Source organism: Petromyzon marinus, chromosome 57, assembly GCF_048934315.1.
Source record: "Petromyzon marinus isolate PM22_M1 ecotype Great Lakes invasive population chromosome 57, UKy_Petmar_22M1.pri1.0, whole genome shotgun sequence".
NCBI classification, from domain to species: domain Eukaryota; kingdom Metazoa; phylum Chordata; class Hyperoartia; order Petromyzontiformes; family Petromyzontidae; genus Petromyzon; species Petromyzon marinus.
The window spans coordinates 10,405,231-10,528,675 of NC_133723.1; the positions used below are offsets into that span (position 1 = coordinate 10,405,231).

The following is a 123,445-nucleotide window of genomic DNA, read 5'->3' on the forward strand; positions in this document are numbered from 1 at the left end:
AATGAGAGAGAGGGAATGAGAATGAGAGAGAGGGAGTGAGAATGAGAGAGAGGGAATGAGAATGAGAGAGGGGGAATGATAATCAGAGAGAGGAGGAATGAGAATGAGAGAGAGGGGGAATGAGAATGAGAGAGAGGGAATGAGAATGGGAGAGAGGGAATGAGAATGGGAGAGGGGGAATGAGAATGGGAGAGGGGGAATGATAATGAGAGAGAGGGAATGAGAATGAGAGAGGGGGAATGAGAATGAGAGAGGGGGAATGAGAATGAGAGAGGGGGAATGAGAATGAGAGAGAGGGAATGAGAATGAGAGAGGGGGAATGAGAATGAGAGAGGGGGAATGAGAATGAGAGAGGGGGAATGAGAGGTGAATGGAGACTCGGGAGGGGGGAGTCCTTCCACAGACAGACACCAAGCGAAGACAAAGATCCCCCCCACCCCCGTATAGCCTTCACAGAGTGTTGGGGCAAGTGCTGTTGAGCGAGAAGCAGCACCTACGAAGGCCGGCACTGTGGCAGACGAAGGGGGTGGTGGCAAGCACCACGCACGCCCGGCCGCCTTTGTCTCCCCCGTGACGATGTGAACACACATCGTACCACGTACTCACTTGAGGCTGAGTCGACCTAGGGGAGGCCCAAGACCGGTTCGTATAATCGTCACCGGTGTTGGTGGCTCCCAGCAGGGAATCAAACTCGAGGCAGCAGGTTTTGTAACGCAGTGTAGTGCTAACCACCACCACCACTACCCCCACCACCACCACACCCATCCACCACCACCACCACCACTACCCCCACCACCACCACCACACCCATCCACCACTACCCCCATCCACCACCACCACTACACCCATCCACCACCACCACTACCACCACCACCACTACCCCCATCCGCCATCCACCACCTCCCCCATCCACCACCACCACTACGCCCATCCACCACCACCACCACTACCCCCATCCACCACCTCCCCCATCCACCACCACCCCCATCCACCACCACCACCACTACCCCCATCCACCACCACCACTACACCCATCCACCACCACCACCACCCCCATCCACCACCACCGAACCGCTTTCCCTCGCTCTCCCCCCCTGTGTACTTCGCGATCGATAAATGCCAGCCCCCACCCCACCCCCACCCCCATTCAATATTTCACCCGGGTCAATTGGCCACGCCGCAGAGGAGCGTCACCACCACACAGCACCATCAACCTCCCTCTTCCCGCCACCACTTAGGCGATGGGCATGACCCCAGGCTTTGTTCGCGCTCTCAAATTAGAGATCGCTAAGCAGCGATTCATTCTGAGCCACAGGGCCCCTAAAGCCCCCCACCCCCTATCCCGCCCACCCCCCCCCCCCCATCCTCCCCCAAAGCCTCACTCGCCAGACTCCGATCCTAACGGCGGCTAGGAGATGTTAACTACCTCGCCTGGCGTGCAGGAGATCGTGGGTTCGATCTTTACACTGGCGCTTGCTGCTGCTGCTGTATATTTGGAGTTTGCGTGTCTCTCTCTCTCTCTCCGTGGTCGCGTGGATTTGTTTAGCCACTGTGTTAGTTTGTTTTCCACTGATAGTTTATTCACCACTGTGTTTATTCACCACCGTTAGTTTGTTTAACCCTGTCTTTGTTTACCACTGCTAGTTTGTTTATCCGCTGTCTTTGTTCACCACGTGCTTGTTTGTTTACCACGTGTTTGCAGTAACCATGCTTCTGCGCATGTCCCTGTAACGCCATGTATGTGCCACGTATGTTTGTATGTTTGTATATTGATCTTGTTTCGCGCCATACGTCGCCAACCACGCTAATGGGAGGTGCGGGGGGGGGGGGATGACTTCACAGACTAAACACAAAAAGCAGCTTCTACAGAAGTGAGTTTTCAAGTTAGGATCGAGAGGAGCAACTCGAGGTGGTTGGGGAACCAGGTGGGCCAGCGCTGGGCGATGTCGCTCGGCTGGCCTGGGAAGTTCCTAGGCTCTGTGTGTAGTAGTGTATAGTGTAGTGTAGAGTGTAGTGTTTAGTGTAGTGTATAGTGTAGTGTAGAGTGTAGTGTTTAGTGTAGTGTATAGTAGTGTATAGTGTAGTGTATAGTAGTGTATAGTGTAGTGTAGAGTGTAGTGTATAGTATAGTGTATAGTAGTGTATAGTGCAGTGTATAGTAGTGTTTAGTAATGTAGTGTATAGTGTAGTGTATAGTAGTGTAGTGTATAGTGTAGTGTATAGTGTAGTGTATAGTAGTGTATAGTGTAGTGTATAGTAGTGTATAGTATAGTGTACAGTGTAGTGTATAGTAGTGTATAGTATAGTGTATAGTGTAGTGTATAGTAGTGTATAGTAGTGTAGTGTATAGTGTAGTGTAAAGTAGTGTATAGTGTAGTGTATAATAGTGTAGTGTATAGTGTAGTGTATAGTAGTGTAGTGTATAGTAGTGTATAGTAGTGTATTGTATAGTGTATAGTAGTGTAGTGTATAGTAGTGTAGTGTATAGTGTAGTGTATAGTGTAGTGTATAGTATAGTGTATAGTGTAGTGTATAGTAGTGTAGTGTATAGTGTAGTGTAAAGTAGTGTATAGTGTAGTGTATAGTAGTGTATTGTATAGTGTATTGTATAGTGTATAGTGTAGTGTATAGTGTAGTGTATAGCGTAGTGTAGTGTATAGTGTAGTGTATAGTGTAGTGTAGAGTGTAGTGTATAGTGTAGTGTATAGTGTAGTATATAGTATAGTGTATAGTAGTGTTTAGTAATGTAGTGCATAGTGTAGTGTATAGTAGTGTATAGTATAGTGAATAGTAGTGTAGTGTATAGTGTAGTGTATAGTAGTGTAGAGTGTAGTGTTTAGTAGTGTTTAGTAATGTAGTGTATAGTAGTGTATAGTATAGTGTATAGTAGTGTAGTGTATAGTGTAGTGTATAGTATAGTGTATAGTAGTGTATAGTAGTGTAGTGTATAGTGTAGTGTATAGTATAGTGTATAGTAGTGTATAGTGTAGTGTATAGTAGTGTATAGTGTAGTGTATAGTAGTGTATAGTATAGTGTATAGTAGTGTATAATAGTGTAGTGTATAGTATTGTATAGTAGTGTATAGTGTAGTGTTTAGTAGTGTTTAGTAATGTAGTGCTGGAGTCTGTCGCCAGGGAAAGAGAGGTGTGGACTACTCAACACGCTGCCCCGCGATCCTCGCCAGAACAAGCGGACTGAGAAACAAACGGACGAACGAAACGAAATAAAGGTGCATCATAGCACCCAGGGGCTTCCGAATACCGTAAGGAAGAGCGTTCCAGACGGCCGCAGAAGCGCATCTTAAAGCGCCGCGCGATGATGATGCGGTGACCGCCGTCTTCGAGGTGATTGAGGCATTATCTGTGACCAGGGCGAGATCGAGAAATCGCTCGGATTAACGCTGCAGACGCAAAGCGTGACACTGGGTGGCTGAACATTGCGTCCTGTAGCGCAGACCCCGGGACCAGCACTCCAACTCAACCCCCTCGACATCCACTCCGTAACCCACATCAAAACACTCTGTAGCCCTGGCCTAGCGTACACCCACTCTATGGCCCTTACCTAGAACTCAACACCCACTCGACATCGAAGATCTACAGCTCCACATACACACAACAACACCAACCGCCATTCGCCACGTGGTGACGGTGACATCACCACAGCGCTCGTGCCAGGCTAGGTGCACTTTAAGGCCACGTGAAGTGTCGAACGCCCGCTGGCAGGAGGTAACGGGACAGACCCAGCAAGTGCCACGGGTCGACTTACTGAGATGACTGACCGATGCACCACCTGTGCCCCCTAATGTGCCAAATTGCTGTGTTTTAGCTGCCCGGCGCTCCATTGTTGTTGTGAGCGTCGCTCCTCTGCCCTCCGTTGTTGCCGGAGGACGACTGCCTCCAACTGCCCAGCAGCAGCATCCTTCACGAGCCTCCTCTACACACACTCACATAGACACACACATACACACTCTCCATTTAGCCCCGCCACCAATGGCCAGTGACTGTTATTTGTTTCATGTCATACAGAGGGCGTCTGTGGGGAGCGGATTTCCCAGTGATGAGGAGGTTTAAGGTCGCCGTTATTAATGGACCCCCCTTTGGCGCTGTGCCCAAGAGGAATCGTTCCCTTACACGGGAAGGGGGGCGGGGTTGGGGTGGGGGGGTGAATTAAAAAGTGGACACGGGGTAGTGTGAGTGTGAGAGTGAGTGTGTATGTGAGTGAGTGTGTGAGTGTGAGTGAGTGTGTGTGAGTGTGAGAGTGTGTGTGTGAGTGTGTGAGAGTGTGTGTGTGAGTATGAGAGTGTGTGTGTGAGTGTGTGTGAGCGTGTGTGTGAGTGTGTGTGTGAGAGTGTGTGTGTGTGTGTATGTGAGTGAGTGTGTTAGTGTGTGTGGGTGGGTGTGAGTGAGTGTGTGTGTGAGTGAGTGTGTGTGAGTGAGTGTGTGTGAGTGTGTGTGGAAGCTACCTGGTCTGTCGCTCCGCACTAAGCTTCAGGTCTTCTTGGCCACGGTCATTCCCTCCCTTCTCTACGCTTGCGAAACGTGGACCCCCTTAATGGAGCACCTTCGCCGGTTAGAAACATTTAGGCTGGCCTGCCTACGATCAATCCTGGGTTTAACCAGGCTGGATTGTGTGAGGAGCTCACAAATCATTGAAAGATCTGGGCAAGGTCCCATCGGTGAGCTCCTCCGGCAGGCAAGGCTGTGTTGGCTGGGTCATGTAGCCCGCATGACCAGCCACCGCATTCCGAAACAGCTTTTGTTCGGCCGGATCGAGGAGGCTAAATGGGCGCGGCACGGGCTAGAGAAGAGATGGAGTGATGTGGTACAGGAGGACGTGGAGCTGAGTGGACTTGCTGATGACCGGTACCAGCGGTGTCAAGATCGGCCTCTGTGGAGGAGGCTCGTGAAGGATGCTACTGGGCAGTTGGAGGCAGTCGCCCTCCCACAACAACGGAGGGCAGAGGAGCGACGCTCACAACAACGAGCGGAGCGCCGGGTGGATAAAGCACAGCAGGTTGGCACGGTAGGGGGCACAGGTGGTGCATCAGCCAGTCATCTCAGTCAGTCGACCCGTGGCAACTGGGTCTGCCCCGTGAGCTCCTGCCAGCGGGCGTTCGACACTTCACGTAGCTTCAAGGTGCACATGGCCTGCCACAAGCGTCGTTGTGACGTCACCGCCACTTAGTGGCGAATGGCGGTTGTTGTTATGTACGTGTGTGTATGTGCGCGTGTGTTTACTTGTAGTAGGGAGCGGTGGTGTCGCGGTCAGCGCGCTGCGCTATGAACCCGGCGACCCGGGTTCGTTTCGCGCTCACGGCCAACAGCAGTGACGATTGCCTGAACCGGTCCTGGGCCTCCCCTAGGTTGCTGTTGTGAGTGTGTGTGAGTAAGCGTGTGTGAGTGTGCGTGGAGATAGAAGCGCGGGTGATGGGATTGAGTAACAGATTGCGCCACGGTGCAGGACAAGGAATAAATGGTTTTATCTTTCTCAGAAGGCTGCCCGCGCGGTTTGGTTTGTGCACCAATTTATTATTTCGCATTTTTATATATTTATATATAATATATATTTATATATAATATATATTTATATAAAAAATTATGGTCGTTTTGTCGTCATCGTCAGCGTCATCGGTAGGTCAGGATCGATCCACTGCTGGAGGGATGCCTCGTTATAACAATTATTATATATTGTAGCATCATAATATATAATTTCCATATATAGAAAAGGCAAAGTTGTGAATGTGTGTCTGTTCAAAATGTTTAGCGTACTTCCCGACATGCAACAAACTGGAAATTTGCCATGTGGGTACTTTCCAGACTGTACATCATGCAAAAAATATAAAAATACACTTTTGGGTTTTTTAAAGGGGGGGAGCTCAATAATGCTTTTGTTTTTTGCACGGCAAGTGAGCTGTGACGTCAAATCTGTTACGTGCCCCGCGCATGTGGAAGGGTAACGCATTGTAGTGTCGTGGTTAGCGCGCTGTCTGTGTGCGTGTGTCTGTGTGTTTGTATCTGTGTGTGTCTGTTCGTGTGTGTGTATCTGTGTGTGTGTGTGTGTATCTGTGTGTGTGTGTGTGTCTGTGTGCGTGTGTCTGTGTGTTTGTATCTATGTGTGTCTCTGTGTGTGTGTGTGTCTGTGTGTATCTGTGTGTGTGTATTTGTATCTGTGTGTGTGTCTGTGTGTTTGTATCTGTGTGTGTATCTGTGTGTGTGTGTATCTGTGTATGTCTGTGTGTGTGTATCTGTGTGTGTGTATCTGTGTGTGTGTATCTGTATGTGTGTCTGTGTGTGTATATGGGGGGAGCGGTAGTGTAGTGGTTAGCGCGCCGCGCTACGAACCCGGCAACCCGAGTTAGATTCCCTCTCACGGCTACCACCGGTGACGATTCTTTTAACTGGTCCTGGGCCTCCCCTAGGTCGACTCAGACTCAAACGAGTAACTGCTGTGGTGTGTGAACATCGCCACAGGAGAGACAAAGGCGGCCGGGTGTGGTGAATCCAAGTAATGATCACATCCTTCATGGGGCTTGATGGCTGCCCCTTGTGCAGCTCCACCAGGACACATTTGTTCCACAGCGTCATAGTAATGATTATGATTACTGTATCATGATAACAATAATCAATCAATCAAGTCGCTCCATCTCCCGCTGGTGGTCCGATGTGCGCTCGGAATGCGTTCCGCTCCGTGGCCACCACCGTCGCCGCTGCGGTGTCCATCTTCACCTCGTCATCTTCACCTCGTCATCTTCACCTCGTCATCTTCATCTCGTCGTCTTCACCTCCCAGCTTCACCTCGTCGTCTTCACCTCGTCATCTTCACCTCGTCGTCTTCACCTCGTCGTCTTCACCTCGTCGTCTTCACCTCGTCATCTTCACCTCGTCATCTTCACCTCTCGTCGTCTTCACCTCGTCATCTTCACGTCTCGTCGTCTTCACCTCGTCATCTTCACCTCGTCGTCTTCACCTCGTCGTCTTCACGTCTCGTCATCTTCACGTCTCGTCGTCTTCACCTCGTCGTCTTCACCTCGTCGTCTTCACCTCCCAGCTTCACCTCATCGTCTTCACCTCATCGTCTTCACCTCGTTGTCTTCACCTCGTTGTCTTCACCTCATCGTCTTCACCTCATCGTCTTCACCTCGTCGTCTTCAACTCGTTGTCTTCACCCCATCGTCTTCACCTCATCGTCTTCACCTCGTCATCTTCACCTCTCGTCATCTTCACCTCGTCGTCTTCACCTCGTCCTTGTCCCGGCTCTGTAACAAAACGACCCCACGTGGTACTGTGGTGCCAAGTCGCTGTCCAACACCAGCGGTGGCTCAACGCGTTCCTCGAAGCCGATCCGTGGTCTAAAGAAATATAAACAAATACAAGTACAAAATCCTTGCTCTGAAGAAGGGCCATTGCCCAAAACGTCGCCGATATATTTTCTTGTACGTATGGTGAACTTCTTTCGCATTGTACGTCGACAACCGTGATAACCGCAGCGCTGTTGACATATACGTCGGAGTTTTATTTATGTTTTTTACGTATTTTATTAATCCCTTCTGTGACCGACCGACGCGCCGAAGCCACGTGGATCTCCCCGTCAGGAGACTACTTGCCGTGCTGCCTTCCGCGTGAGTTGTCACCTCATTACCGAGAACATCGACGTGTCTCATGCTCGGCGTACGTTGAACTTCCTTCGCACCGTACGTAGCCAAGCGTGCTCATCGGAGGTGCGGGGGGAGCACAGCAAAACTGACACACGCAAAGAACTTCTAAAGAAATGAGTTTGTCAATCTAGACGATGATGATGATGATGATTCTTTTAAAAGTGCACCATAGCTCCCAGTGGCTTCCTAATATCGGAAGGAAGAGCGTTCCAGACGGCCGCAGAAGCGCGTCTGGAAGCGCCGTGATGCGGTGCCACCGTCTTTGTTCGTTGGCCAGACAACATCCGCTGCTGTGAGGACGACCACCACCACCGGAGTTCACTCTGTGTGTGACCTTCCCTAGAACATCAATGTGTCTCACGCTCGGTGGAACGATGGATGGATGATGCATCGATTCATTGATGAATGCTCATTCGTAAGCTCACGGGCGCTTGCTGGGATGAATGCTGTCACAGTGGTGGGTGCAGTGGTTAGCATCACACCAGACTTGCAATCCAGATGTTTGCCGGATCGATTCCATCTCTCCACCACTGACTCTGTCCATCCAGCGGTGTGGATGGGTTAAACCGCAGTTAGTCAATCGGCAGAGACCCGTAGACTCGATACACAGAGAGACCCACATAGACTCACAACACAGAGAACCATAGACTCGTCACATAGAGGCCCATAGACTCACCACACAGAGACCCATAGGCTCACAGACCCACCTCTCCCAAGACATGTTGCCAGCGTGGAAGAGTAGGCCAAAAACTCTTTTGGAGAGGCTCTCTCTAGAGCTCCCTCTTAGTTGAGGCCCCTTCCGCCAACAAGAACGTGAGCGAGCACATTGCAGGGCTGCGCCTTTGCCTCACCTTTGTCTTTATGCACCATATGTAATGGCTTCCTGTGCACCCCTACAGCCACTAGTGGCCGCTATCTATTGGATTACGGGGGGGCGTTGGGGGGTAGGGACGGTGCGTGGAGATGGACCGTCGCACCTCAAGTGTTCATCATCTCTGCGGCTCTTCTCTGCTTCAGGCCGGTGCCATCATCAGAACTCACACACATGCATAATTTATCCAGCCAGTCTCCCGGGTCACTCGGTTAATTCAATTAAAGATTGCCCTGGTATCACCACCACAGCTGCTCGGATATAATTGTTTCAATCCTCATCCAAGGCATTAAATTAAGATTAGCGGCGGCTCTGCCGGTTCACGGTAGCGGCAGTGTCGGGGCAATGAGCCGCGACCGCCGACCTGCTAGGTTTGATTCCAGTCCAATCAGAATCCTCTATTCTCAGGAAATTTAACAGCCAATCAGAATCCTCTATTCTCAGGTTTAAACCGTGGAAATTTAACAGCCAATCAGAATCCTATATTCTCAGGTTTAAACCGTTGAAATTTAACAGCCAATCAGAATCCTATATTCTCAGGTTTAAACCGTGGAAATGCAGGAGCCAATCAGAATCCTCTATTCTCAGGTTTAAACCGTGGAAATGTAACAGCCAATCAGAATCCACTGTTCTCAGGTTTAAACCGTGGAAATGTAACAGCCAATCAGAATCCACTGTTCTCAGGTTTAAACCGTTGAAATCAGTGGTGGCTCGCGACATTTCCACGAGGTGGGGCTGTTGTGAGTGACCTCTGAATATTTGGTGTTCTCATAAAGAAAAACCTCGTCATGTTATTGGCCTTCCCATGAAAGTGATGTAACTGTCTTATCTGCCAACGGTAGGCATTCATAAACAATACGAAACAAAACAGGGCTACACCAAATAAATGAAACTATGAACTCAAATGCTGTCCCCATGACCATCATGTCCCCACTAAACAACTTCTTTAACATATTCTTGGTTCTTTCGGCAAAGTCACGTAGAAGGGAAACAATCAAATAATAAAAAAATATAAAACAATACAATTCTCACGACGTTTCGACTGTCAAAACCACAGCAAGAAAATTTGGAAATTTTCTTGCTGTGGTTTTCACGCCTGATGATGATTACTTGTGTTGCAGTCGAAACGTCGTGAGAATTTTATTGTTTTATATTTTTATTATTTCATTGTTTCCCTTCTACGTGACTTTACCGAAAGAACCAAGAATATGAACCCCTGCAGTCACGAAAGCTTTCAATCAAAACTTCTTTAACACTGCCAAAAGCCGTGAGCTGCTGTATTTTCAAAGTGCACCCTAGCGTTGTGACTTCGTCATCATAGCCATGGGCGCCTTTATCACCGTACTGGAATGTGTCTCAAACGACGTGGCCACAATGCTAGAAGCTGCTCATCGCGATGAACGAAGGGGGGCATCACGCGGATGACGCCTTCACAGCTGCCCGAGGCCTCCCCGTGACAACAATCAGAATGTGGTGTTGTAGCGGTTTCTAATATGAACAACTTAAAATGATATCTTCATTAGGGAATTCACGTTGAGAGAATCATTATATTTGATTTTTTTTTTATACACAACAAAACAATTTATAGAACAGTACGTTCATTGAAAAAATAATTTCTCATATCCAGCTGCCTGGTAGGGCGACGCCCCAACGCCCCTAGTGGACGAGCCGCGTCTGGTTGAATTGTAACAGCCAATCAGAATCCTCTATTCTCAGGTTTAAACCGTTGAAAATGTAACAGCCAAATCTTGACTTAAAGCTTTCGTGACTGCAGGGATTCATATTCTTTGGGCCTTTCGGTAAAGTGACGTAGATAGGTTCAAAGAAAATAACAAAAACTGCAACGTTTCGATCGCAAGCGGTCGTCTTCAGGAAAGTTGAAATGTAACAACCAATCATAATCCTCTATTCTCAGGTTTTAAATCTAACAGCCAATCGGAATCGACCTCACCACTTTGTTCGAAGGGACGGGGCTCAGAACCTTCTGGAGAGGTCTTTGGAAAGCCCCCCCCCCACCCCCCCAATTATTAATTTAATTTCGGAGCCACAGTACGACCTGCTGCAGACCGCTACATGGCGAATTGTAAGGTCATGAACCAGGGAGGACTTAAAAAAAAAACGATGGAAGGGAATCGCTGCTTCACGTGTACAGCATGCTCGGCTAGAGCCACGTGCGTTTTTGTATTCGCGAGGGTGGTCCGAGGTTAAATCACACAAAGTATACAAATATATATGTACACACAAACACACACGCACGTGGGCATACGTACAAATGTGTCAAAATACAAAGATACCCCGTATAGCCTGGACAGACTGTTGGGGCAAGTGCTGTGTTAGCGAGTTGCAGCGCTTATAAAGGCCGGCACGATGGCACACGAAGGGGTGGGTGGGCAGCACCACGCCCGGCCGCCTTTGTCTCACCACACACAAGACACTACGTGTGCTGGGTTATCCAGCTGTATCCTTGGTCGAGATTATTTACAGTATTTGGCTGCTGCTATAAATATCCACGCGATAAGCCACTCTGCGTTGAGCTGTCATTTGTGATGACCAGGTCGCTTTTGAAAAAGAGCGGCATAGCTCAGTGGGCCTTACCTGATAAAATTATGAAAAATATTTTAAGTTTATTGATGCGTATGTTTTAATGATTTGCTTACCTTTCAAATACTTGGCACTCCTCTGTGGTTTTTGTATCGTTTCTTGTGACGTTCTGAGACCCGTGCCTCTACTGGCTCAGTGGGGCCTTGGCAGCTGAAATTAGTCTTGAGTGTGAGCCCTATTGAAGTGACTCCTATTGAAGTGACTCCTATTGAAGTGACCCCACTTCAAGTGAGTGCTGTTGAAGTGACTCCTACTCAAGTGACTCCTGTTGAAGTGACCCCACTTCAAGTGAGTGCTGTTGAAGTGACTCCTACCCAAGTGACTCCTACTCAAGTGGCTCCTGTTGAAGTGGACCTCTTCAAGTGAGGGCTGCTGAAGTGACTCCTACCCAAGTGACTCCTACTCAAGTGGCTCCTGTTGAAGTGAACCTCTTCAAGTGAGTGCTGTTGAAGTGACTCCTACCCAAGTGACTCCTACTCAAGTGGCTCCTGTTGAAGTGAACCTCTTCAAGTGGGTGCTGTTGAAGTGACTCCTACCCAAGTGACTCCTACTCAAGTGGCTCCTGTTGAAGTGAACCTCTTCAAGTGAGGGCTGTTGAAGTGTCTCCTGAACCTCTTCAAGTGGGTGCTGTTGAAGTGACTCCTACCCAAGTGACTCCTACTCAAGTGGCTCCTGTTGAAGTGAACCTCTTCAAGTGAGGGTTGTTGAAGTGACTCCTACCCAAGTGACTCCTACTACTCAAGTGGCTCCTGTTGAAGTGAACCTCTTCAAGTGAGTGCTGTTGAAGTGACTCCTACCCAAGTGACTCCTACTCAAGTGGCTCCTGTTGAAGTGAACCTCTTCAAGTGAGGGTTGTTGAAGTGACTCCTACCCAAGTGACTCCTACTCAAGTGGCTCCTGTTGAAGTGAACCTCTTCAAGTGAGGGTTGTTGAAGTGACTCCTACCCAAGTGACTCCTACTCAAGTGGCTCCTGTTGAAGTGAACCTCTTCAAGTAAGGGCTGTTGAAGTGACTCCTACCCAAGTGACTCCTACTCAAGTGGCTCCTGTTGAAGTGAACCTCTTCAAGTGAGGGCTGTTGAAGTGACTCCTACTCAAGTGACTCCTGCTCAAGCGACTCCTATTGAAGTGACTCCTTCACAAATGACTCCTGCAGAAGTGACTCCGATTCAAGTGACTCCTAATCCAGTGGGTCTGCGACGTCGACTTCCAGGGCCGTATCCTGAACACACGGAGCCAGCGGAGCGTGGACGATGGGGTCCGTGAAGTCGTTCAATTGATCGAGTTGTGAAAAATGAAAACCCTCCACACATCCGTCACGAACACTGTGGCCTTAAAAGGAACTATATATAATAGTCAACGTTTCGGGTAATGGCCTGGTATGCATGAGATCGTGGGTTCATTCCCGACCCTGACGCCTGCTGCTGTATATTTGGAGTTTGCGCGTCTCTCTCTCTCCCTTGGTTGCGTGGATTTTTCTCCGGGTCCTCCGGTTTTTCCTTCCACATTAAGAATCAACATCACCACACGTTTATAGTATTTTGCTGCTGCTATAAATTTCTACACGATCATGATGATGATATCAGCCACTTGGTTGAGCTGTCATTTGCGATAGCCAGGGTGGCTTCCGAAAATAAAGATCTGAACACAGCTCAGAGGGCCTTACCTAGTAAATTAAAAATATATAGTTTTTATAAATGTATGTGCTATGACGAAGGGCCATGCTAAGGCTCTATGTTGTTAATTGTGCTCTTTGCTGTTAATTGTGCGTGTGCATCACTGCCAACGCAGTAGCATCACCAGGCAACTAATGTTTGTTGCTGTTGTAATGTCAAAACGAAGGTGTAGCAGGTTCACGATTGCTGGGGATTTCGCAATCCGGGATGGACTCTGAGGCCGGTGTCACGAGCTCAGAGGCCGGTGTTTGGCGCCTTCTGGTGGCACAAAACAATTCACTGCAAGGCCGCCTGCCGATGAACGGAACTGATCCACGCCCCCCAGCTCGCTTCCCCGTCCCTCCCCTCCAGCCCTGTCCGTGATCCCCGCAGAGCCCTGCTAATCGCCTTGGAGCACGGCCACCCCCCTGTCAGCCACATCTCCTGCTATGTCACCTCCGCTCTGAATCTCCTACCCCCCCTCCCGCTCTCCTTGTGCCCAATCCACCGTATCCCTCTCCTTTTCCCTCCTCGCCCCCTGCGCTGGGACAAACTTCCCTCCCCCCCCCCACCCTCCGCACGAAGCGAGAAGCACCCTCTCCTGTCGAGATTCCGCTCCTGCCTCAAGACCCCCACCTCTTCAGCCCTGCCTAGTGCCGGATGAAGCTCGTGCGGGGCCTGTAGCATGATTTTATAAAGGGGCCCTAAATTAAATAAAAAAAACGTAAATATTAAAACACACATTTGTAACTTGCATAGTAATTGTATTTTGTCATTTGCTATACAGCCAGATAATACGACAAATCGCTAACCTTAAACACCTTGTCGTTCATAAAAGTTGAAGGTGGTATAGTACTATAGTAATAGAGCAAGCGCAGAATCACTGAACCGGAATTGAGAGCTTGAAAGCAATTAGCGCGGGCCCTTGAAAGTGCAGGGCCCGTAGCTACTACTACACGTGTAGCTACTACACACGTAGCTACTACATGTGTAGCTACTACACGTGTAGCTACTACACACTTAGCTACTACATGTGTAGCTACTTGTGGTATTTGTGCTACTAGGTAACAATTGAATCATTTGGCGGGACCCCGGGGTCCCGCAAAAATCAGGTCAATGATTATTATTTTTCTTCAGTCCGCCCACTCGTGACCCCGACAGCAACGCGCCGCCCGCCCAGACTCGCACCAACAAGCGCCAGCAGCAGCAGCAGCAGGCGGCGATCGACACGATGGGCGCCACCCCACCGGCCAAACGCGAGCCCCGGGGGGCGTCAGCCGCAGTCGCGCGCGGCGACGACGCCCTCCGGGGTCAGCCGTCGATCCTCAGCTTCTTCTTTGCCAAGGCGAGCCCCGCCGCCCCCCAGGCAGTGAATTTAACGTGTTTGTGTAATTTTTCAACTTTTTACGAAACTTAGTGCGCCGAGTAGCTCTCGACGAGGCCAATCGATTGACCACTAGTTTTGTTGTTGTCGGTAAGGCGACAAGACTCGTGTCGCTACGCGGTGTTTCCCACCTCGGGGCAGTGATGGGACCTCGGGGTCCCGCCAATTGCTTCAATTATCCGAGATGCACAAGGATTATAATCCGGCACTGTCCCTGGCCCATCCTTCCCTCCATCCCTAGATACCCCCCCCCCCCCCCAGTAATTCTCCTACCCACTAAACCTCCCTCCACAGAGGCCCATCCATATTCACCGAATCACCTGAAGCTGCCCTCATTGTACCGCTCAATACCCAGCGCCGTGGATGAAGGGGATGTATACATCTAAAAGATAAGATTCCCATTCGGGGTCACCGTATCGTAAGCTCGATTATATAACACGGAGTAGGAGGCTTTCGCGACCAATATCATCCATAATGTAGGTTTTGTTGGGTTAGATCGCGTACACGTATACATGTGTCGTGAAACCCGCCACCACCCGACACAGACAATTAGTAAGGTTTGTCACGTAAACAGAACAGACATACATACAAACATACATACACACATACAAACATATACACGTACACATATACACACACGCATGCATACAAACATACAAACATACACACACACATACAAATATACACACAAACATACAAACATACACACACACGTACAAACATACACACACATACAAATATACACACACGCATACAAACATACACACACATACAAATATACACACACGCATGCATACAAACATACATACACACATACATACAAACATACACACACAAAGATCCCCCGTATAGCCTTAACGGACTGTAGGGGCAAGTGCTGTTATCGAGCACCGATGAAGGCCGGCACGGCACTCCCGGCAGGCCCGAAGGGAACTGACGGCCAGCTGACGATGGCCCTGGGTTGTGTCCTTGCCGGGAAGGGCTGTGAGGATGTTTGCTCGCGGCACACACGGCCCAAGGTCCTGGGAACGGTCAGCTGCCTTGCGCCGCTTGTTGTGAGCCACGGTGGCTAGATGTTAACTACCTCGCCTGGTGTACAGGAGGTCGTGGTGTGTGCGTCTCTCTCATCATCATCACGGTGGCTAGGAGATGTTAACTACCTCTCCAGGTACACAGGAGGTCGTGGTGTGTGCGTCTCTCTCATCATCATCACGGTGGTTAGGAGATGTTAACTACCTCTCCTGGTACACAGGAGGTCGTGGTGTGTGCGTCGCTCTCATCATCATCACGGTGGCTAGGAGATGTTAACTACCTCGCCTGGTCTACAGGAGGTCGTGGGTTTGATCTCAACCCTGACGCCTGCTGCTGTATATTTGGAGTTTGCGTCTCTCTCTCTCTCATTATCATCACGGTGACTAGGAGATGTTAATTACCTCGCCTGGTGTACAGGAGGTCGTGGGTTTGATCGCGTCCCTGACGCCTGCTGCTGTATATTTGGAGTTTGCGTGTCTCTGTCTCATCATCACGGTGGCTAGGAGATGTTAACTACCTCGTCTGGTCTTCAGGAGGTCGTGGGTTTGATCCAGACCCTGCTGCCTGCTGCTGTATATTTGGAGTTTGCGTGTCTCTCTCTCTCATCATCATCACGGTGGGTAGGAGATGTTAGCTACCTCGCCTGGTCTACAGGAGGTCGTGGTTTTGATCCAGACCCTGCTGCCTGCTGCTGTATATTTGGAGTTTGCGTGTCTCTCTCTCTCTCATCATCATCACGGTGGGTAGGAGATGTTAGCTACCTCGCCTGGTCTACAGGAGGTCGTGGTTTTGATCCCGACCTTGACGTTTGCTGCTGTATATTTGGAGTTTGCGTGTCTCTCTCTCATCGTCACCACGGTGGCTAGGAGATGTTAACTACCTCGCCTGGACTACAGGAGGTCGTGGGTTTGATCCCGTCCCTGACGCCTGCTGCTGTATATTTGGAGTTTGCGTGTCTCTCTCTCATCATCATCACGGTGGCTAGGAGATGTTAACTACCTCGCCTGGTATTCAGGAGGTCGTGGGTTTGATCCAGACCCTGATGCCTGCTGCTGTATATTTGGAATTTGCGTGTCTCTCTCTCATCATCATCACGGTGGCTAGGAGATGTTAGCTACCTCGCCTGGTCTAAAGGAGGTCGTGGTTTTGATCCCGACCTTGACGTTTGCTGCTGTATATTTGGAGTTTGCGTGTCTCTCTCTCATCATCATCACGGTGGCTAGGAGATGTTAGCTACCTCGCCTGGTATACAGGAGGTCGTGGTTTTGATCCCGACCTTGACGTTTGCTGCTGTATATTTGGAGTTTGCGTGTCTCTCTCTCATCATCACCACGGTGGCTAGGAGATGTTAACTACCTCGCCTGGTATACAGGAGGTCGTGGGTTTGATCCCGTCCCTGACGCCTGCTGCTGTATATTTGGAGTTTGCGTGTCTCTCTCTCATCATCACGGTGGCTAGGAGATGTTAACTACCTCGCCTGGTATTCAGGAGGTCGTGGGTTTGATCCCGTCCCTGAAGCCTGCTGCTGCATATTTGAAGTTTGCGGTGTCTCTCTCTCATCATCATCACGGTGGCTAGGAGATGTTAACTACCTCGCCTGGTATTCAGGAGGTCGTGGGTTTGATCTAGACCCTGATGCCTGCTGCTGTATATTTGGAGTTTGCGTGTCTCTCTCTCATCATCACGGTGGCTAGGAGATGTTAACTACCTCGCCTGGTATTCAGGAGGTCGTGGGTTTGATCCCGTCCCTGAAGCCTGCTGCTGCATATTTGAAGTTTGCGGTGTCTCTCTCTCATCATCATCACGGTGGCTAGGAGATGTTAACTACCTCGCCTGGTATTCAGGAGGTCGTGGGTTTGATCTAGACCCTGATGCCTGCTGCTGTATATTTGGAGTTTGCGTGTCTCTCTCTCATCATCATCACGGTGGCTAGGGGATGTTAGCTACCTCGCCTGGTCTACAGGAGGTCGTGGTTTTGATCCCGACCTTGACGTTTGCTGCTGTATATTTGGAGTTTGCGTGTCTCTCTCATCATCACCACGGTGGCTAGGAGATGTTAGCTACCTCGCCTGGTATTCAGGAGGTCGTGGGTTTGATCCAGACCCTGATGCCTGCTGCTGTATATTTGGAGTTTGCGTGTCTCTCTCTCATCATCATCACGGTGGCTAGGGGATGTTAGCTACCTCGCCTGGTCTACAGGAGGTCGTGGTTTTGATCCCGACCTTGACGTTTGCTGCTGTATATTTGGAGTTTGCGTGTCTCTCTCTCATCATCACCACGGTGGCTAGGAGATGTTAGCTACCTCGCCTGGTATTCAGGAGGTCGTGGGTTTGATCCAGACCCTGATGCCTGCTGCTGTATATTTGGAGTTTGCGTGTCTCTCTCTCTCCCCCCCGTGGTGGCGTGGATTATTTTCTCCCGGTCCTCCGTTTTTTTTTCCTCCACATTAAGAATCAACATCTTGTGTGCACGCGTGTTTGTGAAGCTTCTTTCGCACCGTACCTAGCAGACCGTGCTCATCCGACAACAACCCCAAACACAAAATTCAGTGCTAAATAAATGGATTTTCCGTCTGGCCATGATCAATCCCACTGCTGGATGAAGGCCTCTCCAAGCGGGGGGGGGGAGGGGGGGGGGGCGCCAGGTCTCTGTGGGACTCGTTCCATTCCTTTGGCTGACATCGGCCATCACCTCTTTACTGAAGTTAATGAATAAACGAATACATGAATAACGACAACTGGCGCGCATGCCACGGAAAAAACAAGCGAGCCACGCACTTCCCATTAGCACGGTTGGCTACGTACGGTGCGAAAGACGTTCAACGTACAACCACAGAGACCCACAGACACTCAGACCCACAGAGACCCACAGATTAGCACGGCCGGCTACGTACGGTGCGAAAGACGTTCAACATAATACAACCACAGAGACCCACAGACACTCAGACCCACAGAGACCCACAGATAATCACGGTTGGCTACGTACGGTGCAAAAGACGTTCAACATACATACAACCATAGAGACCCACTTTAACCCAGACCCACAGAGACCCACAGATAATCACGGTTGGCTACGTACGGTGTAAAAGACGTTCAACAAACATACAACCACAGACACCCACAGAAACCCAGACCCACAGAGACCCACATATTAGCACGGTTGGCTACGTACGGTGCAAAATACGTTCAACATACATACAACCATAGAGACCCACAGAAACCCAGACCCACAGAGACCCACAGATTAGCACGGCTGGCTACGTACGGTGCAAAAGACGTTCAACATACATACAACCACAGAGACCCACAGAAACCCAGACCCACAGAGACCCACAGATTAGCACGGCCGGCTACGTACGGTGCGAAAGACGTTCAACATAATACAACCACAGAGACCCACAGACACTCAGACCCACAGAGACCCACAGATAATCACGGTTGGCTACGTACGGTGCAAAAGACGTTCAACATACATACAACCATAGAGACCCACTTTAACCCAGACCCACAGAGACCCACAGATAATCACGGTTGGCTACGTACGGTGTAAAAGACGTTCAACAAACATACAACCACAGACACCCACAGAAACCCAGACCCACAGAGACCCACATATTAGCACGGTTGGCTACGTACGGTGCAAAATACGTTCAACATACATACAACCATAGAGACCCACAGAAACCCAGACCCACAGAGACCCACAGATTAGCACGGCTGGCTACGTACGGTGCAAAAGACGTTCAACATACATACAACCACAGAGACCCACAGAAACCCAGACCCACAGAGACCCACAGATTAGCACGGCTGGCTACGTACGGTGCAAAAGACGTTCAACATACATACAACCATAGAGACCCACAGAAACCCAGACCCACAGAGACCCACAGATTAGCACGGCTGGCTACGTACGGTGCAAAAGACGTTCAACATACATACAACCACAGAGACCCACATAAACCCAGACCCACAGAGACCCACAGATAATCACGGTTGGCTACGTACGGTGCAAAAGACGTTCAACATACATACAACCATAGAGACTCACAGACACTCAGACCCACAGAGACCCACAGATTATCACGGCTGGCTACGTACGGTGCAAAAGACGTTCAACATACATACAACCACAGAGACCCACAGAAACCCAGACCCACAGAGACCCACAGATTATCACGGCTGGCTACGTACGGTGCAAAAGACGTTCAACATACATACAACCATAGAGACCCACAGAAACCCAGACCCACAGAGACCCACAGATTATCACGGCTGGCTACGTACGGTGCAAAAGACGTTCAACATACATACAACCATAGAGACCCACAGAAACCCAGACCCACAGAGACCCACAGATAATCACGGTTGGCTACGTACGGTGCAAAAGACGTTCAACATACATACAACCATAGAGACTCACAGAAACCCAGACCCACAGAGACCCACAGATAATCACGGTTGGCTACGTACGGTGCAAAAGACGTTCAACATACATACAAACACAGAGACCCACAGAAACCCAGACCCACAGAGACCCACAGATAATCACGGTTGGCTACGTACGGTGCAAAAGACGTTCAACATACATACAAACACAGAGACCCACAGAAACCCAGATCCACAGAGACCCACAGATTAGCACGGTTGGCTATGTACGGTGCAAAAGACGTTCAACATACTCTTTGGTTCTATTGGGTAAAGTCACGTAGGTGAAAATAAAAAAAACAAAAAATCACGACGTTTCGGCCACAACACAAGCGGCCTTCATCGGGTGAAGGGACGAGACTGTCTGGAGGACAGCGCTGGAGTGGAAGAAGCCACGTTTAGATCACGACGTTTAAGCTGTGTGAGAAGAAACAAAGCGCCTTGACAAAGGAATTAGCATAGAATTTAGCATTGAAATGGCTCATTGAAAAAGCTAAGTTAAAGTATACACATCCGCAGAGGTACCCCTTGACAAAGGAATTAGCATCGAATTTAGCATTGAAATAGCTGAGTGATTAGCTTGTAACTGGTCACAGAAATAGCTATGTTAAAGTTAGAGCATATACATTCACCGAGGCACCTAGTACTCATCAAACAGGAGAATTTAGCGAAACACAACCACGCTCAGACATCGGACCTGTGTGCGAGCAAACAAGGTGTTCTGACAAAGAAATTAGCATAAAAAATAGCATTTGATTGGCGGATTTTAGGAAAGAGGTGGTGTACGTGCCGGTGGACTTGCAGTTTGGCGCGGGGGGGGGGGGAAGGGGGGAGGGGGAGTTTACCTATTGATGGTGTGAAAAGGGGGAATTTATAAGAGCTGCGAAAGTTTGGGGTACCACTACTTGAAAAATATACTGTACCATTGAAATTAGTTTAATGTTTAGTTCAATTTAGAACATCTTTCCAATGGTTGCTTAATTTGAAACCATCCTCTCGGTTGAAATTGTCTCTGTGTTTGTAGATCTGAATTGCTTCATGAACAAATCTCTGATAAAATCCCGTGGGTTTGCAAAGAACCTTGGTATCGGAGAAAATTATATTGTGATCCCCCACAGCGTTGTAACAGTGATCAGCCACGGCAGAAGAATTCGTTTTGCCGTGTTTCAAATCTGATTTGTGCTCGCGAATTCGGTCAGAGACATGTCGCTTTGTCTCACCGATGTAGCAATCACCGCAGGTACAACTCAATTTGTAAACCCCGGGGTACTGTAAATCAGGAATGACATCCTTCACGGATGGGATCAGATCACGAATTTTGTGTACTGTGTTGAACCGGACCTGGATCTTGTGTTTGTTTAGAATTTTCGAAATCTTTTTAGTAACGCCTGCTATATATGGAAGTGTGATGGTTTTGACTGGAGTATCAAGTGGTTGTTTCTGTATGGAGGGAGAGACAGCTTGGCGGATGGTACGGTCAGAGTAACCATTCCTTTTGAGGGCCAGGTGTACATGTTTTAATTCACTGGTCAGGTGGTGTTGGTCCGAAATGCAATGAGCCCTATGGTATAAAGTTTTGATGAGAGAATTATTTTGGGCTGGGTGGTGGTGGGAATCAGGTTTCAAGTAGGAATTTGTGTGGGTGGGTTTCCTGTAGACAGAATGCCCCAATGAGCCATCAGGTCTCCTCTCAAACAGAACATCTAAGAATGGTAGCTTGCCATCTTTCTCCACTTTCATGGTGAATTTGATGGCGGGATGTCTGGAATTGATGTGGTGTAGGAAAAGGTTCAGAGCTGGGAGGCCATGTGGCCAAATGATGAAAGTGTCATCCACATATCTCTTCCACAGGGAAGGTCTGAGGGTGGAAGTCTGGATGGCGTCTGATTCAAATTTCTCCATGAAAATATTGGCTATCACTGGTGATAAGGGGGATCCCATGGGGGTACCCTTATTTTGTTTGTAGAAGGAGCCATTCTAAGTAAAGTAGGTATTGTTGAGGCAGTGCCTAACCAGTGCAGGCGTGTCGGGGTCTAGTCCATGTTGGACCAAATTTTCAATTATTTCAATGGTATCAGGTACTCGGACCTTGGTGAACAAAGAGACCACATCGAAGCTGACAAGGATATCGTCAGGGGACAGTACAACGTCTTTGACCATAGAGACCAATTGGGCTGAGTTAAGTACTGCTGAGGCGGTCTTGCCAGTGAAAGGCAGCAAGGTATCTGACAAAAAACGGGCTAGTCTATAGGTAGGGGAGTTGATCGTGGATACGATGGGTCGAAGTGGGGTGCCTTCTTTATGAATCTTGGGAAGACCATATAATCTAGGGGGTCTTGCAGCAGAAGGTTTTAGGGAGGGACGTTTAGTTGGGTCGATTAGGGAGGTCGAACTTGTGATGATCTTGTTGGTTTTTATCGCTAGGCTATTAGTAGGGTCATTTTTTTATTTTTGAGTAACTTCCGTCGTTGAGCAGATTCTGGATTTTGTTGTTGTATGAATCTTTATCCATAATAACAGTAGCGTTGCCTTTATCGGCTGAGAGGATGACTATATCACTTCTGTTTTTTTAATTCGCGAGTTCAGAGCGTTCATTTTTGCTGATGTTACTAATGGGTTTCTTAGCACTCTTAAGAATAGTGGCTATTTCAGCTCTCGCAACGTCTGCTTGTATGTGTCCTACGCCTTTGAGGGCTACATCGACCTGAGAGACAACCACAGAGACCCACAGAAACCCAGAGCCACAGGGACCCACAGATTATCACGGCCGGCTACGTACGGTGCGAAAGAAGCTCCACATACACGCGCGCACGCAAGGGTTATCGGTCACACGTGAGGAGTCGACTCCACGTCTCAGCTGCGACAATTCCCATCCTCGCGCGCACAGCCACCCACATAAAAGCCTCGCGAGAGCCGCGAGCCCCCGAAGTCGCCTGCCACTCACGCGGCCATGCGCTCTCTAGCCACACGAGCTGCTGCGCTGCCGCCCCTGCTGCTGCCCCTGCTGCTGCTGCTCCTGCTGCAGCCGTGGCAGGGGCGGCGGGGAGCGTGGGCGCAGAGCTGCGACGGCGGCGTTCCCGAGGACCGCCGCGAGGACTGCCACCCGGAGCCTGGCGCCAGCGCCGAGTCGTGCGCCGAGCGCGGCTGCGCGTGGTGCCCGGCCACCGCCGCCGCGCCGGGCGCCCCGTGGTGCTTCCGCCCCAACTCGGCGGGAGCCGCCGGCTGCCGTGCGGTGTCCGACGCCGCCAAGCGCGACTGCCACCCCGAGGCGGGCGCCGCGGAGGGCGCCTGCCTCGCCCGCGGCTGCTGCTGGGCGGTGGTGGAAGCCCCGGGGGTGCCGTGGTGCTTCCACGAGCCGGGCGGCGCCTGCGACAGCGGTGGGTGGGGGCACGCGCCCCAGAGGAGTTTTATTTTAAATTGTTATTGGTGGTGTTGTTGTTGGTGGCTGTGTTGTTGGTGGTGATGTTGTTGGTGGTGATGTTGTTGGTGGTGATGTTGTTGGTGGTGGTGTTGTTGGTGGTGGTGTTGTTGGTGGTGGTGTTGTTGGTGGTGATGTTGTTGGTGGTGTTGTTGTTGGTGATGTTATTGGTGGTGATGTTGTTGGTGGTGATGTTGTTGGTGGTGGTGGTGTTGTTGGTGGTGATGTTGTTGGTGGTGATGTTGTTGGTGGTGATGTTATTGGTGGTGATGTTGTTGGTGGTGGTGTTGTTGGTGGTGGTGTTGTTGGTGGTGGTGTTGTTGGTGGTGATGTTGTTGGTGGTGTTGTTGTTGGTGATGTTATTGGTGGTGATGTTGTTGGTGGTGATGTTGTTGGTGGTGGTGGTGTTGTTGGTGGTGATGTTGTTGGTGGTGATGTTGTTGGTGGTGATGTTATTGGTGGTGATGTTGTTGGTGGTGGTGTTGTTGGTGGCTGTGTTGTTGGTGGTGATGTTGTTGGTGGTGATGTTGGTGGTGATGTTGTTGGTGGTGATGTTGTTGGTGGTGGTGTTGTTGGTGGCTGTGTTGTTGGTGGTGATGTTGTTGGTGGTGATGTTGTTGGTGGTGATGTTGTTGGTGGTGATGTTGTTGGTGGTGATGTTGTTTGAATTTCTGCCCCCCCTCCCCCCCCCCCCATTTTTTGTGGGAGGGGCGAGGCAGGCGGGAGGATGTGGAGAGGGAGTAAATCTGATGAGCTATGAAGCTCTTTTTCATTTTTTTTAACAGATGTCCGGTAAGGGGGCTGGTCAGCAAGTTACCAACAGCACACAACGCCACAACAACAATGCCATTAGGAGTGCAACATAGATACAAGGTTTACAAGTCACGAAACATCAATGAAAGACGTACAACTTGCACAAGTGCATACATTGGTGCAGATTTGTCAACACTAAATGCAAGCGAGGTGGCGGTGATGGTTACACTGCACGTGACAGTCTCTAATCCAGCACTGCAGCGGCAGCAGCGTCAGCAGCAGCAGCGAGGGGTTGGTGGATCACGGCACGCACCGCTGATGTTGCGACACTCCCTCCCGTCTAGCCGTGGGTGGCCGTGGATGAGGAGCCGTACCCCCTGGGCCTGCCAGGAGACGGCGGCACAGCTAAGATGTGCACTAATCTCCATCTGTTCCGTCTGTGCGGGATACAGTGTTTCCCCCTCGCACGCGTGGTTTTTCTTTTTTCTCTTCTCCCGGGTGCTCCGATTTCGTCCATCACGCGTGAATAAGCGCCCACTGGTTGGCCGCTAATTTGGGACAGGTTTAAAAGTGGGGAACGCATCCCGAGAGAACACGGTCACTCGGTCACGCTGCTGAGCCCCACAGGAGCAAACCAACCTCGACTTTGCGTTAGAAAACAAAACGGGAGGGGACGATTTGTTTTGTCATCGGTCATAGTCCAGTTGATGACAATCTGTGGAATTTGAGTTGAGGCTTCGTGTGTGGATGTATATGTCGTCATTCTCTTCATTACCTCGCACAAAGTAGTTCTAAGGAAATTAGTATCATAAAAAACTTTAGTGTATAGCGGTGTAGTGTGCTGTGCAGTGTCTAGCGTAGTGTGTAGTGTATAGTGTAGTGTTTTAGTGTATAGTGGAGTAAAGGTATGTTGAACTTCTTTCGTACCGTACGTAGCCAACGGCGCTAATCGGGGTTGCGGGGGTAAGGACATCAAACTTAGCACAAAGAAGTTCTAAAGAAACGACCCACTCCTCAAATCGCCCATTCCTTTATTTTTCATTCTTCATTTTTTTTCTTCGGGTGGGGAAGGTGGGGAGAGCGGGGCGGTCAGATCACGTGATTACCGGGGGCCACACCTGCGGTCGGGAATGCCCTCCACCACCCGACGCGGACACGCCGGCCATGGGGGAGTGCACTCGCAAACGCTGCGCCAAGAATCTTCCAGCCAACGAAAAGTCCCGAGAGCCACAAAGCCCCCCCGCCACCCCCCCACTCCAATCAAAAGTGTCAACTCCAGTGACGTCACAAAGGGTGCTCCTGCGCTGGGTGTGATGTCATTTCCTGGCGGAATTGCAGCAACGGCGGTGGGCAACGTTTGCTGAAAGGACGCTGGGCGAGCCCCGGGGAGCAACTTCACGTGACCTTAAAGTGCACCTAGCCTGGTACAAGCGCCGTGGTGACATCACCGCCACATAGTGGCGAATGGAGGGTGTTGTTGGAAGTGCAGTAGTTAGCACGCTCCAAGTTCGATCCCGCTCACGGCCACCAACACCAGTGACGATTAGGTGAACCGGTCCTAGGGCCTCCCCTAGGGCGACTCAGCCTCAAATGAGTACCGGGGTGCGGTGTGTAAACATCGCTACTGGGGAGACAAAGGCGGTCGGGCGTGGTGCTGGCCACCCACCCCCTCGAGTGCCGTTCCGGCCTTCATTGGCAGTGCCCCTCGCTAACGGCACCTGCCCTTCCGGGGGGGGGGGGGGGGGATGTTTGTCTTTGTAGACCAGCTGGTGGAGGACGCAGAGCGCGTGGACTGCCACCCGGAGAAGGGCGCCTCGGAGGCCGCCTGCCTCGCCCGCGGCTGCCGCTGGTGCCCGGCGAGCGCCGCGGGCGCCCCGTGGTGCTTCATCCCCAGGGACGGCTCCTACGGCTACGCCATGCGGGGAGCCCCGCAGAAGACGGCCAAGGGCTGGAGGTGCCGTGGGGGGCTGACCGACTGACCGACTGACCGACCGACCGACTGACCGACTGACCGTCTGACCGACCGACCGACTGACCGACTGACCGTCTGACCGACTGACCAACCGACTGACTGACTGACAGACTGACTGACCGACCATCTGACTGACTAACTTCCCGACCGACCGACTGACCGACCGACTGAATGACTGCCCGACCGACTGACCGACCGACTGAATGACTGCCCGACTGACCGACCGACTGACCGACCGACTGAATGACTAACTGCGCGACCGACCGACTGACCGACCGACTGACTAACTGCCCGACTGACCGACTGACCGACCGACTGACTAACTGCCCGACTGACCGACTGACCGACCGACTGACTGACTGCCCGACTGACCGACTGACCGACCGCCTGAATGACTGCCCGACTGACCGACCGACTGGCCACCACCGACCGACTGGCTGGGCGTTTTAACTTTCTGCGTCGTTACTTTCCATATCGGAAAGTTCACAAAGTTACGGCACTTATGGCCGTGTCATCTCAGTCAGTCCACCCGTGGCACCTGCTGGGCCTGTCCCGTGGCCTCCTGCCAGCAGGCGTTCGACACTTCACGTGGCCCTTAAAGTGCACGTAGCCTGGCACAAGCGCCGTGGTGACGTCACCGCCACCTCGTGACGAACGGCGGTTTTTGTTGTTGTTGGTGGTGGTGGTGGTTAGCGGACCACGCTACGAACCGGACGGCCTCGAGTTCGATCCCGAACTCACAAACTAATGTCAGTGACGGACATCTGCACCGGTCCTGGGTCCCCCCAAGGTCGACTCAGCCCCAATTTAGCACCTGGCGCGATGTGTAAACAACATCGCCCCCGTGGAAGACAAAGGCGGCCGGGCGCGGTGCTGGCCACCCACTCCATCGTGTGCCGTGCCGGCCTTCAGAGGCGCCGCTGCTGGTCGCGAACAGCACTTGGCTCAACAGTCTGCTAAAGGCTACCCGGGGGATCTTTGTCTTTGTCTCCGGTGTCTTGACCGCTCCCCCCCCCCCACCACCCCCTCCCCCCGGTGCCCCCAGGGTGGACCTGCAGAAGCTACACAGCAGCAGCCTGTTCGGGGCCGACGTCGAGATCATCGCTCTCGAGGCGGAGTTCCACACAGCTGACCGCCTACGCATCAAGGTGAGACGGCCTCGCAGCGTGAACTCGCGTGTCACGTGGGGGGGGAGGGAGGGTGGAGGGTGGAGGTGGGGGGAGGGAGGGTAGAGGTGGGGGGAGGGAGGGTGGAGGTGAGGGGAGGGAGGGTGGAGGTGGGGGGAGGGAGGGTGGAGGTGGGGGGAGGGAGGGTGGAGGTGGGGGGAGGGTGGAGGGTGGAGGTGGGGGGAGGGTGGAGGGTGGAGGTGGGGGGAGGGTGGAGGTGGGGGGAGGGAGGGTGGAGGTGGGGGGAGGGTGGAGGTGGGGGGAGGGAGGGTGGAGGTGGGGGGAGGGTGGAGGTGGGGGGAGGGAGGGAGGGTGGAGGTGGGGGGAGGGTGGAGGGTGGAGGTGGGGGGAGGGTGGAGGTGGGGGGGTAGGAGCACGACATGGCGAGTGTTAAACAAACTCGCTAAGTTCACGATGGTCGCCCGCCTGGACGAGCGACCACCTGGCGATCTGTGGTTGTCTGTCACGCGTTCGAGCGACGACCTCGCGATGGTCGAGCGACACGGCCCCCCAGTTTTGTTGGACACTGCGACCGTGGCTGGAGTGATGCTCTCACCCTTGCCGTGGTGGTTTGGGCGACGCCACGATTATACGGCGCACGGTGGTACGAGATCGGCAAAACGTGAAATCGTTCGCGACGTTTCGCTGGTGATTTCAACCAGCTTCATCAGGCGGTTTTACAGAGTTCTGGCCAGAATTCTGGCAAATCGCCCGATGAAGCCGATTGTTGTAACCCCCAGCGAAACGTCACAGTGCTCAAATCGTTAACATTCAGGCGCTCGAACCCGACAAAAGAAAAACAAAACACGTTTTGTCGCTCTCCGGCGACGTTCAACTATTGTCGCTTTCCTCCCGCACGGTATCCATGTCGCAGCCCGCGCCCCACCCCCTCCCGCGAGTAAACTATAAACTAAACTTTTTGGTTTTTTACATCATGAGGCCTCCTTTGCCAGTACCAAAATATACTAATAGGGATGTTCCCCTTGTATCTGGAAAACAAAAGTGACACCTTTTGCAAGGAATCATGTTTACATTAACCACGTTACTTGCAGTCAAATGCAAACAAAAAACAATGCGAATGATAGCTCAACGGATTTGGCTTCTCGTCATCATCATCATCATCACGTGAAAATGTACAGCAGCAGTCAAATGACTCTAAACGCGTGGCGATGTTGATTCTAAATGTAGAGGGGGACAAATCGCAGGATCCGGAGATAAAATCCACGCGACCACAGAGTGAGAGAGAGACACGGAAACTCCAAATATACAGCAGCAGCAATCGTCAGGATCGAACCCACGACCTCCTGTACACCAGGCGAGGTAGTTAACATCTCGCAGCCATCGTGATGATGAGAGAGAGACACGGAAACTCCAAATATACAGCAACAGCAGGCGTCAGGATCGAACCCACGACCTCCTGTACACCTGGCAAAGTAGTTAACATCTCCTAGCCACCGTGATGATGATGAGAGAGACGCACACACCACGACCTCCTGTACACCTGGCGAAGTAGTTAACATCTCCTAGCCACCGTGATGATGATGAGAGAGACGCACACACCACGACCTCCTGTACACCAGGCGAGGCAGTTAACATCTCCTAGACACCGTGATGATGATGAGAGAGACGCACACACCACGACCTCCTGTACACCAGGCGAGGTAGTTAACATCTCCTAGCCACCGTGATGATGATGAGAGAGACGCACACACCACGACCTCCTGTACACCAGGCGAGGTAGTTAACATCTCCTAGCCACCGTGATGATGATGAGAGAGACGCACACACCACGACCTCCTGTACACCAGGCGAGGTAGTTAACATCTCCTAGCCACCGTGATGATGATGAGAGAGACGCACACACCACGACCTCCTGTACACCAGGCGAGGTAGTTAACATCTCCTATCCACCCTGATGATGATGAGAGAGACGCACACACCACGACCTCCTGTACACCAGGCGAGGCAGTTAACATCTCCTAGCCACCGTGATGATGATGAGAGAGACGCACACACCACGACCTCCTGTGTTCCAGGAGAGGTAGTTAACATCTCCTAGCCACCGTGATGATGATGAGAGAGACGCACACACCACGACCTCCTGTACATCAGGCGAGGCAGTTAACATCTCCTAGCCACCGTGATGATGATGAGAGAGACGCACACACCACGACCTCCTGTACACCAGGCGAGGTAGTTAACATCTCCTATCCACCGTGATGATGATGAGAGAGACGCAAACACCACGACCTCCTGTACACCAGGCGAGGCAGTTAACATCTCCTAGCCACCGTGATGATGATGAGAGAGACGCACACACCACGACCTCCTGTGTTCCAGGAGAGGTAGTTAACATCTCCTAGCCACCGTGATGATGATGAGAGAGACGCACACACCACGACCTCCTGTACATCAGGCGAGGCAGTTAACATCTCCTAGCCACCGTGATGATGATGAGAGAGACGCACACACCACGACCTCCTGTACACCAGGCGAGGTAGTTAACATCTCCTATCCACCGTGATGATGATGAGAGAGACGCAAACACCACGACCTCCTGTACACCAGGCGAGATAGTTAACATCTCCTAGCCATCGTGATGATGAGAAAGAGACGCACACACCACGACCTCCTGCGTACCAGGAGAGGTAGTTAACATCTCCTAGCCACCGTGATGATGATGAGAGAGACGCACACACCACGACCTCCTGTACACCAGGCGAGGCAGTTAACATCTCCTAGCCACCGTGATGATGATGAGAGAGACGCACACACCACGACCTCCTGTGTTCCAGGAGAGGTAGTTAACATCTCCTAGCCACCGTGATGATGATGAGAGAGACGCACACACCACGACCTCCTGTACATCAGGCGAGGCAGTTAACATCTCCTAGCCACCGTGATGATGATGAGAGAGACGCACACACCACGACCTCCTGTACACCAGGCGAGGTAGTTAACATCTCCTATCCACCGTGATGATGATGAGAGAGACGCAAACACCACGACCTCCTGTACACCAGGCGAGATAGTTAACATCTCCTAGCCATCGTGATGATGAGAAAGAGACGCACACACCACGACCTCCTGCGTACCAGGAGAGGTAGTTAACATCTCCTAGCCACCGTGATGATGAGAGAGACGCACACACCACGACCTCCTGTGTACCAGGGAGGTAGTTAACATCTCCTAGCCACCGTGATGATGATGAGAGAGACGCACACACCACGACCTCCTGTACCCCAGGCGAGGTAGTTAACATCTCCTAGCCACCGTGGTGATGATGAGAGAGACGCACACACCACGACCTCCTGTACACCAGGCGAGGTAGTTAACATCTCCTAGCCACCGTGGTGATGATGAGAGAGACGCACACACCACGACCTCCTGTACACCAGGAGAGGTAGTTAACATCTCCTAGCCACCGTGATGATGATGAGAGAGACGCACACACCACGACCTCCTGTACACCAGGCGAGGGAGTTAACATCTCATAGCCACCGTGATGATGATGAGAGAGACGCACACACCACGACCTCCTGTACACCAGGTGAGCCGTGATGATGATGAGAGAGACGCACACACCACGACCTCCTGTACACCAGGTGAGCCGTGATGATGATGAGAGAGACGCACACACCACGACCTCCTGTACACCAGGCGAGGTCGCCAGGAAGCTCGCAGCGGTCAGACGACAGCGGCGTTGAGTTTGAGACCGCGGTGACCTTGACCTCGACCTCGCGTGACCCCCCCCCCACGACGCCGCAGGTGTTTGACCCCAGCCAGGCTCGCTTCGAGGTGCCGCTGCACGTGCCGTCGCCGGACACGGCCGCAGCGGCGCAGCAGTACGACGTCCGCTTTGAGAACTCACCCTTCTTCCACTTCAAGGTGCTCCGCAGGAGCAGCGGAGAGGCCCTGTGAGTCGGTGCGGTGTGGTATGGTGCGGTGCAGTGTGGTGCTGTGTGGTGCTGCGTGGTATGGTGCGGTGTGGTGTGGTGCAGTGTGATGCTGTGTGGGGCGGTGTGGTGCGGTGTGGTGCAGTGTGGTGAGTGTGGTGCTGTGCGGTATGGTATGGTGCGGTGTGGTATGGTGCAGTGTGATGCGGTGCAGTGTGGTGCTGTGCGGTGTGGGGTGGTGACCTCCCTCGCACGCCGTAGGGTCGCTCACCACGAGGTGCAGCAAATCCCTCGCCAACCGCGGGTGGGTGGGGTGGGGGCTGTGGGGTGGGGGCTGTGGGTGGGGGCTGTGGGGTGGGGGCTGTGGGGTAGGGGCTGTGGGGTGGGGGCTGTGGGTGGGGGCTGTGGAGTGGGGGCTGTGGGGTGGGGGCTGTGGGGTGGGGGCTGTGGGTGGGGGCTGTGGGGTGGGGGCTGTGGGGTGGGGGGGTCCGAACACCCGCCGTGGATGGCGAGTGAGACTGCTGTAGCCGTGGCCGCTGTAGCCGTGGCCGCAGTAGCCGGGACCGCTGTAACCGTGGCCGCTGTAGTTGGAATGGCCAAACACCCCCCACCCTGTCCCCGCCACTTCCTCCCTCCCCCCGCCCCCGAATCGCCGCGGTGGCTATGAGATGTTAACGACCTCGCCTGGTCGACAGGACGTCGTGGGCTCGCTCCCCGACAGTCTGCTCAAGGCCACACGGGAGCGGGGTGTTTCGCGATCTAAGCCCCGAAAAATCAACCTTCATTATGGAAAACATCGGTCGCGAAAAGCCCCGAACACTCCTACTAAGGCGGTGGCAGTGGTGGTGGTGACGATCTCTGAGTGGTTGTGTGGTGGTGGTGGTGGTGACGATCTCTGTGTGGTTGTGTGGTGGTGGTGACGATCTCTGTGTGGTGGTGGTGGTGGTGGTGGTGACGATCTCTGAGTGGTGGTGGTGGTGGTGGTGACGATCTCTGTGTGGTGGTGGTGGTGGTGACGATCTCTGTGTGGTTGTGTGGTGGTGGAAGTGGTGGTGACGATCTCTGTGTGGTTGTGTGGTGGTGGTGGTGACGATCTCTGTGTGGTGGTGGTGGTGGCGACGATCTCTGTGTGGTGGTGGTGGTGACGATCTGAGTGGTGGTGGTGGTGACGATCTCTGAGTGGTTGTGTGGTGGTGGTGACGATCTCTGTGTGGTTGTGTGGTGGTGGTGGTGGTGGTGGTGGTGACGATCTCTGTGTGGTGGTGACGATCTCTGTGTGGTGGTGGTGGTGACGATCTGAGTGGTGGTGGTGGTGGTGGTGACGATCTCTGAGTGGTTGTGTGGTGGTGGTGGTGGTGGTGGTGACGATCTCTGTGTGGTGGTGGTGGTGGTGACGATCTCTGTGTGGTGGTGGTGGTTGTGGTGGTGACGATCTCTGTGTGGTGGTGGTGGTGGTGACGATCTCTGTGTGGTCGCGTGTGCCAGGTGGGACACCTCCCTGGGCGGCCTCACCTTCTCGCACCAGTTCCTGCAGCTGGCCACGCGACTCGGGGCCGGCTCCTCCGTCTACGGCTTCGGCGAGCACGAGCACCCCAGCTACCGGCACCACGACGACTTCGTCAGCCACGGGATGTACGCACGCGACCAGTCGCCCACGGTGAGGGGGCCGCGGAGGAGTGGGGGGGGGGCGGTGGGGAGCGCAGGGGGCCGGAGGGGCACAGGGAATGGTGCAGGGAGGGGCGCAGGGGGCCGAGGGGTGGCAGGCGGACGCGAGGTCGATCCAGCAGCTCACCAACAACGATCGGCGACGAACACCGGCACCGGGCCTGGGCCTCCCCCAGCGAGTCGCCTCGCGCCACGTGCACCCAACAACCTCCTGGACACTCGGCACGGTGCTGGCCACACCTCCTCGCTCCTCACCAGCCCTCGCTCCTCACCAGCCCTCGCCCCTCACCAACCCTCGCTCCTCACCAACCCTCACCAGCCCTCGCCCCTCACCAACCCTCGCTCCTCACCAACCCTCACCAACCCTCACTCCTCACCAACCCTCGCTCCTCACCAACCCTCACCAACCCTCGCTCCTCACCAACCCTCGCTCCTCACCAGCGCGCGGTCGGTGTGTGTGTGGGGGTCTCTCTGTGTGTGTCTGCAGCCCGCAGGCAACTTGTACGGAGTGCACAACTTCTACATGGGCGTGGGGTCCGACTTCAGGGCCCACGGAGTGCTGCTGCTCAACTCCAACGCGCAGGGTGAGCAGCCCCCGCCGCCCTTCAAATGCAACATCGAGAGCCAGGGAGGGGGTCGATTGACGGCTGTTCACGATTTGTTTTGACATTTTTATTTAAACAAAAAAAAATGTATCGGTGTGGGGCTGCACCGTCACGTTCCTCGTAATTGAACCGCTCCGCGTCCGGTAAACGCGCGACGTTGGCCCAACGTCGCGCCAACGTCGCGCGCCAACGTCGCGCCAACGGTGCCAAACCTCACGCCGACGTCCGGCGTGGTCGACTGGGCTCGCGCTCGCCGTGGCCCGCGCTGCCAAGCGGCCGGGTTGCCCCATCGCGGGGCCGTCCTCATCGCCGGTGCCGGTCGGCGGCGGTTGTGCCCCGCAGATGTGACGCTGGCGCCGGGGCCGGCCATCACCTACCGCACCATCGGTGGGGTCCTCGACTTTTACTTCTTCCTGGGCCCCACGCCGGAGAGCGTGGTGCAGCAGTACACCGAGGTGACCACCACCGCCGCCGCCACCACCACCACAACCACTACAACCACGACCACCACCGCAACAAATGCTACGACCACTACTAACGCCACTACTACTGTCACCACCACCACCACGACTACAACCACCAACCACCATCATCACGACGACCACCACCGCAACCTTCACCACGACCACCACCACTGCCACTACCACCACCACCACCACCTCCACCACGAACAGCCGCGTCAACTCCGCAGCGTCTCGCTGCACCCATCCCACCGTTCCCTTGGCGGCAGGCTGGCGCAGTGCTCGCGAACAGCACTTGGCCCACCAGCCTGTTGAGGCTATATGGGGGATCTTTGTCTGTGGTGCTCATCGTTATGTTGCGTTGTTGTTGTCGTTGTCGTTGTTGTCACACCGGCTCGCTGTTGGCACGCTGTGGGTGGTGTTCATCGTGGTCGTGGTGGTGTTCATCGTGGTCGTGGTCGTGGTGGTGGTGGTCGTGGTGGTGGTCGTGGTGGTCGTGTCTGTGTTGTTGTCTCATGTTGTTGTCGTCGTCGTTGTTGTGACGGCACCCGACTGCAGGCTGTGGGCCGCCCGTTCTTGCCGCCCTACTGGTCGCTGGGCTTCCAGCTCTCGCGCTGGGGCTACGGCAGCCTGGAGGCTGTCAAGGCCGCCGTGGACAGACTCAGCCAATACGACATCCCGCACGTAGCCTGCCGCACACACCACAGCCCCACCACAGCCCCACCACCACACACGACCCCACACGACCTCCCACGACCCCCCCCACCACACACGACCCCCCCCCCCACCACACACGACCCCCACCACCACACACGACCTCCCACGACCTCCACACGACCCCCCACGACCCCCCACGCGACCCCACACGACCCCTCCACAACCCCCCCCCACAACCCCCACCACCACACACGACCCCCACGACCCCCACAACCCCCCACGACCCCCCACAACCCCCACAACCCCCCACAATCCTCCACAACCCCCCACGACCCCCAACAACCCCCCACAATCCCCACGACCCCCAACAACCCCCCACAATCCCCCACAATCCCCACGACCCCCCACGGCCCGTTCGAAATTTCGTTGAGCGAGAGCGACGATTTATTTTTAGTCGAGGAATCAATTTGTCTGCTTTTTCTACTTTTACGGATTTCTAAACTTGGCGGTGCTCGGTCTCCCCGGGGGGCCGATCGCTCGGCTCCAGCGAGTTTCTGGGGGGCGGGGGGGGGGTGAGAGGAGAGGGGGGATGGGGATGGGGAGGGGGGTGGGGAGGGGGGGATCCCGGTAAGCCGAGTCGAGGACGTCGATCGTGGCCGTCCGGTGCAGCTGACCCCCACGATCTGGCGCGGTGTTTCGCCTCTCCGGGCGGCTCTGTTGGCCCGTGCCGATCACTTGGCCCCGGTGGGTCGCTGGGGTTGTGGGGGGTGAGGGTGGTGGGGGGTGAGGGTGGTGGGGGGTGAGGGTGGTGGGGGGTGAGGGTGGTGGGGGGTGTGGAGGGACGTCGACCCTGGCCGCCTTCTGCCCCCCCCCCCCCACAGGACGTGCAGTACGGAGACATCGACTACATGGACCGCCAGCTGGACTTCACGTACGATACCACGAGCTACGAGGGCCTGCCCCAGTACGTGCAGTCGCTCCGTGACGCCGGCATGCACTACGTCATCATCCTGGTGAGACGAGCGAGGAGCAGGGGGGCTGGGGGGGCTGGGGGGGGGCCTCCATTGCCGCCCCCCTCCGCCCCCCCCCCACCAACCCTTCCCTTCTTCCCTCCCCCCCAAACGCGACCGGCAATTTGACAACTCGCAACTGTCTCCCGCTTGAGTGGGTGGCGTGAGGTCCGTCCCGTGACTCCGACGTGGTTCTGGCAATGCGCTTGGGGATCGATGACGCAATCTGAAGTGACGCGTGTTTATTTATTTATTTAAGGGGCACCACGCTGGTGCGATGTTGTCTTCCTCGCCCGGTATACAGGAGGTCGTGGGTCCGGTCGCGACCCTGACGCCTGCTGCTGCTGTATATTTGGAGTTTTCGTGTCTCTCTCTCTCCCCGTGGTCGCGTGGAATTTTTTCCTCCGGGTTCCTCCGGTTTTCCCCTCCGCATTCTGAATGAACGTCACGCGTTGAGATGATTTTGCCTGCTGCTGCTGTACATTTCCACGCGATGATGATGGGCCACTTTGTTTAGCTATCATTTGTGATGTCGAGGTCGCTTCTGAAAAAGTAAGTAATTTTTTTTTAGTGTGGTTTTTTGCTTTTATTATTTTACATTTATTATTTATATTTTATTTTTATTATTTACAATTTTAAATAATTTTTTGTTTGTTTTCTATGTACGTGACTTTACCAAAAGGACCAAGAATATAAGTTAATACCTATTTTGCATATCTTTAAGCGATTTATTTACCTTTCCTATAATTTTCACTCCTCTCGTGGTTTTGCGTCGTTCGCCGTTGTAACGTTCTGACTCCGCGCCCCGACTGGACGCAAAGAGCTTCATAGCTCATCGGATTCCTCCTTCCTTTGCAGTTAAAATAAATAAAGAAACAAACGTCGCGATGTGTGCGCTGTGCCCCGCGCCAGGACCCGTGCATCACCAAGGATGAGCCGCCGGGCTCCTACCGGCCCTACGAGCTGGGCCAGCAGATGGGCATCTGGATCAAGAACTCGGACGGATCGCCCGCTGTGGGCAAGGTGCCAGCAGCTACCCCCAAACGCCACCCACCCCATCCTCCCACCCTCGCAGTGCCTCTTTTGCCACTGGCACAACCTTAACCGTGCCAGGGCCGTGCCAAGCCCCGGTGTGGCTCGGGAGGTGCCGGGTTGTTGCTTCCACTGGCACTCCTAAAACCGTGCCAGGGCCGTGCCAACCTTAATGTGGTTGTTTTTCCACTGGCACTCCTGAACCGTGCCAGGGCCGTGCCAACCCCAATGTGGCTGTTTTTCCACTGGCACTGCTGAACCCTGCCAGGGCCGTGCCAACCTCAGTGTGGTTGCTTTTCCACTGGCACTGCTGAACCGTGCCAGGGCCGTGCCAACCCCAATGTGGCTGTTTTTCCACTGGCACTGCTGAACCGTGCCAGGGCCGTGCCAACCCCGGTGTGGTTGTTTTTCCACTGGTACTCCTAGAACCGTGCCAGGGCCGTGCCAACCCCAGTGTGGTTGTTTTTCCACGGGCACTGCTGAACCGTGCCGGGGTCGTTCCAACCCCAGTGTGGTTGTTTTCCACTGGTACTCCTAGAACCATGCCAGGGCCGTGCAAAGCTCCGGGGTGGCTTGGGAGGCCCCGGCGCTTCGAACAGCACTTGCCCCAAGGGCTTGTGAACGGCTATATGGGGGACCTTTGTCCTTGCGTGACGTGCGGCGGTGGTGCGCAGGTGTGGCCTCCGGGGGGCTCGGTGTTCCCCGACTTCACGAACCCCGCCACGGCGTCCTGGTGGGTGCAGCTGTGCGTCGAGTTCAGCGACGTCATCAAGTACGACGGCATCTGGATCGTGCGTAACGCACTCGCTCACCGATTCACGGCTCTCTCACTCACCATGGCTCTCTCACTCACCATGGCTCACTCGCTCACCAATCCACGGCTCACTCACTCACCATGGCTCTCTCACTCACCGTTTCACCGCTCACTCACTCACCACCATGGCTCGCTCGCTCACCGATTCACGGCTCACTCACTCACCACCATGGCTCGCTCGCTCACCAATCCACGGCTCACTCAATCACCACCATGGCTCTCTCACTCACCACGGCTCACTAACTCACCATGGCTCTCTCACTCACCAATCCACGGCTCACTCACCATGGCTCTCTCACTCACCAATCCACGGCTCACTCACTCACCATGGCTCTCTCACTCACCAATCCACGGCTCACTCACTCACCATGGCACTCTCACCGATCCACCGCTCACTCACTCACCATGGCCCTCTCACTCACCACGGCTCACTCACTCACCATGGCTCTCTCACTCACCAATCCACGGCTCACTCCCTCACCACGGCTCTCTCGCTCACCAATCCATGGCTCACTCACCATGGCTCTCTCACTCACCGATCCACCGCTCACTCACTCGCCATGGCTCTCTCACTCACCAATCCACGGCTCACTCACTCACCATGGCTCGCTCGCTCACCGATTCACGGCTTACTCACTCACCACCATGGCTCTCTCACTCACCACGGCTCTCTCACTCACCAATCCACGGCTCACTCACTCAACATGGCTCACTCGCTCACCAATCCACGGCTCGCTCACTCACCATGGCTCTCTCACTCACAAATCCACGGCTCACTCCCTCACCACCATGGCTCTCTCACTCACCGATTCACGGCTCACTCACTCACCATGGCTCTCTCACTCACCACGGCTCACTCACTCACCATGGCTCTCTCACTCACCAATCCACGGCTCACTCACTCACCATGGCTCTCTCACTCACCACGGCTCTCTCACTCACTATGGCTCGCTCGCTCACCAATCCACGGTTCACTCACTCACTCACCATGGCTCGCTCGCTCACCGATTCACGGCTTACTCACTCACCACCATGGCTCTCTCACTCACCACGGCTCTCTCACTCACCAATCCACGGCTCACTCACTCAACATGGCTCACTCGCTCACCAATCCACGGCTCGCTCACTCACCATGGCTCTCTCACTCACAAATCCACGGCTCACTCCCTCACCACCATGGCTCTCTCACTCACCGATTCACGGCTCACTCACTCACCATGGCTCTCTCACTCACCACGGCTCTCTCACTCACCATGGCTCCCTCACTCACCAATCCACGGCTCCCTCACTCACCACCATGGCTCACTCGCTCGCTCAACGATTCACGGCTCACTCACTCACTCACCATGGCTCGCTCGCTCACCAATCCACGGCTCACTCACTCACCATGGCTCTCTCACTCACCAATCCACGGCTCAGTCACTCACCATGGCTCGCTCACTCACCAATCCACGGCTCGCTCCAACGAATCCTGGTCGAAAATTGCCGGGATTTTTTCACTTTTCAACGAGCCTGGCTGTAACTCCTCCGCCTCGGCAGAGAAAACCCCAAATCAGTCGGTCACAGCGGCGCACGCCGCGACCAGCAGACTTTCATCGCCTCCGTCGGCGGATGGCGGATCGGAAGCCCGCCTTGCGAATCGGAGAAAGTTCCGCTTTGATCGTCGACTGCCACTCCTCGTTGACGTTCCCCTTTCGTCACAGTCCCGTTGTGTTATTTTTCTCTCACCGGGGCGTTTTGCTCAACAACAACAACAACGACAACAACGACAACAACAACGACAACAACAACGACAACAACAACGATAACAACGCGCCAGGACATGAACGAGCCGGCCAACTTCGGCACGGGACAGGAGCCGGGCTGCGCCAACAACCCCCTCAACAAGCCGCCATACCATCCGCGTAAGAGCACCCCACGGACGTGCTGTGGTGTGCTGTGGTGTGATGTGGTGTGCTGTGGTGTGTTGTGGTGCGCTGTGGTGTGCTGTGGGTGTTATGTGGGTGTGGTGTGGTGTGCTGTGCTGTAGGTGTTATGTGGGTGTGCTGTGGTGTGCTGTGGTGTGATGTGGTGTGCTGTGGGTGTTTTGTGGGTGTGCTGTGGGTGTTATGTGGGTGTGTTGTGGTGTGCTGTGGTGTGTTGTGGTGTGCTGTGGTGTGTTGTGGTGTGCTGTGGTGTGCTGTGGTGTGCTGTGGTGTGCTGTGGTGTGTTGTGGTGTGCTGTGGTGTGCTGTGGTGTGCTGTGCTGTAGGTGTTATGTGGGTGTGCTGTGGTGTGCTGTGGTGTGATGTGGTGTGCTGTGGTGTGCTGTGGTGTGTTGTGGTGTGCTGTGGTGTGCTGTGGTGTGTTGTAGTGTGCTGTGCTGTAGGTGTTATGTGGGTGTGTTGTGGTGTGCTGTGGTGTGATGTGGTGTGCTGTAGGTGTTATGTGGGTGTGCTGTGGTGTGCTGTGGTGTGATGTGGTGTGCTGTGGGTGTTATGTGGGTGTGCTGTGGTGTGTTGTGGTGTGCTGTGGTGTGCTGTGGGTGTTATTGTGGGTGTGCTGTGGTGTGCTGTGGTGTGATGTGGTGTGCTGTGGGTGTTATGTGGGTGTGCTGTGGTGTGATGTGGTGTGCTGTGGGTGCGCTGTGGTGTGCTGTCGTGTGCTGTCGTGTGCTGTGGGTGTTATGTGGGTGTGTTGTGGTGTGCTGTGGGTGTGCTGTGGTGTGCTGTCGTGTGCTGTCGTGTGCTGTGGGTGTTATGTGGGTATGCTGTGGTGTTATGTGGGTGTGCTGCGGTGTGTTGTGGGTGTGCTGCGGTGTGTTGTGGGTGTGCTGCGGTGTGCTGCGTTGTGTTCAGAGTCACACCGCAGCACTGTGCGTGCGTGCTGCGGTGTGCAGGGATTTCTGGCGACGACCTGGCCGAGAAGACGTTGTGCCCGGACGCGCACACCCACCTGGGCCGCCACTACGACACGCACTCGCTGTTCGGCTGGGCACAGCACGAGCCCTCCTTCCAGTGAGCCGGGGGGGGGGTGTTGAACTTCTTTCGCACCGTACGTAGCCAACCGCGTCAATCGGAGGTGTGGGGGTAGGACAACAAACGAAACACTAAAAGCAGTTGTAGTGAATTGAGTGTTGCATCTGGAGGATGATTTAAAAGTGCGCGGCTCTAATGATTTCCTCATAACAAGGGTGTTCCCCGGTTATGAGGAACACCCTCCCACTCCACGTCGTACAAATCGACTCCCATCGCAGCAGTAGTATTATTATTAATATTCAAATCCGAACTAAAGTTAAAAACAATTTATCTGGGCATATGCCGATTCAAAGGAAACTACATTTTTGACATTTGACCGATCGATCAAAATGAGTCTGCACTAAACTATTTTTATTTGACCAGGTAAGACACACTGACCCATGTAGCTCTTTTTCAGCAGCGACCTGGTTTATCACAAACGACAGCTCAACAAAGTGGCTGACGTCATCGTTGCGTGGAAATTTATAGCAGCAGGCAAATGACTCTAAAAGCTTGACGTTGATTATTACATGTGGAGGGAAAAACCGAAAAATCCACGCGACCACGGGGAGAGAGACACGCAGACTCCAAACGCAGCAGCAGGCATTGTCAGGGTCGGGATCGAACCCACGTCCTCCTGCAAAGCGGGCGAGGGAGTCACGAAACATTTGAGTTGTCCGTGTGGTGTGTGCCAGCGCCTCCCAGAATGCCATCGGGAGAGAGAGACACGCACATTCCAAATCCACAGAGAGCTCGTCAACATCTTCTAGCCACTTAAACGTTGACATTCTGTAGACATTGAGCAGTTGTCTGGCTAACTCGAGGATGTCCGTGTGGTGTGTGCCAGCGCCTCCCAGAATGCAACGGGCAAGCGCGCCTTCGTGCTGAGCCGCTCCACATTCGTGGGCAGCGGCCGCTGGGCGGGCCACTGGCTGGGCGACAACTTCTCGCTCTGGAGGGACATGCACATGTCCATCATCGGCATGCTTGAGTTCAACATCTTCGGCATTCCCTACGTGAGCCTGCAACCCCCACACCGCCGGCCCCGCCACACACAGAATCTTGCCATAATAGAGGTGACGTGGCATTAATGTGTGCCGTTAAACCCGCCGCCACCCGACACAGCCAATAAGTTTTGTCACGTGAAGAAAACATGTTAATTATTTACGAGCACAGCACACGAGTGCTGTGATGTTGTCTTCCTCGACCGGTACGCAGGAGGTCGTGGGTTCGATCTCGACCCTGACGCCTGCTGCTGCTGTATAGTTGTAGTTTGCGCGCCTCTCTCTCCATCATCATCATCATCACGGTTGCTAAGAGACGTTAACTATACTCTTTGGTTCTGTTCGGTAAAGTCACGTAGGTGAAAAATGAAACAACAAAAATCTACCTACGTGACTTTACCGAATAGAGCCAAAGAGTATGGATCTTGGCAGTCACGAAAGCTTCAAATCTAGATGTTAACTACCTCGTCCGGTATACAGAAGTGCTTGGGTTCGATCCCGACCCGTGGTCGCGTGGACTTCTCTCCGGGTCCTCCACATTAAGAATCGACGTCACGCGTCTAGAGTCTTCAGCTGCTGTAAATTCCCACGTGATGATGACGACGACGACATCGGCCACTCCGCTGAGCTATCATTTGTGATAGCCAGGTCGCTTCTGAAAAAGAGCCGCTTAGCTCAGTGGGCCTTACACCCCAGAATAAAAAAATAGTTTTGGTTCCGTTTGAGTTGAACTCCGTTCCCTGCTCATCACACCACAAGGACAAAGATCCCCCTAATGGCCTTCAACAGACTGTCGGCACAAGTGCCGTTAGCGAGCAGCGGCACCACCGGCACGGCACACACGGCGGGGTGGAGGTGGCCAGCACCAGGCCCGGCCGCCTTCGTCTCCCCAGCGGCGATGTTGTACTACGCACCGTGATAGGTACTCAGTTGAGGCCGAGTCGACCTACGGGAGGTCCAGGACCGGCCGTTCGGACGATCGTCCGCCGGTGTCTGCGGCGAGCGGGGACGCGACCCCGCGCGTCCCCGCGGGGTTCGGAGCGCGGCGGCGCTGACCGCTGCTGCCACCGCCCCGTGACGCTCACCAGATCGGCGCTGACATCTGCGGCTTCATCTACGACACCACCCACGAGCTGTGCCTGCGATGGATGCAGCTGGGCGCCTTCTACCCCTTCTCCCGCAACCACAACGGCCTGGGCTACAAGGCAAGGCCAGCTCCATGCTCCCAGCCCCCTCTCACAGCTCCCTGCCCCATTCCCTGGCCACTGCTCCCTGCTCCCAGCTCCCTGCTCCCAGCTCCCAGCTCCCTACTCACGCTCCCAGCTCCCAGCTCCCTACTCACGCTCCCAGCTCCCAGCTCCCTACTCACGCTCCCAGCTCCCTGCTCCCAGCTCCCAGCTCCCTACTCACGCTCCTTGCTCCCAGCTCCCTACTCACGCTCCCAGCTCCCTGCTCCCAGCTCCCAGCTCCCTACTCACGCTCCCAGCTCCCAGCTCCCTACTCACGCTCCCAGCTCCCAGCTCCCTACTCACGCTCCTTGCTCCCAGCTCCCTACTCACGCTCCTTGCTCCCAGCTCCCTGCTCCCAGCTCCCAGCTCCCTACTCACGCTCCTTGCTCCCAGCTCCCTACTCCCAGCTCCCTGCTCCCAGCTCCCAGCTCCCAGCTGCCTGCTTGCTGCTTCTAGATCCCTGCCCCCTGTGTCACCTTGTTCTCCACGTGTCACCTTGTTCTAAGTGTGTCACCTTGTTCTCCGCGTGTCACCTTGTTCTCTGTGTCACCTTGTTCTCCGCGTGTCACCTTGTTCTCCGCGTGTCACCTTGTTCTCTGTGTCACTTTGTTCTCCGCGTGTCACCTTGTTCTACATGTGTCACCTTGTTCTACGTGTGTCACCTTGTTCTCTGTGTCACCTTGTTCTCCGTGTGACACCTTGTTCTCTGTGTCACCTTGTTCTCCGTGTGACACCTTGTTCTCCACGTGTCACCTTGTTCTCCACGTGTCACCTTGTTCTACGTGTGTCACCTTGTTCTACGTGTGACACCTTGTTCTCTGTGTGTCACCTTGTTCTCTGTGTCACCTTGTTCTAAGTGTGTCACCTTGTTCTACGTGTCACCTTGTTCTCCGCGTGTCACCTTGTTCTACGTGTGACACCTTGTTCTCCACGTGTCACCTTGTTCTCTGTGTCACCTTGTTCTCTGTGTGTCACCTTGTTCTACGTGTGACACCTTGTTCTCCACGTGTCACCTTGTTCTCTGTGTCACCTTGTTCTCTGTGTGTCACCTTGTTCTACGTGTGACACCTTGTTCTCCACGTGTCACCTTGTTCTCTGTGTCACCTTGTTCTCTGTGTCACCTTGTTCTCTGTGTGTCACCTTGTTCTCTGTGTGTCACCTTGTTCTACGTGTCACCTTGTTCTACGTGTGTCACCTTGTTCTATGTGTGTCACCTTGTTCTACGTGTGTCACCTTGTTCTCTGTGTGTCACCTTGTTCTATGTGTCACCTTGTTCTATGTGTCACCTTGTTCTCTGTGTCACCTTGTTCTCTGTGTCACCTTGTTCTCCGTGTGTCACCTTGTTCTCTGTGTGTCACCTTGTTAAACGTGTGTCACCTTGTTCTCTGTGTGTCACCTTGTTCTATGTGTCACCTTGTTCTATGTGTCACCTTGTTCTCTGTGTCACCTTGTTCTCTGTGTGTCACCTTGTTCTACGTGTCACCTTGTTCTCCGTGTGTCACCTTGTTCTACGTGTGTCACCTTGTTCTCCGCGTGTCACCTTGTTCTCCGCGTGTCACCTTGTTCTCCGTGTGTTACCTTGTTCTACGTGTCACCTTGTTCTACGTGTCACCTTGTTCTACGTGTCACCTTGTTCTCTGTGTGTCACCTTGTTCTACGTGTGTCACCTTGTTCTACGTGTGTCACCTTGTTCTCCGCGTGTCACCTTGTTCTCCGCGTGTCACCTTGTTCTCCGTGTGTTACCTTGTTCTACGTGTCACCTTGTTCTACGTGTCACCTTGTTCTCCGTGTGTTACCTTGTTCTACGTGTCACCTTGTTCTACGTGTCACCTTGTTCTACGTGTCACCTTGTTCTAAGTGTGTCACCTTGTTCTCGGTGTGTCACCTTGTTCTACGTGTGTCACCTTGTTCTCTGTGTGTCACCTTGTTCTACGTGTGTCACCTTGTTCTACGTGTGTCACCTTGTTCTCCGCGTGTCACCGTGTTCTCCGCGTGTCACCTTGTTCTCCGTGTGTTACCTTGTTCTACGTGTCACCTTGTTCTACGTGTCACCTTGTTCTCTGTGTGTCACCTTGTTCTCCGTGTGTCACCTTGTTCTCCGCGTGTCACCTTGTTCTCTGTGTGTCACCTTGTTCTACGTGTCACCTTGTTCTCCGTGTGTCACCTTGTTCTCCACGTGTCACCTTGTTCTACGTGTGTCACCTTGTTCTACGTGTCATCTTGTTCTCCGCGTGTCACCTTGTTCTCCGCGTGTCACCTTGTTCTCCGCGTGTCACCTTGTTCTACGTGTCACCTTGTTCTACGTGTGTCACCTTGTTCTAAGTGTGTCACCTTGTTCTCCACGTGTCACCTTGTTCTACGTGTGACACCTTGTTCTACGTGTCACCTTGTTCTCCGTGTGTCACCTTGTTCTACGTGTGTCACCTTGTTCTCCACGTGTCACCTTGTTCTCTGTGTGTCACCTTGTTCTCTGTGTGTCACCTTGTTCTCTGTGTGTCACCTTGTTCTCCGTGTGTCACCTTGTTCTCCGCGTGTCACCTTGTTCTACGTGTGTCACCTTGTTCTACGTGTGTCACCTTGTTCTCCGCGTGTCACCTTGTTCTCCGCGTGTCACCTTGTTCTCTGTGTGTCACCTTGTTCTACGTGTCACCTTGTTCTCCGTGTGTCACCTTGTTCTCCACGTGTCACCTTGTTCTACGTGTGTCACCTTGTTCTACGTGTCATCTTGTTCTCCGCGTGTCACCTTGTTCTCCGCGTGTCACCTTGTTCTCCGCGTGTCACCTTGTTCTACGTGTCACCTTGTTCTACGTGTGTCACCTTGTTCTAAGTGTGTCACCTTGTTCTCCACGTGTCACCTTGTTCTACGTGTGACACCTTGTTCTACGTGTCACCTTGTTCTCCGTGTGTCACCTTGTTCTACGTGTGTCACTTTGTTCTCCACGTGTCACCTTGTTCTCTGTGTGTCACCTTGTTCTCTGTGTGTCACCTTGTTCTCTGTGTGTCACCTTGTTCTCCGTGTGTCACCTTGTTCTCCGCGTGTCACCTTGTTCTACGTGTGTCACCTTGTTCTACGTGTGTCACCTTGTTCTCCGCGTGTCACCTTGTTCTCCGCGTGTCACCTTGTTCTCCGTGTGTTACCTTGTTCTACGTGTGTCACCTTGTTCTCCGCGTGTCACCTTGTTCTCCGCGTGTCACCTTGTTCTCTGTGTGTCACCTTGTTCTCTGTGTGTCACCGTGTTCTACGTGTGTCACCTTGTTCTACGTGACACCTTGTTCTCCGTGTCACCTTGTTCTCTGTGTGTCACCTTGTTCTCTGTGTGTCACCTTGTTCTCCGTGTCACCTTGTTCTAAGTGTGTCACCTTGTTCTCTGTGTCACCTTGTTCTACGTGTGTCACCTTGTTCTCCGTGTGTCACCTTGTTCTACGTGTCACCTTGTTCTCCGTGTGTCACCTTGTTCTCCGTGTGTCACCTTGTTCTCTGTGTGTCACCTTGTTCTCTGTGTGTCACCTTGTTCTCTGTGTGTCACCTTGTTCTCTGTGTGTCACCTTGTTCTACGTGTGTCACCTTGTTCTACGTGTCACCTTGTTCTCCCGTGTGTCACCTTGTTATACGTGTGACACCTTGTTCTACGTGTCACCTTGTTCTCCGTGTGTCACCTTGTTCTCCACGTGTCACCTTGTTCTACGTGTCACCTTGTTCTCCGCGTGTCACCTTGTTCTCCGCCTGTCACCTTGTTCTCCGTGTGTCACCTTGTTCTACGTGTGTCACCTTGTTCTCTGTGTGTCACCTTGTTCTCTGTGTGTCACCTTGTTCTACGTGTCACCTTGTTCTAAGTGTGTCACCTTGTTCTCCGTGTGTCACCTTGTTCTCCGTGTGTCACCTTGTTCTCCGCGTGTCACCTTGTTCTACGCGTGTCACCTTGTTCTACGCGTGTCACCTTGTTCTACGTGTCACCTTGTTCTAAGTGTGTCACCTTGTTCTACGTGTCACCTTGTTCTCCGCGTGTCACCTTGTTCTCCACATGTCACCTTGTTCTCCACGTGTCACCTTGTTCTACGTGTCACCTTGTTCTCTGTGTGTCACCTTGTGCTACGTGTGTCACCTTGTTCTACGTGTGTCACCTTGTTCTCCGCGTGTCACCTTGTTCTACGTGTGATACCTTGTTCTACGTGTGACACCTTGTTCTCTGTGTCACCTTGTTCTACGTGTGTCACCTTGTTCTACGTGTGACACCTTGTTCTACGTGTCACCTTGTTCTCCGTGTGTCACCTTGTTCTACATGTGTCACATTGTTCTCCGTGTCACCTTGTTCTACGTGTGTCACCTTGTTCTACGTGTCACCTTGTTCTCCGTGTGTCACCTTGTTCTCCGCGTGTCACCTTGTTCTCCGCGTGTCACCTTGTTCTACGTGTCACCTTGTTCTACGTGTGTCACCTTGTTCTAAGTGTGTCACCTTGTTCTCCACGTGTCACCTTGTTCTCTGTGTGTCACCTTGTTCTACGTGTCACCTTGTTCTCTGTGTGTCACCTTGTTATCCGTGTCACCTTGTTCTACGTGTGTCACCTTGTTCTACGTGTGTCACCTTGTTCTACGTGTCACCTTGTTCTCCGCGTGTCACCTTGTTCTACGTGTGTCACCTTGTTCTCCACGTGTCACCTTGTTCTCTGTGTGTCACCTTGTTCTCTGTGTGTCACCTTGTTCTCTGTGTGTAACCTTGTTCTCCGTGTGTCACCTTGTTCTCCGCGTGTCACCTTGTTCTACGTGTCACCTTGTTCTACGTGTGTCACCTTGTTCTACGTGTGTCACCTTGTTCTCCGCGTGTCACCTTGTTCTCCGCGTGTCACCTTGTTCTCCGTGTGTTACCTTGTTCTACGTGTGTCACCTTGTTCTCCGCGTGTCACCTTGTTCTCCGCGTGTCACCTTGTTCTCTGTGTGTCACCTTGTTCTCTGTGTGTCACCTTGTTCTCCGTGTCACCTTGTTCTAAGTGTGTCACCTTGTTCTCTGTGTGTCACCGTGTTCTACGTGTGTCACCTTGTTCTACGTGACACCTTGTTCTCTGTGTGTCACCTTGTTCTCTGTGTGTCAACTTGTTCTCTGTGTGTCACCTTGTTCTCCGTGTCACCTTGTTCTAAGTGTGTCACCTTGTTCTCTGTGTGTCACCTTGTTCTACGTGTCACCTTGTTCTACGTGTCACCTTGTTCTCCGTGTGTCACCTTGTTCTCCACGTGTCACCTTGTTCTCCGTGTGTCACCTTGTTCTACGTGTCACCTTGTTCTCCGTGCGTCACCTTGTTCTCCGCGTGTCACCTTGTTCTACGTGTCACCTTGTTCTACGTGTCACCTTGTTCTATGTGTGTCACCTTGTTCTACGTGTGTCACCTTGTTCTACGTGTGTCACCTTGTTCTCCGCGTGTCACCTTGTTCTCCGCGTGTCACCTTGTTCTCCGTGTGTCACCTTGTTCTACGTGTCACCGTGTTCTCAGTGTGTCACCTTGTTCTCCGCGTGTCACCTTGTTCTACGTGTGTCACCTTGTTCTCCGCGTGTCACCTTGTTCTCCACGTGTCACCTTGTTCTACGTGTGTCACCTTGTTCTACGTGTCACCTTGTTCTCTGTGTGTCACCTTGTTCTACGTGTGTCACCTTGTTCTACGTGTGTCACCTTGTTCTCCGCGTGTCACCTTGTTCTCTGCGTGTCACCTTGTTCTAAGTGTGACACCTTGTTCTACGTGTGACACCTTGTTCTCTGTGTCACCTTGTTCTACGTGTGTCACCTTGTTCTACGTGTGACACCTTGTTCTACGTGTCACCTTGTTCTCCGTGTGTCACCTTGTTCTACATGTGTCACATTGTTCTCCGTGTCACCTTGTTCTACGTGTGTCACCTTGTTCTCCGTGTGTCACCTTGTTCTACATGTGTCACCTTGTTCTCTGTGTCACCTTGTTCTACGTGTGTCACCTTGTTCTACGTGTGTCACCTTGTTCTACGTGTCACCTTGTTCTCCGTGTGTCACCTTGTTCTCCGCGTGTCACCTTGTTCTCCGCGTGTCACCTTGTTCTACGTGTCACCTTGTTCTACGTGTGTCACCTTGTTCTAAGTGTGTCACCTTGTTCTCCACGTGTCACCTTGTTCTCTGTGTGTCACCTTGTTCTACGTGTCACCTTGTTCTCTGTGTGTCACCTTGTTCTCCACATGTCACCTTGTTCTACGTGTGTCACCTTGTTCTCTGTGTCACCTTGTTCTACGTGTCACCTTGTTCTACGTGTCACCTTGTTCTCCGTGTGTCACCTTGTTCTCCACGTGTCACCTTGTTCTCCGTGTGTCACCTTGTTCTACGTGTCACCTTGTTCTCCGTGTGTCACCTTGTTCTCCGCGTGTCACCTTGTTCTACGTGTCACCTTGTTCTACGTGTCACCTTGTTCTCTGTGTGTCACCTTGTTCTACGTGTGTCACCTTGTTCTACGTGTGTCACCTTGTTCTCCGCGTGTCACCTTGTTCTCCGCGTGTCACCTTGTTCTCCGTGTGTCACCTTGTTCTACGTGTCACCTTGTTCTCCGTGAGTCACCTTGTTCTCCGCGTGTCACCTTGTTCTACGTGTGTCACCTTGTTCCCCGCGTGTCACCTTGTTCTCCACGTGTCACCTTGTTCTACGTGTGTCACCTTGTTCTACGTGTCACCTTGTTCTCTGTGTGTCACCTTGTTCTACGTGTGTCACCTTGTTCTACGTGTGTCACCTTGTTCTCCGCGTGTCACCTTGTTCTCCGCGTGTCACCTTGTTCTACGTGTGACACCTTGTTCTACGTGTGACACCTTGTTCTCTGTGTCACCTTGTTCTACGTGTGTCACCTTGTTCTACGTGTGACACCTTGTTCTACGTGTCACCTTGTTCTCCGTGTGTCACCTTGTTATACATGTGTCACATTGTTCTCCGTATCACCTTGTTCTACGTGTGTCACCTTGTTCTCCGTGTGTCACCTTGTTCTACATGTGTCACCTTGTTCTCTGTGTCACCTTGTTCTACGTGTGTCACCTTGTTCTACGTGTGTCACCTTGTTCTACGTGTCACCTTGTTCTCCGTGTGTCACCTTGTTCTCCGCGTGTCACCTTGTTCTCCGCGTGTCACCTTGTTCTACGTGTCACCTTGTTCTACGTGTGTCACCTTGTTATAAGTGTGTCACCTTGTTCTCCACGTGTCACCTTGTTCTCTGTGTGTCACCTTGTTCTACGTGTCACCTTGTTCTCTGTGTGTCACCTTGTTCTCCACGTGTCACCTTGTTCTACGTGTGTCACCTTGTTCTCTGTGTCACCTTGTTCTACGTGTGTCACCTTGTTCTACGTGTGACACCTTGTTCTACGTGTCACCTTGTTCTCCGTGTATCACCTTGTTCTACATGTGTCACATTGTTCTCCGTGTCACCTTGTTCTACGTGTGTCACCTTGTTCTACGTGTCACCTTGTTCTCCGCGTGTCACCTTGTTCTACGTGTGTCACCTTGTTCTCCACGTGTCACCTTGTTCTCTGTGTGTCACCTTGTTCTCTGTGTGTCACCTTGTTCTCTGTGTGTAACCTTGTTCTCCGTGTGTCACCTTGTTCTCCGCGTGTCACCTTGTTCTACGTGTCACCTTGTTCTACGTGTGTCACCTTGTTCTACGTGTGTCACCTTGTTCTCCGCGTGTCACCTTGTTCTCCGCGTGTCACCTTGTTCTCCGTGTGTTACCTTGTTCTACTTGTGTCACCTTGTTCTCCGCGTGTCACCTTGTTCTCCGCGTGTCACCTTGTTCTCTGTGTGTCACCTTGTTCTCTGTGTGTCACCTTGTTCTCCGTGTCACCTTGTTCTAAGTGTGTCACCTTGTTCTCTGTGTGTCACCGTGTTCTACGTGTGTCACCTTGTTCTACGTGACACCTTGTTCTCTGTGTGTCACCTTGTTCTCTGTGTGTCACCTTGTTCTCTGTGTGTCACCTTGTTCTCCGTGTCACCTTGTTCTAAGTGTGTCACCTTGTTCTCTGTGTGTCACCTTGTTCTACGTGTCACCTTGTTCTACGTGTCACTTTGTTCTCCGTGTGTCACCTTGTTCTCCACGTGTCACCTTGTTCTCCGTGTGTCACCTTGTTCTCCGTGTGTTACCTTGTTCTACGTGTGTCACCTTGTTCTCCGCGTGTCACCTTGTTCTCCGCGTGTCACCTTGTTCTCTGTGTGTCACCTTGTTCTCTGTGTGTCACCTTGTTCTCCGTGTCACCTTGTTCTAAGTGTGTCACCTTGTTCTCTGTGTGTCACCGTGTTCTACGTGTGTCACCTTGTTCTACGTGACACCTTGTTCTCTGTGTGTCACCTTGTTCTCTGTGTGTCACCTTGTTCTCTGTGTGTCACCTTGTTCTCCGTGTCACCTTGTTCTAAGTGTGTCACCTTGTTCTCTGTGTGTCACCTTGTTCTACGTGTCACCTTGTTCTACGTGTCACCTTGTTCTCCGTGTGTCACCTTGTTCTCCACGTGTCACCTTGTTCTCCGTGTGTCACCTTGTTCTACGTGTCACCTTGTTCTCCGTGCGTCACCTTGTTCTCCGCGTGTCACCTTGTTCTACGTGTCACCTTGTTCTACGTGTCACCTTGTTCTCTGTGTGTCACCTTGTTCTACGTGTGTCACCTTGTTCTACGTGTGTCACCTTGTTCTCCGCGTGTCACCTTGTTCTCCGCGTGTCACCTTGTTCTCCGTGTGTCACCTTGTTCTACGTGTCACCGTGTTCTCCGTGTGTCACCTTGTTCTCCGCGTGTCACCTTGTTCTACGTGTGTCACCTTGTTCTCCGCGTGTCACCTTGTTCTCCACGTGTCACCTTGTTCTACGTGTGTCACCTTGTTCTACGTGTCACCTTGTTCTCTGTGTGTCACCTTGTTCTACGTGTGTCACCTTGTTCTACGTGTGTCACCTTGTTCTCCGCGTGTCACCTTGTTCTCCGCGTGTCACCTTGTTCTAAGTGTGACACCTTGTTCTACGTGTGACACCTTGTTCTCTGTGTCACCTTGTTCTACGTGTGTCACCTTGTTCTACGTGTGACACCTTGTTCTACGTGTCACCTTGTTCTCCGTGTGTCACCTTGTTCTACATGTGTCACATTGTTCTCCGTGTCACCTTGTTCTACGTGTGTCACCTTGTTCTCCGTGTGTCACCTTGTTCTACATGTGTCACCTTGTTCTCTGTGTCACCTTGTTCTACGTGTGTCACCTTGTTCTACGTGTGTCACCTTGTTCTACGTGTCACCTTGTTCTCCGTGTGTCACCTTGTTCTCCGCGTGTCACCTTGTTCTCCGCGTGTCACCTTGTTCTACGTGTCACCTTGTTCTACGTGTGTCACCTTGTTCTAAGTGTGTCACCTTGTTCTCCACGTGTCACCTTGTTCTCTGTGTGTCACCTTGTTCTACGTGTCACCTTGTTCTCTGTGTGTCACCTTGTTCTCCACGTGTCACCTTGTTCTACGTGTGTCACCTTGTTCTCTGTCTCACCTTGTTCTACGTGTCACCTTGTTCTACGTGTCACCTTGTTCTCCGTGTGTCACCTTGTTCTCCACGTGTCACCTTGTTCTCCGTGTGTCACCTTGTTCTACGTGTCACCTTGTTCTCCGTGTGTCACCTTGTTCTCCGCGTGTCACCTTGTTCTACGTGTCACCTTGTTCTACGTGTCACCTTGTTCTCTGTGTGTCACCTTGTTCTACGTGTGTCACCTTGTTCTACGTGTGTCACCTTGTTCTCCGCGTGTCACCTTGTTCTCCGCGTGTCACCTTGTTCTCCGTGTGTCACCTTGTTCTACGTGTCACCTTGTTCTCCGTGTGTCACCTTGTTCTCCGCGTGTCACCTTGTTCTACGTGTGTCACCTTGTTCTCCGCGTGTCACCTTGTTCTCAACGTGTCACCTTGTTCTACGTGTGTCACCTTGTTCTACGTGTCACCTTGTTCTCTGTGTGTCACCTTGTTCTACGTGTGTCACCTTGTTCTACGTGTGTCACCTTGTTCTCCGCGTGTCACCTTGTTCTCCGCGTGTCACCTTGTTCTATGTGTGACACCTTGTTCTACGTGTGACACCTTGTTCTCTGTGTCACCTTGTTCTACGTGTGTCACCTTGTTCTACGTGTGACACCTTGTTCTACGTGTCACCTTGTTCTCCGTGTGTCACCTTGTTATACATGTGTCACATTGTTCTCCGTGTCACCTTGTTCTACGTGTGTCACCTTGTTCTCCGTGTGTCACCTTGTTCTACATGTGTCACCTTGTTCTCTGTGTCACCTTGTTCTACGTGTGTCACCTTGTTCTACGTGTCACCTTGTTCTCCGTGTGTCACCTTGTTCTCCGCGTGTCACCTTGTTCTCCGCGTGTCACCTTGTTCTACGTGTCACCTTGTTCTACGTGTGTCACCTTGTTATAAGTGTGTCACCTTGTTCTCCACGTGTCACCTTGTTCTCTGTGTGTCACCTTGTTCTACGTGTCACCTTGTTCTCTGTGTGTCACCTTGTTCTCCACGTGTCACCTTGTTCTACGTGTGTCACCTTGTTCTCTGTGTCACCTTGTTCTACGTGTGTCACCTTGTTCTACGTGTGACACCTTGTTCTACGTGTCACCTTGTTCTCCGTGTATCACCTTGTTCTACATGTGTCACATTGTTCTCCGTGTCACCTTGTTCTACGTGTGTCACCTTGTTCTACGTGTCACCTTGTTCTCCGCGTGTCACCTTGTTCTACGTGTGTCACCTTGTTCTCCACGTGTCACCTTGTTCTCTGTGTGTCACCTTGTTCTCTGTGTGTCACCTTGTTCTCTGTGTGTAACCTTGTTCTCCGTGTGTCACCTTGTTCTCCGCGTGTCACCTTGTTCTACGTGTCACCTTGTTCTACGTGTGTCACCTTGTTCTACGTGTGTCACCTTGTTCTCCGCGTGTCACCTTGTTCTCCGCGTGTCACCTTGTTCTCCGTGTGTTACCTTGTTCTACTTGTGTCACCTTGTTCTCCGCGTGTCACCTTGTTCTCCGCGTGTCACCTTGTTCTCTGTGTGTCACCTTGTTCTCTGTGTGTCACCTTGTTCTCCGTGTCACCTTGTTCTAAGTGTGGCACCTTGTTCTCTGTGTGTCACCGTGTTCTACGTGTGTCACCTTGTTCTACGTGACACCTTGTTCTCTGTCTGTCACCTTGTTCTCTGTGTGTCACCTTGTTCTCTGTGTGTCACCTTGTTCTCCGTGTCACCTTGTTCTAAGTGTGTCACCTTGTTCTCTGTGTGTCACCTTGTTCTACGTGTCACCTTGTTCTACGTGTCACTTTGTTCTCCGTGTGTCACCTTGTTCTCCACGTGTCAACTTGTTCTCCGTGTGTCACCTTGTTCTACGTGTCACCTTGTTCTCCGTGTGTCACCTTGTTCTCCGCGTGTCACCTTGTTCTACGTGTCACCTTGTTCTACGTGTCACCTTGTTCTCTGTGTGTCACCTTGTTCTACGTGTGTCACCTTGTTCTACGTGTGTCACCTTGTTCTCCGCGTGTCACCTTGTTCTACGTGTCACCTTGTTCTACGTGTCACCTTGTTTTCTGTGTGTCACCTTGTTCTACGTGTGTCACCTTGTTCTCCGCGTGTCACCTTGTTCTCCGTGTGTCACCTTGTTCTACGTGTCACCTTGTTCTCCGTGTGTCACCTTGTTCTCCGCGTGTCACCTTGTTCTCCGCGTGTCACCTTGTTCTCCGCGTGTCACCTTGTTCTACGTGTCACCTTGTTCTACGTGTGTCACCTTGTTCTCCACGTGTCACCTTGTTCTCTGTGTGTCACCTTGTTCTCTGTGTGTCACCTTGTTCTCCGTGTGTCACCTTGTTCTACATGTGTCACATTGTTCTCCGTGTCACCTTGTTCTACGTGTGTCACCTTGTTCTACGTGTGTCTCCTTGTTCTACGTGTCACCTTGTTCTCCGCGTGTCACCTTGTTCTACGTGTGTCACCTTGTTCTCCACGTGTCACCTTGTTCTCTGTGTGTCACCTTGTTCTCTGTGTGTCACCTTGTTCTCTGTGTGTCACCTTGTTCTCCGTGTGTCACCTTGTTCTCCGCGTGTCACCTTGTTCTACGTGTCACCTTGTTCTACGTGTGTCACCTTGTTCTACGTGTGTCACCTTGTTCTCCGCGTGTCACCTTGTTCTCCGCGTGTTACCTTGTTCTCCGTGTGTTACCTTGTTCTACGTGTGTCACGTTGTTCTCCGCGTGTCACCTTGTTCTCCGCGTGTCACCTTGTTCTCTGTGTGTCACCTTGTTCTCTGTGTGTCACCTTGTTCTCCGTGTCACCTTGTTCTAAGTGTGTCACCTTGTTCTCTGTGTGTCACCGTGTTCTACGTGTGTCACCTTGTTCTACGTGACACCTTGTTCTCCGTGTCACCTTGTTCTCTGTGTGTCACCTTGTTCTCTGTGTGTCACCTTGTTCTCCGTGTCACTTTGTTCTAAGTGTGTCACCTTGTTCTCTGTGTGTCACCTTGTTCTACGTGTCACCTTGTTCTACGTGTCACCTTGTTCTCCGTGTGTCACATTGTTCTACGTGTGTCACCTTGTTCCCTGTGTGTCACCTTGTTCTCCGCGTGTCACCTTGTTCTCCACGTGTCACCTTGTTCTACGTGTCACCTTGTTCTACGTGTCACCTTGTTCTCTGTGTGTCACCTTGTTCTACGTGTGTCACCTTGTTCTACGTGTGTCACCTTGTTCTACGTGTGTCACCTTGTTCTCCGCGTGTCACCTTGTTCTCCGCGTGTCACATTGTTCTCCGTGTGTTACCTTGTTCTACGTGTGTCACCTTGTTCTACGTGTGTCACCTTGTTCTCCGTGTGTCACCTTGTTCTCCGTGTGTCACCTTGTTCTACGTGTCAACTTGTTCTCCGCGTGTCACCTTGTTCTACGTGTGTCACCTTGTTCTACGTGTGTCACCTTGTTCTACGTGTGTCACCTTGTTCTCCGTGTGTCACCTTGTTCTACGTGTCACCTTGTTCTCCGTGTGTCACCTTGTTCTACGTGTGTCACCTTGTTCTACGTGTGTCACCTTGTTCTCCTTGTGTCACCTTGTTCTACGTGTGACACCTTGTTCTCTGTGTGTCACCTTGTTCTACGTGTCACCTTGTTCTCTGTGTGTCACCTTGTTCTCTGTGTGTCACCTTGTTCTAAGTGTCACCTTGTTCTCTGTGTGTCACCTTGTTCTCTGTGTGTCACCTTGTTCTACGTGTGTCACCTTGTTCTACGTGTCACTTTGTTCTCTGTGTATCACTTTGTTCTCCACGTGTCACCTTGTTCTACGTGTGTCACCTTGTTCTCTGTGTGTAACCTTGTTCTCCGTGCCACCTTGTTCTCTGTGTGTCACCTTGTTCTCCGTGTCACCTTGTTCTCCGTGTCACCTTGTTCTCTGTGTGTCACCTTGTTCTCCGTGTCACCTTGTTCTCCGTGTCACCTTGTTCTCTGTGTGTCCCCTTGTTCTCCGTGTCACCTTGTTCTGTGTGTCACCTTGTTCTACGTGTGTCACCTTGTTCTACATGTGTCACCTTGTTCTCTGTGTCACCTTGTTCTCTGTGTGTCACCTTGTTCTCCGTGTGTCACCTTGTTCTACGTGTGTCACCTTGTTCTACATGTGTCACCTTGTTCTACGTGTGTCACCTTGTTCTACGCGTGTCACCTTGTTCTCCGTGTGACACCTTGTTCTCCGTGCCACCTTGTTCTCTGTGTGTCACCTTGTTCTCCGTGTGACACCTTGTTCTACACGTGTCACCTTGTTCTCCGTGTCACCTTGTTCTAAGTGTGTCACCTTGTTCTCTGTGTGTCACCTTGTTCTACGTGTCACCTTGTTCTACGTGTCACCTTGTTCTCTGTGTGTCACCTTGTTCTAAGTGTGTCACCTTGTTCTACGTGTGTCACCTTGTTCTCCGCGTGTCACCTTGTTCTCCGCGTGTCACCTTGTTCTACGCGTGTCACCTTGTTCTCCGCGTGTCACCTTGTTCTCTGTGTGTCACCTTGTTCTACGTGTCACCTTGTTCTCCGTGTGTCACCTTGTTCTACGTGTGTCACCTTGTTCTCCGTGTGTCACCTTGTTCTACGTGTCACCTTGTTCTCCGCGTGTCACCTTGTTCTACGTGTGTCACCTTGTTCTACGTGTGTCACCTTGTTCTACGTGTGTCACCTTGTTCTCCGTGTGTCACCTTGTTCTACGTGTCACCTTGTTCTCCGTGTGTCACCTTGTTCTACGTGTGTCACCTTGTTCTACGTGTGTCACCTTGTTCTCCTTGTGTCACCTTGTTCTACGTGTGACACCTTGTTCTCTGTGTGTCACCTTGTTCTACGTGTCACCTTTTTCTCTGTGTGTCACCTTGTTCTCTGTGTGTCACCTTGTTCTCCGCGTGTCACCTTGTTCTAAGTGTCACCTTGTTCTCTGTGTGTCACCTTGTTCTCTGTGTGTCACCTTGTTCTACGTGTGTCACCTTGTTCTACGTGTCACCTTGTTCTCTGTGTGTCACCTTGTTCTCCACGTGTCACCTTGTTCTACGTGTGTCACCTTGTTCTCTGTGTGTAACCTTGTTCTCCGTGCCACCTTGTTCTCTGTGTGTCACCTTGTTCTCCGTGTCACCTTGTTCTCCGTGTCACCTTGTTCTCTGTGTGTCACCTTGTTCTCCGTGTCACCTTGTTTTCCGTGTCACCTTGTTCTCTGTGTGTCACCTTGTTCTCCGTGTCACCTTGTTCTGTGTGTCACCTTGTTCTACGTGTGTCACCTTGTTCTACATGTGTCACCTTATTCTCTGTGTCACCTTGTTCTCTGTGTGTCACCTTGTTCTCCGTGTGTCACCTTGTTCTACGTGTGTCACCTTGTTCTACATGTGTCACCTTGTTCTACGTGTGTCACCTTGTTCTACGCGTGTCACCTTGTTCTCCGTGTGGCACCTTGTTCTCCGTGCCACCTTGTTCTCTGTGTGTCACCTTGTTCTCCGTGTGTCACCTTGTTCTCCGTGTGACACCTTGTTCTCCGTGTGACACCTTGTTCTACGCGTGTCACCTTGTTCTCCGTGTCACCTTGTTCTAAGTGTGTCACCTTGTTCTCTGTGTGTCACCTTGTTCTACGTGTCACCTTGTTCTACGTGTCACCTTGTTCTCCGTGTGTCACCTTGTTCTACGTGTGTCACCTTGTTCTCTGTGTGTCACCTTGTTCTCCGTGTCACCTTGTTCTCCGTGTGGCACCTTGTTCTCTGTGTGTCACCTTGTTCTCCGTGTGTCACCTTGTTCTAAGTGTGTCACCTTGTTCTGCACGTGTCACCTTGTTCTACGTGTCACCTTGTTCTACGTGTCACCTTGTTCTCTGTGTGTCACCTTGTTCTACGTGTGTCACCTTGTTCTCCGCGTGTCACCTTGTTCTCCGCGTGTCACCTTGTTCTCCGTGTGTTACCTTGTTCTACGTGTGTCACCTTGTTCTCCGTGTCACCTTGTTTTCCGTGTCACCTTGTTCTCTGTGTGTCACCTTGTTCTCCGTGTCACCTTGTTCTGTGTGTCACCTTGTTCTCCGTGTGTCACCTTGTTCTCCGCGTGTCACCTTGTTCTACGTGTCACCTTGTTCTACGTGTGTCACCTTGTTCTACGTGTGTCACCTTGTTCTCCGCGTGTCACCTTGTTCTCCGCGTGTTACCTTGTTCTCCGTGTGTTACCTTGTTCTACGTGTGTCACGTTGTTCTCCGCGTGTCACCTTGTTCTCCGCGTGTCACCTTGTTCTCTGTGTGTCACCTTGTTCTCTGTGTGTCACCTTGTTCTCCGTGTCACCTTGTTCTAAGTGTGTCACCTTGTTCTCTGTGTGTCACCGTGTTCTACGTGTGTCACCTTGTTCTACGTGACACCTTGTTCTCCGTGTCACCTTGTTCTCTGTGTGTCACCTTGTTCTCTGTGTGTCACCTTGTTCTCCGTGTCACTTTGTTCTAAGTGTGTCACCTTGTTCTCTGTGTGTCACCTTGTTCTACGTGTCACCTTGTTCTACGTGTCACCTTGTTCTCCGTGTGTCACATTGTTCTACGTGTGTCACCTTGTTCCCTGTGTGTCACCTTGTTCTCCGCGTGTCACCTTGTTCTCCACGTGTCACCTTGTTCTACGTGTCACCTTGTTCTACGTGTCACCTTGTTCTCTGTGTGTCACCTTGTTCTACGTGTGTCACCTTGTTCTACGTGTGTCACCTTGTTCTACGTGTGTCACCTTGTTCTCCGCGTGTCACCTTGTTCTCCGCGTGTCACATTGTTCTCCGTGTGTTACCTTGTTCTACGTGTGTCACCTTGTTCTACGTGTGTCACCTTGTTCTCCGTGTGTCACCTTGTTCTCCGTGTGTCACCTTGTTCTACGTGTCAACTTGTTCTCCGCGTGTCACCTTGTTCTACGTGTGTCACCTTGTTCTACGTGTGTCACCTTGTTCTACGTGTGTCACCTTGTTCTCCGTGTGTCACCTTGTTCTACGTGTCACCTTGTTCTCCGTGTGTCACCTTGTTCTACGTGTGTCACCTTGTTCTACGTGTGTCACCTTGTTCTCCTTGTGTCACCTTGTTCTACGTGTGACACCTTGTTCTCTGTGTGTCACCTTGTTCTACGTGTCACCTTGTTCTCTGTGTGTCACCTTGTTCTCTGTGTGTCACCTTGTTCTAAGTGTCACCTTGTTCTCTGTGTGTCACCTTGTTCTCTGTGTGTCACCTTGTTCTACGTGTGTCACCTTGTTCTACGTGTCACTTTGTTCTCTGTGTATCACCTTGTTCTCCACGTGTCACCTTGTTCTACGTGTGTCACCTTGTTCTCTGTGTGTAACCTTGTTCTCCGTGCCACCTTGTTCTCTGTGTGTCACCTTGTTCTCCGTGTCACCTTGTTCTCCGTGTCACCTTGTTCTCTGTGTGTCACTTTGTTCTCCGTGTCACCTTGTTCTCCGTGTCACCTTGTTCTCTGTGTGTCACCTTGTTCTCCGTGTCACCTTGTTCTGTGTGTCACCTTGTTCTACGTGTGTCACCTTGTTCTACATGTGTCACCTTGTTCTCTGTGTCACCTTGTTCTCTGTGTGTCACCTTGTTCTCCGTGTGTCACCTTGTTCTACGTGTGTCACCTTGTTCTACATGTGTCACCTTGTTCTACGTGTGTCACCTTGTTCTACGCGTGTCACCTTGTTCTCCGTGTGACACCTTGTTCTCCGTGCCACCTTGTTCTCTGTGTGTCACCTTGTTCTCCGTGTGACACCTTGTTCTACACGTGTCACCTTGTTCTCCGTGTCACCTTGTTCTAAGTGTGTCACCTTGTTCTCTGTGTGTCACCTTGTTCTACGTGTCACCTTGTTCTACGTGTCACCTTGTTCTCTGTGTGTCACCTTGTTCTAAGTGTGTCACCTTGTTCTACGTGTGTCACCTTGTTCTCCGCGTGTCACCTTGTTCTCCGCGTGTCACCTTGTTCTACGCGTGTCACCTTGTTCTCCGCGTGTCACCTTGTTCTCTGTGTGTCACCTTGTTCTACGTGTCACCTTGTTCTCCGTGTGTCACCTTGTTCTACGTGTGTCACCTTGTTCTCCGTGTGTCACCTTGTTCTACGTGTCACCTTGTTCTCCGCGTGTCACCTTGTTCTACGTGTGTCACCTTGTTCTACGTGTGTCACCTTGTTCTACGTGTGTCGCCTTGTTCTCCGTGTGTCACCTTGTTCTACGTGTCACCTTGTTCTCCGTGTGTCACCTTGTTCTACGTGTGTCACCTTGTTCTACGTGTGTCACCTTGTTCTCCTTGTGTCACCTTGTTCTACGTGTGACACCTTGTTCTCTGTGTGTCACCTTGTTCTACGTGTCACCTTTTTCTCTGTGTGTCACCTTGTTCTCTGTGTGTCACCTTGTTCTCCGCGTGTCACCTTGTTCTAAGTGTCACCTTGTTCTCTGTGTGTCACCTTGTTCTCTGTGTGTCACCTTGTTCTACGTGTGTCACCTTGTTCTACGTGTCACCTTGTTCTCTGTGTGTCACCTTGTTCTCCACGTGTCACCTTGTTCTACGTGTGTCACCTTGTTCTCTGTGTGTAACCTTGTTCTCCGTGCCACCTTGTTCTCTGTGTGTCACCTTGTTCTCCGTGTCACCTTGTTCTCCGTGTCACCTTGTTCTCTGTGTGTCACCTTGTTCTCTGTGTCACCTTGTTTTCCGTGTCACCTTGTTCTCTGTGTGTCACCTTGTTCTCCGTGTCACCTTGTTCTGTGTGTCACCTTGTTCTACGTGTGTCACCTTGTTCTACATGTGTCACCTTGTTCTCTGTGTCACCTTGTTCTCTGTGTGTCACCTTGTTCTCCGTGTGTCACCTTGTTCTACGTGTGTCACCTTGTTCTACATGTGTCACCTTGTTCTACGTGTGTCACCTTGTTCTACGCGTGTCACCTTGTTCTCCGTGTGGCACCTTGTTCTCCGTGCCACCTTGTTCTCTGTGTGTCACCTTGTTCTCCGTGTGTCACCTTGTTCTCCGTGTGACACCTTGTTCTCCGTGTGACACCTTGTTCTACGCGTGTCACCTTGTTCTCCGTGTCACCTTGTTCTAAGTGTGTCACCTTGTTCTCTGTGTGTCACCTTGTTCTACGTGTCACCTTGTTCTACGTGTCACCTTGTTCTCCGTGTGTCACCTTGTTCTACGTGTGTCACCTTGTTCTCTGTGTGTCACCTTGTTCTCCGTGTCACCTTGTTCTCCGTGTGGCACCTTGTTCTCTGTGTGTCACCTTGTTCTCCGTGTGTCACCTTGTTCTAAGTGTGTCACCTTGTTCTGCACGTGTCACCTTGTTCTACGTGTCACCTTGTTCTACGTGTCACCTTGTTCTCTGTGTGTCACCTTGTTCTCCGCGTGTCACCTTGTTCTCCGCGTGTCACCTTGTTCTCCGTGTGTTACCTTGTTCTACGTGTGTCACCTTGTTCTCCGTGTCACCTTGTTTTCCGTGTCACCTTGTTCTCTGTGTGTCACCTTGTTCTCCGTGTCACCTTGTTCTGTGTGTCACCTTGTTCTACGTGTGTCACCTTGTTCTACATGTGTCACCTTGTTCTCTGTGTCACCTTGTTCTCTGTGTGTCACCTTGTTCTCCGTGTGTCACCTTGTTCTACGTGTGTCACCTTGTTCTACATGTGTCACCTTGTTCTACGTGTGTCACCTTGTTCTACGCGTGTCACCTTGTTCTCCGTGTGACACCTTGTTCTCCGTGCCACCTTGTTCTCTGTGTTTCACCTTGTTCTCCGTGTGTCACCTTGTTCTCCGTGTGACACCTTGTTCTCCGTGTGACACCTTGTTCTACGCGTGTCACCTTGTTCTCCGTGTCACCTTGTTCTAAGTGTGTCACCTTGTTCTCTGTGTGTCACCTTGTTCTACGTGTCACCTTGTTCTACGTGTCACCTTGTTCTCCGTGTGTCACCTTGTTCTACGTGTGTCACCTTGTTCTCTGTGTGTCACCTTGTTCTCCGTGTCACCTTGTTCTCCGTGTGTCACCTTGTTCTCTGTGTGTCACCTTGTTCTCCGTGTGTCACCTTGTTCTCTGTGTGTAACCTTGTTCTCCACGTGTCACCTTGTTCTACGTGTCACCTTGTTCTACGTGTCACCTTGTTCTCTGTGTGTCACCTTGTTCTACGTGTGTCACCTTGTTCTCCGCGTGTCACCTTGTTCTCCGCGTGTCACCTTGTTCTCCGTGTGTTACCTTGTTCTACGTGTGTCACCTTGTTCTACGTGTGTCACCTTGTTCTCCGCGTGTCACCTTGTTCTACGTGTGTCACCTTGTTCTCCGTGTGTCACCTTGTTCTACGTGTCACCTTGTTCTCCGTGTGTCACCTTGTTCTACGTGTGTCACCTTGTTCTACGTGTGTCACCTTGTTCTCCTTGTGTCACCTTGTTCTACGTGTGACACCTTGTTCTCTGTGTGTCACCTTGTTCTACGTGTCACCTTGTTCTCTGTGTGTCACCTTGTTCTCTGTGTGTCACCTTGTTCTCCGCGTGTTACCTTGTTCTAAGTGTCACCTTGTTCTCTGTGTGTCACCTTGTTCTCTGTGTGTCACCTTGTTCTACGTGTGTCACCTTGTTCTACGTGTCACCTTGTTCTCTGTGTGTCAACTTGTTCTACGTGTGTCACCTTGTTCTCTGTGTGTAACCTTGTTCTCCGTGCCACCTTGTTCTCTGTGTGTCACCTTGTTCTCCGTGTCACCTTGTTCTCCGTGTCACCTTGTTCTCTGTGTGTCACCTTGTTCTCCGTGTCACCTTGTTCTCCGTGTCACCTTGTTCTCTGTGTGTCACCTTGTTCTCCGTGTCACCTTGTTCTGTGTGTCACCTTGTTCTACGTGTGTCACTTTGTTCTACATGTGTCACCTTGTTCTCTGTGTCACCTTGTTCTCTGTGTGTCACCTTGTTCTCCGTGTGTCACCTTGTTCTCCGTGTGACACCTTGTTCTCCGTGCCACCTTGTTCTCTGTGTGTCACCTTGTTCTCCGTGTGTCACCTTGTTCTCCGTGTGACACCTTGTTCTCCGTGTGACACCTTGTTCTACGCGTGTCACCTTGTTCTCCGTGTCACCTTGTTCTCCGTGTCACCTTGTTCTCTGTGTGTCACCTTGTTCTCCGTGTCACCTTGTTCTACGTGTCACCTTGTTCTACGTGTGTCACCTTGTTCTCCGCGTGTCACCTTGTTATCCGCGTGTCACCTTGTTCTCTGTGTGTCACCTTGTTCTACGTGTGTCACCTTGTTCTCTGTGTGTCACCTTGTTCTACGTGTGTCACCTTGTTCTACGTGTGTCACCTTGTTCTCTGTGTGTCACCTTGTTCTAAGTGTGTCACCTTGTTCTACGTGTGTCACCTTGTTCTCCGCGTGTCACCTTGTTCTCCGCGTGTCACCTTGTTCTACGCGTGTCACCTTGTTCTCCGCGTGTCACCTTGTTCTCTGTGTGTCACCTTGTTCTCTGTGTGTCACCTTGTTCTACGCGTGTCACCTTGTTCTCCGCGTGTCACCTTGTTCTCCGCGTGTCACCTTGTTCTCTGTGTGTCACCTTGTTCTCTGTGTGTCACCTTGTTCTCCGTGTGTCACCTTGTTCTACGTGTGTCACCTTGTTCTACATGTGACACCTTGTTCTACGTGTGTCACCTTGTTCTCTGTGTGTCACCTTGTTCTCCGTGTCACCTTGTTCTCCGCGTGTCAACTTGTTCTACGTGTGTCACCTTGTTCTCTGTGTGTCACCTTGTTCTCTGTGTGTCACCTTGTTCTCCGTGTGACACCTTGTTCTCCGTGCCACCTTGTTCTCTGTGTGTCACCTTGTTCTCCCTGTGTCACCTTGTTCTCCGTGTGACACCTTGTTCTCCGTGTGACACCTTGTTCTACGCGTGTCACCTTGTTCTCCGTGTCACCTTGTTCTCCGTGTCACCTTGTTCTCCGTGTGTCACTTTGTTCTCCGCGTGTCACCTTGTTCTACGTGTCACCTTGTTCTACGTGTGTCACCTTGTTCTCCGTGTGTCACCTTGTTCTCCGTGTGTCACCTTGTTCTCCGCGTGTCACCTTGTTCTCCGCGTGTCACCTTGTTCTCCGCGTGTCACCTTGTTCTCCGCGTGACGCCGCTGTGCAGGACCAAGACCCCGGTGTGTTCGGGCCGGAGTTTGCCGAGGCGGTGCGCTCGGTGCTGCTGGTGCGCTACACGCTGCTGCCCTTCCTCTACTCGCTCTTCCACGAGACGCACACGCGGGGGGGCACCGTCGTGCGGCCCCTGCTGCACGAGTGAGTCCTCGGTGTGGTGCACAGTGAGTACACAGTGTGGTGTGTAGTGAGTACACAGTGTGGTGCACAGTGAGTACACGGTGCACAGTGAGTCCACGGTGTGTAGTGAGTACACAGTGTGTAGTGAGTCCTCGGTGTGTAGTGAGTCCACAGTGTGGTGCACAGTGAGTCCACGGTGAGGTGTGTAGTGAGTCCTCGGTGTGGTGCACAGTGAGTACACAGTGTGTAGTGTAGTGAGTACACAGTGTGTAGTGAGTCCTCGGTGTGGTGTGTAGTGAGTACACAGTGTGTAGTGAGTACACAGTGTGTAGTGAGTACACAGTGTGGTGTGTAGTGAGTACACAGTGTGTAGTGAGTACACAGTGTGTAGTGAGTACACAGTGTGGTGTGTAGTGAGTACACAGTGTGTAGTGAGTCCTCGGTGTGGTGTGTAGTGAGTCCTCGGGGTGGTGCGTAGTGAGTACACAGTGTGTAGTGAGTACACAGTGTGTAGTGAGTCCTCGGTGTGGTGTGTAGTGAGTCCTCGGTGTGGTGCGTAGTGAGTACACAGTGTGTAGTGAGTACACAGTGTGTAGTGAGTACACAGTGTGGTGTGTAGTGAGTACACGGTGTGTAGTGAGTCCACAGTGTGTAGTGAGTACACGGTGTGTAGTGAGTACACAGTGTGTAGTGAGTCCACAGTGTGTAGTGAGTCCTCGGTGTGGTGCACAGTGAGTACACAGTGTGTAGTGTAGTGAGTACACAGTGTGTAGTGTAGTGAGTACACAGTGTGTAGTGTAGTGAGTACACAGTGTGTAGTGTAGTGAGTACACAGTGTGTAGTGTAGTGAGTACACAGTGTGTAGTGTAGTGAGTACACAGTGTGTAGTGTAGTGAGTACACAGTGTGTAGTGTAGTGAGTACACAGTGTGTAGTGTAGTGAGTACACAGTGTGTAGTGTAGTGAGTACACAGTGTGTAGTGTAGTGAGTACACAGTGTGTAGTGTAGTGAGTACACAGTGTGTAGTGTAGTGAGTACACAGTGTGTAGTGTAGTGAGTACACAGTGTGTAGTGTAGTGAGTACACAGTGTGTAGTGTAGTGAGTACACAGTGTGTAGTGTAGTGAGTACACAGTGTGTAGTGTAGTGAGTACACAGTGTGTAGTGTAGTGAGTACACAGTGTGTAGTGTAGTGAGTACACAGTGTGTAGTGTAGTGAGTACACAGTGTGTAGTGTAGTGAGTACACAGTGTGTAGTGAGTACACAGTGTGTAGTGAGTCCACGGTGTGGTGTGTAGTGAGTCCTCGGTGTGGTGCACAGTGAGTACACGGTGCGTAGTGAGTCCACGGTGTGTAGTGAGTACACGGTGCACAATGAGTCCATGGTGTGGTGTGTAGTGAGTCCATGGTGTGGTGTGTAGTGAGTCCACAGTGTGTAGTGAGTCCACAGTGAGGTGCGTAGTGAGTCCACAGTGTGTAGTGAGTTCACAGTGTGTAGTTAGTCCACAGTGTGTAGTGAGTACACAGTGTGTAGTGAGTACACAGTGCGTAGTGAGTACACAGTGTGTAGTGAGTACACAGTGTGTAGTGAGTACACAGTGTGTAGTTAGTCCACAGTGAGGTGCGTAGTGAGTCCACAGTGTGTAGTGAGTCCACAGTGAGGTGCGTAGTGAGTCCACAGTGTGTAGTGAGTCCACAGTGCGTAGTGAGTCCACAGTGTGTAGTTAGTCCACAGTGTGTAGTGAGTACACAGTGTGTAGTGAGTACACAGTGTGTAGTGAGTACAGAGTGTGTAGTGAGTACACAGTGTGTAGTGAGTACACAGTGTGTAGTGAGTACACAGTGTGTAGTGAGTACACACTGTGTAGTGAGTACAGAGTGAGGTGCGTAGTGAGTCCACGGTGCACAGTGAGTCCATGGTGTGTAGTGAGTCCTCGGTGTGGTGTATAGTGAGTCCACAGTGTGTAGTGAGTCCACAGTGTGTAGTGAATCCACAGTGTGGTGTGTAGTGAGTCCTCGGTGTGGTGCACAGTGAGTCCTCGGTGTGTAGTGAGTCCACAGTGTGTAGTGAGTCCACAGTGTGTAGTGAGTCCACGGTGTGGTGCGTAGTGAGTACACAGTGTGTAGTGAGTACACAGTGCGTAGTGAGTCCTCGGTGTGTAGTGAGTACACAGTGTGTAGTGAGTACACCGTGTGTAGTGAGTCCACGGTGCACAGTGAGTCCACAGTGTGTAGTGAGTCCACAGTGCGTAGTGAGTACACAGTGTGTAGTGAGTCCACAGTGTGTAGTGAGTCCACAGTGCGTAGTGAGTACACGGTGTGTAGTGAGTCCACAGTGTGTAGTGAGTACACAGTGTGTAGTGAGTACACAGTGTGTAGTGAGTCCTCGGTGTGTAGTGAGTACACAGTGTGTAGTGAGTACACAGTGCGTAGTGAGTCCTCGGTGTGTAGTGAGTCCACAGTGCGTAGTGAGTCCACAGTGTGTAGTGAGTCCACGGTGCGTAGTGAGTCCATGGCGCGTAGTGAGTTCACAGTGTGTAGTGAGTCCACAGTGCGTAGTGAGTCCACAGTGTGTTGTGAGTCCACAGTGCGTAGTGAGTCCACGGTGCGTAGTGAGTTCACAGTGTGTAGTGAGTCCACGGTGTGGTGCACAGGTAGTCCACTGCACAGGTAGTCCACAGTCCGCGGTGCGCTGCACAGGTGGAGCCGCACCACACTGCACAGTTTGTGAGTCCTGCACAGCGGCGCGCATTTCAGACGAGAGAGTCGCTACGAGCGTGGCGCCCGTGTGTGGTGTGTGAGGTGTGTGGTGTGGTGTGTGTGGTGTGTGGTGTGGTGTGTGTGGTGTGTGTGGTGTGTGTGGTGTGGTGTGTGTCTGTGTGGTGTGTGTGGTGTGGTGTGTGTGGTGTGTGTGGTGTGGTGTGTGTCTGTGTGGTGTGTGTGGTGTGTGTGTGTGATGTGTGGTATGTGTGTGGTGTGATGTGGCGTGTGGTGTGTGTGGTGTGGTGTGTGTGTATGGTGTGTGTGTGGTGTGTGTGTGGTGTGTGTGTGGTGTGTGTGTGGTGTGTGGTGTGTGTGTGTGGTGTGTGTGTATGGTGTGGTGTGATGTGTGTGTGTGTGGTGTGGTGTGTGTGTGGTGTGGTGTGTGTGTGATGTGGTGTGGTGTGGTGTGATGTGGTGTGGTGTGTGGTGTGATGTGGTGTGTGGTGTGATTGTCTTCTTCTTCCTCCCCCGACGTCGTCCCAGGTTCGTCACGGACGTGCAGACTCACGGCGTCGACCGTGCGTTCCTCTGGGGCCCGGCGCTGATGGTCGCGCCCGTGCTTAGCGAGGTACAAGGGACGTCGCACGGACACGGGGATGAGTGTCTGTGGCATCTTCAAGCAAGTGTCGAAATGATGATGAAGATTTGTTTTATATATATAAATAAGAATAATCTTCAACTACTACCCCGCCCCGCCTGCCCTGACGAGTCCCGTGTGCCTGCCCATGCCGTCCAGAACGTCGCGATGTTGCAATGAACCATGGAGGGAGGATGTGGAATACAACAAGAATGTGCTTGGCCCCTTTCTGGCAATAACACAGGAGACGTTCAGATGTCCAAACACCAAGTAGACGCGGCGATGTGCAAGTCGTCGTGTCTGCATCAGCCGCACATACTTGTGCCAACACATGCACAAAGACCATGCTCAGACAACAATGCACGCATCCTCTTAGAATCTGATTGGCCTCCGCCAGAACAATGCACGCATCCTCTTAGAATCTGATTGGCCTCCGCCAGAACAATGCACGCATCCTCTTAGAATCTGATTGGCCTCCGCCAGAACAATGCACGCATCCTCTTAGAATCTGATTGGCCTCCGCCAGAACAATGCACGCATCCTCTTAGAATCTGATTGGCCTCCGCCAGAACAATGCACGCATCCTCTTAGAATCTGATTGGCCTCCGCCAGAACAATGCACGCATCCTCTTAGAATCTGATTGGCCTCCGCCAGAACAATGCACGCATCCTCTTAGAATCTGATTGGCCTCCGCCAGAACAATGCACGCATCCTCTTAGAATCTGATTGGCCTCCGCCAGAACAATGCATGCATCCTCTTAGAATCTGATTGGCCTCCGCCAGAGACAGCAGCAGCAGTCTTGGTGGCCTCGTCTCGCCACCGGCGTTCGACCAGGGGACGAGATCTGAATTATGTTTTAATATCAATAAGAGCTGCAGATGTAGATGTCACTGGTTCTTCACGTTCTGCAGATGTAGATGCCACTGGTTCTTCATGTTATGCAGATGTAGATGCCACTGGTTCTTCACGTTCTGCAGATGTAGATGCCACTGGTTCTTCACGTTCTTCATATGTAGATGCCACTGGTTCTTCACGTTCTGCAGATGTAGATGCCACTGGTTCTTCACGTTCTGCAGATGTAGATGCCACTGGTTCTTCACGTTCTTCATATGTAGATGCCACTGGTTCTTCACGTTCTGCAGATGTAGATGCCACTGGTTCTTCACGTTCTGCAGATGTAGATGCCACTGGTTCTTCACGTTCTTCATATGTAGATGCCACTGGTTCTTCACGTTCTGCAGATGTAGATGCCACTGGTTCTTCACGTTCTGCAGATGTAGATGCCACTGGTTCTTCACGTTCTGCAGATGTAGATGCCACTGGTTCTTCACGTTCTTCATATGTAGATGCCACTGGTTCTTCACGTTCTGCAGATGTAGATGCCACTGGTTCTTCACGTTCTGCAGATGTAGATGCCACTGGTTCTTCACGTTCTGCAGATGTAGATGCCACTGGTTCTTCACGTTCTGCAGATGTAGATGCCACTGGTTCTTCACGTTCTCCACATGTAGATGCCACTGGTTCTTCACGTTCTCCACATGTAGATGCCACCACCGCCATCTATTGCGTGGTGGTTAAACTTACGACTGTCGGTTCGAACAGGCAACTGGACATACGCACAGGTTTGTTCTCTGGAAGTGTGTAAGTCGAATGTTCGTGAGTAGAGGGAGTCCCTGTAATCGTCACTATTGGACGATGTCGCGACATTCATGCTCTGATGTTGGTGGCGTTCGCAGGGCGCCACCACGGTGGAGGTTTACTTCCCGGACGCGCGCTGGTACAGCTACTACACGGTACGGGGCCTGCACCGTGCAGGGGGCTCACTGTGCAGGGGGCTCACAGTGCAGGGGGCTCACCACGCAGGGGGTTCACTGTGCAGGGGGTTCACCGTGCAGGGGGTTCACCACGCAGGGGGTTCACCACGCAGGGGGTTCACAGTGCAGGGGGTTCACAGTGCAGGGGGTTCACCGTGCAGGGGGTTCACAGTGCAGGGGGTTCACCACGCAGGGGGTTCACCACACAGGGGGTTCACAGTGCAAGGGGCTCACCGTGCAGGGGGTTCACTGTGCAGGGGGTTCACAGTGCAGGGGGTTCACCGTGCAGGGGGTTCACAGTGCAGGGGGTTCACCCCGCAGGGGGCTCACTGTGCAGGGGGTTCACCACGCAGGGGGTTCACAGTGCAGGGGGTTCACAGTGCAGGGGGTTCACAGTGCAGGGGGCTCACTGTGCAGGGGGCTCACAGTGCAGGGGGCTCACTGTGCAGGGGGTTCACAGTGCAGGGGGTTCACAGTGCAGGGGGTTCACAGTGCAGGGGGCTCACTGTGCAGGGGGCTCACAGTGCAGGGGGCTCACTGTGCAGGGGGTTCACAGTGCAGGGGGTTCACAGTGCAGGGGGTTCACAGTGCAGGGGGCTCACTGTGCAGGGGGCTCACAGTGCAGGGGGCTCACCCTGCAGGGGGTTCACTGTGCAGGGGGCTCACCACGCAGGGGGCTCACTGTGCAGGGGGCTCACAGTGCAGGGGGCTCACCCTGCAGGGGGTTCACTGTGCAGGGGGCTCACCACGCAGGGGGCTCACTGTGCAGGGGGCTCACAGTGCAGGGGGCTCACCCTGCAGGGGGTTCACTGTGCAGGGGGCTCACCACGCAGGGGGCTCACTGTGCAGGGGGCTCACCACGGATGAAGCAAACGAAACCTCTTCGCCGCTCATCTTGTCAAGGATCATCGCAAACCGTCATCACGTGACACTGCGCTCACCCTCGCCAACAGCGGCGGCGGCGGCGGCGATTGGCTGCTGGCCACTGCCGCTGAACCACGTCACCGTGCGGCGCTTACGGACGCCGCTTCTGCGGCCGTCTGGAACGCTCTCGTCTGTCCGATATTACGAAGCCACTGGGAGCTGTGGTGCACTTTTAAATCGTCGTCGTCATCTAGATGGACAAACGCATTGCTTTGGAACTGCGTGCTGCTGTGTTCAGTTTCGTGTCCTTCCACCCGCACCTCCGATGAGCACGGTCGGCTACGTCCGGAGCGAAATAAGTTTAACACACCGTGGCTTTTTAGCCCTCGCACAAAGGCGGCAAGAACGCATCGCGCGGACCTTTTGGTACGCGCTTCTGCGGCCGTCTGGAACGCTCTCTTCCTTCCGATATGAGGAAGCCAGTGGGAGCTGCGATGCACTTTTAATCAACGTCCAGATTGACATTTGTCTTGAGCTGCTCTTTGTGTTTAGTTTGTTGTCCTTACCTGGCACCTCCGATTAGCGCGGTTGGCTCCGTAGGGTGTATGGAGAATGTTCATCATTGTGCATACAGACAAAGGTCTCCCGTGTAGCCTTTAACAGGCTGCTGGGGCAAGAGCATTGTGTGTGGCCGCTAACTGCACTTGCCCCAGCAGTCTGCCGAAGGCTACCCGGGGGACCTTTGTCTTTGTGTGTGGCCGCTAACCGCACTTGCCCCAGCAGTCTGCCGAAGGCTACCCGGGGGACCTTTGTCTTTGTGTGTGGCCGCTAACCGCACTTGTCCCAGCAGTCAGCCGAAGGCTACCCGGGGGACCTTTGTCTTTGTGTGTGGCCGCTAACCGCACTTGTCCCAGCAGTCTGCCGAAGGCTACCCGGGGGACCTTTGTCTTTGCAGGGAGAGGAGGTGCCCGCGTCGTGGCGCCGCTCGTCGGCCCGCGTCGCCGCGCCCCTGGACCGCATCCCCCTCTTCCTGCGCGGGGGCTTCGTCGTACCCACCCAGGAGCCCGCCAAGACCACCACGCACAGGTGGGGGGCGTGGGGGGGGCGTGGGGGGGGGCGTGGGGGGGGCGTGGGGGGGGGCGGGGGGGGTGTGGGGGGGGGGCGTGGGGGGGGCGTGGGGGTCACTCATGGGCGAGAACCGCAGTCCCAGTGAGCGAGTTAGTCAGCAAGTGAGCGTGTGAGTCAGTCAGCGAGTGAGTTAGCAAGTGAGCGTGTGAGTTAGTCAGCGAGTGAGTTAGTCAGCGAGTGAGTTAGCAAGTGAGTGTGTGAGTCAGTCAGCGAGTGAGTCAGCGAGTGAGCGTGTGAGTTAGTCAGCGAGTGAGTCAGTCAGCGAGTCAATCAGCGAGTGAGAGTGTGAGTTAGTCAGCGAGTGAGTCAGTGAGTGAGCGTGTGAGTTAGTCAGCGAGTGAGTCAGTGAGTGAGCGTGTGAGTTAGTCAGCGAGTGAGTCAGCGAGTGAGCGTGTGAGTCAGTCAGCGAGTCAGTCAGCGAGTGAGCGTGTGAGTCAGTCAGCGAGTCAGTCAGCGAGTCAGCGTGTGAGTTAGTCAGCGAGTGAGTCAGCGAGTCAGCGTGTTAGTCAGCGAGTGAGCGTGTGAGTCAGTCAGCGAGTGAGCGTGTGAGTCAGTCAGCGAGTCAGTCAGCGAGTGAGCGTGTGAGTTAGTCAGCGAGTCAATCAGCGAGTGAGTCAGTCAGCGAGTGAGTTAGTCAGCGAGTCAGTCAGCGAGTGAGTCAGTCAGCGAGTGAGTCAGTCAGTGAGTCAGTCAGCGAGTGAGTCAGTCAGTGAGTGAGTCAGTCAGCGAGTCAGTCAGCGAGTGAGCGTGAGTCAGTCAGCGAGTCAGTCAGCGAGTCAGTCAGTCAGCGAGTCATTCAGCGAGTGAGCGTGTGAGTTAGTCAGCGAGTGAGCGTGTGAGTTAGTCAGCGAGTCAATCAGCGAGTGAGTCAGTCAGCGAGTCAGTCAGCGAGTGAGCGTGTGAGTTAGTCAGCGAGTGAGCGTGTGAGTTAGTCAGCGAATCAATCAGCGAGTGAGTCAGTCAGCGAGTCATTCAGCGAGTGAGCGTGTGAGTTAGTCAGCGAGTGAGCGTGTGAGTTAGTCAGCGAGTCAATCAGCGAGTGAGTCAGTCAGCGAGTCAGTCAGCGAGTGAGCGTGTGAGTTAGTCAGCGAGTCAATCAGCGAGCGAGTCAGTCAGTTAGCCAGTGAACGTGCGAGTTCGTCAGCGAGTTAGTCAGCGAGTGAGCGTGTGAGTCAGTCAGCGAGTGAGTTAGTCAGTGAGCATGCGATTGAGTCATTCAGCGAGTGAGTGAGTAAGCGAGCGTGTTTGTGAGCCAGCGGCCATGTTGTGTGTTTAGCCGCGTGAACCCGATGGGGCTGATCGTGTCTCTGGACGAGAACCTGGAGGCTCGCGGCTCCCTCTTCTGGGACGACGGCGACTCCATCGGTGAGCACCACACAAAGACAAAGGTTCCCCGTGTGGCCTCTAACACGGTGGCGAGATGTTGACTACATCGCCTGGTATGCAAGAGGTCGTGGGTTCGATCCCAACCCTGACGCCTGCTCTATATTTGGAGTTTGCGTGTCTCTCCACGTGATGATAAGCCACTTCGTTAAGCTGTCATTTGTGATGGCAAAGGGCACTTCTGAAAAAGATCGACATAGCCGCTCAGTGGGCCTTACCTGGTAACATAAAAAAAATATAGTTTCGCTTGTTTCTACTTCCACTAAAACACCCAAAATTTGCAAAGATCGATTCCAGAATTGGGATGCCATTCGATCGATCGGATTGCGTCTGTCTTTGTCTCTATCGTTCCCGTAGCCTGTTGTTGTTGTGTGCCCGAGTTTGTGCGCACGATCAACGAGGCGGTAACGACTGACGAGGCGGTAACGACTGACGAGGTGGTAACGCCTAACGAGGCGGTAACGACCAACGAGGCGGTAACGACTGACGAGGCGGTAACGACTGACGAGGCGGTAACGACTGACGAGGCGGTAACGCCTAACGAGGCGGTAACGACCAACGAGGCGGTAACGACTAACGACTGACGAGGCGGTAACAACTGACGACTGACGAGGCGGTAACGACTGACGAGGCGGTAACGACTAACGACTGACGAGGCGGTAACGACTAACGAGGTGGTAACGACCGACGAGGCGGTAACGACCAACGAGGCGGTAACGACTGACGAGGCGGTAACGACTGACGAGGCGGTAACGACTAACGAGGCGGTAACGACTGACGAGGCGGTAACGACTAACGAGGCGGTAACGACTAACGAGGTGGTAACGACTAACGAGGCGGTAACGACCGACGAGGCGGTAACGACTAACGAGGCGGTAACGACTGACGAGGCGGTAACGACTAACGAGGTGGTAACGACTAACGAGGCGGTAACGACTAACGAGGTGGTATCGACTAACGAGGCGGTAACGACTGACGAGGCGGTAACGACTGACGAGGCGGTAACGACTAACGAGGTGGTAACGACTGACGAGGCGGTAACGACTGACGAGGCGGTAACGACCAACGAGGTGGTAACGACTGACGAGGCGGTAACAACTAACGAGGTGGTAACGCCTAACGACTGACGAGGCGGTAACGACTGACGAGGCGGTAACGACTAACGAGGCGGTAACGACTAACGAGGCGGTAACGACTGACGAGGCGGTAACGACTGACGAGGCGGTAACGACTAACGAGGTGGTAACGACCGACGAGGCGGTAACGACTAACGAGGCGGTAACGACCAACGAGGCGGTAACGACTGACGAGGCGGTAACGACTAACGAGGCGGTAACGACTAACGAGGCGGTAACGACTAACGAGGCGGTAACGACTGACGAGGCGGTAACGACTAACGAGGCGGTAACGACTGACGAGGCGGTAACGACTAACGAGGTGGTAACGACCGACGAGGCGGTAACGACTAACGAGGCGGTAACGACTAACGAGGCGGTAACGACTAACGAGGCGGTAACGACTAACGAGGCGGTAACGACTGATGAGGCGGTAACGACTGACGACTGACGAGGCGGTAACGACTGACGAGGCGGTAACGACCAACGAGGCGGTAACGACTAACGAGGTGGTAACGACTAACGAGGCGGTAACAACTAACGAGGTGGTAACGACTAACGAGGCGGTAACGACTAACGAGGCGGTAACGACTAACGAGGTGGTAACGACTAACGAGGCGGTAACGACTGACGAGGCGGTAACGACTAACGAGGCGGTAACGACTAACGAGGCGGTAACGACTGACGAGGCGGTAACGACTAACAAGGCGGTAACGACCGACGAGGCGGTAACGACTGACGAGGCGGTAACGACTGACGAGGCGGTAACGACTGACGAGGCGGTAACGACTAACGAGGCAGTAACGACTAACGAGGTGGTAACGACTAACGAGGCGATAACGACTAACGAGGCGATAACGACTAACGAGGCGGTAACGACTAACGAGGTGGTAACGACTAACGACTAACGAGGCGGTAACGACTGACGAGGCGGTAACGACTGACGAGGCGGTAACGACTGACGAGGCGGTAACGACTAACGAGGCGATAACGACTAACGAGGCGGTAACGACTGACGAGGTGGTAACGCGTCCCCTCTCTCGCAGGGACCATCGAGAGCGGGAACTTCTTCCTGGCCAGCTTCGCCTTCACGGGCGTGAGTTCCCAACCCGCACCCAGCGCGGCCTCACAGTGCACGTGGCGATCCAGCAATGATGGCGAGGATGGAGATCGTGACGATGGTGGTAGTGAGGATGGGGGTAGTGACGATGGTGACAATTATAGTGAGGATGGTGACGATGGTGGTAGTGACGATGGTGGTAGTGAGGATGGGGGTAGTGACGATGGTGACAATTATAGTGAGGATGGTGACGATGGCGGTAGTGACGATGGTGGTAGTGATGATGGTGGTAGTGAGGATGGGGGTAGTGACGATGGTGGTAGTGACGATGGTGACAATTATAGTGAGGATGGTGACGATGGTGGTAGTGACAATGATGGTAGTGACGATGGCGGTAATGACGATGGCGGTAGTGACGATGGCGGTAGTGACGATGGCGGTAGTGACGATGGTGACAGTGATAGTGAGACAACGACGACATCGCCTGCGCGCGTTCAACCGCGTGCGCACGACAGCGGTGGCATTGCCGGCAATCTCAGCGCCTTTTGACCCTCACCTTTTATTTTTTTTCCTTCCACCCCTCCTGAAAACCACCACCGCCGCCGTCGCACATGGCAGAATCGTCTGACGAGCACGGTGGAGCGCGCCGGCTACGCGGCGGGCCTGGCCTTCCAGACGGTGCGCGTGCTGGGCCTGCGCTCGCCGCCGGCGTCGGGCGGCGTGACCGTCAACGGGAGCCCTCTGCCCCCCTCCGACGTCGCCTTCCAGCCCAGCGGGGTAAACGGCGAGCGCTCCTCGGGCGACATTCGGCGGTTTGCGCCGGTGGCGCGCCGTAGCCAAATAACGTGAAATCAACGGTAGCAATGATTTTACTTTCCCACGATTCGCAAACCTTCCCGGTGAGAAAATCTCGCGGGGAGGTGGCGGTGGCGGCGCCTCAAAACTCAGTTCTGGCGACGTCCAAGCGGGTCGGACGACGGAGGGACTGCACGAGCGGCTGACCCACGACGCAGCTTCGCGCAGTCCCTCGCCGTAGGGCGGCGACCCGCCCCCGAATGGCGAGCGACTGGCTCCGGGTTCCGATAGGGCGAGCGTTCGCGTTCGTGCCCCGAGCCTCGGCCGCACGGTTTCCCCGATTCCTTTCGGGAATCGCCTCCTGGCGGGCGGCGGGCATTCAAAGATTGCTCCTCCTCCTCCTCGGCGTGGTGGTGGTGGTGGTGGCGGCGTCACTGATGCGCTTTCGAACGGGAAAAGGGCCGCTGAATGTTAGTGGCGACTCGTGACGGGAGAGTCCTGGCAGCTCACTCGAGGGGGGCACCGGCGACACCGTGGGGCTCTTTCACGAGGGGCCCGGCGCGCCGTTGTGCTGCGCCAAATTACAGCAAAGATTCCTCTTCGCCCCCCCCACCCCCTCCCCCGATTGTCTTAACAATCGAAATCGGTGGTTCGTCATTGGCAGCCCTCCTCCTCCACTCCCCGACAATACAGAGTGAAAACACCCCCCCCCATCATCATGCAGCTGTCAAACGCCCCCCCCCCCCCCCCCCGCATGGTTCAAAAATGTGGCGGCCGCGCTCATGCACTGCTGCTGCTGCTGATGTCTTATCGTGAAAAACACCGCTCTCAGTAAATATTGCGGTAGCATTTGTTCTGAAAAATAATTCGGTGGTTACCCTTTGTGGCAATAAAACAGGTGGTCAGATGAAACCGATTGGCCGACGCCAGAGACAGCGGCCTTCTTCATGCCCTCATCTCACCACCGGTGTCACACCCGAGAACAAGGCCAAAAGGTCACGTGATGTCATTTGTCCTGTTCACTCACGTTGTGCTGCTGCTGCTGCCGCCGTCTCCGCAGGAACTCACTCTGAAGATCTCCGTGCCCATCACCACTCCGCTGAACATCGCCATCAACTGAGGCCGACCCCAAATGGCTGGCCGTCGTCTTTCTACCCCCACCGCCGCCCCCCCCACCCCCTCTCTCCGCCGTGACCTCGTGACTTTGTGACCTCATGACACGACCCGCTGTATCGCCGCTCGCTCGTGGAAATAAAAAAAATTGGTTGAAACGTTAAAGGGAAGGTCGTTTCTTCAAAAAAAAATTCCTTCACAGGCAAATCGTCTCCCCCCGCCTCCGATGAACACGGTTGGCTTGTGTACCGTTGCGAGGTGACGTTCGACGCACGGACACTTGACGAACGGAGGGAACGTGGCAGGCGGCGACGCTGCACGTGGCTCCCTGCAGCAATCCAGCGCTGCCGGGAAAAAGCAATCGAGGGGGTTGGTGGATCACAAACAGATGTAACAAAACTCCCTTCGCAATGGGCATTGATGAGGTGGCATATCCCCGGCTCTGCCAGGAGGATGCAGTGTAGTGCAGTCCAGCAAAAAAGTGGCCTCCCAGCTATTCCCATCTCGATGGGATAGAGCGTTGCCCCTTCACACGCGTGAATTTTTTTCTGGGTGCTCCCGTTTCCTCCCCTCACACGTGAAACCTCATTCATTCGCTGAAAACATAGAGGACCGCAGACCTTGGGAAAGCGTTGGCACCAGCTCCTCACCACTCCTCGTCTGTGGTTCCTCCTTCAAGCACCTCCGAGTCGTCCTCTACGAGAGCGAACCAACTATGTGCGGCAGCGCAGTGTTACAAGTTGACGCTATTACTAATGACAAGTCACGGACTTGCTATTAGTAATAACGGGGTTGAGCGGGGGAAGGGGGGGGTAGTCTTTACTTGACCGTGGTCCAGCGATTTGGAGGGCGAGAGTTGGTAGATCAAGGAGAGATTTGCGAGACTCAGACAGAAGGACCGCTACTGGCCACGTGGCCACGTGGATTTCCCTCCGGATCGTCCGGTTGTCCGCCCCACAATTCGAATCAAAGTGCGCTCATAGGGTACTGCGATACATTTCCACACGATGATGAGAAGACACTTCGTTGAGCTATCGCTTGCGATGGCCAGGGTTGCTTCTGAAAAGAGAGCTACATAGCTCAGTGGGCCTTACCTGGTCAAATAAAATAAAAACTAGTTGAATAGGGCCGTAGTCAGGAGGGGGAGGGGGGAGTGTCCACGCTAAATCACAAACACGGATCACGCAACGCCACGAATCCACGCACAGCGTTTACCCTCGTGAGGAACGCACAACGCCCAGTTTTTTTTTATTGCTTCTCAAAGTGATGTTTAAATATTGCGATCGGTTTGAATATTGCGAGCACGTCCCAGGTCACGCGGTCCCGAGTCCCTGAACCCCTCTCCACCTCCTCCTTCCTCGACGAGCGAGGAGCAGCAAACAGGCAAACGATTCAATCGTCTTTTATTTTAAATCCTTCGCAAAAGCACCGTTAAAATCGGCGGCCGCCCCAAACATAAACTCGGTGCGCGGTCAAAACGGGAGAGTTGAAGCGACGGTATTGTGCGACGCCGCCGGTGCCGCCCCGTGCCGCCCCGTGCCGCCCCGTGTCGCACGCCACCGCACGCGCTACGATTCGGTATTCACAGCATCGTTATTTACTACTACGACTACTACTACCACTACGAGACATTGACAGTCGGTACACCTCCTATCCCACCAAGCGCTCAAATCATTCACGGCGCACTTTGGCGCTTATACATTTTTTTTTTTTACTTTTCCACCGCACAACAGAACCGCGTCAGGGCCGGGCCCGGGTGCGCCGTCCCGGTCTATGTCGGATGGGGCTTGGGGGGGTGGGGGGGGGGGGGGAGGAGCGGCCAGAAGCAACCCGTGCCACGTGGGCCTGGGACGGCTCAGATGTGCCATAGTCAAAAGAGGCGTGCACGTCACGGAGCATCAGCTTCAACTCTTTAAACCCCAGCTACACTGACCGTGTCCGAATCCCTACACCGCCCCCCCCACACGGCCGAGCCGAGCCAGACACGAGCCACAACTCCCGTTTTGAAACGTGGCCCCACGGGCCTGCCACTTCAAGACTATCCACAAACGGCGTCTTTATCCGTCACCACGGGGCATCTCAGCCGCACTAAAATCGGGTACTGGAGGTGGGGGGGGGTAAATACTTTCACCGTTTTAGAACTTCGGCACGCTCGGCCGCCTCGTTGTAGTCGACCTGCGTGGTCCCGGTACCACCGAAGAGGTCTTAGCGTCAACCAACGCGCGGTTCGCCCGGGCCAGTGGCATTTCAAAACTTCTGTTCAGCCCCCGTCCAAGGGGGAAAGGTTTACACCACCGTGGCAAGCCAGCTGCTGGTCCGCAACGGCTGCTGGTACTACACAGGAGCTGCTGGTTTATAAGAACGACGACAATAAAAAAAAACAATAACGTCAACTTGTAACGCCGCTGCCGCCATCGCCGCACGGCGAACTCGCTCGCTCTCGCACAGAGCGAGAGCGAGGACGACCGAGGAGGCCCCAGAAGCTTTGCAATCACAGACAAGCTGGGAGGTGGGCACGCGATGAGCCGGTGCTGCCAACAATTGCCCAAGCTTTGCGGTGTCCTCTGTGGGTTCAGCTGTTATCGGCCAACTCGTGAGTGTTCACATCAGAAAAACAAGGGTCACACGGACCATTATGATCGACCGTGACAACTTTACACGCGGTAACTGCGCGCGACCAGAGTTGTGCGACCAGAGTTGCGCGTGACCGCGGTTGCGAGTGACCAGAGTTGCGTGCGACCAGAGTTGGTACGCGACCGATCGCCAAGGTGCGGGTGGACTTGGCCTCGGGACAACAAAACCGGCTGTGACACGTGGGAAACGCAGCGGCGGCGGCAGCGGCAGCAGCAGCAGCAAAAAAATGAAATCAACCGAGTCGAGCCTACGCGCGAGACTCGCCATCCCGCGTACAAAGCGCGGCATTCCACGAGGGCTGTCGGCAAAGCGGTCATCTCGAGCGCGTGCTGCAACGTCGTCCAAGGCAGGTTCCGTCGCCGGCGCTCCGTCGCCCAGTTCTCGCGGCGGTCGCCGGCAAGAGAGCGCTGGCGGACGGTCGAAGCGGAGCGCGCACGCGGAGGGGGGAACTCCGAACGCAAGAACGACGTAGGTGCACACACGCACGCACACGCACCGTCCAATACGCGGGAGTCTCCGCTCGCCTCCACGCACGCGGTGGTCGTGGTGGTGCCGCTGATGTCAGTGTGGTGCCGTCAGCGCGTGTCCCCCCCTGCGTGAACAAGACGATCCTTCGCACGGCACTGGGACTCACCTCGGGGTGATCTCTCACGCACAGGGCCGCAGGGAACTAAAAAGGGGGGCCGGCGGCAACGGGACCAGGTTATCCCCTGGGCACTCGGAAAGGGCTGAAGTGGTCTCGCATTGGTAGGTGGTGGCGCTGATGATGTCAGCGGTGATGTCGCCGGCGGTGTTGCGGCGGCGGTGATGATGCTGGCGGTCGTGGTTGGTGGTAGTGGCGGTGCTGATGATGTCAGTGGCAGTGTTGTTAGAGTGGTGGTGTCGGTGCAGTCGGTGGTGGTGCTGTCAGTGCATTAATGGTGGTGGTGCTGCTGCTGATGTCAGTGGCGGTGACTGTGGCGGTAGGGGTTGTAGCATCGCGCGCTCGGGAAGGGCAGGGAGGCTGTGCCCGCGCCGGTCTGCACCAGCCGCGTGCCTCCGCTACCCGGCGAGCTTGCTGGCCATGGCGCCGCTCTTGCGCTGGGGCAGGTCCTGGGGCGTGGGAATGTGGTCGCCAGTCACCTCGCCGCCCTGCTGCGGCAGCTGCTTGTTCTTCATCTTCGCCTTGGCCATGTTGTAGTCTCCGGAGTCAAAGTATTTTTGCTGCAACGGACACATCGATTAATTCACCCGAAAAAGAACGCAAAATAAAATAAAAATAAAACATTGGGTGGCGCGATACGTACTTTGGACTTCTTTCGCACCATACGTAGCCAACCGTGCTAATTGGAGGTGCGGCGGAAGGACAACAAACTCAACTCCAGCAGCAGGTTTTTTATCGAAACGAGTTTTCAATCTAAATGTTTATTTATGAAACTGTTTTCAGACGCGACCATGGCTATCACAAATGATAGTTTAACGAAGTGGCTCATCGTGGTGTGGAAACGTACAGCAGTCGATTCTAAATGTGGAGGGGAAAACCAATGGACTCGGTAGAAAAATCTAACGGTAATTTTCTATTTTATTTTTACCAGGTGAGGCCCACTGAGCTATACAGCTTTTTTTCAAAAGCGACCTGGCCACAAATGATAGCCCAATGAAGTGGCTCATCATCTTGTGGAAACGTATTGCAGCCAAACAACGCGTGATGTCGATTCTAAATGTGGAGGGGAAAACCGGATGACCCAGAGAAAAATCCACACCACTACGGTGAGACAAAGAAGCAAACTCCAAATATACAGCAGCAGCAGCAGGCGTCAGGGTCGGGATCGAACCCACGACCTCCTGTATACCAGGCGAGGTAGTTAACATCTCCAAGCCACCGTGATGATGATGATGACAGAGAGAGACACGCAAACTCCAAATATACAGCAGCAGCATGTGTCAGGGTCGGGATCGAACCCACGACCTCCTGTATACCAGGCGAGGTAGTTAACATCTCCCAGCCACCGTGGCACCACACAGAGCAAGGGGATGGGGGGGGGGCAGCTTGGCAGGTGCCACTCACCCCCTTCTGGAGGCGTTTGCGGAGGAAGTGGGAGCCTCCAGGTTGATGCGGCACGATGTTGGGGTACTTGGCCCTGAGCTTGGCCTCCTCCACCTCCTCCGTCGACTGGGACCGACGCGGCGCAGAAGGAACGGCGGCACGGCACGCGGAGAGACATAGCGAGCAACAATCCGTGAGCCCGCACGCGCGCGTGTGCGCGTGTGATGATGTGGGGAGTGGTACACCGCACTACGAACCCCGCGAGCCGAGTTCCGTTACCGCTCACGGTCAACGATTATCTGAACCGGTCTTGGGCCTCCCTTACGGCGACTGAAATTAGTACCTAGTGTCCAGTATAAATATCACCACTAGGGAGACAAAGGCGGCTGGGCGTGGTGCTGGACACCTACTCCCTCGTGTGCCCCAGTGCTGGCCTTAATAGTTGCTGCTCGCTAACAGCACTTGCCCCAACAGTCTGTTAAGGCTATACGGGGGATCTTTGCGATGACGTCACCGTTACATCACGCGTTACTTTTTCGCTTGCCATCGAACAACGACGGTCACCGCATCACGCGGCGCTTTCCAATGCGCTTTTGCGGCCGTCTGGAACGCTCTGCCTTCCGATATTAGTAAGCCACTGGGAGCTATGCACTTTCAAATCGCCATCGTCTACGTTGACAAACTCATTTCTTTAGAACTGCTGTTCCGGTTTAGTTTGTTGTATGTGTATCGACGACGATCCACATTCACGACGCTTACACAACGCCACCACGGATCGATTTACGACGGCGACGCAGAAACTCGACTTGCGGCGCATCCTCTTCCGACACGACTCCGGAACGCATTTGAACCGAGTCGCTCCGGGCATCCGATGCGACTTGGGAGTGGAGCCTTTGTTATTCTCGGATTTTTTTCACCTCTTAATAGACCCCGTTAAAATTACGGCCGATGATAAAGGAGAATGAATGGACACGAGTCCAACCTCACACGACGAGGGAGCTTCCAGGAACGCATTGCAACGTCGTAGAAGCGGGGACCGCCCGTCTTCGTCAAATTATCGTAATGGCCCTGTTGGAGAATGAACAGCCCTGTTGGAGAATGAACGGCCCTATTGGAGAATGAACGGCCCTACTGGAGAATGAACGGCCCTATTGGAGAATGAACGGTCCTATTGGAGAATGAACAGCCCTATTGGAGAATGAACGGCCCTATTGGAGAATGAACGGCCCTACTGGAGAATGAATGGCCCTACTGGAGAATGAACGGCCCTATTGGAGAATGAACGGCCCTATTGGAGAATGAACGGCCCTATTGGAGAATGAACGGCCCTATTGGAGAATGAACGGCCCTACTGGAGAATGAAAGGCCCTACTGGAGAATGAATGGCCCTATTGGAGAATGAACGGCCCTACTGGAGAATGAACGGCCCTATTGGAGAATGAACGGCCCTATTGGAGAATGAACGGCCCAATTGGAAAATGAACGGCCCTATTGCAGATTGAACGGTCCTATTGGAGAATGAACGGTCCTATTGGAGAATGAACGGCCCTATTGGTGAATGAACGGCCCTATTGGAGAATGAACGGCCCTATTGGAGAATGAACGGCCCTATTGGAGAATGAACGGTCCTATTGGAGAATGAACGGTCCTATTGGAGAATGAACGGCCCTATTGGAGAATGACCGGCCCTATAGGAGAATGAACGGCCCTATTGGAGAATGAACGGCCCTATTGGAGAATGAACGGCCCTACTGGAATTAACAGCCCTATTGGAATTAAATTAACGGCCCTATTGGAGAATGACCGGCCCTATTGGAGAATGACCGGCCCTATTGCAGAATGAACAGCCCTATTGCAGAATGAACGGCCCTATTGGAGAATGAACGGCCCTATTGGAGAATGAACGGCCTTATTGGAATTAAATTAACGGTCCTATTGGAGAATGAACGGCCCTATTGGAGAATGAACGGCCCTATTGGAGAATGAACGGCCCTATTGGAGAATGAACGGCCCTATTGGAGAATGAACGGCCCTATTGGAGAATGAACGGCCCTATTGGAATTAAATTAACGGCCCTATTGGAACGAGCGGGTCTGAATCGAGTGAAGAGGAGACAGGGAAAGCAGCGTGCGTCCGAATGAAGGAGGCGACTAGGAATTCTGGAGGCGGTGGTGGGACCGGGTATATTTAACAGCCGTGGCTGTGGGAGAGCGAGCGGCTCACAGTCGCAAGGTCGCGAGTTGGCTGGGTGCTGATTCGAGCCTCACCACCCCTCACCCTCTGCGGCTCCAAAAATGACAACTCTGAAAATCTTAAGACTTAATTCATCATAGAATAAGAATATTTATTCATACTGGAAGAATCTCATGAGCTGTAAAGCTCTTTGTCACAGATGTCCAGTAAGGGCATGGGGTCAGAACATTACAACAACAACGCAAAATAACGATAGGATCGCAAAGTATAGTAAAGGTAAACAAACCACTTCAAAAATATATACAAATCAAAAATCAAAGTAAGCTATTTTATTTTACCAGGTAAAGCCCCACTTAGCCATTAGCTTCTTTTTCAGGAGCGACTTGGCCACAAGTGATAGCTCAACGAAGTGGCTTATCATCATCGCGTGAACATTTATTGCAGCCAAATAATCATTGAGTTGTACGTATATTGAACTTCTTTCGCACCATACGTTTGTTTTTGCGTTTCCCTTTTGTGTGCGTCTCTGTCTCTCTCTCTCTCTCCCCAGTTTCATCCCCACTGTTGCCATCGGCGTCTCGTCGTCGCGATAAGAAGAATCCATTTGGAAATCTCCCAGCTGCAAGCATGGCCCTCTCGCGTTGCAGAAGGGCGCCCGCAAAGCAGATATGGCAGAGCTACCTGCGAGGTCTCTACTTCAAGTCACTTCTTGGTGCACACAGACTAGCCCGCGGAAGCGGACGATCACAGAGGGCTACCGCCGAGATCCCTTTTGCAATTTTCAAGAGGTGGGGATTTGGTCAAATTGAGTGCGGAGCCAAACATAACGTAATGTGTTTTTGAGAACCCGATTTTAATCACAGCTCAGTCTACGTGAGCCTACGGGTCTCTACGCGAGTTTAAGAATCTGTACGCGAGTCTCTGGTGACCTGGCTGAGACCATCAAATGGCTTAACGCTTGAGAACTGGATATACGCAAGGGCAGAGCCAAAACCTGGATTTAAATCCAGGATCTCGGAATAACCAGCTCAGCACAGCTGAGCCTCTCAGCCACCTATTAAGTTCCCTTCAATTTGTGAGTCTTTGTGCAATTGCCGTCATTGCAAAATCTATTTTTACTTCTTCCAACCTTGTGAGATAGGCGTCCGGGACACAATGGCATGCCTCTCTCGCTTGTTTTGTATCACGCCGACATGTTTCATAGCGGCACCGTCCACTCTGCCCAAAGTGGACGGTAAGTTAAAAGCGCCGTTTTGTTCCAGCCTTTTAAGCTTTGGATAATCCCTCACTGTCTGATAATTCGCTTTTCGCGATCCGAAACAAAAGCATCGACATGTCCACGGGTTTTTGCTGTACACGGGTATATTACTGTATCGTGTCATCCATACTGCGTTCAACCACCACGCAGGTCACAACGACGTAGGTCACAACGACACACTCACCCACCCCCTCACTCATCCACTCACCACACTGCAGGTCAGAACACTTACCCACTCGCTCACCCACCCCCTCACTCATCATACTGCAGATCGCAAAAACACTCCCCCACTCACTACAACGCAGGCCAATACACTCACTCGCCACACTGCAGGTCACGACAAGACTCACTCGCCAACCCACTCACTCGTTCACTCACCTATGAGCACGCTTGGTTACGTACGGTGCCAACAAGTTCAACATTCATGCATACTCTCCCACACTGCAGGTCACAACAACTCACCACACTGTAGGCCACGACAACACTTACTCACCAACCCACTAACCCACCCACTCGTTCACTCACCTATCCACTAACTCCGCCACACTTCAGGTCACCCCACTTCTAATTCCTTTCCTGGCACTGGGGGTCGTAGCTACGGAGTCTGCAGGCCGAGTCAACTTCGCTGGGCCGCCCAATTCCCATATTGAAAACACTCCCATCATCATCATCATCATCGTGCTGCTGTAACACCCTCAATAATTTCAAATGTGTGGTGGCCCTCTCACTGATGATGTCTTATCGGCGAAAGTGCACCCTCCCCCCCCCCCCCCGCAAAATGAGTGACATACACTGTCTTACAATCTTAAATAGTGGCGTTGGCTGCTGGATGCTTGCCATTTTAAGTCTTTGAGCCCAAACGTTACATCTCTTTTTGGAAATCTCAAAATAGAAAAAAAAAACACGACGGATAAATCTTGGAGACGCCGCCGCCGCTCAGCCACGCCGCGGTGGCCACAGCCACGAGCTGGTCGCTCTAGCCCCGGATTACTTCCCCTGCCGTGACATCGACTCCACTCCCGTGCCATCGTCACAGTGGACAAAGGGGGACAGCCACCGCCCCCCCCCCTCAAGGGTTGGGTGGCTCCTATGAGAACGCCGAGCTACGCGGCCCACACGAGAACCGGGCCCCACCGGGCCGGTGTCGAGGCCCGCTGGGGGCCGCGTAAAAGGCGGCCTGCGTTCCAGTGGCCGTGGGAACGCGGCTGCTCCGCCTGACACCACCCCCCACCGCAAGTGACGAGGCTACTGAGCGTGCGGGCGGTAGAACTGCGCCGGGCCTCGCTACGGGCCTACGAAGCTGGGGTGGGGGAAATTAGGCAGCCCCATTTCATTAACGGCACCAGCGGCCACGCCAAACCACACCACGCCACTGATCCACCCTGCAGCCCAACACAAGAGACCACACAGACTCTGGCATTAAATCCAAACTCGCACAGACCACCATACAATTGCATAGAGGCCCATAGACTGTTTAAACAAAAATACCCATAGACTCGCATTTTTATCCCAACAGAGACCCCACAAAAATGCACGCAGACCCATACACAGACTTACATAGAGACCCGTAGCCTTACACAGATCCGTAGAATGACAAAAGCACCCATAGACTTACGTAGCTCTGATTAGCACGATTGGCTACGTACGGTGCGAAAGAAGTTCATACATACATTACACAGCACTCAATGACTGACATAAAAACTTAATCTGACATAGGACCCATAGACATGCAAACAGGCCCATAGACTCAGACCCACAGCCTTACACAGAGATGCAGTCTGACACAGAGACCCCATATTTACACAAAGATCCATAGACTCACACATATAAAGACAAAGATCCCCCGTGAAGCCTTAACAGACTGTTGGGGCAAGTGCTGCTAGCGAGCACCTATGAAGGCCGACACATCACACGCGGGGGTGGGTGGCCAGCACCACGCCCGGCCGCCTTTGTCTCCCCAGTGGCGATGTTTACACAGCGCACCAGGTACTCATGTGTGGCTGCGTCAACCTAGGGGAGGCCCAGGACCGGTTCAGATAATCATCACCGGTGTTGTTCAGCGAGCGGGAATCCAAATAGGGTCGCCGGGTTCGTAGCAGAGCAAGCTAACCACTACACTCCTCCTCACACAGAGACCCATAGACTCACACAGAGACCCATAGACTCACACAGAGACCCATAGACTCACACAGAGACCCATAGACTCACACAGAGACCCGTAGACTCACACAGAGACCCGTAGACTCACACAGAGACCCCGTAGACTCACACACAGACCCATAGACTCACACAGAGGCCCCGTAGACTCACACAGAGACCCGTAGACTCACACAGAGACCCATAGGCTCACACAGAGACCCATAGACTCACACAGTGACCCCGTAGACTCACACAGAGACCCATAGACTCACACAGAGACCCATAGACTCACACAGTGACCCATAGACTCACACAGTGACCCCGTAGACTCACACAGAGACCCATAGACTCACACAGAGACCCCGTAGACTCACACAGACACCCATAGACTCACACAGACACCCGTAGACTCACACAGAGACCCGTAGACTCACACAGTGACCCGTAGACTCACACAGAGACCCGTAGACTCACACAGTGACCCATAGACTCACACAGTGACCCCGCAGACTCACACAGAGACCCATAGACTCACACAGAGACCCCGTAGACTCACACAGACACCCATAGACTCACACAGACACCCCGTTGACTCACAGACACCCATAGACTCACACAGAGACCCATAGACTCACACAGTGACCCATAGACTCACACAGTGACCCCGTAGACTCACACAGAGACCCATAGACTCACACAGAGACCCCGTAGACTCACACAGACACCCATAGACTCACACAGACACCCGTAGACTCACACAGAGACCCGTAGACTCACGCAGTGACCCGTAGACTCACACAGAGACCCGTAGACTCACACAGACACCCATAGACTCACACAGAGACCCCGTTGACTCACAGACACCCATAGACTCACACAGAGACCCGTAGACTCACACAGAGACCCGTAGACTCACACAGTGACCCCGTAGACTCACACAGAGACACCGTAGACTCAAACAGTGACCCATAAACTCACACAGAGACCCATAGACTCACACAGAGACCCCGTAGACTCACACAGACACCCGTAGACTCACACAGAGACCCATAGACTCACACAGAGACCCCGTAGACTCACACAGACACCCATAGACTCACACAGACACCCGTAGACTCACACAGAGACCCGTAGACTTACACAGTGACCCGTAGACTCACACAGAGACCCATAGACTCACACAGACCCCGTTGACTCACAGACACCCATAGACTCACACAGAGACCCGTAGACTCACACAGAGACCCGTAGACTCACACAGAGACCCGTAGACCTCACGTGAGGCGCGTTGGGGTAGCTACGGAGTCTGCAGGGCGAGTCAACTTCGCCGGGCCACCAAATTCCTTGCAGAGCGACCACGATCCGCGCCGCTCGGCCGCGCTTCGGCCCCGCTTGGGCCTCCCCAAGCGCCTCGTTACCTGGCGGGCGGCGGGCGTCGCCTCCTCGGTGCTGGGCTCGACGAAGTCGCGCTCCTCAGGGAACCCAGCCATGGTCTCCACTCCTCCTCCAAGTCTCGCTACGTCTGCCCTCACAACACCACCACCACCATCGCCTCCTGCTCCTCTTCGTCTCTGATGCGGGGGGGCGGTACCGCAATGGAGGGGGCGGAGCTGTAGAGGAGGGGCGGGGCCATAAGAAATGGGGCGTGGCCGTGAGGGAGGGGGTGGGGCTTGGAGGAGGCTCGTGAAGGACGCTGCTGCTACTTCTGGCCAGTTGGGAGGCAGTGGCCCCCCAACACAACAACGGAGGGTGGAGGAGCGACGCTCACAACAACGAGCGGAGCGCCGGGCGGATAAAACGCAGCAAGTTGGCACACAGCGGGGGGCACAGGTGGTGCATCGACCAGTCATCTCAGTCAGTCGACCCATGGCACCTGGGTCTATCCCTTAACCTCGTTTCAACAGCGAGCCTTCGACACTTCACGTGGCCTCAAAGTGCACGTGGCCTGGTACAAGCGCCGTGGTAACGTTACCGACACTTCCAGAGACTACTCTACTTATGAATGAGTTAGGTTCCAGAGGCCTGTTCGTAAGTTGATTTGTTCGTAAGTCCAACTTTACTCCTGTCGATTCCAAACATGTTGCACGGCATGTACACTAAACACGGGGAGTGGCTTTAAAAGTGGTATAATCTCCTGTAGATGTAGATGCCACTGGTTCTTCACGTTCTGCAGATGTAGATGCCGCTGGTTCTTCACGTTCTGCAGATGTAGATGCCGCTGGTTCTTCACATTCTGCAGATGTAGATGCCACTGGTTCTTCACGTTCTGCAGATGTAGATGCCACTGGTTCTTCACGTTCTGCAGATGTAGATGCCACCGCCGCTTACTATTGCGTGGTGGTTGAACTTACGACTTGGTCCGAATAGGCAACTGGACATACGGACAGGTTTGTTCGTATCTCTGAAAGTTCGTAAGTTGAATGTTCGTAAGTAGAGGGGTCCCTGGAGTGTGTTGGTGCTGAGGATGGGGTGGGGCCGTAAGGGAGGGGGCGGGGCTGTGGTAGAAGTTGTTGGAGGAGCGGTGGTGCTACGGTTAGCGCGCTGCGCTACGGACCCGGCGAACCGACCTCGATTCCCGCTTTCGGCCAACACCAACAGCAGTAACGATCATCTGAACCTGTCCTGGGCCTCCCCTAGGTCGACTTAGCCTCAAATGAGTACCTGGTACGGTATGTATAGGCAGGAATTTATGTTCATGACATTTGTACTTTTATACTTTTGGGCCGTCCATAAATGACGTCATGCACCTGGGGGGGGTCACATATTTGTGATGATGTGACGACGGGGGGGGGGGGTGAGAAATGTGACGTCACATCACAATGCGCAACTTTAAATCAATATAGACAACACGTTCTACTTACTCCTTGGTTCTATTGGGTAAAGTCACGTAGGTGAAAATAAAATAACAAAAAATCACGACGGTAAAATGTTTTCTCCTACAACATCAGAGTACAGCGCCACATTAAACACGCACTACAATGACAATAGTTTAAAGCGATTTGAAGCATGATTTATTTATTGGGGGAGGGGGGGCAGAGCTTTGTGATGTCATATTTGAGGGGGGGGGTCTGTCTTTTTGTGACGCCGGGTGACGATGGGGGGGGGGGGGGGGGGTAAAAAATCCTCCAAAATCGAACCCATGACCTCTGGATCGCAAGTCCAGAGTGCATCTGGCCATTCCACCACTGTGGTGGCAACGTGAGATGCTTGTTTTGAGCACACATGTGACATTTTCTCCTATCGAGTGACGGATGTCCACCACCGCCCCCGCCCCAGCTAATTTACGCTGTCTGTCTGTCACGTGTCTGTGTCTCGCTGACCCAAAAAAAAATCTTCAAGCCAACGTTTATGTGATGGGAGGTAACAAGAAACCTTTATTATTATTATCGTTATGTTATAACAGTTAAAAGACGACGCCAAGAGCTGTGCGATTATTTTTTTCCACGCAGAGACGTTGCACATAAACAACAGTTCGTCTCCAATCGTCGTGGCTGCAAAACATTCAGTTGCGCGCAAACGAGTTCCGGCTGACAGCCGAGTCCATGTTCTACCGTGACCGGCAAACCGTTTGTGCAACTCCTGCCCGCAACCGGTTGCAGTTGTTTCTGTTGCGCGACTGCTTGCTCCAGGGCTTGGACGCGGTCTTTAGAATCGGAAGGCCGCTGAGAAAGCGCATGAGGATAAAAGCGCTGCCATTGTTGAATCCGGACGAGAGAGGGCCACATGATGGTGAATCAAAGACTCTCTCTGCCCGTGCGCGACCACGGCTACGAACACCAAATCGTGGACCACGTAACGTCGTCGTCGTCATCATCACACTGCCCCAAATACACAAAGGAAGGGTGGGTAGGTGAGTGGGTGGGTGAGTGGGTGAGTGAGTGGTTGGGTGGGTGAATAAGTGAGTGAGAATGAGTGGTTAGGTGGGTTGGTGGGTGGGTTGGTGGGTGGGTTGGTGGGTGAATGGGTGGGCGAATGAGTGGTTGGGTGGGTGAATAAGTGAGTGAGAATGAGTGGTTAGGTGGGTTGGTGGGTTGGTGGGTGGGTGAATGGGTGGGTGGGCGAATGAGTGGTTGGGTGGGTGAATAAGTGAATGAGTCAATGAGTGCGTGGCTTGGTGGGTGATTGAGTGGGTGGGTGAATGAGTGGGTGGGTGAGTGGGTGGGTGAGTGGGTGGGTGAGTGGGTGGGTAATTGGGTGGGTGAATGAGTGGGTAGGTGAGTGGATGAATAAGGATAAAGTGAATGGATGAGTGTGTGGGTAAGCAAGCAGGTGGGTGGGTGTATCTGCAATCCACCGACTCTCACCAGACAGCAATTGAATGGCTAAATCACCGACAACTGAAATCTTTTACAATAGTTGCTCTTCAAATGGCAGTACGAGATCATCAGCGAGAGCACGAGAACACTGCCAATTTCATCGACAGGGACGCAAAACAATTGAAAACGCATTTCTTTTGAACTGCTTTTTGTGTTTAGTTTGTTGTCTTTAACCCTCGCACCTCCGAATGGCACGGTTGGCTACGTACGGTGGTGCGAACGAAGTTCAACACGTACGTACGCGTGTACAAGCATCGCGGACCTCGGGCTCCCACACGGAGGCGGTGAAATTTCGGGAACGTCGCACCCGATACGACGCGACATCGCGTGGAACGACGACAACGCCGGCGACGCGAGTCAGCCGATGTCAATGTCCGACGGCGGTGACGACGGCGGCGGGCGGATGGTGGACAGGTGCTCCAGCTCGTAGTGTTCGCTGGGCTCGGACTGCCCCTCGGCCTGGCCCGCATCTCGGGCTGCAGCCTTCTTCAGCTGCTTCTGCTCGATGATGTCCTGCAGCTGCCTGTGGGCGTGGGGCGGACGCGCCGTGGGTCCGGCGTCCGGCACAGCCAGGCCCAGCACGTCCTGCACCATGTAGGCCTTGAGCCAGCCGACGAGCGGCGTGCTGCCTGGGCAGTAGTGCGTGCGCTTGTGATAGAACAGCAATCCATCCACCTGCACGGTGGGGTATCGTTATTAGCGTTGTTGTTATTTATTATACTGTATTATTATGATGTAATATGGGCAGTCAACGACTTACACACGGGTTCCATTCCCGAGAGCCGTTCGTGAGTGGAACGGATCGTGAGTCGAAACACAATCACGTACTGTATTTAAATGCATGTAGCGATCGCTGCTCTGAAATGTGTTACGGGGTTCACCAAAGGGAAGCGTCATTAAACTCATAACTAACAAGAGATGTATATTGGCATGTAGCACTGTAAATTGTTCCATGGTTCGGTTCGCAAGTCTGATGGTTAAAAAATGTATATCTTATGGACGCTGGTTCGTAAGTCAGTTTAACACGTAGGCTTTCGCGATCAATACAATTCATAATAAAGGTTTTTGGGTTAGATCGAATAAGTATAAATGTGTCGTAACCCTCCACCACCTGACACAGCCAGTAAGGTTTGTCACATAAACAAAACGTGCCAATTAGTTACGACTTCAGCCCACCGGTTGTGTGTTGGAGAGTAAATCCACGACATTTACACTGGTGGGCTGAAGTAATTGGCACGTTTTATTTACGTGACAAACCTTACTGTGTCGGGCAGTGGAGGATTACGACACATTTATACTTACGCGATCTAACCGAAAAACCTATATTATGGATCGTAAGTGCGGATCTTCACAAGTCGGGCGTTCGTAAGTAGGGTACTGCCTGTGTTATATTCATGTTGATGTTCAGGAGCTGAATGCCCAATGTGGAGGTGCTGCTGTTGCTGCCACGACAAGAAACCTTCAGCAGACAGAGACAGAGTTTGTGTCATTTCCCTGTTCCTCCTCCACTGAAGGAGCGCAGACCACAGTGGGTTTACTCCTGCACTGTGTATGGTCCAGACTTACCTTGCCCATAGACTAGCATTGCACATAAAGACTAAAATGCGCATTGACTTACATTGAACGTAGACTTAACATCGCCAATAGACTAATTTATATTGCACGCACACTTCATTGGCCATCGACAAACATTGCCCATAGGCTATTGTATTCTATTCTTGTGCATGCTGGCAGCAATGTGGTTCAGGAGCTAGATGCCCAATGTGGAGCTGCTGCTGCTGTTGCTGTTGTCGCGACGAGAGAGAAAGAGAGTGTTGTTTAGTTTCGCTGTGGTTTTAAAGGTGTGCAGACTATAACGGTTTCCTGTGTGTGGTCCACGGTTTGGGTTGCATGGCCAGGAAAGCTCAAGACTGCTCGTCAAAAGGGGGCTGCAAAGCAGCATCATCTATGCCACCAAAGACAAAGATCACCCAGCATATCCTTCAACAGACTGTCGGGGCAAGGGCTGTTAGCGAGCACCTATTAAGGCCAGCACGGCGACACGAGGGGGTGGGTGGCCAGCACCAAGCGCCTTTGCCTCCCCAGTGCTGTTTTACACCCTGCGCCAGGTACTCATTAGGAACGGTTCAAACATTCGCCACGAGCGGGAATCGAACTCAGGTCGGCGGGTTTATAGTGCGCGCGGCGCGCTAACCGCTCCTCCACTCCTCCACCTGCTGGCCATCACATCCAGCAGTGGAGTGGTCGCGTGTTACAACGTGACGCCGCGTGTTGGAGGAGGGTAGAGCCGCTACCTCGTAGGGGAACTCGGAGGAGGCCAGTGCTGTCGTCAGGACGTCCGGAGAGCAGGCGAATGACTGCAGACCCACGAAGCGGAACTGAAACGCAACAGCAGCAACAACGATAACTAAAAAACGTATCTATTTTTACTTTGGCAGGTAAAGCTCACTGAGCTATTAGCTCTTGTTCAGAAGCGACGTGCCACAAATGAGAGCTCAACGATGTGGCGTATCATCATCGCGTGGAAATTAATAGCAGCCAAATACTCTAAACGCGTATTGATTCTAAATGCGGAGGGGAAAAAAACGGGGAAAAAAGAGAAGAAGAAAAATCCACGTGACCACGGGGAGAGAGAACATGCAAACTCCAAATACTCAATAGGCGTCATCGGGGTCAGGATCGAACCCACAACCTCCTCCATACCAGGCAAGGGAGATAACATCCCGCCACCACAGCGCCCCGTCAGCGCCAACACGACGAACGCGACAGTGGCAAAAGACGCAGCGCCGCCGCGGCTGTTACCGGGTTGCGCTTGGATGTCTCCGTCACCGCGCCCTCGTCCCGCAGCTTGGACTGGAGCCAGAAAAAGCGGAACTCCGTCTGCAACCCCAAATAAATACATTAATTAATTTACGTTTTCAAGCCGAAAGCCGCAGGTTGACCCCCGTGGCGTCGGGCGTGGAGCCCGATGCCGCGTGAGCGTTGCATTTGAGTGCCTGGTGCCAAGTCGCCCCCCCCCCCATCACCCCCGAGCAGCCCCCCCCAACCCCCCCATCACGGACTGGGCACAACTGTCACCTCGCAGTCGTAGACAGGATGTGCGCGCCAACACATGACGTCCAGGATGTAATACGTGCGGTCCACCTCGCTGAACACGCAGTCGAGGATGCTGTACTCTGCTCAGCAGAACACATGGGGGCATACGGCACAACGACGCGAATCAGACGACCGCGAGGCCTCGCCTAACGCGCGGCGTTCACACAACACACCTCCGATGAGCACGGTTGGCCTACATACGGTGCAAAAGACGAACATGCATAGCGGTTTCTTTACAACGCGATTCTTCCACGATGGAACAATTTTCTCAAAACGCGGAACACGCGCTACCGTTATAACGTGGAGCGTGCGCTACCATTATAACGTGGAACGCGCACACCAGTGCAGGTGAGAGGCTCTCACCTTTGTGTTGTCCGTGGCGACCGCCAGGAAGCAGCGACGAAAATCGATTCACGCAGTAGCCGCTCTTGGTGTACACCGCCGTGCTCCCCTGCGCAAAACAACAACAACACAGCAGCGCCACCGCCAGTCGCCGTTGCGCTCCTGTCCGCATCTCCCACGCGTCCGCCCGCACGCACGACGAGTCCTCACTTAACACGCCTCCGATTGGCATGGTTGGCTACGTACGTTGCGAAGTCCAACGTACGTACGTACGTATCGCGCCACCCAATGTTTTTTTAAATTTTGTTTCGGGTGTAATTATCAATTTATCCGTTACAGCAAAAATACTTTGACTACGGAGATTACAACATGGCCAAGGCCAAGATGAAGAACAAGCAGCTGCCACAGCCAGGTGACGCCGTGGCTGGCGACCACATTCCCACCTGCCCCAGCGAAAGAGTGGCACCATGGCCAGCAAGCTCGCCGGGTAGAGGAGCGACGAGGCTGACGCAGACCGACGCGCCCAAAGCCTCCCTTGCCCTTCCCGAATGCGCGCTACAACCCCTACCGCCACCACCACCATCACCTACTTCACCGACACCACCACCAGCGCAATACTGCCACTGACAACACGACACTCATATCAGCAACACCACCACTACCACCATTAATACACTGACAGCACCACCACCTACTTTCGCCGAAACCACCATTGCCGCAACACTGCCGGTGTTCACACTACAACGCATTTTTTTAATGACACGGACCTTCCATTCGGGAACACTTTTCGCGCAAATGTGCAATGTGCCTGACACGACCGCTGGCACGGCTCTTCGGGCGTGCCAGTGGAGAAAGAGCTACACGTGGTCACACCAGCAGCTGCTAGTCCGGCGCCAGCTTACCCGTGACGCCACGACGAGACAGCGCTTGCCCACAGGGCACACGAGCATGAGCCACTCCTCGCACAGGTCCGCCGGCACCTCCACCAACCACTCCGACAACATCAGCTGCACAAAAGCACCAAGGACAAAGGTCAACACGTGTAGCCTTTCAATAGACTGTTAGGGCAAGTGCTGCTAGCGAGCAGCACCTACGAAGGCCGGCACGGCACCGCACGAGGGGTTGGTGTGGTCAGGCTGAGTCGACCTGGGGAGGTCAGGACTGGCTCAGATAATCATTACTGGTGTGGCCTTGAGCGGGATTCGAACTCGGGTCGCCGTGTTTGTAGTGCAGTGCACTAACTGCAACACTACCGCTCCCCAAACACAAAGATCCCCCGTATAGACTGAACAGACTGCTGGGACAAGTACTGTTAGCAAGCACCTATGCAGGTCGGCATGGCACAGCAGCAACGGAGCCGCCAAATAATCTGAGTTGAGTGCGGCCTCCAAAGCAGGTGTGGGCCTCACCTGGTTGGCGTAGGACCGCGACAGCTTCCTGTGCTTCATGTCCACCTCCATGTCGTCTTCACTCCCCTCTTCTGCATCTTCCTTCTTCGGTGCTTCCCGCGCATTCTTACCCCGAGCCTTCGGCGCCGCGTCCCCCACGCCCGCCCAGTCCTCCATCGCCAGGCGCCGAGCATGATTGACATAGTCCAACCTCTTCCTGAAACGACAAGAGACGTCACCTGGAGGTTGACGATGCATGCCCGAAGACCCAAGTTTTAACTTCTGAGCCTGCATGATCATAATAATTATTATAATAACGATCTCCGCCTATGCAGTAGTCCCTCGGTTAAGAACGACACCGGTTAACGGTTTTTCAGCTAACGTTTCGTCTCCCATACGACCCCATGGTTTCGACTAACGTTAATATTTAGATTCACGGTATGTTTACGTAATGCACTCGGGTACCAATTTCGGCCAATTCGAGTGCTCGTAAGTGGGCTGAGCATGCCCACAGCCAATCAGTGATGCACCATTTATGAGCGTCGAGACCTTGACTGGCTTGGCTTGTATTATGTTTTCTGTTTTGGCAGTAGAAACAGCTCTCTTGCAGACTCAGTGATTTTTACTTATTTTTCAACTTATAAGTGAATTCGATTAACAGTTATTTCGGTAAACAGTAGTTTCCGTGGAACGGATTAAAAACGTTAACCAAGGGACGACTGTATATACAGCGTTGCTTAAATTCCTCGGGGAGTCGAAGCGCCTTACGTCTAGTATCGGACATTCTAAGGGCACCCCCCTGTGCACCTAGCCTGGCACAGGAGCTGCGGTGACGTGGCGAACGGTGGCGGTTGTTGTTGTTTGTTGTTGTTTACACACTGCTCATTTACGATTTCTGCAGCTCCAGAAGCTTTTGTCGGCGCTCGTTCTGACTCTGGCTGCTGCAGCGCTGCTTGTACTGAGCCAGGCGCGGGTGCGGAGCGGCCGTGCTGTTGGGAGACGACGTCACGGCCATCGAGCCGGCCAGCGCGTCCACCAGCTCCTCCATGGCCTGCGAGACGCACGGCACCAGTGGGATCACAACATGTGCGAAGAGTGCAACAGCATGCACGCGGCACACCACCGTCATCACAAACGGCGCCGCCGCCACCACCACTGTCATCATCTTAACCACCATTACCACCACCATCATCTGCATCACCACCACCATCATCTGCACCACCGTCATCTGCACCATCACCACCGTCATCTGAACCTGTACCACCATCACCAGTCATCTGCACCACCACCACTATCATCTGTACCACCACCATCATCATCTGCATCACCATCATCTGCACCGCTGCCATCATATGCACCACCACCACCGTCATCTGTACCACCACCATCGTCATCTGCACCTGCACCACAGTCATCTGCACCACCACCACCGTCATATGCACCACCACCACCGTCATCTGCACTACCAACACCATTACCACCACCAGCATCATCTTCCCCATTCCCATCATCTTCTCTACCAGCATGATATTCACCACCACCACCATCATCATCCATACCACGACCATCATCATCTTCACCATCACTATCTATCCACCAAAGACAAAGATCACTCTTATAATAGGCTTAAGACCCCAAATATCCAGCAGCAGGCATCGTCAGGATCGGGATTGAACCCACGACCTCGTGCTGGCCAAGGTGGGAGCTGTTTGGCTGCGTTCGTCTCTGGAGACCACGGTGGTTAGATGTTAACTACCTCGCCTGGTGTACAGGAGGTCGTGGTGTGTGCGTCTCTCTCATCATCACGGTGGCTAGGAGATGTTAACTACCTCGCCTGGTGTACAGGAGGTCGTGGTGTGTGCGTCTCTCTCATCATCATCACGGTGGCTAGGAGATGTTAACTACCTCGCCTGGTGTACAGGAGGTCTGTGTCTCTCTCTCATCATCACGGTGTCTATAAGATGTTAACTACCTCGCCTGGTGTACAGGAGGTCGTGGTGTGCGTCTCTCTCATCATCATCACGGTGGCTAGATGTTAACTACCTCGCCTGGTATACAGGAGGTCGTGGTGTGTACGTCTCTCTCATCATCATCACGGTGGCTAGGAGATGTTAACTACCTCGCCTGGTATACAGGAGGTCGTGGGTTCGACCCTGACGATGCCTGCTGCTGTAGATTTGGAGTTTTACGTCTCTCTCTCCGAGTGGCCGCGTGGATTTTTCTCAAGGATCCTCCAGTTTTTTCCCTCGACATTTAGAAACAAACATCACGCGTTTGGAGTATTTGCTATAAATTTCAACATAAGCCAGCCACTTCGTTTCGCGGTCATTTGTGGCCAGGTCACTTCTGAAAAGGAGCTATTGAGCTCAGTGGCGCCTAACCTGACAACATAAAAATATACAGTACAGTAGTTTAACATGCATTTAGAGTATTTGGTTGCTATAAATTTCAACATAAGCAACTTCGCTGAGCTATCGTTGTGACTGCCAGGTCGCTTATAGAAAAAAAAAAGCTACACAGCTCAGTACGCCTTACACCTGGTAAAATGAAACTGTTTAGATTTAAACATTTGTATTTGAATGTTACAATAACGCGATACCCACCGCTCAGCCTTCAACAACGGCGAGGCTCGGGCGCAGGAGCGAGGCAATCGGCAAACCCCAAGAGGCGTGAGGAGACGGAACGCGGCTCCGAGCCCCAACTCACTCAGGACGTCTGCGCAAAAGCAAACTAAAGAGCTTCACAGCTCTTCGGATCCCTCCGGCACAACTCCAGATTCTGATTCACTTCCACGCGCGTGCGTTCTCCTCAGTGTTCAACGCCGCCGGGACCATCGCCGGGGTGCGTCGGTTGATGCCGGAAGGCGGCCATCTTACCTAGGGGTAGTGGGGGGGAGGCGAGGCCCCGCGTGTGCTGCGTTACGTCATCGAGACACGACGACGTAAAGAAAAAAGGGCGGGAAATCGCGAGGCCGCCCGAAACCTCCTCCGGGCCTACCCTCTCCCAATATGGCCGCCGGTCGCTGGCGTGACGATTTGACCTTGTGTGACGTCACACCGTCGCGCCCCACCCCCCCCAACTCTCGGCGTCGTTTCCAGTCCGAGGCGAAGGCGCGCGTCGACCTGAAGAGGTCTGTGGCGTGAACGCTGACGACGTGGTGAGACGAGGTGCTGAGACGAGGTGGAGTCGGGGTGCGACGAGGAGGAGGGACGAGGCGTAGTCGGGGTGAGTAGGCGCGAGGTGGTGGGGTCTGGGTGAGTAGGCGCGAGGTGGTGGGGTCTGGGTGAGGAGGAGCGAGGTGGTGGGGGTCTGGGTGAGGAGGAGCGAGGTGGTGGGGTCTGGGTGAGGAGGAGCGAGGTGGTGGTGACGATATCGCCCTGTGGGCCAGGCGTTGTTGCTGGTTGTTGGTGATGCTGCTCTCTATTATATTATTGCTTGTGGGAGTGATGCTCCAGTTTGTCGCCGCTACTTGGTGGTGCAGGTCGGAGGATGGAGGATCGCTGGGGAGGCTGCGTGGTCTCTCTGAACTGCGGGCCCGTGTTGGGCGTCTACCAGGGCCGCGTGAGCCGCGTGGACCAGCAATGCCAGAGCATCTCGCTTGTGCAGCCGTTCCGCAACGGCGCGCGCTGCACCGTGCCAGAGCTCACCCTCAGGTGCTGCTCACACGCACGCACGCAGAGAACAGATCTGGGAGCCAGAGAACAGATCTGGGAGCCAGAGAACAGATCTGGGAGCCAGAGAACAGATCTGGGAGCCAGAGAACAGATCTGGGAGCCAGAGAGCAGATCTGGGAGCCAGAGAACAGATCTGGGAGCCAGAGAACAGATCTGGGAGCCAGAGAACAGATCTGGGAACTAGAGCCAGATCTGGGAGCCAGAGAGCAGATCTGGGAGCCAGAGAACAGATCTGGGAGCCAGAGAACAGATCTGGGAGCTAGAGACCAGATCTGGGAGCCAGAGAGCAGATCTGGGAGCCAGAGAACAGATCTGGGAGCCAGTGAACAGATCTGGGAGCCAGAACAGATCTGGGAGCCAGAGAGCAGATCTGGGAGCCAGAGAATAGATCTGGGAGCCAGAGAACAGATCTGGGAGCCAGAGAACAGATCTGGGAGCCAGAGAACAGATCTGGGAGCCAGAGAACAGATCTGGGAGCCAGAGAACAGATCTGGGAGCCAGAGAACAGATCTGGGAGCCAGAGAGCACATCTGGGAGCCAGAGAACAGATCTGGGAGCCAGAGAACAGATCTGGGAGCCAGAGAACAGATCTGGGAGCCAGAGAGCAGATATGGGAGCCAGAGAACAGATCTGGGAGCCAGAGAGCAGATCTGGGAGCCAGAGAACAGATCTGGGTGCCAGAGAACAGATCTGGGTGCCAGAGAACAGATTTTAGAATCAGAATAAATATTTAGACTGTCGGAGGAATCCAATGAGCTATGATGCTCTTTTACACAGATGTCCAGTACGGGTGGGTCAGCAAGTTACAACAACAAACAATACACACACAAAACGATAGGAGTGGAACATAAAAATAAAGGTATGCAAGGCACTGAATATATATCTTTCTCTACATCAGATGAAGCCTCCAGTAAATCACGTGACTTCTGTGTGGCCCGCCCCCTCCTACTCTGAATCCCTCCCTGTGCAGCTCATTTCTGCTCCCTCCTTCCTTCTCTCTCTTCCCTCTCGTCATCATCATCACCACCGTCACCACCTCCCTTCCCTGCGCATCTACATCATACCCTTGACTCTACTCACCTTTCTGTGGTGTGACACAGGTAACAACAACAAAAAATTCATCGCAGGATAAGCGCCACACAACTGGGGCCCCGTGTCTGTAATGAAGGGCTCGGGTGTCTTTTTTTCTACCCCCGCAGTGCGACGGATATCAAGGAGCTGAAGATCTTGGAGCTGCCGCCTGAGCCTGCGAGCTTCCAGCACACGCAGATGCTGGTTGACAACGGAACAGCACCTGTGGCGATGACCAATGGTGCCCAGTCGGCCTCTCACCCTATTGCCAGGTACCACGCGTTAACCCCAGTGTAGCATTAACAGACTGTTAGGACAAATGCTCTTAGCGAACACCTACGAAGGCCGGCAAAGCACACGAGCGAGTGGGTGGGCAGCACCGCGGCCGGCCGCCTTTGTTTCCCCGCAGTGGCGATGTTTGCACATCGCATCAGGTACCAATTTTGAGGCCGAGTCGACCTAGGGGAGGCCTAGGACCGCTTCAGATAATTGTCACTGACGTTGGCTGCGAGCGGGAATTGAACTCGGGTCGCCGGGTTCATGGCGCAGCCCGCTGACCGCTGCGCTACCGCTCCCCTAAATTCGCATTAATCACAAAACAACGCAAAGACACACATGCCCAGCACATGCTGTTATGACATTGTTCTTGTAACCAGACCACCTGTTTAAATGAAACCAAGCCCAAATATTTCAGCTCAGCGATTAATATTTACTGAGATACAGCCTCTTGTTTTTAAGCTGCAGAGTTAAGGGGGGAGGAAAGTGGGCAAAAATGTTGGTGTGTCCCAACTTTTGAGCATGTTGCACGCTGCAGAGGTTCGAGGCCATTATAGTTAATGAACGTCAGAATATCATCCATAAGAGGTTTTTTGGGTTGGATCGCGTAAATATATGTGTCGTTAAAACCCACCACCACCCGACACAACCATCTGCTTCTTTTGAGGATCTGAGAGTGGTATTTATAATGACAAAAGTTTCCATTCCTCCTTGTGCTGAGCATACATTAAGGAGCCGCACCTCCGATTAGCACGGTTGGCTTCGTATGGTGCGAACGAAGTTCAATAGGTACATAAATGAGCTCATGACTCTAGCTTTCACTCTCTCTGACTGGGCCCTCTCGCTCTCTCTGACTGGGCCCTCTCGCTCTCTCTGACTGGGCCCTCTCGCCGTCTCTGACCGGGCCCTCTCACTGTCTCTGACTGGGCCCTCTCACTGTCTCTGACTGGGCCCTCTCACTGTCTCTGACTGGGCCCTCTCGCTGTCTCTGACCGGGCCCTCTCGCTGTCTCTGACTGGGCCCTCTCACTGTCTCTGACCAGGCCCTCTCGCTCTCTCTGACTGGGCCCTCTCGCTGTCTCTGACTGGGCCCTGTCGCTGTCTCTGACTGGGCCCTCTCACTGTCTCTGACTGGGCCCTCTCGCTGTCTCTGACTGGGCCCTCTCACCATCTCTGACTGGGCCCTCTCACTGTCTCTGACTGGGCCCTGTCGCTCTCTCTGACTGGGCCCTCTCGCTGTCTCTAACTGGGCCCTCTCACTGTCTCTGACTGGGGCCTCTCACTGTCTCTGACTGGGCCCTCTCACTGTCTCTGACTGGACCCTCTCACTGTCTCTGACTGGGCCCTCTCACTGTCTCTGACTGGGCCCTCTCGCCGTCTCTGACTGGGCCCTGTCGCTGTCTCTGACTGGGGCCTCTCGCCGTCTCTGACTGGGCCCTCTCACCGTCTCTGACTGGGCCCTCTCACTGTCTCTGACTGGGCCCTCTCACTGTCTCTGACTGGGCCCTCTCACTGTCTCTGACTGGGCCCTCTCACTGTCTCTGACTGGGCCCTCTCGCTGTCTCTGACTGGGCCCTCTCGCTGTCTCTGACTGGGCCCTCTCACCGTCTCTGACTGGGCCCTCTCACCATCTCTGACTGGGCCCTCTCACCATCTCTGACTGGGCCCTCTCGCTGTCTCTGACCGAGCCATCTCGCTGTACCCGCGATGCCGTGACGCAGGCGAGGGGAGCGGGAGGCCGAGGCCGCCGATTCCTCATCGCAGCAGCAACAGCAGCAGCAGCCGCCATCCTCGCGTGCCCACACAGATGTGCCGGGCTCGACACCCTCCAAGGGGTTCCGCCGCCGACACAACTCCTGTGAGAGCCTTCGCTCACTCGCGCTGCACTGCACACAGTCGGCGTGAATGCGGGAGACGCCGCGGTGGCTAGGAGATGTTAACTCCCTCGCCTGATATACAGGAGGTCGTGGGTTCGATCCCGACCCTGACGCCTGTTATATATTTGGAGTTTGCGTGTTCTCCCCGTGGTCGTGTGGATTTTTCTCCGGGTTTTCCCTCCACATTTAGAATCAACATGTGTTTATAAAGTATTTGACTACAAAAAGTTTCCACATGATGATAAGCCACTTCATTTGTGGCCAGGTCGCTTCTGAAAAAGAGAGACATAACTGAGTGGTAAAATAAAAAATTGTTTATCGTAATGGTCAGCAGCACACTGGACATGCAACGCAGAGCTCGCGGTACGCCAATTAAAACACTTGACCACATTTCTTAAATCTCTCCCCACCGCCTCTGTTCACACAACAACAATACACCGTGGTTAAGTCGATCTGGCAGTGTCGCGCGCGGTGTGGTAAAACGTGGGTACGGTCCACCTCCTCCGATACGTCCGGTAGGTATGGTGGACTAGGCTAATGCACCGGCTCGGGGTTCACTTGAGTGGAGTCCCTTCCACCTCCACACTTTTTATTATTTATTACAACTACACGCAAGCGTCGATGCAAAGTGCCGATCACCGAACGGAGGAGTGGAGGGGGGAAAACCATTGGCGGGGACGAGGAGCGTTTACACGGGGGAGGGGAGAAGGGTAAGTGGGAAGATACCGAACATACTGGGGGGGGGGGCAAGGGGACAGGGGGGAGGAGGAGGGGAAGGGGGGGGGGGACCGGGGTTGGGGGCAGGAGGACACCTCCGCACCTTAATCTTTTTACGAACCATGATGCTTTTTTGGGGGTTGAATATAAATGTGTCATTGAACCCGCCACCACCCGACACAGCCAACTAGTAAGGGGTTTGTCACGTCAACAGAACGTGCCAATTGGTTACTCTTCCAGCACCACCGGTGTGTTGGAGAGTAAACCCACAACATTTACAATTCGAGTATGACGTTTCGCCAGTGATTACAACCAGCATCATCGGGCGATAGCCAGAATTGTGGATAAATCCTCCTCCTGTTTCGGTCTTAAATAAAAAAAAAAGGTGATGTCATCGCTGTGGGCCTTTGATCAGGTGCGAAGACCAGAGTCGGGAGGGGGGGGGGGGGGGGTTTCTTGCAGTCTGAGAATATTTCATACCCATTATTACTCGGGTTAGTTGGCTTATTAGTTATTCACAGTTTTTATCGACCGCGAGCGACGGCCGTCGCGCACCGACGGCTCGGCGTCGAGTCGTGACCGGGAACGCGAGGGGCGACGCTCCGCGTGCGGCAGGGTCGTCGAGCAACCGGCAGGCGCTGATGGGCACGACCCCAAAGCGCAACGCCGGCGGCCGCGGCGGCGGTGCCGGCCCCGCCGCCGGCGGACGGCGCTCCGGGCGCGACGAGGACTGCTTCGCCGACGACCTCGACGACCTCCTCGACACGGAGTTCGACTTCGAGAAGAACCTCGCGCTGTTCGACAAGGCCGCCGTCTTCCAGGTGCCGGAGCCGCGTGCCGGGCCGCCGAGCTAAGCGGCCGTTTGAGCCTGGGCAGCGCGTGGAGGGGCGGCCACCGCGGGTGGAATGAATTGGGGTCCTTTGCAAGGCTTCGTCGCTACGCGCCTCCGGCTGCCTTGGTTGGCTACGCACGGCGCGAAAGACGTTAAATATACATGCGTACGTGTGAAGTGAGCAGCAGAGAGCCAGTGCAGTCGCCTGCTCCCCTCCGTTATGTATAAATGGTGCGTGCCGCACTGCGAGTCGGTGGTTTACACTCGCGTTCGTCTATGAAGAGCTGTGGTGCAGCGGTTAGCGCGCGCTGCATTAGGTATGTATGTTGAACTTATTTTGCACCGTCCGTAGCTAACCGTGCTGCCCACACCACCCGCTCGTGCTCCGTGCCTGCCTTCACACAGGTGCAGCTTGCTGACAGTTCTTGCCCCAACAGCCTGTTAGAGGCTATACGTTGATCTCGTGTCTTTGTGTGTGGTCGCGTAGCGGTTAGAGCATCGTGCTATGAACCCGGTGCTGGCCACACCACCCGCTCGTGCCGTGCCGGCCTTCACACGTCCTACTGAACGTCATTGAAGAAGACCTTTGTAGCTCATCGGATTCCTCCGGCATAAAAAAAAAAATATTCTGATTCTGCAACTCGCGAACGGCACTTGCCCCAAGGGCGCGTTAGGAGGCTGTACGGTGACGCCCGAGTTCGATTCCCGCTCACGGCCAACGCCTGTGACGATTATCTGAACCGGTCCTCTGCCTGCAGGAAATCGAGATGCACCATGGCGGAGGAGGGCCAGCGAGCGTGCAGTCCAACGGGGCGGCGGCGCGCACTCGCGGCACCCCGCCCGCCGACACGCAGAAGTACAGGCACGACGAGAACGTACTGGCGGCGGCTCCCAGCGAGTTCCACAGGATCGACGTGCCCCAGCCGGGGCCCAAGCTGTACTGCACAGGTGTGCACCGCGCGCAAAGACACACGCGTACGCGCAGGAACACTCCCCCCACGCCGTGTAGCCTTGACACGATGGACATCCCACGGCCTGCAGCCACATGGTGTGACGACAACAACGTAAACACAAACACCACCACCAGCACGGCGCGGTAACTGCTACACTACCGCTCCCCGCACACACTCGTACACGGGCACACATGGACACTCGCACGCGCCAATACCTGGTCCAGTGTGTAAACATCGCCACTGGGGAGACAGAGGCGGCCGGGTGTGCCGTTGGCCACCCACCCCCTCGTGTGCCGTGCCGGCCTTCATAAGTGTTGCTCGCGAACGGCCTTTGCCCGAGAGTCTGTTAAGGCTATAGAGGGGATCTTTGTCTTTGTACCCACGTGTGCGTGCGTGCGCGCTGAGACACGGGGATGGTGGTGCCCAGCGTGAGCCCAGCGCTGCACCGGCAGCTCTTGGGAGCGGCGGAGCGAGCGGGGCTCACGGCGGAGCGGCGCCGCGACGTGCTGGGGGTGTGCGCCACGCAGATGGCGCTGTCCCTGCTCGGGGGCTCCAACCGGTGCGCTCGCTCACACACTCACACGCTCGCTCACACATTCACACGCACGCTCACACACTCACACGCTCGCTCACTAACACGCTCGCTCACACTCACACACACGCTCGCTTACACACTCAAACGCTCGCTTGCTAACACACTCGCTCACACACTCACACGCTCGCTTGCTAACACACTCGCTCACACACTCACACGCTCGCTCACACGCTCGCTCGCTAACACGCTCGCTCGCACACTCACACGCTCGCTTGCTAACACGCTCGCTCACACACACGCTCACACACACACTCGCACGTTCGCTCACACACTCACGCTCGCTCACACACTCACACGCTCGCTCACACACTCACACGCTCGCACACTCACACGCTCGCTCACACACTCACACGCTCGCACACACACACGCTCGCTCACACACTCACACGCTCGCTCACACACTCACACGCTCGCTCACACACTCACACGCTCGCTCACACACACGCTCACACACACACTCACACGCTCGCTCACACACTCACACGCTCGCTCACACACTCACACGCTCGCTCACACATTCACACGCTCGCTCACACACTCATACGCTCGCTCAGACACTCACACGCTCGCTCACACACTCATACGCTCGCTCACACACTCACACGCTCGCTCACACACTCACACGCTCACACACACACTCACACGCTCGCTCACACACTCGCTCGCTAACACGCTCGCTCACACACTCACATGCTTGCTCGCTAACACGCTCGCTTGCTAACACGCTCGCTCACACACACGCTCGCTCACACACTCACACGCTCGCTTGCTAACACGCTCGCTCACAAACTCACACGCTCGCTCGCTCACACGCTCGCTCGCTAACACGCTCGCTCACACACTCACAGGCTCGCTTGCTAACACGCTCGCTCACACACTCACACACACGCTCGCTTACACACTCAAACGCTCGCTTGCTAACACACTCGCTCACACGCTCGCTTGCTAACACGCTCGCTTGCTAACACACTCGCTCACACACTCACACGCTCGCTCACACGCTCGCTCGCTAACACGCTCGCTCGCACACTCACACGCTCGCTTGCTAACACGCTCGCTTGCTAACACGCTCGCTTGCTAACACGCTCGCTCACACACTCATATGCTCGCTTCCTAACACGTTCGCTTACTAACACGCTCGCTCACACACTCACATGCTCACTCACACACTCACACGCTCGCTCACACACTCACACGCTCGCTAACACACTCACATGCTCACTCACACACTCACACGCTCGCTCACACACTCACACGCTCACTTGCTAACACGCTCGCTCCCACACTCACATGCTCGCTCACACACTAACACGCTCGCTCACACACTCACACGCTCGCTAACACACTCACATGCTCACTCACACACTCACATGCTCGCTAACACACTCACACGCTCACTCACACACTCACATGCCCGCTAACACACTCACACGCTCGCTCGCTAACACGCACACTCCCATGCTCACACACCTACTCGCACACTCAAACACTCACGCTTACTAACACACTCGCACGCTCGCACACTCAAACACTCACATGCTCACTAACACACTCACACGCTCACTAACACACTCACACGTTCACTAACACTCACACGTTCACTAACACGCTCACTAACACACTCACTAACAGACTAACACACTCACTAACACACTCACATGCTCACTAACACACTCACACGCTCACTAACACACACACTTGCTCGGTGTTTTACTTTGTTTTTACGTTGTTGCTTATTCCGGTGACCCAGGTCACTTTTGCAAATGAGACTCATCCTCTGTTCTGGCTTTAACAAACTCAACTTTAATCTCAGAATCAGAATATTTATTTATACTGGAGGAATCCATTGAGCTATGAAGGCCTTTTTCACTGATGTCCAGAATCTACACATGAACTGCAAAGTAAAATACAAAGAACCGGGCGCCACCGACGCACGTGGCCTGTAATCTGGCGCCGTGGAAGCACCGAGGTTTGGTGGATTGCACTAAACGTCGTGAAGCTCCCCTTCCCGTTGGGCGTCGAGGAAGTGCCGTAACCCTGGCTCACCGGGAGAATAGGGTACAGCGAAGTAAAAACTAATCTCAAATTATGTTTATTATACCAGGTTAGGCCCTACTGAGCTATATAGCTCTTTTCAGAAGCGACCTGGCCACAAATTATAGCCCAATGAAGTGGCTAAGACCTGGCCACAAATGATAGCCCAATGAAGTGACTAAGATCATCTATCACATCAGTATGGGATAGAATGTTGCACCCTCGCACGTGTGTGGGTTTTTTGCAGGTCCTCCGGTTTTTATTTGCTCATTATATCGATTAAAATATTATCAAATGTTGGTGCCGGCTTGCCGCCTGGCCGTAGCCTTTCCACCGTTCTTCCTCCTGGCGCCTCTGCGTCGTGCACACAAATGTAAAGACCCTCCGGAAAAAAATAGTCCTCGGGCTCAGCGTGGCTTCCTGGGCAACCATTGGACATCTGTGAGAAGGGCTTTGCAGCTCATCGGATTCCTCCTGTATAAATATTCTGATTCTGAACTAAGTAGCTATTGTTATTATTAGATAATGAATGGGCGGATGCCATGCCATGGGTATCCATCCTTGCCACGCGGCCGCGCGAATTAACGCAGCTACTGTGTGTCTCTCACACACCCGCGTGGGTGCGTCTGCGTGCGTGCGTGTGTGTGTGTCTCCCGCCCACATACGCGTGCGCAGCATGGACCCCAAGAACTCGCATCAGCGGCCCACGGTGGTGGTGCTGTGCGGGCCGCACCGGCGCGGCGCGCAGGGCGCGTGCGTGGCGCGCCACCTCGCCAACCGCGACGTGCACGTCATCGCGCTCGTGCCGCGCGCGCCGCCGGGGGGCCTCGCCGAAGAGGTGCGGCTGCTGGAGAGGACGACGACGGCCCGGTGCGTCGGCAGCGTCGCCGGTAAGGAGCGCCGGGCCCCCCGAGCCGCCTCGCGTCCCGCCGCCGCCGCCGCCCCCCCGCCCCCCGCCCCGAGGCAGGTGAAGCCGAGCCCGCGAGAGGGAATCTTCGTGTCGCCCCCTCCCCTCAGAGCTGCCCGGCACCGCCGTGGACCTCGTCGTCGAGTGCCTGCTGGGCGACCCCGACGAGAGCCCGGGAACCGGCGGCGGCGTCGGCGCCGCCGGTCCGCTCGGCCACCTCAAGCCGCCGCGGGAAGCGGCCGCCTGGGCCGCGGCGAACCTGGCCCCGCTGCTTGCCGTCGATCCGCCGCCTCCGGCGCAGAACGCGCCCAGCAAGGCCGGCGGCGTCGCCTTCGCGGCCAAGTGGTCGCTCGTGCTGGGCCTGCCGTCGAGCCTTGGCGAGGGCGCGGGCCGCGTGTACCTGTGCGACGTGGGCATCCCCGTGCGGGTGTTCGAGGAGGTGGGCATTGCCTATCACTCGCCCTTCGGCTGCAAGTTTGTCATTCCGCTGCACAGCACGTAAAAGCGATCGGGGTGCGACTGTGCGTATGTGCGAGTGTGCGGCATGTGTGTGTGTGTGTGTGATGGGGAGCAGTCGCACGGCGGTTAGCGCACCGAGCTTTGGACCTTGGCGCCCCAAATTCCGATTCCCGCTCACGACCGATGACAGCGTCAAATATTTTAACTGGCCCTGGCACCTCCCTTAGGTCAACTCGGCTTCGAATGAATACCTGGCGCAATGTGTAAACATTGCCACCGAGGAGACAAAGGTGCGTGGCGCTGGCCACCCACTTCCTCGTGTACCGTGCCGGCCTTCATACGTACTCGCTCGCAGCACTTTCCCCAACATTCTGTTGAGGTTGCATGGGGGAGCTTCGTCGATGTGTGTGCAAGCCGTTGAGTGTGGTGGTCACGTGTCGCAGGTCTCGTGAGATACGCCAGGGGTGAGGAATCTTACCGGATGCCGAATTAAGCCGATTACATACCTCCGATTAGCACGGTTGGCTACGTGCGGAATGTACGTACGTACGTACGTTCAGGGGGCAGCCACACGTTCACGCGCACACACAACACACACACACTCCGCGGTCGCTCCCATCACTGCAAGAGGCCCTCAGTGACGGGAGCGACGCCACGGCGTTTCCAGGTCGTAGATAATACCCCGGCACGGTAGTTGGAATAACGGTGGAGCTTTCTCACTCATTTCTCCGCCGCCCCCCCCGGCCAGCTTCTGTTCATGGGTATGCCACGGTTAAATCGATGGGGAGGTGTCACGTGTGGTGATGATGATGGGGGGGAAAAGTGTGGGTTTACTCCCACCTCTTCTGAGACATCTGGCCGGCATGAAAGAGTAGGCCAAAGTCACCCTCGATGAGAGTTCGCTCGCGTGGGAGGCCCCTTCCACAAGCCACTGCAGGGCTGCACCGTTACCTTTCTTTACCTTGTACGCGATTACTAAAGCTAAACTATGTTTGTATTTTACCAGGTAAGGCCCACTTGAGCTGTACAGCTCTTTTTCTGAGGCGACCTGGCTATCACAAATGACAGCTCAAAGAAGTGGCTTGTGTGGCAATGTAGAGCAGCCAAGTGACTATGAAACGTGTGATGTCGGTTCTAAATGTGGAGGGAAAAACCAGAGGTACCCAGATAAAAATCCACGTGACCACGGGGAGAGAGACACGCAAACTGCAAATATACAGCAGCGGGCGTCCGGGTCGGGATCGAACCCACAAACCTCCAGTATATCAGTCGAGGTAGTTAACATCTCCTAGCCACCGCGGCGCTTAGTTCAGCTCGCACTGACGGTTCAGTATCGTTCCGCGAGCCTTTTCGAAGCGGTGGTCCCCACGCGTTGTGGCGGGCCGAATCGCGCGCCTCCGATTTAGCACGGTTGGCTTCGTACGGTGTGAAAGAAGTCCAGCGTACGTCCAGTGACGTAGGCGCCCCAGCACCTGACATGGGAAAAACTGGGGGGGGGGGGGGAGGGGCGGCAGGGTCATGGGGGGAAGAGAGAGATGAAGTCACGGAGCACGGTCCGGGGATTCGTGGGTAAAGTTTGATTCTCTTTGTTGAAGTTGCGTTTTTATCGAGTTCGGTTCATTGAGCGAAGTTTGCGAGCGCGTGACGAGTAGACGCCGGCACGACGGTGAGAATGCGTGGTTCGGGTGTACACCGGACGAGAGGCTTGAATACGCGCGGCGTCTGGTGACCAAAGCAACTCAGGATTCGCCAAATATCTCCACAGGTCTCTGAAGCTAAGCAAGGGGTTGAGCCCCCGGGGTGGTGCTTAGCTGCGCGAGTTCCACGCACGGCAGGTTGTCATAGGCTGCTGCTGCTGCTGTGGCAACGTGGGTGAGGGCGGCAAGAGGGCATTGTAACACAAACCCGTTGTTGCGCTGTTCCTGTACTACTATGCATCCACATCTGTACTCCCCACCTGCAACCCGCACGGCAATGGTACGGTCAAATGACCCCCCCCTTTGACATGCACGGGTGTGGTTGGGGGAGGCACTCATCCAGCAGTGGGTTGACAAAGAGGGGTGGGGCTGTACATGTACATACGTTGTTGGTAATGGGAGTGCTCTGCCTGGGCATATTTCCCTGCACACTGTGGGGTACGCGAGTACACACGTGTTGACGCACGTGTTGACGCACGTGTTGACGCACGTGTTGACGCACGTGTTGACGCACGTGTTGACGCACGTGTTGACGCACATGTTGACGCACATGTTGACGCACATGTACGGTTGTTTTAGGCCATAATTCGTGAGAATCCCCCATGTTAGGTACAGATTACCTATAATCGCTGGGTGGCATTTAACTCATGGCGTTAGCTCTTGGGTTCCAGGCGGCTGAATGTGATTGAACTGGGTCCTCCATTGTGGCGAGTTGATGGTCTCAGTTTAACACGTAGTCGTCGACTTTTGCGACCAATATTATCCATGAGGTTTTTTTGGGGATTAGATCGCGCCACCACCCGACACAGCCAATTAGTAAGGATGGTCACGTAAACAAAACGTGCCAGTTCCTCGTTCAGCACACCGGTGTGTTGGAGATTAAACCCACAACATTTACAATTCGAATACGACGTTTCATTGGTAATTACAACCAGCCTCACCACCGCAAATGTTGTGGGTTTAATCTCCAATACACCCGTTTGCTGATATCGTAACTTAATTGGCACGATTTGTTTACGTGACAAACCTGACTAATTGGCTGTGTTGGGTGGTGTCGGGTTTAACGACACATTTATAGTTACGCCATCCAATCCAACAAAAAAACACTTGGATTGATGGTCTCAGCTCGGTCACCATTTACTGCACACACACACAACAGCAACAACAACATCGCATTCAATTTGGTTCTGCACTTAATTTGCTGTTAAATTTAGCTCTGAGATTGCAAAAAATCGGTTTGACTGTTACATAACGAACAGCAGTAGTGGGGGCAAGAGCTGCCCTCTCCTGTGTGTGTGTGTGTGTAGAACAAATGTCGCTTAAATAATTCGGATGTAGCTCTGTGATATCCACTTCTGTGGGCCGTTGTCTAGTACAGAGGGGGGTCGCACTGTCCTGTGAGAGTTACGAATCGTTGCTTTGTCTCGTGTCGTGACGCGACGCTGATAGCAACAATCGTGATTCAATTAGGGCAGCAACATACAACATACAAAATACGGAACAAAAATTGTGGAATTTATTTGGACACCCGAGTATGGCCAGTGCCTATGTTTGCCGTACCTGTGAAGGGAGCCACAGTTTACACGTCAATCTTAAGTGTCGTAAATGTGCATACAGCAAACATTTTTTTATTTTTATTCCACGTACGCTGACGAACGTGGTTTCCGATTTGGGCTTTCGTCCGATATTCCCCGCCCGCGCCCAAATGGGTGAAGTTGGCGATGGTAATTGCCATAATGCCACGCGAAGGATTTGTCATGTTTGGCCACGCCGAATTTTACTGTTGCCATTGTTGAGCACTGTCAGTTACATAGAAAATAAAGATGTTTTGTTCATGCGTTTATTGCAGAATCTCGTCTTGTGTTTTATGAGGTTTGACAGTATTGCAGATGTATGTATAGTATGTATGTTGTGTTTAATTTGATGTCCATCCCCCCCCCCCCGCACCTCTGTATGGTGCGAAATATGTTGAACTTCTTTCGCACCGTACATAGCCAACCGTGCTAATCAAACTAAACACACAAAAAGCAATTCTAAACGCATGAGTTTTTCATCCAGATGAGAGGCTGGTAGCAAGTTCTGCTCACGTAACCGTGTTTCGTTTATTGAAGGGTTTTACAAAAATTACGGGTGAAACATTGAGGCAGGCGAGGAAGAGCACGAACAAACACGTTAAGGCCGTCGTGAACAAGAAGAACAAGCAGTTAAATCCCTGGCCTTTGATCTCCACCCTGCAACTTCTGGGCCACAACCCTAAACCACATCCACTGCACAAATCATGGCAGCAGTGGCAGCAGCTGCTGATGTGGTTATACTCGATGATTGATTCACGAATGGGAAAATTGTAAACTCTCCGGGCAGTGTGCAGTGTCGTCTGTGGTCCCCACCCAGGACAAAACCACGGGATGAATCGATGCCCGAATCGATGCCCGAATCTCAGATTCGCCACTCAGCTACTCCTGACGCGACCGTCTGGCTCATCAACCACCTCCATGGAGAATCATGGCTCATCATCATCAACAGCCACACGAGGAAAAGGACGGACCCATAGCCTCATACTCAGACCCATAGCCTTATACTCAGACCCATAGCCTCATACTCAGACCCATAGTCTCATACTCAGACCCATAGCCTCATACTCAGACCCATAGCCTCATACTCAGACCCATAGCCTCATACTCAGACCCATAGCCCCATACTCGCCCAAAGACCCAGACCTGTATAGAGACCCAGACTCACATAGAAACCCTTATAATCACATACAGATCGATATGAAGGAGGCATCATCACCACAGCGATCTTATCTTAAAGGAATGTATATAGCACCTTATCCAAGGCACTTTACACATAATTAACGGTACATATGGATGTAATGGTGGAGATGAGGTGAATTAATAGATGAAGTAATGGGCAAATCTGTGATGCGTGAATTCGGTGAAAGTAAAATTGGTGGCAGTAAATGATAACGAATGGTGTGAATGAATGATTTCATTTCAGTTTCATCTATTAGGTATAACCCTGTGAGTCATGCGGCTCTTGACTCGGGTGCAACCGCAACAAACAAAAACATGAACAAGAAACATCTTAAAGTGACTACACGCAACAGAAAAAGCCAGGAAAAAACAGCAAAGTCTTCCAGAAAAAACACCGTATTTCAACGTGTGTGCAAAAATCACAGTGGTATGCAAGTCAAACAATAACCATAAGACAATTTAGATTAAAGTTATCAGGCTAACATGCCTAAACCAAAACGTCTACAAAATCACCAAAATAAAGCTATTAAAACAATGTAACAGTTATCATAGGAACTGATTCAAATGTAACAATAAACGATATACAAAACATGTACGACCAAACTTTGCAGCTATAGCTGGCTGCATGAGTTACTCCATAACAGCAGGAGTAGCAGTATCAACAAGATCAGCACACTATAATCAAAACTCAAAATCATACTTTGCAACGGCCATCCGGAACGATACATTTGATTTCAGGCAATTCTGAATAGCAGTGGCAGCTAGGGGTGTACAACTCCTCGGGCAGTTTTGAGTGATGATCTCACAGGTAGTGATCCAAGTTGCAGTGTATTGGCGATAGCATTCCAGACCCTGGGGGTATCAATAGAAAAGGCCTTTCCTCCAGTATTTGTACGGCAATAAGGAATGTGAAGCTGGTAAATGAGCGAAGACCTTAGGTCACATTTGTTCTTAGAAACAATGATGAATGGGGAATGAGTGAAAGCCATATAATGAGAATATTAAGAGGGAAAAATAACAGTGGCGGTTATGACAGGGAGATTAAGGGGTGGGGTCGTGGGTTGAGCTAGGGAATAAGTGTTGAGTGCAGAGCGGAAACTTGGTGAGCGAAGGTGACCACTGAATGTGGAGGGGGGGGGCGAGAAGAGAAAAAGAGCAAAAGCGTGGATTGAGCGCAAGGAGAAGGATCAGAGAACAAAGATTGAGGACGTAGCGAGCGAGAAGACACGTAGAAAGATGCAGGCATGGCAAGTCATGGTGGGGCAAGTCCATTGAAGGGAATTGTAGACCAGGGTGAGGAATTTGGCACCGGTAGTATACAGGGAGCCAGTGCAGTTGCACGAGGAGGGTCGAGGCATTAGAATTATAAGGTTGAATATTATCCGAGTTGAGTTGTTTTGGATTTGTTGAATGGAGGACAAAGAGTAAACGGGCAGATGGAACATAGAGTTGCAGTCGTCCAGACGAATATGGATAAGGGAATGGATGAGGAGTTTTTCAGCAGAGGTTGAAATATGTGGTCGGATTTTGCGAATGTTGAACATTTGAAACCGGCAAGCACGGGTAGTGGTCATCTGGCTCATCAACCACCTCCATGTAGAATCACAGCTACGGTTCGACATCAACATCAGCCGTGCGGAGAAAAAGTTAATATCTCTTGGAAGCCATGAAGCAATGAATAAGGGCCGCAGCCCGAAACATCGCCTATATAATTTATATAGAGAGCACCTTCAATCAAGACGCTTGGCATAGCTTACAATACGGTGACAATAGAATGATATAGTTGACAGGGGGGGCGTGCTAAAAGGTGTTGAGGAACGAGTGACAGCGATAGAGGGGCCTGGTTTGCAGATCGTTGCAACGGAAACGATCTTCCTCATTGCCGTTGCAATTTGGAGCGCCACATGTATCTGCACCCCCTCACTATTTGACTGACACGTCCGAGGCATTTATGCATTTAGAAACCTGCGTCTTAAAGAGTTTTTTTGGCTGCTATAAATTTCCACGTGATGATAAGCCACTTCGCCGAGCTATTATTTGTGATAGCCAGGTCGCTTCTGAAAAAGAGCTGTACAGCTGGGTGGGCCTTACCTGGTAACACAAAAATAGTTTTAAGTTTTATCTGAGTTGGGTATCCACCCCTAACCTTAACCAACATGTTGTGGTACTTTTACATCTAGAGAAAAAAAAAACTCAGTCTACTCGATGTCACTACCGCCACCCTCCATCCACACCTCAACCTCAACCCGCTCCGGCTGCGTGTAGAGCTTGAAGCCGCCCGCATCCACCTCCGCGTCCGCTCCCGAGGCAGAACCCTCTTCATCCGCGTGCTCTACCTTGACGCCGGGCCACGTCGCGAAGTCGTCGCCAGCTCCCGGCTCGTGTTTCGCCACGTCCACGGCGAAGGAGGGGCGGCGGCGCTCCGTCTGGGAGCCGGGCCCCTCGCCTGCTTCTTCCTTGACGGCCTCCGGAGCGAGCCCGTCGCGTTCTCCAGGCTCTCGCTTCACCGACGCGGGGACGGCGGCGGGACTCGGCGCGCCGTTTCGCTCCGCCTCTCTCGCTCCACGGAGCTCTCCCAGCGGCCTGCCGCGAGTGACGAGCTCCCCGCGCTCCCGGTCAGAAAACCACGCGGGGTGGACGTCCAGCAGGGAGTCGAGCGTCCACCCCGGGCGGACCACGGGGTGCCCGAACCCCTCCCCACGGTCACAACCACCGTCTCCCCTCGGAGCAGAAGTGACATCGTCCCCGCGGCTCTCCTGCGCCGCTGGCCACGTCTCAGGACCGGGGTTCCCTGCCGGTTCTCGCCCCGCGAGGGACAGGCCCGCCGCGGGTCCTCTTCCTCCGCGGTGGACAGACCTCGCAATTTCCCCGCCGTGGGCCTTCTCGTGAGCGTTTCGGTTCCTCGAAAGCTTGAACGTCTTGCCGCACACGGCGCACTCGTAGGGTCTCGGGCCCGTGTGCGTCTCTTGGTGCCTCTGAAGGTCTTCTGGGCCCGCAAACACCTGGCCGCAGAAGGAACACCCGTGGACCCTCCGCCTCATGTGTATCCTTCGGTGCTTCTTGAGGTAGCCCAGCTGCGCGAACGCCTTGCCGCAAACGGTGCACTCGAAAGGCTTCCCGCCGGCGTGTATCCTCCGGTGCTTGCGCAAGCTCCCCATGTCGGCGAAGGCCCTCCCGCACGCGCCGCACACGAACGGCCTGTCGCCCGCGTGCGCCCTCTCGTGGACGCGCAGGTGGCCCAGGTGCGCGAACGCCTTGCCGCACACGGCACAGTCGAGCGACCTGCCGGCCGCGTGCGTCTCAGCGTGCCGCCGGAGGTGCCCCGGCCGGGCGAAGCACCTGCCGCACACGCCGCAAGCGAGCGGGGCGTCGCGCGCGTGAGTCGCCCGGTGCTTGCGGAGGGTTGTCCGCTGCGCGAAGGCCTTGCCGCAGGCCTCGCACGCGAAGGGCCTGTCGCCCGTGTGCGTCCGCCGGTGCCTGTGCAGGGTGGTCGACTGCGCGAACGCCTTGCCGCACTCCTCGCACTTGAACGGCCTCTCGCCCGTGTGCGTCCTCCCATGGATGGTCATGCTGCTCCGTTGGTCCGTACCGTAGGGGCACTGGTCGCACTGGTACCGCTTGGCGCAGGACGGCATCGAGTATCCCTCCTCCACCCCGTCCTCCACCCTGTACTCCACCCCGTACTCCACCCCGTCCTCCACCCCGTCCTCCTCCACCTCCTCCTCCACCTCCTGCTTCACCTCCGCCTCCTTCTTCACCACCTCTTGCTTCACGACCTCCACCACCTCCTCCATCCCCTCCTCCACCCCCTCCTCCTCCTTCACCTCCTCCACCTCCTCCTTCACCACTTCTTGCTTCACCATCTCCTCCTTCACCACCTCCTCCATCCCCCCCTCCTCCTCTTTCATCTCCTCCACCTCCTCCTTCACCTCCTTCACCATCTCCTCCTTCACCACCTCCTCCATGTGATTCTATGCAGCAGCGGCAGAGGTGGAAGTGGCTACCACAGAAAACAAAACATCCAGCGTGCATACGGCCTTCCGTTAGCGTCAGCATCCGGGGCTTATGGGTTATAAAAGACAAACATCACCCCCTCCCCGTATTGCTTGAACAGTAGCACCTAGAAAGGCCGGAATGTCACGAGAGGTGGTGGGGTGGCTAGCACCACGACCGGCTGTCTCCATCGTGCCGATGTTTACACAAGGAGCAAATCGACTTCAGGGGAGGCCCAGGAGAAGTTCAAAAGCACTCGTCATGTATAATAGATAATGCATACCTATAGATACACATGCACACAAAATATGAACATTTCTCCAATTAGTCGTGTAACAATAAAAACATGAGCAGGAAAAATGTCTTCTTCATACACACATCTCTCCACATACAAAATAAAAGCATTATTATTTAAGTATCAGCCACACAGCCATCTGGGAAAACGCAATTTCAGCAGCATTGCTACAGTGCAAGCAAAACTCTGGACCGATTTCGACATTCAGTTTCTCATCAGCAGAGTCTGGCTCGCTTGAATGATTGGTTCAACACGTGAAAAACTCGAGGCCAGTTTCGACATTTAGTCTCTCATCAGCCAAAGTCAGTCGTGGCTTGAACCACTGGTTTAGCACAAGCAAAACTCTGGACCAGTTTCAACATTCAGTGTCTCATCAGCAGAGTCTGGCTCGCTTGAATCAATTCTGGTGAACTACCCATCTTACAGGCAAGGAGCTTATCTTTACAATCGCAAATTAATTTTGTCAATTAGTCATTTAGGTTGTTTAGATAATTGCTATTTTGTTTAAATCGACGTTATTTCCTGCGACCAAAATGACTTCAACTCCCGTTGAGAACCCCGCAGAGGCAGCGTTAGAAATTCCACGTTCCTGTTTCGGGGACGAGTCTATCCATAGGACGGTCCCTGTTGACTTCCCCCCTTTTCTCTGAGACAAACGTGGTACTTATTTTATCGACCCCAGAGGCGGGGACGATGATGATGGGCTGAGTCAACTCCCAGGATTTGAACTCGCAATTAATCTACTGCTGCTTTAGTGCAGTGATTAAGGCGCTGCCCCATAAGAAATTGAGTTTGATTCTTGGTCATGGGCTAACCAACTTCAGTGGCGAGTGACCAGTATGTACAGTAGATTACCTACTATAATCACCCAGAAATGTCTGTCCGTCCCGCGCGTGACGTCACTCCACATGAGGCCACCCCCCCCCCCCGTGACGTCACTCTACATGTGGACCACCGCTCATTAATATTCATGAGTGGGTGGATTTTTACACGAACGCAGAGGAAGGTCGATCTGAATTAAATCATTTATTATGCAAAGTCGCTTCAAATATGACGACGTTTCTTTACAGAAAGTGACGGTAAAAAAATAAATCTACCCAGCACAGTGCTACATCCGTGTGTGACGTCACTGCAAAAGAGCCCTCCCTTAATATTCATGTACGGGTGGAAATTTACACGGATGGATAAGATCGCGCACTCCACATGCCACACCCCTCCCCTCATTAATAATGAGCGGGTGACGTCACTCCACGTGCCGCACCCCTCCCCAATAACCATTAGCGGGTGACGTCACTCCACGTGCCGCACCCCTCCCCAATAACCATTAGCGGGTGACGTCACTCCACATGGGGCACCCCCCCCCCCCCATTGATAATCATGAGCTGAACATTTTTTCTATTGAATATTTCAGATTTACTGTAATATACACCCGTCCTTGAACGGGCAAAAAAGCTAATAATCAATTGTTTAAAATGCCTTTTGTTTGCACATTGTTGCACAACAATACGTTTATAGGTGTCGTGTAAATGGATTTTTTTGGGGGGCTTCTAATTAATTTACGACGTGAAATTGGCACGAATAAACAAATAAGACAAAGCTAAATAACCCCGTGTGACAAGTGACCGTATTTGCTGCGGCGTGCTTACCCACTCCACTCTGGCAGACAGCGTTGGGTTGATGCACGGCTCTCCGCTCTTGTTTCAACACCCACGTGGTTGACGATCGCCGGACTGATGAGGCTTTAAGACAGGCGAATTACACGCAGCTTGTCGCCGGGTCGAACCGTGTATACTTTCTGTGCGTGTTGCCGTAGTTGTCAGCCATGGAAAATGTATATGCGTGCGGTATTTGCATTAAGTTGTTGCGTGTAGCGTATAATGTAGTGTAACATTTGACGCTGAAATCAATCGTAGCCACTCTCTTTCTGTCACTCCACCACGGTGCCAATCACCGGACTGGGTTACGGCCTCTGGAGCGGTTTCGCCGAATCGGTCCGGGGCCGCCGGATAATGTTGAAAGCAGCCGGATGATAATCGATTATCATCTTGTGTGCGTCTGGCCTCTTTCGCACCGTACGTAGCCAACCGCGCTTGGTCGACCAGTCCTCCCCCTAAGCCGCCTTTCACGCACCAAGCCACCACGAGAGACCCAGCGTGGCGAAGTATGGTCAAAGCAACCGCGCGTGACAGACGAATGGAACAAAGAACCGTGCTCGCGTGGAGCCGTGCCAGACCCGGGCCGGGGACTCCACTCGGGAGCTTCCGCGTCCTCGACTTGCGTGACGTCACATCCGCACGCCGCCGTGACGTCACGTCGTATATTTAATACAAAAGACAAATATTGACACTTAAACGGTGTTTTAAGGTTCATAAACTGGTTGTTTTTACACGAATGCTTTCCTCGTGAATACAGCTATTTAATAGTTGGGAACACAAGTGCAATTAACAATCAGGAATCGATTGTTTGAATGACCATCTGAGCCAATGGTGTAAAGATAATGCAGTCTCTTTACCCATTGACTCGCTTCTGGCTCTGTTCAGAATCAGGACATCGACTTTTACACTGCAGGAATCCGATGAGCTATCAAGCTCTTTTTTTCAGTTGAGGTACAGGGTAAGAATGTGATAACAATCCAACATGATAACGGTGCAAAATACAAGAGACGTAAACAAATCACCCAAAACACAAACAAATACAACACTCAAACATCCACATCCTACCAGACTTAACTTATTGTTCAAAAGTGACCTGGCCACAAATGAAACATTAACAAAGTGGGGCATTATTTGGACATTTATAGCATCAAAATAATCGACACATTCTAAACGCATGTTGTTTGAAGAATTCTATGAGGACCATGGCCCGAAACGTCGCCTATTGCCTATTTCTCCTCACGATGTCTATTTCGGTGTTTGTGCTGTTAATAATTAGGACCATTCCCCGAAATGTATCATGTTGTAATATATTTCCCTTGTTAAGGCCACACGGTTGTTATTGACGAATACGTTGAGTTTGTGTAAATTATTGTTTAAAATTAAATTTGCTACGCAACATCGCCCATTAATTTCCACACGATAATAAGCCAATTTGCCGAGCTACCAACGTCTCAGTGGGCTTTACTTAGACATATAAAATAGTTTTATTTTAGATATATATTTTAAGCGGGTTTGTTTTTTTGTATTGTTTCTGTGACGTTCTGACCCAGTGCATCTGTGGACGTGTGACAAAGAGCTTTATAGATCATCAGATTCCCCCAGTATACAGTCTGATTCTGAACTAGGCCCATTGCCCGAAACGTTCCTTGTTGTTATTGACGAGTACGTCGAGTTTATTTATATCAGCGCTTAAAATTATAGTCACGAAACATCATCGGTCGCTGGATACGAGTGCTGGCATGACGTCACAGCGAGACGGACGAGCGCTCCTCGTCGTGACGTCATCGCGCGAATGATGACGATAGGGGGCGCGATGACGTCAGGACGAGTGCGTGACGAGAAGGAGGAGAGGTCATGGCGGGGTCGACGGTGCTGCTTCTGCGACTGTGGACGTGAGCGTCGCGGGACGCTCCGAGGTGCCTCGCTCGCTGCTTGCCGCCCTCTCCCTCGCGGCAATGCCGCACAGCGCGTGTGTAGTGTGTGTAGTGTGTGCTGTGTGTGCAGTGTGTGTAGTGTGTGTGTCGTGTGTGTAGTGTGTGTGTGCAGTGTGTGTAGTGTGTGTGCTGTGTGTGTAGTGTGTGTGCTGTGTGTGTAGTGTGTGTGTCGTGTGTGTGTGCTGTGTGTGTTGTGTGTGTGCAGTGTGTGCTGTGTGTGTAGTGTGTGTGTGTGCAGTGTGTGTAGTGTGTGTGCTGTGTGTGTAGTGTGTGTGCTGTGTGTGTAGTGTGTGTGTGCAGTGTGTGTAGTGTGTGTGTCGTGTGTGTGTGTAGTGTGTGCTGTGTGTGTAGTGTGTGTCGTGTGTGTGTGTGCAGTGTGTGTAATGTGCTGTGTGTGTTCTGTGTGTGCTGTGTGTGTTCTGTGTGTGCTGTGTGTGTAGTGTGTGTGCAGTGTGTGTAGTGTGTGTGTCGTGTGTATGTGTAGTGTGTGCTGTGTGTGTTCTGTGTGCGTAGTGTGTGTGTGTAGTGTGTTCTGTGTTTGTAGTGTGTGTTCTGTGTAGTGTGTTCTGTGTAGTGTGTAGTGTGTGCTGTGTAGTGTGTGTGCTGTGTAGTGTGTGTTCTGTGTAGTGTGTGCTGTGTGTGTAGTGTGTGCTGTGTGTGTAGTGTGTGTAGTGTGCTGTGTAGTGTGTGCTGTGTGTGTGTAGTGTGTGTTCTGTGTGTGTAGTGTAGTGTGTGCTGTGTGTGTAGTGTGTGCTGTGTGTGTAGTGTGTGCTGTGTCGTGTATGTGCTGTGTGTGTGTGTCGTGTGTACTGTGTGTGTAGTGTGTGTGTGTGCTGTGTGTGTGCCTTGTGTGTGCTGTGTGTGTCGTGTGTACTGTGTGTTGTATGTACTGTGTGTGTCGTGTGTAGTGTGTACTGTGTGTCGTGTGTGCGTAGTGTGTACTGCGTGTGTGTAGTGTGTACTGTGTGTGCAGTGTGTGTGCTGTGTGTAGTGTGCGTACTGTGCGTACTGTGTGTAGTGTGTGTACTGTGTGTACTGTGAGTCTAGTGTGTGTGTGCTGTATGTGTAGTGTATGTGCTGTGTGTGTAGTGAATGTGCTTTGTGTCGTGTATGTAGTGTGTGTACTGTGTCGTGTGTGTGTACTGTGTGCTGCGTACAGTCGATACGTGGCATGTGTTACCGTTTCCATACTGTTTTGTCTGCGTGCTTTGTGTGAGAACTGCGCGTTAGTGTGTAGGGCATACAGTTGCTGTGTCACGTGTCCTGTTTGCTTAATGTTTTGTCTGTGTGCTGCGTACAATTGCTATGTAATCTGTACGGTTTGCTTACTGTTTTGTCTGTGTGTGTCGTGTGTGTGCTGTGTGTCGTGTGTAGCGTGTACTGTGTAGTGTCTGCTGTGTGTGTAGCGTGTACTGTGTGTCGTGTGTGTACTGTTGCTGTGTAATGCGTACTGTTTTGTCTGTCTGTGTGTGTACTTCATAAGGTTTCGGTGTGTAATGTTTGCATTGTTTTGTCGTGTGTGCATATTGTGTCAGTCACGTGTACTATTTGCCGTTTTGTCTTTATGCAGTGTGTGTACTGTTAGTTAGTGTGCACTGTGTACAGTTGCCGTGTGACACGTGCACTTTGTCTGTGTGTGTCTATGTGTGTGTCAATGTATGTGTGGTGTTCACGCCGTCGGTGAACCCGTGGTGTTTTTGTCGTTCAAT

The 123,445-nt window shown here is 53.1% G+C and overlaps 5 protein-coding genes across 7 annotated transcripts; 2 read left to right on the plus strand and 3 right to left on the minus strand.

The window, feature by feature from the left end:
- The first annotated feature begins 22,534 nt into the window (after nt 1-22,534).
- Nucleotides 22,535-76,788, plus strand: LOC116954896 (lysosomal alpha-glucosidase-like). Its single transcript, XM_076052768.1, has 23 exons — nt 22,535-23,001; nt 25,557-25,749; nt 26,813-26,915; nt 30,702-30,850; nt 32,315-32,486; nt 32,982-33,078; nt 33,442-33,554; nt 34,119-34,244; nt 35,099-35,230; nt 36,140-36,250; nt 36,934-37,050; nt 38,893-38,977; nt 39,951-40,068; nt 40,916-41,084; nt 42,161-42,277; nt 63,883-64,031; nt 67,256-67,340; nt 69,088-69,144; nt 70,985-71,115; nt 72,434-72,522; nt 74,702-74,751; nt 75,334-75,492; nt 76,571-76,788. The coding sequence occupies exons 1-23, from the start codon at nt 22,575-22,577 to the stop codon at nt 76,628-76,630; spliced, it is 3,009 nt and encodes a 1,002-aa protein (XP_075908883.1). The 5' UTR covers nt 22,535-22,574; the 3' UTR covers nt 76,631-76,788.
- A 1,055-nt stretch (nt 76,789-77,843) lies between these two features.
- On the minus strand, nt 77,844-88,480 carry LOC116955046 (cAMP-regulated phosphoprotein 19-A-like). Its single transcript, XM_032975995.2, has 3 exons — nt 88,292-88,480; nt 81,305-81,409; nt 77,844-80,460 (listed from the first exon to the last, which is right to left on the minus strand). The coding sequence occupies exons 1-3, from the start codon at nt 88,361-88,363 to the stop codon at nt 80,299-80,301; spliced, it is 339 nt and encodes a 112-aa protein (XP_032831886.1). The 5' UTR covers nt 88,364-88,480; the 3' UTR covers nt 77,844-80,298.
- A 1,738-nt stretch (nt 88,481-90,218) lies between these two features.
- On the minus strand, nt 90,219-98,920 carry SNUPN (snurportin 1). Of its 2 annotated transcripts, none has more exons than XM_032975994.2 (9): nt 98,722-98,920; nt 96,906-97,066; nt 96,037-96,232; nt 95,530-95,634; nt 94,649-94,736; nt 94,268-94,365; nt 93,992-94,069; nt 93,484-93,567; nt 90,219-91,864 (listed from the first exon to the last, which is right to left on the minus strand). In XM_032975994.2, exons 2-9 carry the CDS (start codon nt 97,061-97,063, stop codon nt 91,547-91,549), a joined length of 1,125 nt encoding a protein of 374 aa, XP_032831885.1. In that variant the 5' UTR covers nt 97,064-97,066; nt 98,722-98,920; the 3' UTR covers nt 90,219-91,546. The 2 variants fall into 2 exon arrangements, with proteins under 2 accessions (XP_032831885.1, XP_032831884.1); XM_032975993.2 differs by having other exon boundaries at nt 98,619-98,919.
- A 142-nt stretch (nt 98,921-99,062) lies between these two features.
- EDC3 (enhancer of mRNA decapping 3) lies at nt 99,063-112,949 on the plus strand. Of its 2 annotated transcripts, none has more exons than XM_032975992.2 (9): nt 99,063-99,240; nt 99,471-99,668; nt 100,889-101,032; nt 102,757-102,893; nt 104,245-104,450; nt 105,220-105,409; nt 105,820-105,973; nt 108,719-108,933; nt 109,061-112,949. In XM_032975992.2, exons 2-9 carry the CDS (start codon nt 99,505-99,507, stop codon nt 109,450-109,452), a joined length of 1,602 nt encoding a protein of 533 aa, XP_032831883.1. In that variant the 5' UTR covers nt 99,063-99,240; nt 99,471-99,504; the 3' UTR covers nt 109,453-112,949. The 2 variants fall into 2 exon arrangements, with proteins under 2 accessions (XP_032831883.1, XP_032831882.1); XM_032975991.2 differs by having other exon boundaries at nt 99,064-99,240; nt 99,497-99,668.
- Nucleotides 112,950-113,178: 229 nt separating this feature from the next.
- On the minus strand, nt 113,179-117,653 carry LOC116954895 (uncharacterized). Its single transcript, XM_032975707.2, has one exon. The coding sequence runs from the start codon at nt 117,651-117,653 to the stop codon at nt 116,058-116,060; it is 1,596 nt and encodes a 531-aa protein (XP_032831598.1). The 3' UTR covers nt 113,179-116,057.
- Between the last annotated feature and the right edge of the window lie 5,792 nt (nt 117,654-123,445).

Bases quoted from the DNA above. Each gene is read 5' to 3' on its own strand.
- LOC116954895 (XM_032975707.2), bottom strand. From the start codon at position 117,653: ATGGAGGAGGTGGTGGAGGTCGTGAAGCAAGAGGTGGTGAAGAAGGAG.
- EDC3 (XM_032975992.2), top strand. From the start codon at position 99,505: ATGGAGGATCGCTGGGGAGGCTGCGTGGTCTCTCTGAACTGCGGGCCC. The intron at 99,669-100,888 runs GTGCTGCTCACA...CTACCCCCGCAG, and splicing joins GTGCCAGAGCTCACCCTCAG to TGCGACGGATATCAAGGAGC. The intron at 105,410-105,819 runs GTGTGCACCGCG...GTGCGCGCTGAG, and splicing joins GCCCAAGCTGTACTGCACAG to ACACGGGGATGGTGGTGCCC.
- SNUPN (XM_032975994.2), bottom strand. From the start codon at position 97,063: ATGGAGGAGCTGGTGGACGCGCTGGCCGGCTCGATGGCCGTGACGTCG. The intron at 96,233-96,905 runs GTAAATGAGCAG...TTGTCGTTTCAG, and splicing joins CTTCTGGAGCTGCAGAAATC to GAAGAGGTTGGACTATGTCA. The intron at 93,568-93,991 runs GTAACAGCCGCG...GTTGCGTTTCAG, and splicing joins AGACATCCAAGCGCAACCCG to TTCCGCTTCGTGGGTCTGCA.
- LOC116955046 (XM_032975995.2), bottom strand. From the start codon at position 88,363: ATGGCTGGGTTCCCTGAGGAGCGCGACTTCGTCGAGCCCAGCACCGAG. The intron at 81,410-88,291 runs GTAACGAGGCGC...CGTCGGTCCCAG, and splicing joins CGACGCCCGCCGCCCGCCAG to TCGACGGAGGAGGTGGAGGA. The intron at 80,461-81,304 runs GTGAGTGGCACC...TGTCCGTTGCAG, and splicing joins GCAAACGCCTCCAGAAGGGG to CAAAAATACTTTGACTCCGG.
- LOC116954896 (XM_076052768.1), top strand. From the start codon at position 22,575: ATGCGCTCTCTAGCCACACGAGCTGCTGCGCTGCCGCCCCTGCTGCTG. The intron at 69,145-70,984 runs GTACGGGGCCTG...TTGTCTTTGCAG, and splicing joins GCTGGTACAGCTACTACACG to GGAGAGGAGGTGCCCGCGTC. The intron at 72,523-74,701 runs GTGAGCACCACA...CCTCTCTCGCAG, and splicing joins GGACGACGGCGACTCCATCG to GGACCATCGAGAGCGGGAAC.